General features: G+C 41.0%; 4 protein-coding genes and 1 long non-coding RNA gene across 21 annotated transcripts in view; 2 read left to right on the forward strand and 3 right to left on the reverse strand.

The window, feature by feature from the left end:
• Positions 1-2,912: 2,912 nt before the first annotated feature.
• Positions 2,913-14,819, reverse strand: LOC129369152 (uncharacterized). The gene is made up of 3 exons (XR_008606923.1): positions 14,799-14,819; positions 4,420-4,492; positions 2,913-3,347 (listed from the first exon to the last, which is right to left on the reverse strand). It is a non-coding gene; the product is annotated as an uncharacterized LOC129369152 (long non-coding RNA).
• A 26,669-nt stretch (positions 14,820-41,488) lies between these two features.
• fam49a (family with sequence similarity 49 member A) lies at positions 41,489-78,973 on the forward strand. Of its 2 annotated transcripts, XM_055044344.1 has the most exons (12): positions 41,489-41,657; positions 66,710-66,762; positions 70,985-71,064; positions 73,065-73,186; positions 73,886-73,991; positions 74,096-74,232; positions 74,326-74,403; positions 74,489-74,605; positions 75,503-75,582; positions 76,270-76,396; positions 76,476-76,546; positions 76,849-78,973. In XM_055044344.1, exons 3-12 carry the CDS (start codon positions 70,995-70,997, stop codon positions 76,910-76,912), a joined length of 972 nt encoding a protein of 323 aa, XP_054900319.1. In that variant the 5' UTR covers positions 41,489-41,657; positions 66,710-66,762; positions 70,985-70,994; the 3' UTR covers positions 76,913-78,973. The 2 variants fall into 2 exon arrangements, with proteins under 2 accessions (XP_054900319.1, XP_054900318.1); XM_055044343.1 differs by lacking the exons at positions 41,489-41,657; positions 66,710-66,762; positions 70,985-71,064 and adding an exon at positions 71,073-71,412.
• Positions 78,974-79,820: 847 nt separating this feature from the next.
• Positions 79,821-83,739, reverse strand: fbxo16 (F-box protein 16). Of its 3 annotated transcripts, none has more exons than XM_055044346.1 (9): positions 83,503-83,739; positions 82,993-83,088; positions 82,254-82,289; positions 81,971-82,177; positions 81,732-81,896; positions 81,399-81,658; positions 81,217-81,328; positions 80,555-80,807; positions 79,821-80,156 (listed from the first exon to the last, which is right to left on the reverse strand). In XM_055044346.1, the coding sequence occupies exons 2-9, from the start codon at positions 83,086-83,088 to the stop codon at positions 80,134-80,136; spliced, it is 1,152 nt and encodes a 383-aa protein (XP_054900321.1). In that variant the 5' UTR covers positions 83,503-83,739; the 3' UTR covers positions 79,821-80,133. The 3 variants fall into 3 exon arrangements, with proteins under 3 accessions (XP_054900321.1, XP_054900320.1, XP_054900322.1); XM_055044345.1 differs by having other exon boundaries at positions 83,447-83,739; XM_055044347.1 differs by lacking the exon at positions 82,254-82,289 and having other exon boundaries at positions 83,447-83,739.
• A 2,313-nt stretch (positions 83,740-86,052) lies between these two features.
• fzd3a (frizzled class receptor 3a) lies at positions 86,053-105,027 on the forward strand. Of its 5 annotated transcripts, none has more exons than XM_055044646.1 (9): positions 86,053-86,422; positions 87,098-87,607; positions 98,021-98,217; positions 98,413-98,875; positions 98,957-99,256; positions 99,848-100,099; positions 102,792-102,940; positions 103,529-103,966; positions 104,039-105,027. In XM_055044646.1, exons 2-9 carry the CDS (start codon positions 87,407-87,409, stop codon positions 104,253-104,255), a joined length of 2,217 nt encoding a protein of 738 aa, XP_054900621.1. In that variant the 5' UTR covers positions 86,053-86,422; positions 87,098-87,406; the 3' UTR covers positions 104,256-105,027. The 5 variants fall into 5 exon arrangements, with proteins under 5 accessions (XP_054900621.1, XP_054900623.1, XP_054900624.1 ...); XM_055044649.1 differs by having other exon boundaries at positions 86,057-86,422; positions 103,709-103,966; XM_055044647.1 differs by having other exon boundaries at positions 86,093-86,145.
• A 39-nt stretch (positions 105,028-105,066) lies between these two features.
• Positions 105,067-142,867, reverse strand: part of cdc42bpab (CDC42 binding protein kinase alpha (DMPK-like) b) — a 78,869-nt gene continuing 41,068 nt past the window's right edge. For 2 of the 10 annotated variants that reach the window (XM_055044635.1, XM_055044636.1), the window contains exons 7-45: positions 134,136-134,229; positions 133,110-133,310; positions 132,878-133,016; positions 132,586-132,695; positions 132,415-132,494; positions 131,534-131,712; positions 131,317-131,439; positions 131,096-131,229; positions 130,261-130,382; positions 130,037-130,157; positions 129,084-129,194; positions 128,753-129,000; positions 126,570-126,675; positions 124,828-124,952; positions 123,746-123,851; positions 123,130-123,278; positions 122,965-123,056; positions 122,089-122,165; positions 121,898-121,945; positions 121,302-121,337; positions 119,773-119,892; positions 118,854-118,937; positions 118,650-118,755; positions 117,645-117,781; positions 117,432-117,571; positions 117,049-117,130; positions 116,739-116,958; positions 116,561-116,623; positions 115,977-116,230; positions 115,050-115,174; positions 114,757-114,971; positions 114,567-114,664; positions 114,385-114,469; positions 113,579-113,702; positions 113,373-113,490; positions 111,926-112,046; positions 111,698-111,855; positions 110,214-110,288; positions 105,067-107,719 (exon numbers count right to left, since the gene is read on the reverse strand). In XM_055044635.1, coding sequence (XP_054900610.1) covers positions 107,588-107,719; positions 110,214-110,288; positions 111,698-111,855; positions 111,926-112,046; positions 113,373-113,490; positions 113,579-113,702; positions 114,385-114,469; positions 114,567-114,664; positions 114,757-114,971; positions 115,050-115,174; positions 115,977-116,230; positions 116,561-116,623; positions 116,739-116,958; positions 117,049-117,130; positions 117,432-117,571; positions 117,645-117,781; positions 118,650-118,755; positions 118,854-118,937; positions 119,773-119,892; positions 121,302-121,337; positions 121,898-121,945; positions 122,089-122,165; positions 122,965-123,056; positions 123,130-123,278; positions 123,746-123,851; positions 124,828-124,952; positions 126,570-126,675; positions 128,753-129,000; positions 129,084-129,194; positions 130,037-130,157; positions 130,261-130,382; positions 131,096-131,229; positions 131,317-131,439; positions 131,534-131,712; positions 132,415-132,494; positions 132,586-132,695; positions 132,878-133,016; positions 133,110-133,310; positions 134,136-134,229 — 4,858 coding nt within the window. In that variant the 3' untranslated portion in view covers positions 105,067-107,587. The remainder of the gene's footprint in view (positions 107,720-110,213; positions 110,289-111,697; positions 111,856-111,925; positions 112,047-113,372; positions 113,491-113,578; positions 113,703-114,384; positions 114,470-114,566; positions 114,665-114,756; positions 114,972-115,049; positions 115,175-115,976; positions 116,231-116,560; positions 116,624-116,738; positions 116,959-117,048; positions 117,131-117,431; positions 117,572-117,644; positions 117,782-118,649; positions 118,756-118,853; positions 118,938-119,772; positions 119,893-121,301; positions 121,338-121,897; positions 121,946-122,088; positions 122,166-122,964; positions 123,057-123,129; positions 123,279-123,745; positions 123,852-124,827; positions 124,953-126,569; positions 126,676-128,752; positions 129,001-129,083; positions 129,195-130,036; positions 130,158-130,260; positions 130,383-131,095; positions 131,230-131,316; positions 131,440-131,533; positions 131,713-132,414; positions 132,495-132,585; positions 132,696-132,877; positions 133,017-133,109; positions 133,311-134,135; positions 134,230-142,867) is intronic. The other 8 variants (XM_055044639.1, XM_055044637.1, XM_055044641.1 and 5 more) reach the window with 8 other exon arrangements.

A 142,867-nucleotide genomic window follows, 5' to 3' on the forward strand; every position in this document is an offset into this window, starting at 1 on the left:
GAGAGAAAAGTGTGCAGCTGGTACATGCTGTGTGTAGGCAGCTTAAAGCTTCTGAGGAGCTCGCTCCAAGATCCGATGAAAGTTTAATGAAGTTCTGCTGCTGCGGCATGGAAATGCTCAGTCTCAGGGGTGTTGGAGATAAGGACTGGCTGGAGCCTGCCTCCAGGTTTGTGTTTCAGCTGCCGCTTTGCTACACAGAGCAGTCTGGTCACTCCGTTTAAAGTGTCTCTCCTCCAGGGCTTCACTCCGCCGAGGGCCCATAGATAAAGACGGATGCCATGTTGGTTCTGCCAAGTTGGAGAGAACTGCTGAGCTCGTCACTTGTCAGACAAGATGATAAATGACGAAGAGATTGAGAGACGTTGTTCTGCTTCCCTGATTCCCGGACAGGTGAGCTGAAAGTTTAGGTGGTGGAGAAAGAGAAAAGAAGCGACACAATTTTTAGAAAGAGTTTAGTAGCCATTACTGAGGACTTGCTCTATAAATCCCCGTGATTTATAATAGAGTTAATCTGTTATTTAATTTCATTGTCAACTGCAGCCAAGTGCCAAAGTCCCCTGGCTGAATACCAACCCCAAATCATTATTCCCCTGACAGTTGCTATGAAGTATTTTTACTGATGTTTTATTATTTTTAGTCAAATGTGCTTGCCCTTCCCGTTTCTGGGAAGCCTAATAACTCTCTTTTACAACTGTGTTGTAATTGATTAAGTTTGCTCTCCATCTGGGTTTGGAATCTTTAGAAAAGAAAACTTGGCACTCAAGGCCTTCAGATACAAAAGAATCACCTCAGACTGGGAATCAAACCGCATCGAAGGCCAGAACATCTCTGCATGTTTTAGCAATGGATCCACCCAGAGCCCTGGGTTTTTTGCATCATTTGTGCAGGACAAGAAAACGTCAGTTAATCTTTTCAGTTGCTGTCTTGTAGCATCAAAACAACTCAATAGGTCAGTATGAATGATCGTTTTTAATGTAGTTCATGGGAAAAAGCTAACATTTATCTTCAAAGTCTTATTACGTTGCAATTATAAGACATTATGTAACTCCAGGTGAAGAAGAAAAAAAGTCACTCATTTTAATCAAATCCCGGTTCTTTACTTGCCTTCATCTTCCTAAATGCTTGATTAAGCTGACGGTCAGCATGTATTGCACCAGCAAGGCAGCTTTTTTGTTTGCATCTCTCTCCAGTAGCAGACAAACTGATACGACAAAAGTATAATCCAGTAGAGCCAAATGCTATGGATTCTGTTTCTTATATCTGCTCACACGCACACGCTGCATCTTGCATAACCATGTTTATGTGTGACTGCCGCCGGTCACATAAACAGACTGAAACTGATTAGACCTCCCTTTTGGGAGGGTGCAGATTGCAGAGAAGAATAAAAAGCTAAACTTGCACTACAATCTTTGCCTCACTTGGTCTCAGCCCTAAGGTGAGCTGAGTGTGGATATCACTCTGTATCTGTTCCACTTGTATGACACGTTTGGCTTGTAACATTTGGTCATTTTTCGGCATTAAAGCCTGTTTTCATATATAATCAAATCTCACTATTTCCCAAGGTAATTTACACTGAGGGCTTCTGGTTGGGTCCTGGAACTGGTGAACGGCACACAGAGGCAAAAATTAATGAACTCTAACACCAAGTTGGAGAAGATTTCCTTAGTCTGTATCAGAAATGACACATTTAGAATATTATGTTTTTCCTAACGACTTTTTTCTTTTCTCTAAAGAGTGAAAACGGATTCAAAGCGAGACGCCCCAAGCCTTAAATTACATTTATTCAACAAACTTAAAGCGCCACTCGACACTCGTGTGTTACTTTCACATGAGTAATGAAACGAGACTTTACTTTTATGGAACACATCTATGAAATAATATTAACTCTAAGCTAGATTGTGGAATAAAAATGCATTTAGGCTTTTACATATATTCTACTTATGATTTATTAAAATAGATACAGTATGAGATATATATCCTAAAGGTTATTTTTAATTTTGGGTTTGTAGCTTTTGAGTGACACCAAGTCTGACTAGTATTCAGAAGCGTTATGTATAATTTAGGTATAATTGAAGAAACAGTCAATTCTGTGCATGTATTTTGATTATGCAATCACAGGATTACTTCAGATAAAAAAAAAACCCAATATGCCACCAATAATCCATGAACAAACATTTAGATAACTTCATGCCCTAAAGCAATATCTTTCATTGTTAAACAGGAGATAAAATATTCTGGAAAAGTAGAGTGAATGGATCTGTTAGTATGTCGCTGTACATGAAACACTACAGAACGAACACGAAAGATTGCTCTAAAAATACATGCTGAAATTCAATTTGTAGCTGATTTCGTATTGCAAAAATGTGGCTAAACTTTTTGTGCAGTGAAGGGCTTTTGGAGTATTTTAAACGTTCAAAAACATGCATTTTAACTCGATTTCGGTTTTCTTTGAGCAACAGCACCGTCAATAAAATACTTTGAATGAAAAGCTGCTTCATTCCTTATGGTGCGCATGGAATCATGCCAAAGTGTACAGTAATGGTGCAATGTTCAAGTTAAAAACCTCCAAATTCAGCATCTCATTGAGAATATTGCAAAACACAAGCAATTTATATATTTTTTTTATTTTGCACGGTTGGATTTATATTTTTATTACCGATAAGGTTTATATGGTTCTTTTTCTGGCCAGTGAATAAAACCTGTGAAAAGTGTGTTTCGTATCTTCTCAGTGTATCTTAATCTGATATCAAAGTTATGTGGAGCATTTAAAGAGTGGAGACAAGGAAAACAGAAGAAACTGAGCTGCTACTTTGCTTGAAAAAAGGGTTTATTTATGGAGGAAATCTCACAGGAACAACATCCAAATTTGAATAAACTGTCAAATATTTTCAAACGTTTGAGCTGCGGTTAAAGATTGAGCGATGAACTTTGCCGTTTCGAGAACGACGCTGTATTTTATTGTTCTTATGTAAAGTGTTCAGTGGAGCAGACTGGGTGCCCGGCTCCATACAAATAGGAGAAAATGTATTTTTCCATCTCCGAATGATGAAACTGAACACAAATGTGCACACGCAACCTTCCATACCGCATGCGTTATGAATACAGAGATGCCGTTTTAGGGTTAGGATGGCCTGAATGCCAGCTTTAAGTCAGCAGGTGTTCACATGGGATGTGAGGATTTCTGGGTTAACCTTATGCCTGCCGTCTGTTTTACACACAAAGCATGAAATCCCCGCGGTCCGTGTTCACACAGCTCCTGGCAGAAGGTGTTCTTTCTCCAGCCAACACTTCATCTGATCCCGTAGTGCTGTGGGTGGCACTTTGCTCGTCTCCTTTCTACTGTTACACTGCAAATAAAAAAAAGAAAAAAAGGGAAATGCAACAAGCCGGTACGACGACTCATCGCTTTGCAAAAATGCATTTTATGCGCGTGCAAGTCAGGCTCGACTGACGGAGACGCTCATGCGAAGAGACGGGGTAAATACGTGCTGCTGCATGTGATTTCTCCCAGTAAATGCGTAGCGAACAAATTAAACCTTGATGTGTTTGGGAATGTCGCCAAGCTAAATAAGATGTGACTAGAAGTCTGATTAGACGGCACCCCCTGTATGTCAGAATATTGGGTCTTGTGTCAAAGGAATGTTTAAGCATTCTAATATTTTCAAGGCTCAACTTCATACATATATATATGTATTCTGACATAATTTGCTTTTAAATGGCAATTTAGTTTATGCGGAATAGGCAGGAGGAGCGACTATCTTACCACTGGTGAAAAGGAGGAAAGCCAAGCAAATGAAAGTCAGGAGGAGGGACAAAAGTGGAGTGAACGGCTTGATCCAAAACAGAAAAAAGAAAAAAAAATAAGGTTTTGTGATTTAGAAATATTAGTTAAAAATTTTGCAATATTTGCACTTATCTGAGACGTTAAATATGACTTGTCTTGTTCTCTTCCAGATCAATCACAGACTACAACTTGACACCAACTCAGGATGAAGCATCAGTGGAGTAAATGGCAGTATTTTTCTTTTAAAAATGACTGCCACCTACAGGTGGGAGTTGGCATTCCTTAGAACTGATGTTTTTCACCATTTTTGCTAAATAAAATTGCAATAAAATGACAACTAAGCACTAGCATGACATAATGCTGGAATCCGTTGATTTCGAATCATTTTTTGGGGGGATTTTATTTTTCATTTTTCTGTTATCTTTCTTCACTAAAACGTCAAGAAGGACAGGACAGCTTGCCATGATTTGCACACGTTGGTGGGAGGCATTAACATTTAGTTTGTTTATGCTACTGGCAGGCTCTCTGTTGCCATTTCTCCGACAGGATGAAGTGGAGTGCAAACATATTATCCTCAAGTACACTTCTTTAATGCATCATGATCATCAAGCCTGAAGCTTGTGTCGTCTCCTTACCCCAGCAGCAGGCTGGATAAACGCGATGCGCTCACTGTAGCAGCGTTTTCACGTATCTTTTCTCCAAAGGCTGCTGAAAAGGGAAGAAAAAAAATATTTTCACAAGAGTTTGTGACATTCTGGTCTGCTCCACTTGAACATTACCCCATAAAAGCCATCTGTGGGTGTTTTGATTGTGAAGGAAATTATATTAGATTCCAATAAATATTCAACATGGAAGAGATTCACGGCCCATTCTGACATTAAAAGTAACATTTTACATGCCCCCTAAAATTCTTTATACATAAAGAAAATTTTAAAAAAAGACACAGTTAATCCAAATGATCAATAAAATGATATCTAAAATCTGTTTATGTTTGTGCCTGTATTTGCACCCTATGAAATACAGGCATAAGAAACGGAATCAGCACAGCGTGACGTCAACACTGCTGGACGCAGAGATAAAAGTGCAAGCATGTGTGAGGACTGTGTAGGACGAGGCAACCAGTTCACAGATATTATTTAAGGGGGACATTTGCTCTCGCAGCGGCTCTCTCCTCACTGATAAAGGCACCAACGCCGTACACCAGATGTAAGATTGCTGAACTAAGCAGACAAGACTGGAAAATGAAGAATCTCTCAGGGCACCAGCGCAGCTGCTCCCTGCTCGGGTTACTGCAGCTGGAACCGAAGGCAGCAGAGAGGAAAAAGCTGATACTCTGCAGTGCTTCTAAAGCACAGGCTCTCAGACAGAGGAGCATTGTTGTGAATGCTTGGAATTGAGTAAATTTTATAATGATTTAATTACAGGTCTGTGTATTTTTTTTAAAGCATTTATTTTGTGCTGTGCTGTACTCCAGCGGGTCTTTTAGTCAAGTCTCTCTCGATAAAACTATTTCAACTCAAGAAATTTTTTGGAAAAATTGTGGATAAATCAGGGTGTTTTCAGTCCAGTAGACTTGGTTTGAACGGTGGACTGAAATTCACTTATTTGGTTCTCTTTTTTTAAAAAGATATATATATATATATATATATATATATATATATTATATATATATATATATATATATATATATATATATATATATATATATATATATATATATATGTACGTGCTTTTAGCATTACTTACATTTTAGCTTTACCACCGTTTGGCTTTTTTGTTGTTGTTGTATTTTGGCTTTTGCATCTTGTTGGCTGTTTTGGGCCACCCTAGTTGCTGCCTTTAATAAATAAAGGCCTCCACTCAGCAGGGAGTAAACATGCTAACGTCAGCTTAGCTGTTGAGCAGTGGACTCCAGATGCAGACACTTTCAAAGTTGGGCTTTCCTGCATGATTTAGTTGCTCTTTTCGCTGCCACTTGCCAGTGTTTTACATAAACTAAAAGTTAAAGCAAATCTTGGCAACTGCTTCAATTTTTCCCTTGTCGATTTCTGTGAAATCTCTATTTTGGGAACATTTAGTCTTGCATTTGCTTTTTTTTTACATAATCGATTAGCATTTCATATACCACAGCATTGATTCTGCATATCTTACCAGTATTATGTAAGCATGATTCACACTCGTGTACTTCATGCACAACAGTCTGTCTTAAAATTGCATTGTTGTGTGTGCACCGGAATACAGCGACATTCGAAGACACAAACGGCTAATTCCTGTAAAACGAAGGCGGTGTGGGCCCGACAGCTTTAGTGTTAGATTTATACTTTTTGCAGAGAGTTTCTAGCAGCAGCTGATGAGACTTCCAAGTGTTCAAAGAATTTACCAATTGCATTGTTTGCACTGGATTTATGTTATTTTGGCCCCATTTTGTTCACTCATCATTCACAACCCGTTTGCACAGCCATGGGATGACGACCTTGACGCCACATGTCTGACAGCAGTGGCGTTTTGTAATGACATGGCGCAAGAATAATGGGGCCAAACAAATGAATTTATCCCTGATCGACTGAATAGATACCTTATTTGTTACCTTCATGAATACTGACTGAGATAAAACTTAGAGTCGGCCCTAGTTTCTAATTTCTCTTGTCCCCTTGGGCTTAAACATGTTGCATTAAACTGGATCTCGACTGTAAAAGGTAAATTATATCTGAACTGGCAAGAGTCCCAAGCTGAGGAACAGCAGATGTTACTGTAGCTAAGTCGGGGTCTGTAACAATTGGTTGCGTTATGGGAGTGTGTTGTGTGCTTCTGGGGAAAAGCGCTAGTTATGCTGAAAGATTAAAGGGGATAGCTTATATATTTGAAAGTTACTCAGTTTTCTTACATTCCTATTGTACAAAAGAGAATGAATCAGAGATAGCACACATTTCTAAGGGAAACACATAATATCAATTCTTTACTCAGACTGATGTTTCTGCGCCTTTATTTCTGTTAATCACGATGATTTTCTGCTTACAGCTAGCGAAAACCCAACATTAAAGATTAGAATAAAACCCATCGATTACATCGAATGTGAGCTCAATAAAATGTTCTGCTCAAGGGTTATTTTCAAAAAGTCATTTCAGTCTGATCCACAGGCCTCATCAGAACCGACGTTCCAATTTATTGAATATGACTGTATTAGCAGACATAAACACGCTCAGAGGTTTGTGTTTTAGAGCCAAACAATATTAACAAGTTAATCGTTGCCAGTCGTCCACCGGGCTATTCTCAAAGAAAAGATGTTGATGGGATTTCATTGACATTGGATGGAGCGCAAAGATCTAAACTTCCTTCTCTCCAGTGGCTCTGTCAGATTTCTTCCTTTGTCCCATTTTGAGGAACGGCTAAACAAAAGAGGCACGTATGTCCCGTCATATTTATCCTCCACAGAAGTAGAAATCGTTTGGTGCATTTTATCTTCGAGGCTTAGCCATCCATCTTCTAAAACGGAGCAAAACTGGAAGATGGAAACGTTTCTGCCGATTGTTTCTAATCCGACCGACCAATTCCTCTACATGGCCCATTGTGCCGTGGCGTCATTTGCTTCATCCAACTCCCAGGGAAATGATGCTGACATATTGAAAAAGGGGTCTGGGAAATGAAGCGCTAAAGCCGCTCAGTGAGGGAAACTGGCAGGACGGTCGGAGGGGGGTGGAAGAGCTCAGCTCCTGCTGGCCATGTCGGCATGGTTATGAAACAAAGACGAAGACTCGGTGTCGTGATGCCTTTCAGACCAAGCTGCTGACATCCTCATGCTTTAGCCTGTAATCATAGTAATGACTTCCCTCTAAGACATCCAATACTTCAAATGGCTTGTTCTGGAGTTGTGTTTTCCATGACAAGTGTGCGCAAACCTTTGTCAATGTTCCTCAAAAATTGTGTCGTTTCCATTGAATAACAACCGATAAATCACACGTGAATAGGTTTGGTCACAGAAGTCATTAAAAACATGGCGCGCCGCCATCCTCCTACCACTTCCCTTCTTCGTCTTCTTCGTGGTTTGCACCAGTGGCATCGTCCAGATGTTGATTGCGTGATGCAAAGAAAGTGTTTTCTATTGGAATTTTGCGAAATGAAGCAATTTTTATATGTACAAGTAACCCACCTCATCCTAGCAGAAAAACCTTTTGCTGAAAAAAAAAGGTTTTTTTTTAAAATTAGTATGCTTCTGTCAGGCAAATGTATTTTTTACATGTCAAATTGCACAATTATATGGCCAGTGGAAATCCGGCTGCTGTAACTTACAAGATGACTCGGAAGCAATGTTTGTCATTAAAAACCGGTCAGCCAAATTAAGAATGAGGTCAAACAATTTGGGGCTGACGCTTCATTTTGGTTAAAACTGCCTCCATACAAGAGACAAACAGACAAATTTACATATCCAGCCCAACAAAAGCGAGTCATCGGTCTATGGATTTTTCTGTTAAGACACCTCCAGTGCTTATCGTTGAGTAATGCAGCCGTAGGTCAAGAAAACAAACCCCAAACCGCCAATATGACAGTGACTCATCCGTTTAAATCAGCCACTGCTGAGCTGTGTTGAGAGTGGGGCCAGCTTCCTGCTGCCGACTATTAATGGTGCGCAGTGAGCACAGTCAACGAGAGCAAATCAATGGATTGGGATTTAAATGGGTTTCTAAAACATAGCCCTACTGTGTGGCTTTAGATGGAAGCAATGATATGTCCCTCTGTGTGTGAAGAAACAAAAGCTGAGGGCAGACTCTTAGCATTGAAACGAAACATTTTGATACATTCAGAGACATGTTTTTAGTTTCATACATTTCGGTTGTTTGGTCAGTCGGTTTTCGTTGGGTGGGTGTTTGGGCCAAATTCAACTGGAGAGCAGCTGCTTGTCTTTCTGCTTTAGATTTTAAACCGCGAGCTTCTGTCTGAGACCCCGGATGGTTCCAACGTGAGCTGTGCACAAATCCCGGCGTTCACTATTCAGTTCTGTTTCCCCCCCACCTCCGCCGAACCCTCATTAAAACCAGGCGAAACGCGTTTCTTGTGTTGCAACAACACAGCTGGGCACGTCGAGAAGGCCAGACTTCATACCGAGTGATTTTGACAGCCAGTGCGCCGAGCGCCACTCCGCCAGATCTAATCACACACCAGTCTAATTTGACGAGGAAATGTGAGCGAGGACTCTGATGAGACGCGGAGCACCAGGGGAACCCGCGGCTGCTGAAATCTGTAATTACAGCCAGACAAAGAGAAGCAGGAGTGGGAAAAGTGAGCCAGCCAGTGATCTGACCACTTTCTGGCGGGAAGACATCACGGTGCAAGAGGCTGATTCTTCATTCAGGGAGACAATTTATCACAAATTAAGCTTTGTGATTGGACTTCGCCTGCACTCAGTCAACAAATTTATCAATTTAGTTAAAAAAAAAAAGACTGTGTAAAAAATATATGACTGTATAATCTTACAAATAACATATGCTAACTTCTGTTTGCATATGTTCACAGTGATTAATTTTGCAAGTTATATAATCTATAAACACCCTGATATACAACCAGTAATTTGATGTGTCCAGAAGTCGTATTCATGAGTCATAAAAAACGCCTTTTAGTCCCAATTACGCAACAAGATGCTTTGCAGTCTGATCATTTATGACTTTTTATTGTCGCGACGAACGTCGATGTGAAAAGGAAGTGTTTCCTTGGAAACAGCTTCGAGACATCCCGTCCGTATTTCACCCGCATTTTGCATTGGTTTAAACTCGCAGCCGAATACCTGTTGTGAGCTGCGTTAGCATATGGAGTCGATTTGTTTCTGAAGCTGTTGTCACACGCCCGCTATGTTCCCACTTAGCATGAGCAGGAATGAGAGACAGTTTCCTTCACAGCAGTGAGTGTCGGTGCAGGAGAAGCTTTTACATCAAATGGTGCAACGTTGAATTTCGAAATCTTTGTCCCTTGAAGATTGCAGAGCTTTAATGTTCAACCCAGGCTTGCCTTACACTGTGAAAATGATGAATTTGTTGTACTTTTTGGGACTTAAGTTGTAAAACAAAACCATCAGCTAAAGTATTGATTAATAAACCATCATGTGGTCTCTATCTCTATATTAATATTGCTGTCATTGCTGCCCATAAACACCACCTCAGTTGCAGGCAGCAGCAGGTAGAATATCGTTGAGTTAAATGAAACGTCCCCCAGGGGCGGCAATAAAAGCCGCTGATTTATCAGAGTCCTCTAACATGAAGTCAGATGTTCTTTTTTAATAGAACTAATAGATCAACATAATACTCTAACAAACTGTGCCTCCAATCTCCAGTAGCGATTTAAAGTCCTCAGCAAGTGGAGCATTTATTTTGTTCGTGTGCGAAAGCCTGCATTCATTATCGCATGCATGCCTTGGCTGCAGGGAAAACAAGAGAGACGCTAAAAGTCGTGGGTGCAGTGCCCAGCCCCCGCTGCGGTTCGCCTGACCTCCATTGCTTCGCCGGCGACCCGCCGCCGACCTCGCTCCGTTACGTCACGCAACCCAGGAACGCAGAGAAAAGTGCAAATGCATCCACTTACTCTCCTTTTTTCCCCCCACCTATTAGGACGGTGTTGTATATGTACTTTTTTTTTTTTTTCCTCCAACTGAAACAGCTGAATAGCGTGTCTGGCAGGTTTTCTTCTTCCTCAAGTCTTCCTTTCACGCCACTGCTCTGATGAAAGTCCTGAGCGCGCCTCACTGTCTGCCGCTTTATTTCCAGCTCAGGAGCAGAAGGGCACCTCACTCGACGGAAAGGGGGAAAGAAAAAAGAAGGGAAAAAAAGAGAGAAAAAGAAAAAATGCAAACAAAAAAAACCGAGTTTGTCCTTCCACTTAACAGCTTGTTTGGCGCCGAACGTCAAGGCGAAATGCCAGCGAGGAAAACTTTCTCGCTTTTCAGCCTGAGCAAAGTGGAGGGACATGACGCCTGCCCACGCAGGAAAAGCTCGAGTGGAGAATGTGTCGTGGCTCCGTGGTATAAAATCTTGACAGCTGTGCTCTGGCTAATGAAATAACTTGCTAATGCGGATGTAATGGGTCGTGACAATACATTTTCACACTTGCAATCAGACGAGAAGGTGCTTCAGAGCAAGTACGCCGTGGAATCTAATGCAGGAATCAACCTTTTTGCCACGATCCTGACTTCGGCGCTTCATCAGCCTGACGCCGGGTTTATTTCAGGACGTACTTTGCTGCTGGCTGCTGGTGTAGGTGTTGGTGTGGGGAGCAGTCACATTATAGCTCTGGTTTAGAAATAAGTTATGTCCCTTGATGACAAGGGGAATCGTTGTATCACTATCTATTATTCGTTAAAGGAGAAACTCCCAGCCGCTGGCGGTTCTTGCATTGAAGGCGAGATTCTCCATGAGGGCGACGGCGGCAGGAGTTCATCACACAATCAGTGGGTTGCCGGTTCCATCCATTTCCATTGTTGAGTCCTCTGTCAAGACACTTTACGCGCCTCGCCTGCTGGTGATGGTCAGCACCAGGCAGTACAGGCCATTTACCAAACAATCGAACAACGAGAAAGCTAAAAGTCATCTGAAAGAATCGTAAAACCCTATGTGGTCTCATTCAAGCCCTTTCTTCACAGACTTTAACGGGCTCTTTCCAAGTCTCTCTTGTCAGATCCATCTCCATTTACGAGTTTGTTTTTGAAAATGCCTCAAGAGCGGTAAAACCCAAACCCAGCCGGGTATCACGCACAGACCACGCTCGTTGACTGGCCCTTGGCTTTGCATCAAGAATCACGTCTCAACCACCATTTTCAATCTGCGGCGAAGTGAGATGGCGAGCAGCAAACTGATAATCACGTGGTCAAACTTTGAGGTTCAAGCCAATCGTAAGAGCCTCTTGGAGAGAAATAAAGGTAATTTTAAATATTCAAGACCTGTGCATGTTCATGAGAAAGCCTGTTTTCCGTTTGGTGTGCGTCAAACTCAATGTTAAGAGAGTCAGAATGCAACTTTCTACCTTTTCCTGTAAAATGTATGTTAATATAAAATTGTACTGAGCGCAGCTCCTGCTTAGATAATACAAGGATATGTTTCTAAGCATGTCATGTGGGCCATGTGTTTGAATATTTCATTAAAAGGTTGGGCTGCTCCATTAGGCTTGTAAGCCTAATGAACAAGAGGAAAAGGAAGTCCTGAAAGGTCAGCTGTCCAAAAGCTGACAGTTTGAGGCTCCAGCTCAAGCTACGAACATTTGTTCTTAAAATATCAACATCTTTTCATTGTCCAGTTTAACCTGTCAATGTAAAAAAAAAAGAAAAAAAAAGCACACAACAACCCACAACTAACTACAAAATTCTTCAGACTTTAAGCTTAACATCAACACCATCTACACCATTAACACGTAAAGATAGAACATTGACACCATCTACACATGTAGATGGAAAATGTAGCCAGAAATCAAAACAAGAAAAGTCTTTCAGAAAGTCATTCCTCTGACTATTAAGGTCTGAAAGCACTGTATATTTTTTTTTGTTTGTCTGTTTTGACCATTTCTCATTTTTTTGCAAATCAATAAAACATTTTTGCTTGAAATTTTGTAGGCATGTTGTCAGCAGTTCATAGAATAAAACAATTGACTTCATTTTACTCAAACACATTCAGAGTAAAATCAGAGAAACTGATCATTTTAAGTGTTCTCTTTTTTTTTTTTTCCCCCAGAACTGTAATCAAGAAAACAGAACAATCCAAATGAAAGTCTTGAGTGTGAGCCTTGAATGTGTTTCCAACCTTCCATGGACCAAACAGGGACGCGTCCAATCAGGAAATTCATATATGGGTCCAACAGATTCAGATGGCAAACATGCTAGGAGGTCACCGACTGCAGACGTGAAAAGTAACAAGCCTCGCTCTTACTGTTAGCCAAATATCTGTTTTCATCACGAAGACCCAAGAAGTTGCATCACTTAACTTCTCCAGCGCTAATGAGCACATCAGCCAGTCTATAATTACAGTTGGGATCATGTTCAAAAGGCTGAAAAGTTTCAGCTTCTTAAATGATGTCTTGATTTCTTTCTCTCTGTTTTTATGCACAGCAGCTCTGTCATACACACAGATCTGCTGATGCAGTGGCAGTCAGATACAAGCATGCAAACAAACATATGAGCTGGGATAAACAGGGCATGTGTAATAAGACCTGGCAGTGAAATCAATAGCATATATTCCTCTGTTCTGACACGAGCAGCAAACAGAAAGAAGGGAGCGTTTGTCTCTTCTGGCCTGGAGGGGAATCCCCAAGACAATAAATCAATTCCAATAGTATTTTCCTTTTACTCGATTAAAAACGGCTGTTGCTTGTGGATTTCGTTCGTCCGGATTTGTTCAAACTTTCACACACCACATATCATCTGAACACTTGAGAACTGTGACGCAGCTGCAAGACTAAGTATGAACAAAAAAAAAATATCAAGTGCAAATTCTAAATGCAACAGGATGGAGATGAACAGTAATGAAAACGTTGCAAAATAGAAAGTATTCATGATTCTTCTTTTTTTTTTGTATTTTAAAGAAATTGTAAAAAAACACATTTTATTGATGAGTTTTTAAGTCTTGTGCACACGTAGCCTAGCCTTTATTAAAACAAATATGTCCGGCACATCATTTTAGAAAATAACTATCGTACGCACAAGATTGGTTTCAGAAAAGTTTTCATCCACATGAACTTGCAGAAAGTGTTTTAAATATGCCAAACCCACAGGGGGCAGCGTGGCTAAAACCTGAAACCCATGCCAACCAATTCGATTGGCCTCAAAGCAACCACAACTTCCTGTTAGAAATTAAACATGGAACCAAGAGGTTAGTTTGTGAGAACAGGTTCATAGGTTGAACTACAATTTAGTAGCACATTCGAAAATAAAGTTAATAAGAAATAAGACAGTATTGATTGGAAATTGTGTCAAAGCAAGTGTGGCGCTTTTTGTAATTCACGGCTAAAAAAAACCTGCTACATAAGGTTCACAAGGCCAAAAATATGAAAACCAGCCTTCAGATGTTTACTTCTGAAAACATCAAAAATATTTTTCCTTCCATATGATGTTTGGTCAGTGGTTTGGGTTATCCTACAAAATAAAATCCCAATTAAATATTTTTGAAACCTGTGCTTTTCTACCATTCACAGCACCAGAACGGCGCCGCTTTAGTGACGTGTGCTGGAAATACTTTTGCAAGGAATGAAGTCGACCCATGAATCCATTTTGTCCTGAAGGATCCAGCTCTGTGTGTGTTGGAGCTTATTGTTGGGGACTGAGCAGCAAATTGTTCCAACACTGTGACATCAGCAGTTAAATGACTTGAATTGTTATCTGACATCGCATTAGAGGCGAGTTATAACCTTCCTGGAAGACGCTGGAAGATGCTGGCTGCCTGATGCTGCGTCTGTTCAGCACATATATAATAATTTGCAGCCCTACTTCAAATTATGTGAGAAAAACTGCTACAAGATGGAAAAATTATCCATTTATATTCCATTCTGGCTGCTATGAAAGATGTGGTCAGTCAAACCGGGGAATGAATTAGTTGTGCATAATTTTTATAATGAAATTCTGATTTATCGAAGGAGGGAATATAAAGCCTGGCAGATAATTGCAAATTAGTCTCAAAGTCTGCTGTAGTTGTCCAACAGGGAAAAATCCCCAAGTAGTTAATTAGCTCAGCACCAAGAAAACAATACAGAAAATAAACAGCCCAAGGTTTTTACTACAGTTTATGGCTTGCACGCATGCATGACACGACTGCGTGTGAGCCATGCTTTGCGTGCGTAGCTCACATGCGGCGTCTGAACCTTGCGGGGGGTCTGGGAAGCGTTTGCCATGTGCCACTTTTTACATTTTTTGTGCATGTGGCAGCCCTATGTCAAAACGGGTTACATTTATCCTGAACAACCTTACACACAGCCAGGTGAAAAACGTTTGCTAAGTTCATTAAAAAAACGACAACAAAACCCAAGAAAGAGCAGCAGAGTTCACATCTTTTACCTGAATCTCCGAGCTTGCTTGTCTCCAGGCAACCAGGCACAGCGAACAACATTTCAATAAATTATTGAAACATATGTTTTACAATAATGACTAAAAATATAATTACATGAATTAAACATTTATTGTTTGAAAATTTAGATGTGTTCCTTGTTATTCTTTTTTCACTTTTTTTTTTTGCCCCATCTCTCCAGCGCCCCCTGCTGACCTCATTTCAAAGTCTACTGTTGTCCATCTGCGTTTGGGTCAGCTCGCTGGCCGAGACCTTTCTGTCTTTGCAGCTGAGGTTTAGAACAAATCGTATTTGACTTGCAATCAGGAAGTTGGGGGAACCGAAACCCAAGTTGCCTCCTGATCTGTGAATCAGTGTATGAGTGTGTGGGAGTTGTGAGAGCAGCAGGGTGAAGCATTTATTTATTTATTTATTTTACTCTGGAGTTAAAAAAAAAATGCTCCGAGTGGTTGCCATAACTACAGTCCATTTACTATTCCCGGAATAATCTGATCGGGATCGGGAAGCCGTTACAGAGAAACTGGAAATCATTCCAGTTTGTTCTCAATCCACTGATTTTCTCACAAGCTTGTTGTTTTAAATATGGACGTCTTTTTCATGTTGCCATGACAAGGCATTGTTTGTAGAATCATAACAGACTTCATAACTCAAAGTTGGAAAACAAAATGAAGCATTATGCACGTCTGTATGATTGTATCTGGAAGTTAAAGCTCGTTGCTCTGAGGTACACTTTTTTGTCATTTTGTATATTATTACCTTCTGTCTGTAAAAACGTTGACACCAAACACACTGAGATGAATTATTAAAGCTGACCACATGAGCGAGTAGATATGGTGACATTAAGCATAAAGGATACTCCTCCCATAAATCAGAGGATGTCCAGGTGAGTACAGCATTAACAGAACTGTAAAGGTGTCCATCAGTTGGTGAATTGGTTCCTCTTGTTTGTTTTCGGGTCTCGCAGAGCTCCATTAAAAGAGCATGGAATGCTAACCTGAATAACCTACAGATGTATCAGATAGCTAGAAAACTATTTGATATGTAGGAGATGTACATATCTCCTACAAACGCGGCAGCTGGTTTTAAGCCTCGACCAGGTTGGAAGATTTATTTTTCTGCAGCTATTTGGTTCCTATCCCTCCAGGTCATCAGGGGTGTAAGACACACCTCTACCAAAAACAATGAAGTGGAGCTTTAAACGCTCAAGTGCAGAACATTTGTAGACAAAGTGAAGAAATTCAGATTTTTATTTAATTTTTCTCCACAACATGGGAAACTGAACATTCGGGTTAAGATCACGGTCACTTAAAGGCAGGTGATAAAATAAACGGGTGTTCATTTTGCGTCGTGTTGCCCATGAGAAAGTGTTGGCAACTTTGTCAAAGAAAAACCTGGAAGTTGTGAGAGCTCCCAGGAAATACCAGGACAGGCTACCCGCCTGCAGCGGTGTGATGATGGAGGGGGAAACAAAACTGAAAAAAAAAAAAAAAAAAAAAAGAGGTCATGTCACATTTTCTGACACCAAAGCAGAATCTGTACACGTAACATTCGGAAAATCTGTGCCTTTCATTCGATTCTGCATCAGGGAGGGAAGCAGTGACCAAGTCTCTCCATTTCATTACTTTCAGTTCAAATTGAGCCTCTTGCAGCTAAGCTACCAGTGATTATGTGCAGTGCTGCTACTCCAAATCTAAATTGTGCTCTCAGGGAATAAAAGTGTCACTTCTAAATAAAAATCCTAATCCAGTCGGAGACATGGAGATAAAAACGACTGGCTGAGAGCAAAGCAGCCGAGTTTCCATTAAACATTAAGTCCAAAAGAGCAGCGCTGCCGTTTAATGTCCGCTCATAAACCGAAGTCATAATGTGGATCCTCTTCGCTCCATTTGGCTCGCAGTGTTCAGACTCCACAGTAACTCTTACGTAAAGGCTGCTGTGAAGAGCGAGGGAGGGAAACGCCGGGTGATGAATGGGTTCGGTCTGCAGAGAAAAGAGGATGGAGATGGAGGAAGAAAATGCTCAGCGAAGCGTATCTGCCTCATCTTATTCTTTTTTTTGTTTTGTTTTCATTTGCACTCTCCACACAGAGATGCCTCAGAGTAACAAGCAGCATCTATCTGAGCCGTTTGGGTTTCTTAATAGAGACAAATCCTCCTAACAGTTCTATGCTCACGCTCTTGTGCGAACAAGGCCCACTGGGCTATTCCAACAGGATTATTTCATCGTCAGATGTTGCACATGTTATCCATTTTTACGGCGCTGCAGCTACTTCCCCATTCGCATTTAGACACGTCTGATTACCGCAGTGCCTTTCACCCTGCAGATACTTTCAAGTTATCGAAATGTTGAATTTCCCAGGCTCTATATTTGGAGGGCTTTGGCCCGCCTGGAGACAGTCTGTGCCCAGCTTGGTGAAATCCACTCTGAGGAGGAAGCTTTCACACATCGAGCTCCACTGTTACCATGGAAATCATTTCCAGCGACTTCCGTTTTGTTGTTGTTGTTTTTCTTACTTTGGCAGATATGTTCAGATTAAGAACAGGTACGGCAGAGTTTGGTTTATTATTGCAGCAGAACACCTTCAAACGACAACATGAAGGTAGATTGTAAAAGTTATATTAGAATGGAAGAAGTACATTCATATGTGGGTATTTTTATTCCCATACAGAAGAATGCTTTAAAGGGGCAGTATTATGCCCCTTTAAACATAACACTTTAAAGGGGCATTGACATGAAGCTCATGTCACATTATGTCATGAGCTTCACGTCAGGTCATAATGTAATTCCCTCATCAAAAACACACCTGCAGTGTTGCTTCGATTCTTTCGTGCATGTTTGAGAAATCCTTCAGTCTCCATGGCAGCCACTCAGCCATTCAAAACGCCTGAGTGGACCTAGCCCCGCCTTTGATGACGAAGCTCCTCCGAGTTGCGGTTTCCAAGCTTCAGAGCTTCCTCCTCACAGAGCAGTCCCCCTCCCCACTCAGCTCCTGCAGACTAGCCAGCAGCAATTAGCAAACATTTAGTGGAATATCTGCTGGGATCTTTATAGGAACTACTTCTCAGTGGAACGTTGAAGGGTTAATACAGGAGCCATGTTAGGATGACTTCCTAAAGGTGGAGTTTCAGAAAGTTCAGAAGTTTGTAAAGAAAACAATTTCAAAGTGTTGCATTGCAAAGGTTTCTTTTAAGGCATATTTGATACATGTAGCATTTTTACAACAACTGGAGGAAACATAGTTGATTGATTTTGCTATGAAATACCACCACATCCCTGGAAGACACATAATAACGCTCCTTTAAAAGTTTAAAGGGACAGTGTCTTGGAATGGCATTCCATCAGATAGATTATAGCATAAATGCTAACCCACGTCGACATGTCTTGGGTTCTTTGGGAAAGGAGAACATCGTTCACTGAAGCCAAGAGACTCATAGTAACCCTGGATGAGCTGCAGGAATGTAGAGCTCAGGTGGGGAAAATCTGTTAAGATGACAACAGTCAAATCATTTTATCCAAAAATGACTGACTAATTGTTTTTAGTCAATGACTATTTTAATCAATAATCTTTTCTCAGTGATGTGACTAAATTGAGATGAGTACAAGACCTCAATGAGCTCTGAATTACTTGAACTAAGCCATCAGAACTCCAATGTTGTCACTCGCACTTCTTTATCTACTCATAATCCATTATACACTAAGCAACCTAAAATATTCCCTTATTTGCTCTGTGAACCATGCTACAACACCAGCGAGCAGAAAACAAACATTTCCGCACCGACTCAAAGGTGGAACTGGGTTCTGAATATCAAATGACTTCTCTTCCACGCGTCAGATCCCAGCCTTACAGTTAAAACATTGAGAAGCACAACCGTTTAGTTCAGATGTCAGAGGCAGTGTTTATAGCTGTGTATAGTTGTTTTTCTTCATACCTAATGAATTCAACAGAAGGACATAATTGCATTTCATGTCCTTCTCTGGACATGAAATCCATTTCCAGTCAATGTTCGTATGCCTATAAGAAGAAAAGATGCCACAGTACTGTCCACACTGGGCCCCAGCTGTTCTGTTTCTGTAAGCTAATAATAGAAAATTGAAGCTGCAATTCACACAGGCGTACCAACATTGAGCAAAAACATATTGGAAAATGGCTGCCTAGTCCAATCACTGCTTATTTCAGCTGCAGCGTTTGCTTTATAGAGCCAGAGTATGTATGTGTGTGTGTGTCTACAAAAGCACTGATCTAAACAGCATCTTCTTTTTGAAAAACTGAAGTAATTATTAATTAAGCAGAGGTGCGTCAGACAGAAGGTTGCCACACAACAATCACCTGTTTCTCTTTCAGCAAGCTTTGCCTTCGCCACTCTGCTGTTGACAGCGCGATCCAGCATTAGATAATTTACAAAGAAATACCCGTTTGTTTTCATGTTGCTTCCTCTAACTGTCCTATCCTGCATCAGAGGATCCGCAGATAAGAAACCAGCAGAATAAAACGACAAAACAGGAAGGAACAGGCAATGAATCGGGTAGTTTGAATTTATTGAAGTGGGTTCCTGTGACGGTGATGTCAGCAGTGAGACGGAGAGCTGCAGTACCAGAGCAAAGCTAATCAGACTGGAGCAGATCTAAGCTGGTTAATATGACATAAGCCTCAAACTTTGCATAAGTCACCATTTCTGCACTTTGGCACTGTACTTCCACAGCAAAAATACATTTCAATTCATCCATTTTTTAACAAAAATGCATACGATTCATATACTTTTTTTTATATTTCAAATGAATATTTTGCATTTTGTGAATGGGTTCTGGAAACGTTTAACAGATATTTTGAGAGTTGATTAACTTAGCAGAAATATCAAATTCACCTTAATGTGCATTAATACACACAGTGGAAACCATCTTGGCAATACAGCAGAAGGTAATATCTAGAGTTCTCCTCTCCATTCTGAGGACTACAGCCAATGAGCGGCAAAGAAAATAAATACCGTAGTGTGTCTCATTATGCCTTGGTATTCCTGTTTGCTAAGTTGCATTGTTCCCTTGGATATTAACATGGAGTTAGATTCTGAGGAATATAAGATCTCATCAGATTGGGATGACGAGACCAGAGACACACTGTTTAGAGCACAATGATGGGAAAAGCTACATTTGACACAAAGTGTTTGTTTTTTTGCAACCAAGCTTTTATTAATAAGTGGAGTCACGTCTGTCCAGCCAATTAATTTTTTTATTTTTTTTTTAATGCAGCCAGCTTGAGATATTTTAATCAGGGTATTGATTTATTGACGCTCATCTGCAATGTAAATTCCACTTTCTCCTGGGGGGCCTCCGTCATTCAGCTGGAGCAAGCCATGCCACATAAGAACAGCTCTTTCTCCATCCACCACGAGTTGCTTAAGGTGCAGCACTGAATATTTGATGGGGGGCTCTCTCTCTTTTGAACGCCTATTTTTATCGGCTCGGTCAATTATTCAAAGCTACGTCTCCTGTTCTCGTGTGGAACAGAGTGTGGGCTTCATCTCGTTGGGCTTGTATTGTTGTGTTTGTCTGCATGAATATTCAGATACTTTTTTTTTAATTCTTTTGGGAACTGTGTTGCGGAAAAGCAAGTTCTTAGTTTTGTTTTATGAAGCAGTTCTGCTACTCCATGCGTGTACGCCGCCATTGCTCTTCCGACAAAGAGACATCGCCGGGGAGATGAGCTGAAAGGAAACACAACTTGTGTGCTTCAGTCCCTGAGACCTCTGGACTCCCCACTGTCCAATCAAAGACACCCCGCCGAGGGAAAATGATCTAAAGATTTGCCTGGTTCTGATCCGTGCAGCTCTTTGGAGCGTTCTTCGTTTCTCCTTTCTGAAAATCTGTCATCTTTGGGATGTTTCAACGGGGACGAGAGAACATCACAATGGAAGACTGAAACACTTATTTAATTGTAGCTTTGAAGTGCAGCCCCCCACACAAAGTTGGTGCCCCCCCTGAGTCCAGCGTGTTGCGCTGATAACGGTCTGTTTTAGAATAATAAAAGTCTAATCAAGTGGGGACAGCCACAAGCCCAGCACTTGACCTATAATCAGCCGGACAAAGGAGTAATCAAAAAGCTTGTGCTCTCTTTCTTTCACCTCCAGTCTAATCAAGATTTTTCAAACAGCGTTCGAAAGCTGGAACAGATCACGTTTAAGACACAATATCAAACCTGCCGTGCACCCGTCAAAACTGTAGCTTAGCATTTCAGGTCGTATTCAATCAAATGAACTCCAACTATGTAAAAAATTTGTGGCCGACGGTTGAATAAACTCTGCCAAAGGGGGAGGGTTGTGTGTTTTCCAGGCACATCGCGTCATTTTATAGCACGATCAGGTAACTGTGTTATTTTCAGTTGTTATAAAAATGCAAATATGGCTTAAAAGAAATTTGACTTAGAAATAGGTGCCCTGTTTCTTTAAGAAGCTCTGGTTCGTTTTAAATCAACATTCCAGTTGTGTGCTAGATGAGGGAATAACATTATAACCTGACATAAAGTCGATTTTCCATAATACTGTCCCTTTACTTTTATGTGTTAATAGGTGACTTTTTATTGAACGCAAGAAAAATTACATACGGGGCACCCCAGAGATCCGTCTTAGGGCCCCTCCTCTTTAATATCTGCATGTTCCTGCCAGTTCAAACAGATTATAAAAAGTAAGATCGATTACAATATTTTTGTGGATGAGTACGGATCATTTCCTTTAATATGCCACTGTGATGATTTTTGTTGGTTAGTTGTTCTGTCTTCATCTTGTAAGGCACTTTTTAACTTCTCTGTTGCTGAAACGTGTTGTACATATAAACCTGTGAAGCTCAGAATGGGGAGGTGTATGTGTTGTTATTTCGAGAAAATCTACAATCAATCCAAAGTTGTGCAGCCATGAAAATGAATCAGCTCAAGCAAATCGAAGCCCAAAAGTCTTAATATTTATCCCTATGATAAGTGTATGTAAAGCTCTCCCAGGAATTTGGAATTAACCTGTGCAGGAAAAGAAATCGTGCATACGAATGAACTTCTGCAGTAGCGCAGAGATGGAAATGTGTGCACTTGGCTGTGAAAACTGTCGTATTTTCACCCGGTTCCAATGGAGACAGATGGCTCAGGTTCCCTCCACGCCCATGTTTGAGCACGGCTCCTGCCGGGGTACCGCGTCGCTCGCCGCGTGCGGGTTCTGCTTGGCTCGTGTTCTTCTTAGCGTGTGTGCGCGGTGGCGTTGCGTGACTCTCCGCAGAGACCGGGATGGGTGCTGCGGTCCCTGATGGCATGAGGGAGGGGAGCGCCGGCAGACGGGGGAGCCTGGATTCACATGGGAACACAGGGAGGGAGATGGTGCATTGTGTTTATTGGTAATGTTGTGTGCAAAACGACATTAAAGTGAACCGATCCATTGCCTCGCTCTCATTTTTGTTACATAAGAGAGATTTTTTTTCATATATATATATATAATCTCATACTTTTATCATCTCATGTCGTTGGTGCTGACTTTTAAAAAATGAGCTGCGTTTCCATTATGTATATTCTGCTAATGCCATTTCAATAACAAATGAATCTAAAGTCACATGTGAGTACACTTGTTCACAAGATAAGTCATTAAAAATATTGGTAGAGATGGATGTAGACGGTTTACATTAGATATAGCTAACCAGAATCAACTCATGTTGCTATAGGGCTTTCAGAGGAGCCAATCAGAGGAGATGTCGACGTCTTATTCCGGTGTTGGACAAACCCGTCAACTTGGGAGCGGCTACATATGCAGCATTTTGCGGAAATTATAGTCATGAATTTACAGCAGAGTTATGAATTCAGCACCTTGGAATGACCACATCTTTGTAAGAGCTGTGTGATGCTGTGAGAGCTCTGTTGGAGCCGGCTGAACATCCTCCCAACACTTCCTGTCGTTCTCTTCGGCGTTTTCACCAGAAGTAACATCTGGCCGTGAATCAAAAAAAATGTTTCCATTGTGGTTTTGTGAAATACCGGGACAATATTTCACAATACACTTGGTTTCAGTAGATACCATTGCTGATATCTATTGAAATACAGCCAAAAAATCAGCAAGAACCCTTTATCGAAAAACTGGATTTTTTTTCTTTTAATTAGTATGTTTCAGTTAAGCAGATTTATTTTCGGAATTTCCATTTGTACAATTTTTGTGGTTAATAGAAACGCAACTAAGCCATAGCTATACATTAGTTTAGTTCATTAATGGGATTCAGACAAATGACAAAATGTGGCTTTGCTGCACGTTTATTGATTCACCTTGTATTGAAGTGAAACTCTTCAAAATGTCCACATTGTTGGTCTGTCTTGGTGATGTGACGAATGGCATCCAGTCAACATCACAGTTAGTTTAAATTTTTGAGAGGTGGATCTTTTTTTTTTTACCTCTAATTGTTTAGTTTGTGGCTGGGTTATGCATCACATAATGTCCATGTTTTGATGTCCGTGTGAAGCAGGGGACACATCAAGTCGATATTGATGCAGATTTAAAGGAGCATTTGATTTGATTTTCTTTGACATTTCATTCTGTTGGTGACTTTTCTACAATTTTTCCACAGTCATAATGGTTTTTTTTTAAAGCCAGCATTGAGCTCTTATTGAAATTCAGTTCATTGGACAGCACTCAAAGACGCCACACAGCAAACTGTAAAGTTATGAACATGTGGTCATTTCTTTATCAAGAAAACTGAGCCGACTTGAGCCGATCAACTCTAAGAAGTTTTGAGAGAACACTTGGGAAATCAAATTTCCTAAATCTCCTCTTTTCTCTTCAATGTGCAGTAAAGCACTCAGTACAGAATGTGTTTGGTTAGCTAACTATACCTCTGTAAAACAGGTTGAAGTCTGCTCTTCCACATCTGTTGCTCATTCAGTTAAGTAGAGAAGCTGCTCATTGTGCCAAATATTGCTTGGGAAAGCATTAGTCATGGGAACAGAGTGGACACTGGGAGGCTTGCCATCACAGATTTGGATGGCAAGTGAGATGGCAGTGAGAAATTGTGCAGTCGGTGTCTTGGTAAAGATGCTAATAAACACAATCAAAAACCACCTACATGTTCCATGAAACAACAGGATGAGGTTACAGGCGCTAACTGGGGTGGAAACTTTACTCTTGGTCACCATGTTTTGAGAGACCCAAAAGGTCTGTGTGCATTACGTTTATGTAATTTCCCTGTTGAAAGTTTGAAATTTGTTGGTCATGTCATTGATGTGGAATATGTCCATAAATATATGAATGTGGAAATGACAAACTATTTTTCTTCGCTTAGTTACAAGTTAGTATGGAAGAGTTCAAAAAGTGGAAACCTGTCAAGAACGGCAATCTGTAAATCTTTTTTTATGTTTGCACTTCTCTGGAACAGCACTTTGGTTCTGAGTCAACACCCGTCTCCCATGCTGTTTTATCACTATTACTACACATGGATCAATCATTAATCATTACTGCTAGTTTTAAGTAATTCTCATGACTTTCTCTGGCATCAGTATTTTCCAAATTTGATTCAAGTAAAGTTTTAATATCGACACTTTTATTGACATTTTATATTTCACTCTTTTGGCACAAGTGAGTTTTGTGTTTGGCTGGAGAAGCACAACATCAACCTTTGCATGCTGTCTGGTAACAAGTTGGTGTTGTTGGCGTTCCTCAAGGAGCCGTGTTTAGTCCTTTTTTCTGGCTATGTCAGAATTCATTTGAACTTTATGTCAATTAATTTTTTACTGATCAGTGTTAAGATGTTGATATGTGAATATGTGGTCAGTCAGCTTAAACAACTGACTGAGCCCTCAGGAATTGCACTGCAAAAAGAAAAGTCTCCTATTTTTTCTTTAAAAAAATACAATTGTCTGGTGTGAATATTCTTAGTACATGGGGAATAATGTAGAGCTTTATATTATTTTTCTGTCAAAATCCTAGTTTTGAAGTATTTGACAACAGATAGGCTCCTTGTTAGGATCAGGTAACATAAAAAAGGCGTATGAAAGCTAAACTACTGGAAAATCAATGCAGCGTAGTGAAAAGGGCAATGCTGCGTACAAAATCAGAAAGCTAACTATATTTGAGAAGAAATTCAAATGTAGAGAAAATTATTATTGACAAAATTATTTCGCTTGTGACTGAATAAAAAAACACTTTCTTTCATGTCCTTGTCTGAGCTTGCTTGCCCTTCACATACTTCATTATCACCGCAGGTAAAATCGTCCGAGATGCTTTCTGTATCATTATCCCTGCAGGGAAAAGACTGAAGTGAGAGCGACCATTAATGAAGAGAGGGGCGAGGCAAAAAGACAAACACCAACAGGACAGTCTTGGAAGATTGTGGAGATTTTTTTGTTTTTTTCTAAGGTGACACGACAGGGGGAAAGTTCCAAAGAAGAAGCAGATGAAGGTCACACAGAGGTTGGTGTAATAAGAGCATTAGAGAGAGCGAGGGATGGATAAAGGATGAGAGAGCAGGAGGAGGAGGAGAAAAGACAGCATATAAGATGGCAGATGAAAGCGTGAGAGATTGGGCTGTAATAAGGTGAAAACGTTGAGGGACCAAAGGGCAGAAGGAAAAACTCAGAGAGGCTTTAATGGGAGAAAGAGCAAGAAATAAGTGGCGTGATGGAGGCAGAGACAGGCGGAGAGCGAGGCTGCTGGTGTGTGTGGCGGGAGGAAAGAGGCGCTGCAGAGAGAGCGAGAGAAGGGGGAAGCCCAGCAGATCTTGTCTAGAGGGGAAATTGCATTGCTAAGGATTTATTGCTTTGTGTGTAATTGGGTTCAACTAGCGCTAGGAGAGAAAATCCATTGAAGTCTCCTCTCTGCAATGGAGAGCGAGTTGTTGATCTGCTGCTGCTGCTTTCCAGAGACACTGCTGCACAGATGAAGCAGCTATGACCCGCCTGACATAGACACACCTGACCAGCAGCGAAGCAGCAGTGCTAATAAGAAAGACCAAGACTTTTCCATCGATGTCTCTAGAAATAGGAGATAGGCTGCTATTGTTAATATTGTCTATGATGTTCTGAATTCCTGCCCAGTTACCTGCAGTATCTAATCAATGCTGCCTTTGGGTCAAAGTTGTGATCTTGATGGTTTTATGTTTACTCGATTGAGATTTAGGGGTTTCGCATTCTGACTTGTTTGGTTTGTTTGTTCTTTAGTTCTTCTTTGGTTTCTTGATTCATAAGAATCTTCATCACATGAATGGGTGATTAACAGGTTTCTTTTGGTGTGATGACGAGTTAATGGAAACATTTGAATTAGGCGGGCTGGAGCAGAAAGTTGTCAAAAACATGAAGGATCTGGATGTAGAAGCATTGCCTAGTAAATAGTTTCGGTGTCTGTTGCACAATAGCGTAGAGAACTCGAGTCATTTCAACTACAACAGAGCATTATGTCTTTAATATTGTGATTTTCTTTACATACTCTCCGTCTTCATTGTTGCTACTTTAAATGTGACATTTTTCCTGACCTTCTGAGAGATTCAAGTCTTGTTAAGTAGCAAATCAGTCCGAATCAATGTCCCGTAACTGGAGTTAAGAGAATTGAAATAGAATAATCGATGCTTTGCCGAGCATCGTGTTTCTGAATGGGCAATAAAACAAGATCAGATCTTCAGTTTGAATGACAGCAGGGACATGACTCAGTCAGCCAGAAAGGCTTCCCTGGGGATGCACACCGGGGTATTTATGGAGCTGTGGCGTGCGTGTGTGAGTGTGTGTTCGCTGCACCCACTTCTGCAGTGCAATTCCCTCTTTTTCTGACATGCAACAGCGCTCACAAATCCACACTGCAGAACAGCGAAGGCCTGGTCCTGCATACCAATCACAGGATAGGACTGAGAGAGAGAGAGAGAGATGGAGAGAGAGAGTAGGAGAAAGCCCGTGATGCTGGGGGACAAAGAGCACAATATGAAAGAGAAACATCCCCTCGCCTCCCTCCTCTCCCCGACTCTCCTCGTGTTCACCTCTGCAGGCAGTTCTTCATCCCGCCCGGCAGAGCGAGTGGCAGCTCTGCAGTTAATTCAAAGGGATTCTCCTTCCCAGGTTTTCCCTGCTGAGGGGTGAGGAGAGAAGGCAGAGGAGGAGAGGCGTATGTCACTGCGGATGCCTGGCAATCAGACGCCGCAGTAGAGTCTCTCTGCTTCGTCTTGATATCAACTGGCTCTGAAAATGGAATCGCCATTGATTGGATCCCAGAGTTCATCTGTCACAGTCGACCAGGGACTGGGATTCAGAGCTCAATTTAGTACTTTAATAGTTCGTTGGAACATTCAGTTACATTTGCTTCTTTGGGGAAGTTATTGAACAAACTCTGCTAAAGTTGGTCTTCAGCAAGCACTTGCAGTGAAAACAGAGAAATGTCTTCAGTGTCATACAGCAGTAATGAAATTAAAGGGACTGGACTCCTCCACTGTTCAGTAAAGCATCTAAAAATGAAAGGAGCAAGACAACTGCTGACCAGTTGACCGAATCTGTCATTGAGATCTTTAATCAGAGAAGCAACAAGTTTGCCAATAGTACCTGGAGGAGCTGAAGGCATAACTAGGTGGGGATAGTCCACAAATCCAGCCTGTATTGAAGAGTAGCAAGAGGAAAGCCAGTATTGAAAGGCGTCTGAAGAACTCCTACTTAAATTTTGCTACAAACCTTGTAGGGTTCACACCACATATGTGGAAGAAGGTTTCTTGGAACCAATATTTAAGTGGTTCTCTGGACGAGCCTCTTCTTCTGCATCTCACAAGTAAACGCTTGAAACTATCAGAAGTTTTAGGGTTGCAGGAAATGCAGTGAGGACCTGCAGAAAGCATCTTACCTATTCTCCCGATTCCTTGCAGGAAGCAGGGATGGTGGTACGGCGCGAGTTGGTGTTGTTCAATATGTTGAACTGCTTCCATTGTGAACATGGACCATGCAATATGGACCATGCAGCAGACCACACCATTCCTGGACTCCCTTTGGTTGTACGTCAATAGATCAATAGCGTACAAAAAGGGTAGATTTACTGTTAATGAGATGTGAGATGTTTCTCAGAGCAAACTGAATCTATGCGCCCTCCAGACATGGTTGAGATTTTATAGTTAAGCGTACCAATTGTTTTACATTTCCTGTGACAAATTCCTTTGTTTCCCATAATCTGAATGTCTACTGACAAGTTTGATGAGCTTGTTGGGTGCCCAACTTTGTTTCATCTCCATCGATTGCCAATGGACACCCATCAGTATAGCACAGAGTGGAGGTGAAGCTCCTGTGTGTCCTTGCGACTCTCAACCTTATCAGATTGGTGTTGCATACAGAACAGCTCGTTGTGCAACACCAAGTACGCTTACGTGTTTGTAAAATTTGACCTCTGCACAAATGTCTCCAGTGGACATTTGCTTTGGGTCTGTGTTGAGTCAGACTAGAGTATGTTAGAGTAGAAAGGCTCTCCTGAATACACCCTATCTCTTGGGCTAAAAGTATTATTACATCTCTAATATTTTTTGCCAACTTTAGCAACCCAATGAAAGTGTCTTTTTTAAAACAGAATATTGTCTTAATTCTGGGCTCATTTTATTTTATCTTGTCTGAGTTTTATTTTTTTCAACATTTCATCAATTAGTGCTTTCCCCCCCTTTGTCTTCTTAACTCCTCTGGTTTATCGTTTGCATTTGGGTCTTAAACCCTTCTCTTTCCTTGTTTTTGTGACAGAATGTCTTTGAAAATACCACTGAGAACCTGAAGAATCAGACTGGGAAAAGGTAAGATGAATACCTAAAGTAAGAGCAGTTTGTTAGAAGAAAAAATTCTGAAAAAGCAGTTTGGATGCTTTGTCCATGTAGTAGAAAATTTATACATGTGAAAATGTGAAAAGCTACCAGCTCAGATCAAATGAGAAACATCCCAAAGCAAATCAAAACCTTTTAGTGCAATAACAGTTTTTTCTCATCCGTACAATCCTCCTCCATCTGCTTTATCATAAACAGTGTTTATACAGCTAGATATTAATACAGTGAATGACAGAAAAGCTATTGTTTTAAGCCCTTTTTTGTATATACATATTATAGCATAATAAAAGTTTGTTTTTAAATAAAAATGTCCTTTTTGTCACTTTCTGTACACTAAAAGAACTGTCAGTTTCTTTATGAGTTGATTTAGAGGAGAATGTGTGGCGTTCCCAATGAATTGGCATTGTTTGCTACCAAAAGCTTGTAACAGGAATTTACATCATTGATTTGAACTCTCTCTAAACAACCACCAAGTCAGACCCCTTCCTGTCCGCGATTTGGTTTTAACATGCAGAGCTAAACAAAGCTCAAAAGTGGGATCAACAATGTGCTTTTGTTCAAATCATAACACTTCCTGTGCAGATCCCATTCACACTGAAATTTTTTTACATTTTTTCAGGTTACAGCAACATACCGCAATGTATTTATGTGAAATATTAAAGTAATTACATTATTGAACAGCACTTTTTTGCCATATGGAGTCGGGGCAGAACTGCTTTTTGATCCAAACCATTTCATCACAGGTGTTTAAAATGGCTTTATGTCATTTTATACATCAAATCTATTTGCACAGTACATTTCAGCAAAAAGGGTGTTTAAAATCATCAATACACATCAAATATGGTGGTGAATATTCCTTTATTATGGTTCAAAAGCAACTCTTAATAGCTGGGGTTTCAGTCTAGTTTTATAGGAAGCCAGTGTTTCTGCTGTTTTGCAGTTTTATTCCAGATTAGTGGTGCATAAAAGCTGAATGTTGCTTCTCCGTGTTTGGTTCTGGTTCTGATGGAGCGCAGACCAGAACCAGAAGACCTGAGTGGTCTGGAAGGCTGATACAACAACAGCAGATCTTTAGTGTGTTGTGGCGCTAAACCGTTCAGTGATTTATAAACTATTTGCAGCAATCAATGATTTTAAAGATAAATGCATGGATGAGTTTGTCTAGATCTTGCTGAGACGTTAGTCCTCTAATCCTGGAGATGTTCTGTGCATGATTGGTGCATGGATGGGTTCAGAGTCAGCTGGCGGTATCGTAATGTAGAGCGGTGTGCCATCTACGTAGTTATGGTACCTGCTTCCTGATTATAACCTGATTCTTGCTTTTTTTTCTCACACTTTGCAATCCTCCAGTCATGTTCCGCCTTCAAATCGTAATTGAATCTGGCTCCTGCGTTGCACTGGACTGGAATTGGAAGCTTTGTAAACCTCTCTGATTTGTTGGCAAGTTCAAATGTTCTGGGAAACTTTCTGTTGCCCTTGCGGCAATGGCTGTGATCAAGGACAGTAGAGCGTTCACAGCAGCTGTCCAAGGCGCTGTGGTCTGTGGCTTTCACACCTCAGTCCGCCCCAGCCAGAAATGTTTAATCGAGACAAAGAAGTAAAAACATAACAAACCTGCGCGAGGTAAATGCTGGCTCACTGTAGTCGGGATTTCTTCACATTCCTTCAGCTTCCCTCGGAGAAGCAAAAGTTCAGAACTCATGGATCATTACAGCCATCCAGTGCAGCTTGCTGAGCAGTCGTCGCTCGAGTTCAAGGAGTGTAGAAGAACAACAGATCCGGCGAGTAGCAATTATCACTTTTTATGTAATACTCTAAGCAGCTGCTCATGTTTGGCGCCGGACAAAGCAGTTTGTCTTAAGCCAAAATAATGACGAGGCCCCGGGGCCTTCCAGGTCCATCTCCAGCGTTACGCAACGCTGCTCAGGATTGGCTCTGCGAGCGCCGCATTATGTAATCCGACTGCGAAGCATGGACACTTTCATGCATATTTCAAACTGTTTTTTCTCTGACTTTTTTTTTTTTTTTTTTACCTCCCTCTCCGACTACCACGGAGACGTACGTTCCTCCGCTTCTGTCTCTCGCGTCGCTTTTGTGGAGTTAATGAGGAGAGCAGCGTTTATTCTCGGAGATGCTGCGCGGGAATTTCCCCTCGGCTCCAGCCCTTGCTGTGCGTCTGAAGACAAAAGGGTCCGTTTTCAGAAAACCACACGGGTTCTGTTCTTGACGTGAAAACAAAAAAAACCCCTCAGAAACAGTAAGATGTTACAAAGAAAATCATCCGTTTTCTCTAGAATAATAATAATAATAATAATAATAATAATAATAAAACGTTCCTTTGTTTAGAAAGCTACTGTGATCTGCTTAAAGGGAGAGCAAGATGACTGTTATTGTTCCTTGACCTGATAGACTGATAATCATCTCTTGTTGCTTCTTGATATTAATTCGGAGATATACTGTCTTTTTCTAATTGTAAAACTTAATCTTGGTCAGTGATTGAAGTCGTCCTGGACATCTTAACAACAGGAAGTCTTTTAGTGTTTCTGTGTCCTGGAGAAAAGCATCGAAGGATCTAATAGTGCCATAAACCATGTTAACCTGTCCTATTGATTATAAGCTATAAATAGCACCACAGCCTCAGCGTTGGTTTAGCTGTTTCTCCACAAGACGCACCCACCAATTGTTACTGCAGCCATTATTTCAGTTTTCTTACATTTCCCCCCTCTCCACCACTGTTTCGGTGGTTTTGTTTCTGCTTTCTTCATCTTTCTTGATCTTGTTCAAAAACTCCTTCTCACCTCTGTCACCCGGAGGTTATTCGTTTGCTCCGCCAATGTTCCCGGACCGTGAAGGATGTCGGTGTGCTTTTTGTCGCTCTTTCTGTGAAACTCAAATATCACATAGACTCATTAGTGAAACATTTCAATGCTTTTCTGAGCTGATGCACATGGCTCCGAGTTGTTTGAGGACAAACAATGACGGCAAGGCCTTACAGATGACTAAAAACTCAAAACAGTTTAGTGATTTTGACTTTTGAAAATTGTGAAAACGTTATAGCATATTCAAAGAAAGCTAAGTGGAAGGAGACGGATGGGATTGGAGCCTTGAGGTAATAAATGTTTCGTGTGGTTATTAAGGTCTGAGTTTATCTCGGCAGGCATTATCTGATTATCTTGAAATTGTATGAGAAAGAGTTGGTGTGAGACCTTAAAGCGGCATTATTATCCTTTAATCATGCCTGTCCTGAAATCCCTCGCTGTGCAGCTGTGCCGTATGTGTGTGTTAAAAGAGACGGATGGCCTGTGTTTTCGGTATCATTACAGTGCACTAATTAAGACATAAATCAAAGCTAAGGGTGACTGCGGCGGTGCTTGGTGTGACCTTGCAGCCCAACAGGACTTTTGCACTATGCAAAATCTTTAACTGCACTCTTCTCTCTCTCTGGTGATTTACCGTCTTGTCTTCGGTTTTTTTGGGAGGGAGGGGTGGTTTCCCATTTTCCTCCATATTTGCTGGAACCTTTCTTCCTAGTTCAAGATTTTCTGTCCATCACCTCATTAAGGTCAATCCTCCTTATCCACCTTCACTTCGTCTTCCTCCTGCCTCTGCCGCTCATTCATTGCCTTCTTCTCTGTGTTGTTTTATGTAATAAATTCATGTTTTTTCCTGTTTATATCCTGAATTCACGCGCAAATGAATTCTTAAATATTAGACTTTGGAAACGTATACATTTTCCAAACTGGTGTAAACTTTTATGTCGTCTGTCGCGAGAGGCTGTTGTCCAAAATCCTTTTAGGAGTTTTCAGAGACTTTTTTTAGCATCTAATGTTCTTGCGTTCAGGGAGAACGTTCATAGATACCCAGAGCAAATTATATAGAGACTCATAAACTTCTAATATTTGTTGTGAAGACCTCAGACAGCTCTTTGGATCTCACTGTGAAGTTCACTCTCACCTCATTCATTTATTTATTGAATAAAGAATAAATAAGGTACAATACTTTAGTTGAACTGGTGTTTTTGCTCACTTTTGATCCAAATATTCATGTTAATCAACTTCCTCTTTTGCATAGACTTGAGCCGTATGTCAAAATAGATATCATCGTGTTTTGGTGACTTCTTTGAACATCTTTTAAATGTTCATCACAGTCGTGTACAGCTCAGCTCACCGCACACGATTCTTCAAACACTTGAAGCCTTTTCGCACGGCGATCCCACAACGTCAAAACTACCGACAATGTCCTTGCTTCACGCTGAGCAGATCAATCTGATTTCACCAGAGCGTGCCTTGAAAATGAGCCGCGGCGTTGCAGAAACGGAGCGCTGTGTTCTGCCAGCTCTCTCCCTCGCATCGATTTCTCCCCCTCTACTAAGTGCCTCCGCTGCCGTCTCAGAGGGGAATTCACTTCGACTTCTCCCTTTTGCCTCTGAACCTGCGAACAGAAGGGTCAGTCGGGGAAGTGGTCCTGAGAAAAGGACTCAAGGTCATGAAGAGTTCATCAGCGGACGAGACTGAAATGTCCTGACCGAGACAAAGAAGAAGCTAAGAGTAGGAAAGTTATGTTTTCTGGTGGAAAATACAAAGAAGAATCGACCGTTCTATTATGTATGAACAAGCAACAAACTTTTCAGTTAGATTGAATAAAGAGTAGTATTGCAACAGCTTATTTTTATCTCCAAGTCAAGAATGAACATAGCTCATTATTTAGCTGATGTGTTTGTGTGGATATCATTACATTTTGTGAACTTGAATGTCCTTTAGGGGTTCCGCAAGGCTACGTTTTTGGACCAGTCTTGTCGTGATCGACATGCATATTTTACACACATGAAACATTTTTCAGAAACAGCAATAATTTTAACATCAGCTCAAGATTGTAGTTTTAAAGCATGAGTACCATAATAAAAAGATTTTTGTGTTTTTTTTGTTTGTTTTTTTTTTCTTCAAAAAACAGCTTTATAAGCAAAGTGAATTTTATAACATTTCTATCCTGCAAAAAGTTGGTCCAAACAAAACCACTTTAATCTTCATTAATATATTCATTCTTAAAATATTTCATATTCATAAAAGTACAAGAAAAACAAGACTTATGTGAGAGTTGGTATGGTAAGTATATATCTACATTCCGCTTGTGTTTTGAAAAAAATCTGTTATCATTGTTTCGATCCTTTCTTATTGGCTTCCCTATTTATTCCTCATTTGAATGATTCTCTCAAATAACATTTGCTTTTCAAAGCTCTATGGTTAAACTAGATTTTATGCTTAAATCTGCCACACATGCTTTTGGTCGCACTTTTCTTTTCAAAGAAATAAAACGTCACACAAATTATTTCTGCTTAAATATGCAAAATTTCCCTGACTCCCCTGTTCCTTTTTGTTATTATTATTATTATTATTATTATTATAAAAAAGGTTTAGGCCATTGCTTTCCAGAGAGGAAGTGTCCTTTGCGATTGCGCAACTACTATTGTTCAGTGAAGATTAGACTTTTCGTTTCTATTGTTTTTCCAAGTGCAGTGAAGCTGACTTGATGTTCCCAACCTAAAATAAAAGAAAAACGAGAGAGGCAACAGGAAAGAAATAGGCCACAACATCCCTCAGGATAGAACCACAGTCAGCGTTTTGTAGAAATTTGAAATGGACCTTCACAGCAATATATATATATGAAACAACATTTCATCCCAGGTATACAAAAGTCGGCTATTGCTTGAGAACACACTTTCATTTTCAAGGCAAATAACAAATCCTTATCTCCTGGTGCCCAACGTCTGACGCTAATCTGATGATAGAGCCTGAAATATGGGTACACAATAACTCAGTGGTGCATTGGGTTGATTTTTTTATTTCTTTTTTTACCCCGCTACTGTTTTCTTCTAGATTCTATTATTTGCCTTCATTCCTCACAAGTTTGCCTACACAAACCTTTCACCACATATATTCTCACTGTTTCTGTCTTCTTACATTTCTATGTGTGAGTTATGGAGGGGTGTTACATATATGAGTCACTGAAATTACTCAAATTTAAATCGAGCATGTCTATTTAGTGATCCAACAGTAGGTCGAATCTAAAAATCACCGGCTGCTTTCTTTTGCTAAAATAAAACGATCCAACCAAAAGCTTTCATGTCTGATTTAACTGAAGGTGCTGCTGCAGCCAAGCGTTTCTCTTGTTAGTTGTGCTCGGTGTTCAGCAGGGAACATTATTAGGATGTTTTATGATTGAAAATAGTGGCTCTGCTAAGCGAAGCAGGAGGCGGTTTACGGTTCCTTCAAACAACAATTTAACTCTTGTGGGTGGAGCTGTGGCTCAACCTTCAGCCACAATTTCTTGAAAGTTTGTTTTGTTTAATCATCTAATTTTTGCATGTAGTAAAAATCGTGGGTTATTTTCAGAACTCAGCCATTTGGTCGTACTTTGGGTGAACTGTGGTTCAAAAAACAAAATAACAAAAAGCGATTTCAAAGTCACGTTGTAAATATAAACTATTTGTATGGCGCATTAGTTGTGGTTGCAATAGATTCGACATGATTTCAGTACCAAAGTTTAATTACGAGATCAGTTTTATTTGTGTGTCTTTTTTATACAAGAGGTTAAAGTTGTGGATCTAAATCAGTTAGAATTGAACCTCTTTATTTGAGTTAGCGCATCTTTAAAAGTGATGCTGATGCTATTATCAGCGTATTCTTTTTTTTTTTAAAGATTAAATTAGTCTTCAAGGGCTCACCATGGATTTAGGAAGTAAAAAATAATAATAAGGAGGTGACAGAGAAAGAAGAAAGGTTGTGGCCTAGACAATTACATTAAATACAAAAGAAAGACGCAAGGACAGCTCCAAATGTCTGCGCGGTCTGGCAGATCAGAGAACGGCTGCTTGCTGTTTAACTTCAACATGGACGTGAATGTGCAGCTGGTCGGCATGCTCGGAAAAACAGAAGCCTATTAGCAAAGGCACAACACAACTTGGGAACACTTGGTCTGGTTTAGTGACGGGGATAAAATCCAAACAAAAGTGTTTGCAATATGATTTTTTTCAATATGTATTGAATACTCATCAATCCAGCTCGGGCACTCTTGAGTTTAGATTGGAATCAGATAGTGACGTTTGTGTTGTTTCCAGGGTTTACACTGAGTGCAACACGAGGCTTTTTTTCCCAACAAATGGAAACCCTGGGTGGAGAGTCATATAACCTGTCAAAGGGCCAGTATTACGTGTTTTCCAGGCACACAGTGCTTTCTTATAGCTAAATTATGCAACTATGTTAACCTCAGTTGTTAAAATAAGTCTATCAAATGTGACTTAAAATTCATTTCACCTTGTTGTTCAACGCTTTCAAATTGTGCCTTTATAAAACCCCGTCCTCAGGAAGTTGATTTTACATAATACTGGCCCTTTAAGACCATCACAGACTGAAAGCTTGACCAGTGGATGACGTCACTCTACACATTTAGACAATACCAGTTCAGCTTTGATCAGGCTCATGGCAGCGCTGTGAGAACAAACACAAAACGAAAGTACGAAAAGACCAGAAACCTCAGAGCTGAACGGGTTCAGTGAATTCTGTCCTCTCTGCAGGCGAGCTGGGAGGAAACAATTCCTGTTCCTCAGGGAGACAAAAAGCCTTTTCATCCAACTGCACTGATGACATTTAGCGACTGCACGTCCTCACATCTGCCTGGGCACCTTTCAGATTCTGACTCGCCTGAATGTAAATGCTGACATATTACTCACCGTTTTCCACGCTCGCTGCAGGAGCTTTTTTAAAATCTCCATGAAACAGTGGAAGTAGGAACTACAAGGAATTTACTGTGGCCTGTACTTCTTGGTGACCCAGAGTGGCCGCTGTACCGCACACAGGGCTTTGCGGAAGTATTTGTTTTCTTATCAGATTTTTTTTTTCACATTAAAACTGAGGTGGTTTTTTTCCTGACATCTTCTACAAATTAAAATCTTAACTTGCATTCAGTAGGTACTGCAATTATTTCAGGAGTAGGGCTGCACAATATATATTGTAACTTTTACTGATATTATCGCCATCACGCAATTTTCTAGTGTTGTGCAGCCCTAACAATAAGAATAACTAATTTACACACCCAAAAAAACACTTATTACAAAAAGGAATTCAGATCAGTGCATGTTGATTGTCAGCATAATGCTATTCAGATTCATTTTTTATATCTTTTATATCACTTAGATTTTCCTTTGTAAAAACATTTTGAAAACAACATATTAGTCTCTGTCCCCTCCACAATGCTGTGCTGTGTCGATTCTGTCACATAAAATGAGCTGAAGCTCTGATGCAATTGATAAAGTTCAGAGAGGTGTGAATACTTTTGCAAAGTCATCCACATCTCATTTTTGCAACAGAGATCAAAACAAGTTTATGTTGCGATTAGCACAGCACCCTGGCCTTTAGCCAAGCGTGGACCACAGCAGATGAAAGAGTGGTTTTCTGATCCGCCCGGTGACAAAGACGAACTCACAAGGGAGCGCCAACATCAGATTTTGTCTTTGTGTTTGCTCTCACATCCAGCTTCAGTGTTAATATTATAATAGGTGGAAGGTGGGGGGAGACCTGAAGTCACCTTTGGCTAACAACAACAAAGTCGTCTACATTAAGCTTATTTCAATCCCCATCTGGAGAGTAGATTAGCACAGACGGTAACCAAGGTTTGGGTGTCCTTGCTTGGGGCCACCACTGGCCTTGCTCAGATCTAACTTTTGATTTCCTTTTCATAATATGCCGCTGCGATGGAAAAACCACAGCTACTGAAACGGCTCCTGTGCCTCACTTCAGGTGAGGCACAGGAGTTGAAAAGCTGTGTAAAGCAGCTGTAAAAAAACAAAACAAAAAGCAGGTAATCAAAGGAACACATCACAGGAGACCACAATAAAATATCTACCAATGATAAGGTCAGTCAGAATCCAATGTAATGTTTGTGGGTCATAAAAATGTAATCACCACCTTTTGCTAATTCTCACGTCTCTAAACCTGAACAAACAGGAAGGCAAGATTATCATCTCCACATCTTCCCCGTCTCAGCCCCCTCCCGCACCCTGCCACTTACTCGAGATCGTCTCTAATTACTAATAATTACTCATTCATCACCACATAAGGATGTTTTCTGTGTTTGCCGTCACGTCATTAATAATTCCTACATCTGTGGAGGCATCCCTGATGCCAAATGAATGATGCATTATGTTTTTCGAGGAAAGGTCTCGCCACTTTTACTTAAACAATCCCAAACGTTTAACCTTCATCCGTGAAAACATTGAAACTCTGTGGTGAGAGAGTTCAGGTAACCTGCATGCAGGACACAAATGAAGAAACATAAATGACTGTTGTTAACTGGTGCTAAATTAACAAACTGAATTGCAGTGATTGTCAGAGGTTTTCATTTTGCGATATGGCAACCACAAACTTTAATGCGTTTCATTAAGATTTTATTGGCTTAACCATGACAGTGTTAAGTGGTTATTGCCAAGGTAAACAAATGGTTTGCCTTCAGTCAGAGGCTTCGGTACATTTATTGCAAGATTGACTGCTGCTGGAGATTCTTTTCTGCCCACAGCATCACCATCAATTCTTCGAAGATGCTTGAATGACATGACATTTAATTTGGGGTTAGAGTTGTGCTGCCCAAAACAGTTGCTCTCCTTCACAGATGGACCATTAGGCTCCAATGGTCTTTATGTGACAGGAAGGTGAGTGAGAAACCATTCGGGAGAGGACTTGGAACACAACAGCCACGTAGAGTAGGGTCCGAGAACCGGTTTGCTATCCAATTTTTCATTTTTTGTTTCAAGCTGAAAAAAATTAACAAAAGTGCCTGAATGTACGCGGATCAGTTGGTTGGTAGGCAGGTCAACATTTCCCGTGTCTACTAAAATTACTAAAAGATGACTCTGCCTCATGTCTGACATTAATAACCTGCAAATAACAATAGGGACAGTCCTTTGGTATTTGCTGTCAACTCCGACACCAACATCTCATCAAATAGGATTCCATGCTGGCGATGCAGCGAGAAGCATTTCAAAACAAAATGCAGCAGGAATGCAGGAATGTCTTCAACACCCCCAGAGGGAAATCAAGGTGAGATTGTTTACATCACGAAGGATTCTCTTGGCAAAGTTTGAGTCAGGTTCCCTGAGTCAAGTGGTGAGCTGCTGCCACCTAGAGGTTGAGCTTCCTAATTTATGTTAAGTCACCACAGATTAAAAACACATTTTGGAAAATTGAACATAAACAATGGGATCTTGTCGTTAACTTTAAAACAGTATTATATATATATATATATATATATATATATATATATATATATATATATATATATATATATATATATATATATATATATATATATATATATATATATATATATATATATATCAGAAACAAAATGTATTTTGTTTCTGAAAATATATTTTGAAAATATATTTTGTTTTTGCAGTGCAAAGTTTGTAATTGAAGCAATAAGATGTCAGATGTTAAATTCCTTTAATCAAAAATTAAACCTGTTGGTTAAAAATAGACATATATATATATATATATATATATATACAAAAAAAAAAAAAATATATATATATATAAAAAATATATATATATATATATATATAAAATATATATATATATATATAAAATATATATATATATATATATATATATATATATATATATATATATATATATATATATATATATATATATATATATATATATATATATTTATATATATATATTAAACCTGTTGGTTAAAAATAGACATATATATATATATAATAAAAATATATATATATATATATATATATATATATATATATATATATATATATATATATATATATATATATATATATATAATATATATATATATTTATATATATACATATATATGTCTATTTTTAACCAACAGGTTTAATTTTTGATTAAAGGAATTTAACATCTGACATCTTATTGCTTCAATTACAAACTTTGCACTGCAAAAACAAAATCTCACCAAATATATATATTTTCAGAAACAAAATACATTTTGTTTCTATATATATATATATATATATATATATATATATATTTTTTTTTTTTTTTTTTATATATATATATATGTCTATTTTTAACCAACAGGTTTAATTTTTGATTAAAGGGTCTTGTCTAGTGTGGTAGATCTGGGCCTCTATTGCTCTGGTGTTTAGGGCCCAGATCTACCACACCAGACAAGACCCAAGGTGTAGGTTGTGCAAGGAGGCCCCTGAGACAGTCCAGCACATCACAGCAGGGTGCAAGATACTGGCAGGGAAAGCGTACATGGAGCGACATAACCAAGTGGCAGACATAGTGTACAGAAACATCTGTGCAGAATATGGACTGGAAACCCCGAGATCAAAGTGGGAAACACCCCCAAAGGTGGTGGAGAACGCCAGAGCTAAGATCCTGTGGGACTTCCAGATCCAGACAGACAGAATGGTAATGGCGAACCAACCAGACATTGTCGTAGTGGATAAACATCAGAGGAAAGCCGTTGTGGTTGATGTAGCAATACCAAGTGATTGCAACATCAGGAAAAAGGAGCACGAGAAACTGGAGAAATACCAGGGCCTCAGGGAAGAACTGGAGAGGGCCTGGAAGGTGAAGACCACAGTGGTGCCTGTGGTCATCGGGGCCCTCGGGGCAGTAACCCCCAAACTGGAGCAGTGGCTACAACAGATCCCAGGAACAACATCAGACATCTCAGTCCAGAAATGTGCAGCAGTCCTTGGCACAGCCAAGATACTGCGCAGAACCCTCAAGCTCCCAGGCCTCTGGTAGAGGACCCGAGCTCAGAGGATAAGAACCACCCGCGGTGGGTGAGAAGGGAATTTTTTTTTATATGTATATATATTCTGATTTAAGCAATATTTAATCACTATTTTCCACCCATCTGTCTAGTGGGATTAGGAGATTATAATCTTCCACTTGCTGTGATAAAGTATTTATTCTCGCAGTGTGTTTGCTCGAACCGCCTGCAGCCGTCTGTTTGCAAAGTGAATGACTGAAACATTTCCCCCCCCTCCTAATCTCGCTGCAGTTTGAGCTTGTGTGGAAAATCTTTGATCTGACTTGATGGAGTGTCGCAGTGAAGCCACTACTGCAGTGGCAGTAGCAGTGACTCGCCGTCAGGTGTCAGGATTGGACAGTCTCAGATAAAGCTGTCCAAATATTGCTTTCATAAACGAAATCCTTCCTTTTCCATCCCAAAGATTGACGGTCTCTTTTCTTTAGTCCTTCAACAAAAAGGTATTTGATTTAATTTTGAACATTTTTCATCATCTAAGTTGAATGCATACAGCAATTAAAGTGGATTTAAATGGGAAATGTGGAAACCCTGTACTGTTTTTATACAAACCGTAAATCAAATATTTACTTGTTCGAGTCTTGCTTTGATAGATAACACGCGATTATTTATATCATGAGAAGAGGACATTAATCATATGTATTTTCGGAAATTTGGAAATGTACCCGTGTGTTTTGAAAAACAGGAAAAAGTACGAGGAGTAAACGAAATAAACAACTAAAACTTTTCTGTTTTGACAAAGTTTTAGTGTAAAAACATGAACTTCACCAAAACATAAAATATAAAGTAAGGTTAATTATATATATTTTTTTTTTATTTAGGTGAATTTGTCACCAATGATAGAGAACATATAATTATTATCATTAATAAGGATTAGATTTTATTCTAAATCCTTTTGACTTATTTAAGAAGCCTATAAAGCACAGCACCTCAGGAAGGGCATGATTTAATGCGTAGCCATTGGGCAAAGAAAGTGAAAAACTCATTGCAATTGGCCCATTTTGCCCTGTCCCCAAATCTGACCAATCAGAGATGAGGAGGTTGGCTCGAGTTGTGTCGCGGTGGCCCAGCAGAGGGAGGGGAGGATTCTCAGTCAGTTGTTGTCCGTTGCTGTTGGGGACACACTGAGTTGGAAAGGTCGGCGTGTGTCTGCGCGCGCTTGTGAAAAGTGTGAACTTCCTAAACTAAACCAGACCACTCCACGCTTCTCCGCCTACTTCAGCGAAAACACTACCCAGTGGGACCAGCACCAACAGGTGAGTTCACCCTGTCATGTTCCCAGGACTTTAGCTCGACTTGAGTTAGAACCGAGTTGTCTTTCCCTGTGAAATCAGTGAGTGTCAAACGGGCTCGCAAAAGATGGGTTACCGCAGGGAGGAAGCGCTAACAATGCTAGGCAACTTTCAGTGCTAACTATATGGAGGAGGTTTTTGTAATGCTGTATAATTATGTCGCGGTTACATTATGAAATGACCCGGTATTCGTCCCGTTACGTGTCCATTTTGAACCTTTTCCTCTCTCTATTAAACAGCAGCCACTGCTAGCAGCTAGCCCTCAAACTTAGCTTGTTACTCTTCGGCTAAATCCCACTTTTTCCCTTTTTATGGAAACATTTACACAGCTTTATACAGCTTTGTTCCGACCGGCTGATTTAGTCGTCGTGGGAAAAACTTTGAGACTCGAATGTGCAATAACTCAAAAGGGTTTACTAACTGTTTTACAACCTCAACTTGACAGGCAGGCACAGGCAGGTGGTTCATAGTGAAGTACTTTGCACTGCTGGACTATGTCAATGCCATATATCAGAACAAAACCTATGTATAGCTTCACTTTAATGTATAAAGAGCTACCTACCTTAGCTGATATTTATCAACTCTGGGACTAGTTCACTCAGTCTTGCACCACTTAGTTTTGTCTCTGAGCTGATGAAAATAAACTCCTTCAAGTTAGCCCTTTTGCTTGTACGAGAACTAGGTCACATGGAAACTTCCAACTGCAGCCTGGATGGGTGCTTAACCAAAAAAACTGGTGCCTTCTGATTGGTTTCAGTGGACTGAACTGGCGGTCTTTTGTTCAAGAGGACATACAGCAACAGCTGCACTCCCCAGTAACAACAAACGTATGAGTGTGTTTTCCCACATGGGTGTGTGTGTGTGTGTGCGTGTATGTCTGTCGTGTTTCAGTCAGAATAAGAGGGTGCATTCGCAGCATGCCCGGCACGCCAACTGAACTCAAGGTGCTGTTACACATGCAGAACAATAGCTGGTGTGGATGCATTCTGATCTCCGCTGGAACGCGTTGTCTTGTTTTGCATGTTCGTTGGACAGATTAGCCTAGTTGTGTCTCTTGGCATTTACATGGACACTGGGGGCCCATAGGCAGCGCTTTCAACGTTCTACTGATGCAGCGTGGGGACCAGTCAAACAAGCAAGAACATGTCATTTACAAGTTCGCCTTGACAGGACCTGAACACAACGTGCGTGTGTGTGCATGTGTTTGTGTGTGTCCCCCCCGAAGATTTCATTTTGTATGTGACTGTGCAAACTTTTCTTCTTGTTGCAGAAAAACAGGATATGGTCTCGAGTGCACCGTTTATCGGTGGCATTTTTCGCCTTGTGGCTTTAACCTGCCTGAGTCTGGTGCACAGGAAAGGCTTTGTGTTGCAGTGCAATGTATCTTGTAGTGTTTCACCACTGACTGACGCTAAAAAAAAAAAAGACAAGAAGCAAATTATAGATCTGACAAACAAGGGAATGATTTTACTCTAATTCCTGCAAAAACAAATAGCCATCACTCCCATTAGAAGAAAATCAGCATGCACCTGATACAAGGTCAGCAAGCGAGTGTTGATACTTCCCTTTGATGAGGGGAAATACTTTGGCTGCAGCTATTTGGTTCAGATTACAAAGAAGGCATCTAACTACTGAAGTCTGCTACTTTGGACTGCCAATGGAGCTGGAAAGAGAAATGTGATATTTGCAATATAGCTGTTCCTAAACTTTTAAGTGAAACTGCTGGAAGTAGCAGTTTTCATTTGCAGAAGTCTAGCTGTATATAAACAATATGATGCTGCATTTGAGGTCTCAGTGCAAGGACCAGATGATGCAAGTGAAACCATAAGATTTATGTAGAATAAGCAGCTCAAAGCCTCTATAAACCACTGTCCTCTTTCATTGCCTGTACCAACGTAATTTATTTATTTTGTTTTGTTTTTATGTTCTTACGTTGTTGGCCTGTTTAACAAACAATGAACCAATTAATTGAGTGATAGACTGAAATGAGCGCAATAATTTACATTTGCAATGCTTCGTATTTTTCTTTAGTCTTCAGTTCATTGTGATTTGGATTCAACTGGCTCTGTTTTGAATATATATAGATATATATATCAATATATGTTTTTTTTTGTTTGTTTTTTTTTTTTGCAATTTTGGATATTTAAAATGTCTTACAGTTCCAGTGTTAAATCTTCATTGGAATTTAAAGTTTATTGGCTTTTGAGAATGTGTTCTTGCTTTATTATGCCATTACCATTACATTACTTGAAAAAAGTTTCAAAACAAAAATATTATAATTGATTGCAATGATTTCTGGGATAATATATCGGCCAACAAAATGTGATTTCTTTTGACAGGTCTGCTGACTTGTCGGCCTGTCTAGTGAGTAGACCTTTGAGAATCTATAAGTGAAACACACCACCTCCATGGTGAGACACGTTGGTGGCTGTGTCTTCCTCTAGGTTGGCTTTTCTCCTGCAGGGATAAATTCAGATTAATGTGCTAGAATGGCCCAGTCAAAGTCAAGACCTTAATCCACCTGAGAATCTGTGAAAAGACATAAAAAGTTAATATTTGCTGATGCTTGTCATCTTTGTTTTTTTCTCTTAAAACCAGATATGATTGTCCAGAGGTTTGGTTCAGAGAGGCTGAAGACAAATTTAAACCATCACTTTTTAAAAAAAACCCAAAATGTATTCTTATGTTTTCCACTTTACAAATATTCACTACTGTTTTTTCGTCACATCAAACCCCAATAAAATACACTTTGCGGCTGAAACGTCACACAATGTGGGAAAAATCTACTGGATTTTCTATGTTTTTACGAACTTCAGCATGTCCCTGAATTCCTCTGATGTGCTCTCTTTCGTGCCCTTATCAGCTTCTAATCGGCCAGTTGTATATTGGCCAGCCAACGCTGCCATCTGGGCTGGACAAGGGGAAAAAAATTTTGACACCCTTACTGGAGAGCCGCTAACAGATTTTGTGGGTGTGTATCAGACACAATCCGGAAATGTGTGAAAAACAATTTTACACTCCCTAGGAGTGGCCTAAAAGGCTTCAACACAAGTGATCACCATGAATTATTTCATTAAATCTTTCAAAAATCAAAGCTATTTTAGAAATGGCTTATGTTGTAGATATTGCATCAGCTTCAAAAGCTCCAGCTTTGCTAATAAAAAGAGTAGAGCCAGCTTTGTATCTGTTTCTCACTTCTTCTCTGCTTTGACTGGAAATCAGCATAACCATTCATTCAAGGTCATCACCCTCTAATAGAAAAGCTTGCCGCCTTCAGGAGCCCTTTCATTTTATTTATTTATTTATTTATTTTGAACAAAAATCCTAGGTAGAAGAACAAGCTTATTGTCTGAAAAGCTTAAAAATGTTTTTACCACTTAAGCCCCCGAAGGTTCAATGTTCACCAGCATTAATGTTTCACAGTCTCCTTTTTTTTATTACCCTCAAAATAATGAGTTATTTGTCTGTCGTGGACCAAGGCTGCGTTGCTGTGAAATACCAGCCCCAAGCTTCCTGTTTTACCCCGAACTAGCCGTCTGCCTGCCGCTTTATTTGTCACGGAGAACAAGTGTGTGTACAACTGTGCTGCCTTGTGACCCTGCACACTTCCCACTCACGTTTCACTTTTTATGCTCACATCCTGTCAGGTCGGCGGCCGCTCTCTGTGAGTCTGCTGTACGGCTTCGATAAACTCTGCCTCGCTTTTCTAGGTTTTGTTTGTCAGGTGTAGATCGCCTCTCTGCTGTCAATGCATTTCTCCTTTTTATAATAATTTTTAAAGAATGTTGGGAGTTTTTTTTGTTTTTATTTTTGAACTGGAAAACATTCTACAACCCTCTCATCTAGTCTACATATACCACTGCATTGCTGTAGTTTACACATCAACATATAACTTATTTTAAAAATTGGAGCGAGGCTATAGTGGCTCGATTGGAAATCTTAATACTCAATTAGATCAAGAAGAAAAATAGCAACATGTAAAATCTCTGCCAATATATATTTTTTAATTGACTCAAATGTCAAGGGCTTTTATTGTGGAGAACTCAAAACTAACAGGAGTGCACCGATTGCAGTTTTCTGGCTGATCACCGATCTATAAAAAGCCTGATCTACTGATACCGCTTTTGTTTTTCATTTTGTCTAAGAAGTTGATAAATATAACACTTCACACCCAATGCCCGATCCTTCAAATTTAAGTAGATGGGGGCCAGTTTAAATGATTAAGCATTAATCTAATTAACCAAACTGCACAGTAGTATTTTTTTTTACTACAATGTATTGAATGAATGAAGGCACACCAATGATTTCAAAACAATCAGTACAGAAAGTGCTTTTATTTAGAAAAATGAGGCGCATGTTTGTTTAGTTGTGAAATGATAAAAAAAAAAAGTTTTTTCTTACATGGTCTCTGAGACACCCCTGTGGTTGGTGGTTATGAAGCTACAGCTAACATGAATGTTATTCTAAACTAGTGCTGTGACATTAACACATTCATTTTGATTTATTATTAGAGGAAAAGCAGCACGGTAAAAAATGAACACATTTAGTTGCACTGCAAGAGGTAAACCCAAAAGCTATCTAAATAGCTGATATCGTGAATGCAACACAAGGAGTGAACATAAACTGCTTTGAGCGTAAGCGTCACTGATGGCTGTTTCTATAGACAGCCGACATTTAAAATCTAAAGCCAAAAAACAGCTGTGGGGAAACGAGGCGTCCCGACCAGGCGAAAGGGGAAATAAAACAACTGAAAAAGTGTTGTCGTTGCCACGAAAACATGCTTTCAATCCAGAAAGTTTGCATGTTTTTGTTTTTTTCTTTCTTTCTTCAACTTTGTTGCATTTTGGTTCAGACTGGGGGATGAGGTATAGAGGAAAAATCCACTTAATGTAGAAGATTTAAAAATCACATTTCCACTAAAATGCCAGTTTACGTCAATGTTTATAAACTCGACTCACCATCTCTCGGTTGATTTGTGCAAACCTCTTTATTTGGCAGTTTGCATAGAAATGCCCAGAGAATCATGCTTTCTGGGACAGTGGAAACTTGGAAAGCCACAGGAGGAAAAGCTTGATTAGACCGTAATCTAGTTTTGGGCTATGCTTATCTGTTCATTCTTTGCATTTCTCTCTTGCCCAAAAAGTCAGTGTTGCACACCACACTTTTTGCTCTCAAGTCTTGCTTTGCTGACCTGCTGTGTGCTTCTTGAACAGCGGCAGGTGTGTCACTTCTACTTCTGTGTTTATCAGCGCTACTCAATAGTGAGAGACCCAAATATGCAATAATTTGCGTCAAATTTTAGCTCGAGAAGTTGACAGAAATAATCAGCTTGTTCTGTGTTACTATTTTTGGTTAGTTTTCAAAAAAAGAAAAAAGGTCTGAGTTTTTATGTTTTTTTGTTGTTTTTTTGCATTTATTCTGCATGTCTACAACTACATCAAATGTAGTTCTATGCAAATCATAGAAATGTGTTCTTTATTGTTTATTGCAGCCTAATTACTCAGTAATATTATGACATTCGTGACACCCGTTACACTTTAGCAAGACTTGAGGCAGAACAATATGACAACAGATTGGGTTGGGCACACAGTTTTGAAACTAATTCTTTGTGAGGCAATGCTGCAAAGTTATTGCTTCAATGCAGAACCTAATTAAAATTAATCTGTTTGATGATTAGGATTTATAAGGAGTGGTTCCTGGACTGACTCTTAATTTAATTTGATACTAGTTTGACACTGAACATCCCTTAAAACACTATTAGTTCACTGCTGTCCAAGTACCTTTACTGTCACATTGTGTGCTGTTTGTACCTTGTGCAAGCACCTCATTTTGTAACTAAGTGTTTGCAACCACCCAGGCTAAATTTACAGTGGCCACCCCAAAAACGCGTGCGTGTGTGAACAAAAAAAAAAGTGGTGATTATAGTGACCCAATAGGAGAGCCAGTGTTTGTGGAAAGTTGTGACTTGGTTTGTTTTGAAAACAACCACTTCTATTTGCCCGCCACTAAATGTACAGTTTGATTCATTTTCTATAACAACTCGACGTCAATTTTCTTGAGTTTTAAAATGTTGAGCTTATTTAACAGAAAATCTGGACTCAAATTTGAATACATTGCAGCACGCTAAGCTGATAGTTTTAACCACCTTAACTTCTGTACCAGGTAAGGTGGTTACCTTTTACAGAAAGTAAAAATTTCAAAAGAAATTCACATTGTATAAGTCAGGCACTTGAAGGCTATTGGAAGCACTATTCAGCAGTTTCAAACAGAGAATTGCCCTTTCACACTGAGTGGTGAAGGGGATGTCAGTGCAAAACAAATACCTGAGGCAAGGGCTAAAAGAAAGGTAATAAGTCTTTCATTAATTAAAACTAACATGCTTTTGGAAATTCACTGCACATCAAACTATATTCAGCAATGTACTACTCCCCACCCTGAAATTATTAGAATATGACATACTTATTCAATGTATTAAAATTCCATGTGAAAATTAAAACATATTCACTAATCTACCGTAGTGAGATTCCATTAGAAGATAAACAGGTCCACTCCTGAAATGGTTTCACTTTACAGACTTGCACGATCATGATTGTAGGCCAGAAAAGACATTTCCCTGGAATCTTTCTTCATCTGTTGGCCTGTAAATGGCATCTAATAGTTGGTAAACATTTGTTAGATTTTCAGGTTTTGCGTTTCGCTTTCACATTGAAACAAACCAAACCTTTTGAAAAACCTGTTCCCCGTCTTGCCTGTAGTGGCACTGCACCAAGAACCACTGAAGAATATGACACAAAAACCACGGAAGAAGATAACTTCTTTCTTCACAATATGTAAATAAAAATGTCAGATTTTAATGGTTGGTTGTCATATATTTTACCCAGAATGCCCTGTGCTGTAATCCACTTTCTGCTTTTGGAGATGTCTCTGGCCTGCCTACTGTTCACATTTGCATTTGAACCGTGGCGTAATTCACTTCAACCAAACCGAGACCTAAGTTTTTTTTGGTCACACCTCCCTAGTTAAACCAGACTTTCTGGGTAAATGAACTAGAGTTTGATTAAAGTGGATTACACAGATCTGCTGTGAACACACCCTTAAAACAAATATTAAAACAATACTTCAGTTTTATTTATTTTGTAGAAGTAAGTTGTTCAGAATTATTACATTTACTTTTTAAAGATCAGATTTTTTTGCTCCTGCATCTTTACTAGGTAGCCAGCAAATGTTTTGGAGCACAAAACTGCTGTGATTCTTACGTAGCCACCTATCTCTTTTAGAGATAGTCATCTTTGGTGGCGATTGCTTAATGCCGTTCCGTACACACATGCTGACAGAAGTTTCACACAAGAACCCGTCTCACGCAGACATGGCTCCCTTTGTATCTGTGCTGCTGTTGACATGCTGGACTTGGCAGAACAGAAGTGGCATTGAACAGAGACGTAGGAGGAATTTCTACGCCCGGAGTCCTTCTCTCTACTGCCAGTGGTATCCAGCCTCCTCCTCTTCTCCAAATACCATCGGCACATTTTTTGTTTTTTGCTTTCCTACTTACTTTTTTGCCTTGATTTGAGCTATTGTTCGCTCATCACACTTTTAAATGCCTTCAAAGTATCTCTATCCCTACTTTCTCTGTCTCTGTGTTGACTGAGGCCCAATGAGTTCATCACTAGGGTCATTGACATCTCATCAGACTGAACACTGGGAGGTTTTTGTCCAGTCAGGCCAGAGGCCAGATGTGATGAAGGGAGTTTGTATTGAGCAAGTGTAAAATCGAAGCACCAGGCCCAGTTGGATGAAGCGAAGGGCATGCCGAGCCAGCAGTTTAACAGAGTGGAGTACTTCTGTAAGGACGAGAAGGAGGAGGCTCTGTCCTTCGTTTCGGTGTCACAAGCAACTGTGTAGCTGCGTGTGTGTGTGAGAGAGAGAGAGGGAGAGAGAGCTGTGTGCTGCATTGTTTCTGAGCTGGGGCTTGTCGGAGAGAAATGAAGTGACACACGACTCAGCACTGACTCCCGAAGAGTTCTCCAGGGTGGATTGAGTGTTTGTACTGCGGTCGGTGGTGGGATTAAAAGTATCAGAGAAACAACAGCGGGAAGCAAGTCTGCTATTGTGGTGGCACTGGGCAGGTTTCCCCTTCTCCACCCAGTCTGCCCTAAATCCACCTACTCTCCCACCCCCCTGGCCTGTGTCCATATTAGGGCAAAACTCAGCCAACCTCCCTACAAGCTGAGCTCAGACGGTGGCCCCCTCCTCTCCCAGCACGTCCTGCTGTCACATTTGCTCCGGCAAGAGAGCCTGAAGGATACGCAGCTCGCCTAACCCAATTCAAAGGGCCACTTGGCCAGCCTGTCAAAACAGCAAAGGGATTTTAAAAAATGGATTCAGGAGTGCTAACGTCAGTTTGCCTGTTTCTGTGTAATGTCTGGGCTGTTGCGTGTGCATGGTTGCCAAGTACTTTCCAGGTACATACTGCACATGCTCAGATTTAGTGTGCAATCACACCAGCTCTATTTAGTCCATTTTAATAAAACTTCAGTTAGTTTGTCTTGAAAGTCCAGTTTATTTGGGGAAGTGTGAATATGTAATTGAACTTGGAGACAGCCCAAAAAAGCAAACACTGGTTTGCCTAAAAACCTAGCTCTCCAGGGCTTTTCCCGGTGTATTATAAACCTGGTCCCCCACCATGCTAAGTGTTTTTATTTTTTATTTTTTTGTTCGCTAGTTTCAGTGAAAATAAAGATGGATTAAACTAGGTTTATATGTGACGCATTGAATTGTGCCATTCCTGCACCTGACAATCGGCCTTGCATACTGTTATTTCCAAAATTTGATGCGTGCTCATGCAAATCCAAATTTCTGTAACTTTTAACATTTTTCACAGTGGGCCACTGATGGACTGTTCTCACACTGCTTAGCAGGTTTTCTGGGAGAAACCCTGTAGGTCTCTGTCTGGTGAAGTGAACTCAGAGTTCACCAATGTCAAATGCATATGTGAATGCTAAGTGGACCAGAGACCCCAACAAAAGCAGCAAGCGGTCTGCAGCGCAGGACACTCTGGGTAAATAGAACCAAAAAAATGTTTAGCCCTAGTGAGAAATGGCTCATAGTCTTTTATCAATGAAGGAAGAGAAATCCTTCAACCACTAAAATCTGACACCACTCCATTTTGTTTACATTTAGTGAAGAAAGAAGAAGAACCTTCTTCAGAGGTTTTTGTGTAATTTCCTTTGGTCATTCTTGGTGCAGCGCCACTATGGCTGTGAACAGGTGTTTTAAAAGGTTTGGTTGATTTGACACGATACAAAGTGAAAGCGAACAACAGGAGCTGAAGATGAAGCAAATATTGCAGTTTTAGTTCCCAATGGAACTGAGTCTACTGTACTATCTGGTGCGAAAACACCCTAAACATTACAGCAACCTCTTCAGGGGACAGAAGTTCTCATTTATGTCTGAAATTGCTCTAAGTCTAGGGATGGTTATGCTACTGTTTTTGGGTGTGTTTGCCATAAATGACCAAGGTAGTATATGGAGTTCTAGATTCTAATATCTTTGGCTGATCTTATTTCAGTCACACAGACTCTTTTTAAACAGCTGGTTTGTGCTTCCCAGACATTTTCCAAACTACTTCCAAACAGAAGTTATTTTAGTCATTGGTGTTGATTTTGGTTTCCCGCAGGTATACAGTGGTTTGAATTGATAGTCAAAAATCACTAGGTGAGCATCCAAAAACATTACAACACTCTCAAATCACACACACAATTATGTATATATATATATTTTGTCTCCATGTGCTTTACCCATTAAATTGCAATAGCATTGCATAGTTCTAATCTAAAGATGGCACAAATCTTTTGGTCAATACCAATACTGATCTTTGCTAGTTTGAATCAAGTGAACAATATTAATTAGCTGTTGAGTTGACTTGTGTGTGCAGTCAGCTGCTCTGTAAACGCACAACTCGATGATAGTGTAATTTTAAAGCACCGCTACCTTAATAGCAGTATATAACAGAGTAACCTTGTCTCACTTGTAAGGAGGGTAAAAGTCAGTCAGGCCGTCTGAGTGCAGCAGTAAATTGGTAAGGGGGGAGTGTGGTCTTACTCTATGCTTCAAAGAGTGGGAGAAAACATTCTTTTCTAATTATAGGGCCTTTAAGGTGTAGAAACATTTTGTTTAAAGTTAAACTTTTAAACAAACTTGGCATAACCAACAAAATTGAATTGCATTCAACTGAACTGAACTAGACAGATCTTGTAATTTCATGGTGACGCTAATGCTAGCCCTTTTACCAGACTGCTCTTTAAAAATACATAAATCTTCAAATTGCTGTCAGTGCTTTGAGGCAAAAGGAACCAGCTGATGCCTTGACCTTGAATTCACAAATGGGCCATATAAACTTGTTTTTTAAGCTGTTTGAAAATGTCCTCACCTGCTTCCCTTATGGGTGTTATTTTTCTTTTTTAGCATTAGCAATCCTGAATTGTCCTTCAGAACTATAACATTCAGATTTAGAGTCTTGATAACCCAGTGGTTATGTCTTAAAAATGAGATGTATATCACAAATGACATACCAGGCGACAAGGAAAATAATAAAGATCAGTAAATACAACATTTTTCCTCCTTTCACTGTTTAGTTAAATTCTTTTTCATCTATGGTGTGTTCTCCTTTTTTATAATTAGCTTTTGGTAAGAATTTATATTTATTTATTGTTGTAAAATAGTCAGTGGTTATTTAGTTCTTGTGGATGTGGATGTGCCGTACAAGGTGATAGAAGTTTTAATTGGACATTGTTGTTGGTAGAGTTTAATGTGACATTAAGTTGGAAACCACAGAGTTAGAATAACTAGCGTGAAAATACTTGTTTGTCCTGAGCTAGAAAAAGTAGCGGAGGTCACTCATGTCACGTCCGCCTGCACCTTGTTGCAGGCGGATTGGTATGAGATTGGTTCTTTCTGTTAGGTTGAGTTACACAATAACAGCATGGACGTCAGACCTGCCCTCTCTTTTGCTTTCCAGGTCAAAGGTTGGCCCACCTTGTGGAAACTTTGTACCGTTTTCTGTGTTTTGAACGCTCACTGTTCTGACTTAAAATTGGTGATTAATAGCTCTAATTTTGTGCCAAGGATTTTAATGAGCAATATCTACGCTCAGGCATTGAAGTTTAATCATCATGTTTAGTTCTTGGACAAATTCTGAAATGTGATTCTATGGCACTTTGTTCACTTTTAAGCCACTTTAGGAGCAAAAGTGGTACTCATGGAAGACTGAATGAGGCAATCTTCAACAAACAAATTCACTGAGAGATTTCAGAGAAACTGACTGTCAAATGGTATACACTCAAAATGACACCTTTGGAGCATCAACCACAGCTCCCACTTGCTTACATTCCCACATTCTTATTAGCATTCCTGCCCATATTTACGCCCAATTAAAGGAACAAACTGCCATTGGAGACACGCCCAAATTGGCTAGACTCGAACCAGACATTATCCGGTTAGAGTGAGACTTAACAATGGGCAAGGGGCTTTAGTGACCTTTAGGACCACATACTGATAACATAGTGGTTACCTGTGTGTGATAGTGTCAACATCAAGGACAGTGAAAGTGTGTTGTTGGGTCATGCTATGTTGTATTTAAACAAATTGTCTTAATATGGATCTTGGTTGGCAAAAAAATGGGTAAGTCAGAAAATACATGACCAAATTAAAGTGAAATCCAAAGCAAACAGCTGTCTCTGGTCAGTTAAAGACTTGAGTTATATACGCCATTGTTTACAAGACAGCATCGTTTTACCTCATTACATGTCAAAGAGTCATTGTACAAACACTTTTAATTGGTCTTTGGCTGAACCAGATTCCTCAAACTGCAGATCAAGTTCAGCTGGTTCTGAGCTATGCATCCATAACTTCCAGGTAAGCACCTGAGTTACTTTTATATTGAGAGTTTTAATCATTTAGTTCGTAATATTAGAATTATAATTAACTAAACCCCAGCAAACAGAGAATGGTGTTTTCGTAAAGAGTATTTTTGTTAAAAATATCCTGGTAATAGTGCAGTAAATGTCCATTTTACACACAGGAAGCTGTGCTGAGCTGGTATGAGAACAAAGGAACTGAAATGTGGCTCTCGCACATTACAGTTCATGAGGTTTTTTTTTTTATTCAAGGGAGTAGGCTTACAGGTTTCCTGTTTCACTCTATTATCATTAAAAAAAACAAAAACATAATGGTAGGTTTTTATAGACCTAAAGAATGTAGTCAAATATGATCAAATTTGTCCTTGTTTACCCCTCCACTCACAGCTCACTGAGCTGTTATGAATCCATCATCTATCCATTCATTCACCGTTGTCAGGCAGAAAGGAATAGCGACGAGTCAGACACATTTATTTACTACAGTGGGGGAGCTGCCTCCTGACCCGTTCAGTGTTCTTTAAAGGTTAACTCATGTTTGAAATCTTCAAGGGTGTCGGCAGCAAAATGTGTCTCCTCCACCCACCCTCAACCACCTATTCTCTCCATCTTTCCTAAACACATTTTTGTTTTTGTACGTACTTCAGCTAACCTGGGATGGCTAGCTTGCTCTTTGCTGCTTCCCACAGTAGCACACCAGCTGTTGTTGCGTGACCGGGAGTCCTAATGGAAATGTGCGTTTCCAAGTGGTTGACATGATGCTCATCCATGGAAAATAATCGATTTGGGGCTCAATCTTGCGAACATCAGCAGCTGTGTCACCATCCAGGGTTCCTGTTGCAAGTTACAAAGAGGAGAAAACAACATATTTGGATCTAAGCAACATAAGACTGCAAGCAACTTTTTCTTAGTCCTCCTTTATTCTTATGATTATAATTGAGCGACTGCCTCTATTCAAGGAAATATGTTTACCACAAGATTAGCACTTCTTTGAAACTCCCTGAACTTTATTCAATCAATTGATCAGTTTATTCACTTGATTTAACAGATTTCGTTATTAATTCACAAGTCTTACAACACCTGTTAATAAACGAGTGAAAAGGGAGCCGGAAGAAGAAAAACGTGCCCAATTCTCAATAATTATAATTTATATTTTTGTAATTTATACATTAAATTAACAATGTAAATTGAAAACAATATTTAATTCTCCACATTATTAAATCTGAGACTTGATTATTTTACTCTTGTAAAGTGTTGTAAGGTAACTAGTGGAATTTGGGCGCTTTCCTATTGTAGGAATTTAACTGAAGCATTAACGAAAGGAAACAATAGGTTTGTTTGAGTGAAAGTGGGTCACAGTCTGGTCCTCCCTTAGGAAAGCTGAATGAGTTGATTAAATGCAAAGGATCCTTATTGTTGAAGCCCAGAAGAGTTTTTCTTCTTTTCAAGACAGGGTGTTAATTTTCCTTTTTTAAAAAAAAAAAAAAAGTCGATCCATCTTTCCTAAAGGCGTAGGAGATAACAGATAAAACATTAGCTATTTCCATAGGATATTTATGGCTGGGAAGTATGACAATAGTAGACTGTGAAGGATTGGAAAATGTTAAGAATCTGCCAAAACAAAGAGATATGTTCATAGGGTCCCATAATTTTTCTGTTATGAATTTGTTATTTTGTCATTTTTTGGAAGCGATCTTTCCCACCTGGGTTTTCTCTGACAATCTAAATAATGTTTTTCACCATTTATGCTGATATCACCAGTGAAGGAGCAGCAAAACAAAGACTTTACTGGTTGCTGGAGCTTCAGAAAAATGTGTTAAGAAGCTCCGCTCAGGTAAAAGACTCATGAATGTTTGTTTTAAAGCATCCTGAGCTCGGAGTCTTCTGTGTTTTGACTGTAAACTGTAGTTGTCTATTGTTAAAGCACAACATTAACTAATGTGAGCATCTAGTTTCTTGGATAACTTTCTTGGCTGTTCGTAAATTTACATTTTTTAAAATTTCGTTTTGTTCAATAACCTTCTGCTCTAATTTTCCTAATTATCCTGATCACATCCATAAAGTCTCCACCCAGTTTCTTTATTGGCCTTTTTGTCTTACCAGCAACCAGATGGCAGCTTTCATTATGACACACCTTCACATTTCACTGTAGGTGTGTCTTCTGTTCCCTGTTTTCAAATTTGTGTGCCTCCTCTTACTGTAGCTGATGTCGATGTTTGTAGACACAACCGCAGAGGAAAATGTGACACATGTGTGGTTCAGACAGAGATTCAAGTCCAATTAGTTTGGATTTAAATGCCTGCATCCATCACACGGTTTTGTCTGTAAACTGGTAAATGAGTCAGCATTTCTTTGTTGGATCAGGATGATCGTGACAAGGTGAATTAACAGAAATCTGTATTTTTAAGCTTTTAAGTGCAAAGCTGCAGTGTCTTCTCTGCATGACGAGTTCAAGCAATGTTGTTACTCCTCTCGAGTTCAATTAAACTTAACGCAGTTCTTGATTTTCTACAGCCATTTATTTCAGACACGTTCTTCTAGGTCCTCAAAAAATGCCGTCAGAACTACAAAAAAGGTAACAACCTAAATCAGTTCACAACGAATGACACAATATAACAAAAGATACATACAAGAAAACTGTACCTCATTAGCTGCATCAACTCCAGAGGAATAAAGTCTAATCTTCTCACAGTCTCTCCAGCTCGCATAACCCACATGGCTCCAAATGCGCCAGCCAAAGTTCCCCGGGCAACACATGCCGCGCGGAACAAAAGTTCCCCCTCTATATTCCAATGTACACCCAACATAAAACCAATAAAATTACTACTGCCACCTTAAACATAAAAAACAAAAATAAAAAACAAGAGGCAGTTGTCCTGACAGCAGCCACACTCCCACCAAATCACTTGTGATTTCTATTTGAACTTATGAGTGGATCTATTCTGCTTCTAACAATGTGACTGTCTTATGAATAGGTCTGTCTAAGTGAATTTGTTTGGTGAGTCGTCTTCCATGGCAATCTAAGGTGGAGTCACTGATCAATAACTGCACCTTCCGCACACATCCATCTTCACTTGGATAAACTGCTGTGACCTTAGCGAGTTTCCAGTAATTTCGTGGTGCCGTCTCATCTTTGATGATGACTATATCATTGACTTTCGCATTTCTCCTTGTTTTCTGCCATTTTTGTCTTTGCTGTAGGCCCAACAAATATTCTTTTCTCCATCTGTGCCAGAACTCATTGGCTAGGTATTGAACTCTACGCCATCTCTTGCGAAGGTACAAGCCCTGCTGCACAAAGTCTCCTGGAGGTGGTAGTATTACAGATGTCTTCATTGTTAAAAGAAGATTGGGAGTGAGTGGTTGAGGTCCGGTAGGATCATTGAGTAGGTGAGGAGTGATGGGTCGACTGTTTACTATGGCCATCACTTCGTAAAGATAAGTCCGTAATGATGAAATGTCAAGTGTCCGGGAAGACTGATCTAGGATGGAGGACAACACACTTCTGATTGTACGGATTTGCCTCTCCCAGACTCCACCCATATGACTGGCAGAGGGAGGGTTCATAACAAACTCACATCCGAGTTTCTTCAGGCTTTCCTGGTTCATTTCTCTTACTGCTTCCAGAAATTCTCGCCCTGCCCCAACAAAGTTAGTACCCTGGTCTGATCGCAGCTGCCGCACATTTCCTCGTATGGCAATGAAAGCTCGGAGCGAATTAAGGAAGGCGTCAGTTGACAGATCATCGAGTAATTCAATGTGTACCGCGCGGGAACATAAGCACGTGAACAGAAGTCCATAGCGTTTGAGCTCTTTACGCCCTTCCTTGACATAAAATGGGCCAAAACAATCCATCCCACAATATGTAAACGGAGGAGTTGTTTCCATTCTCTCATTAGGCAGGTTTGCCATTTTCTGCTCTTCTGTTCCTCGTCTGAGTTTCCTGCATTTCACACAGTTGTAGATATAGGATGATACTGCTTGACTACACCCAAGTATCCAAATGCCGTTAGCTCTTAGCTCATTTATTGTCATGCCCCGGCCCTGATGTTCCACATGCTGATGATAGTGATCAATCAATAACCTTGTGACGTGGCTGGTCTTCGGTAAAATAGCTGGGTGCTTAACATATGGATGTAGAGTAGCTTGCTCTAACCTACCTCCCACTCTGAGGACACCCTTGTGGTCGAGAAAGGGGTTGAGCTGGTAGAGCTTACTTGTCTTGTCTTCAGTTAACTCTTTTCGGGACTGAAGCTCCTTAATCTCTTTGGAGAAAACTGAGCCTTGTACAATGGCTATGATTGCAAGTTCAGCTTCTTGTCTTTCTTCGAGACTTGTAGCTTCATTGGTTCTCTTTTGCATTCTCTTAAACTCCTTCCCAAATCTAATGAGTCTTGCAATAGCTTTGACTAGTTTTGACCAACTGGAAAACTTCACAAAACGCTCCACCAAAGAATCTATCTTTGTCAACATGTGATGTGCAACTACTTTCCGTACTTCTGGGTCTTCTGATCCAAGTTCTCCTACCTTAATCTCTCCACTGGGCAGCTCTTCTTGCCAGAGAAAACTTGGTCCTCTAAACCAGTTTGGAAGAAACAAGGTCTTTGGCTTTTAATCCACGAGACGCATGGTCAGCGGGATTTTCATGTGAAGAAATGTACTTCCACTGTGTTGGTACAGTACTCTCTTTGATGCGTTGGATTCGGTTCGCTACAAAAACGTGAAAACGTCTTGCCTCATTGCTGATGTATCCCAACACAACCTGCGAATCTGTCCAAAAGAATTCTTCAGCATTTTCCAGCTCCAATTCTGCCTTGAGCATGTCGCTTATGCGTACCGCGACGACTGCTGCAGACAGCTCCAATCTTGGTACCGTAGTCACCTTGGTGGGTGCCACTCTGGATTTGGCGAATACAAGAGAGCAATGGATTTGTCCTGATTCACTGATAGCTCTTAGGTAGGTACAGACTCCATATCCTGCAACACTTGCATCTGAAAAATAGTGAAGTTCATACTTCTGAACTTCTTTGAAATCCTTAGGAAGGTAACAACGGTCAATCTTAACATCTGCAAGGTTCTTGACATCTGACAGCCAGGACTCCCACCGTGGCTTCAGTTCACTTGAGAGCGGTGCATCCCAGTCCACCTTGTCACGACATATCTGCTGTAATATTTGCTTGCCAAGTAAAACAAAAGGCGCCACAAGTCCAAGTGGGTCGAAAATGGAGGCCACAGTCGACAACACTCCTCTTCTGGAAAGTGGGTGCTCTTTCACAACCACTCGAAACTGGAAATGATCAGAGGCTACGCACCACTTAATGCCTAGAGCTCTGTCTGTTTTTTGCTCACCAAGTGCAAGGTCTTGCGATTTTACTGTCTCTGCACAGTCTTCTTTAGGAAGTGAGTCAAGTACTTGTTGACTGTTGGAAACAAACTTATGAAGTTGTAGTTTCCCAGTGTGACAGAGTTCCTTTGCTTCATTCACCAGATGAATTGCTTCCTTTTCCGAATGAAAACTGATCAAACCATCGTCCACATAAAAATTTCTTTCAATAAATTTTATTGTCGCTTCACTAAACTGTCCTTGACCTTGTGCTGCAATGTACTTGAGACCAAAGTTTGCACAAGCTGGTGATGAGGCAGCTCCAAACAAGTGGACACGCATGCGGTAGACCGATGGAGTGGAGTGGAAATCTCCATCATCCCACCACAGGAAGCAAAAATAGTCTTGATCTTCTACTCTGACTCTGAATTGATGAAACATGCGTTTGATGTCGCACATCACTGCTACTTGTCCCTTTCGGAATCTGCACAGGACTCCTACAAGTGTGTTGGTTAACTCTGGTCCTGTCAACAGGTGATCGTTCAATGAGACTCCTTCATACTTTGCTGAACAATCGAACACCACTCTTATTTTTCCCGGTTTTTGGGGATGGTATACCCCATGGTGAGGTATGTACCATGCCGGGTTTGTGCAGTTCTTCAGGAGGCACCTTTACCGCATCTCCACACTCTATTGTTTCATTCATAAACTTCACATAGTCACTGTGATATTGTTTGTCCCTTCCAAATCTCTTCTTGAGGCACTTGAGTCTGTGTTCTGCACAGCTCTTGTTGTTTGGTAAAATTGGTCTAGCCTCCTTAAATGGTAAGGGTAACTCACAATGTCCATCCTTTTGAATTTTTACTCCATCCTCCATTATGGAATGAAGCGCAAGTCCTCTTGAGAAAGATGAGAATCTTCCACTTTCCTTTCATTAAAATCAGATTCGAGAACTTTAATCACATCTGTTGTTGTGAAAACCTCTTTGACCTGAGTGCGACACATAAAGTGCACCTCTTTAGTCAGCTGATCAGATGGTGGATTAGGTGTCACTTCCTTGACAATTATCCTGTGACTACATCCAATAATGTCTCCATAGTCAACACAATGACCAACACCTCCAACTATTGTCCAGCCGAGGTCTGTGCGTTGAGCAAAGGGCTCATTGTCCTTTCCTGACACAACTTCTCTTGGTACTAATGCTTGTGAACAGTTATAACCTATTAACAGAGCAACATCGCATTCAATCAGAGGGGCAATCTCTTCAGCAAGGTGCTCCAGGTGAGGCCATGCTCTTGCTGTCTTTGGTGTGGGAATATGATTTAAATTGGCAGGGATAAACTCTCTGGTATATGTCATAGGAAGAGGATTCTCTTTGAAGAGTAGAAACCTCTGATTTGTAGCTCTGAAAGCCTTTGACTTGAAACAACAGTATCTTTAGATGACAACGTAGAGAGCTTTAACTGTACATCTCTTTTTTCTGTGTCCAGAGCATCTGCCTTTTCTTTGAGAACAAATGTAGTGTCGCTTTGACTATCCAGAAGGGCGTATACTAGCATTTCCTGTTCTGGATTACTTGCTGTGGACAACCAAACTGGAATTATTGTAGATGTGAGATTGCTCTTATCACCTTGGATCACACGGTTTGAGATTGCTTCACTTGATGTATCTTTACTTTGTTCTTTGGTTTCTTTAACTTGCCCTTGTTCTTTATCGCTGTCTTTATTTCTTCTGAACTCTTTGTCTCGTTCTTCATGTAAACATGTTGGGTGTTTTCCCTTACAGGTGTTACAAACACTTCTCTTTTCACATTTCTTGGATTGGTGTCCAAAACTGAGACATCCAAAACATAGTCCTTTCAATTTCACAAACTTCACTCTTTCAGTTATGGCTTTCTCCATGAACTTCCGACATGTCTGGATGTTGTGATTTAATCTTTCACAGAAAACACATTTGTTTATTTCTGTTCTCTCTTCTGTGCTGCTTACAAATGTCTTTGCTCCGACACTTCGAGCTTTTAAAGGTTTCACTTTCTCTGAGTCATTTGTTTTGAGAGCATGCAGTGATGTCACTGGGTTACATGCTATTTTAGCTTCTCTTGTGACAAAGTCAACAAAGTTGCTGAAGGTTGGAAATGAACCAGTCTCTTCTTCAATCTGAATGACTTGCCTGTTCCATCTTGCTGTAAGCCAATCAGGCAGCTTGTTGAGCATTCGCTGGTTCTCACTGCAGTCATTCAGAACCTCGAGACTCTTTATCTGAGACATTGCTGCTTCACAGCCTCTGAGAAAATCTGAGAACTCTCTTAGTTCAGCGCTGTCTTTTGTTCCAATTTTCGGCCATGACGAGAGCTTATCTCTGAAAGCTTTAGCGATTATGAATGAACTTCCATATCTTTCCTCCAGAATGTTCCAGGCTGAATGGTATGCTATGTCTGTTCCCAGTAGAAAGTAACCCTCAATAGCCTTTCTTGCAGGACCACCAACATACTTTCGTAGGTAGTAGATCTTTTCACCCACTGGAATGTTCTTTCTTTCAATCAGCATTTGAAATGAAATTTTCCAATCCTTGTACTTGATTGGATCACCATTGAAAACAGCAGGTTCTGGAACTGGTAATCGGTTAATGTTAATGGACTCTCTAAAAACCCTTGCCAGTACTGTTGCGCCATCTTCCTGCGTGGCATTGTTGGTAGGTTGCGCACTTGAGGTGTTGTCTTGTGGTGATGTAAATGATTGTGCACTTGGATTGAGTCTTGAAGGTTTCAACTTAGGCTGAGGCTGGCTTACTGGAATTGATGTGGTCTTTGATTTTTCCACATCATGCAGAAGATCCGATATTTCTTCATCTGAGTTGAGTTCTTGCTTGTAGACTCTCAGTCGTGCTTTGGCAGCTTCCATCTGTTTTACAGCTTCTAAACGTTCAAGCTCTCTTTTTCTTCTTTCTAACATTCTTTGGGTTTCAGCATTCTCTGCCTTTTGTTTTGCAAGTCTTTCTTGTTTTCCAATTCAAGCTCTTCCAGTTTTCTCTCTTTCCCACTCCATTTCTTCCATCATCTTTAGAGTGGCTTCCATGGCTGCAAGTTCTGCTGCTGCTTCTTGTCTTTTGACAGACAACTTACTCGAATGGCTTGAACGTACACTACCCGATTGTGTGGAAACTTGCGAGGTTGTTAAAGTGAACACAGAGCCAGCTTCACTCCAACCAGCCGATCTCCTTTCTATATCTTTCTCATCTTCCTTTTCACCAGTGTTTCCTTGAACTTGGTTTATAAGTTTTTGTGAAACTGCATCACATGTGTCCACTCTGCGACGAGTGTCTCTGTCAGGTGTTTCATAACTTCGCAGCTCTTCGTAGGCTTGCTTCACTTCTCCTGAAGCATGTTGGATTTGAACAATGTGATTGTGCAAACTTGGTTCATCAGGTGCTTCAAGTGATCTTTTAGCTTGTTTAGCAGCAGTTTTCCATTTGTTATAACTGATCTTGAAACGAGCTTGAAGCCTGCTCACCTTTTCTTCATGTAGTGTTTGGCCTTTCTCTGTGAGTTTTCTCTGCCTTACACTTTTCCTCAAGCCTTCTTCTGGAACAGCTTGACTTGTTCTTGCCTCCAAGGGGATTGTATCTGAGGCCTTCTCTTCGTGATTCCCATCTTGCTGCAGCTCCATAGCTCCAGCATCACAGTCTTTCTGTGTGGCCATGTCACTGTTCAATTGTGTGTGCACTAAGGGTTTTCTTAACTGTAACTTAAAATGTTCCTATATTAAAAAAATATATTTAAAATATATATATATATATATATAAAATATAAAATATATATATATATATAGCTTCAAGCGCTAACCTTTCAGTTTGTTCATAAACTTAAATTATTTTCCTTGAATGAACTTAAATGTAGTGAATCTTTAACACTCTTTACACCTTTATGTGTTTAAGCTTAAATTATTTCTATCTTCAAAGACGAACTTAAATGTGGTGTAACAAACACCTTAATCAGAACAATAAATCTTCTTTCACTTGTTACAAAACAGAAAAAAAGAAAAATAGCTTCCATGTGAAACCAAATTATAACTTGCTTTTAAGGTACCTTAGTTTACTATTAACTTGTCAAAACACTTATAATTCACTTGAATAACTTGGTAACAATTACCTTGCAAACATTTACTTATCTATATATTTTTTCAAACTTAAGCTTTAACTTTATACCACAGCAGATTACCCTCTTAAACACTTATAGAGTCCCTTTCAAAGTTAGCAAAGCTAATTCACCTATTCACATTTAACTTATTTTAAACGTGTTACTTGGTGGCAGATTAACCACGCTGCACTCCTGGACTCTTGGCTGCCTCTGGTTCAGGTAACCCTGCATGCAGTCGGTTTTTTCCTTCGATGCTAGAGAGCGACGTCACCCCTTAACGAGCTGCTCGTTGACGGCTCCGCAGCTGCAACAGACTCCGCTCTTCTCTCCACACTTGTCCAGCACGAAGCAGTTGAGTTCTGACTGTTACTCCTCTCGAGTTCAATTAAACTTAACGCAGTTCTTGATTTTCTACAGCCATTTATTTCAGACACGTTCTTCTAGGTCCTCAAAAAATGCCGTCAGAACTACAAAAAAGGTAACAACCTAAATCAGTTCACAACGAATGACACAATATAACAAAAGATACATACAAGAAAACTGTACCTCATTAGCTGCATCAACTCCAGAGGAATAAAGTCTAATCTTCTCACAGTCTCTCCAGCTCGCATAACCCACATGGCTCCAAATGCGCCAGCCAAAGTTCCCCGGGCAACACATGCCGCGCGGAACAAAAGTTCCCCCTCTATATTCCAATGTACACCCAACATAAAACCAATAAAATTACTACTGCCACCTTAAACATAAAAAACAAAAATAAAAAACAAGAGGCAGTTGTCCTGACAGCAGCCACAAATGTGATTGAGATTTGATAAAAAAATCAACATTCAGGAATCCTTCAAGATAGATTCAGATTTATTTGGATCCCAACTGGGCAAGTATAAAAACTAAAAGATGAAGTATCAAAGATTAAATAATAATAATAAAACCCCAAAAGGACATGAAATACAAATCAATACATAATGGGAAAAATACATCAGTGTATTTAATTATTGACTGACAGTTTCTACAAACATTAAGTCAAGTGCAAGTCCCCCTACCTTGTCCTACATTAAAAAGAGATATTGTTATAGGAACAAGAGTTTTTTTTTATATATTAAGAACAGACTTCATTTGGTTCTGCACACATCAGCTAGCATCAGAAGGATGTTACACACTAAATATTAATTAAAACGTAGAAATTATTGGATTGTTTTGTGACCGTCAACACTACATGTTTGTTTTTTTGTTTTTTTGGGGGGGGTCAGAGGAAAATCCCACCTTTACGTGTCCAATGATATTTCCTGAAAAACATGTTTATTTTTTTGACGTCTGCACGCATTTCCCTCTGTGCTGACTGGCTCCACCACACGCTGGGATGATTGTCAGATTTACTGCCTTAATATGCCCAACCGACTGGCTCTCATGGCGGCTGCACGCCTCAGTGTGCCATTGTTTCACTGAACGGCTCACCTGCTGCGATAACTACCTGATTGCAGTGAAAAGTTGGATAGATGAGCAACTGGCTCATCAGCTCATGGCAGGACGGAATTTCTATATTTTCATCAGACATGATGTGCGCTGCTTGGTTATGATGAATGACCATTCTGGGTGCTCTGAACTCTGCCATGGAGACACCTGTCTGACTGGAAAAGCAGGAAAGATTTTTACTTTGAGTGGAGGCCAGAAAAAAAAGATAGGAAAGCAGAGAACTGGAAGGAAGCTGGATGTATGCTTGGAGCTGTTGGTGCTGCTCTCGCCAGTCTGTGCCGGCCACATGGTGTTTTGGAAAAATGTTGGAAAGCTCCAGAGGGAACACAAAAAGTGTGACATCATGTGCATGTGCCTGGATATGGAGTAATATTGTGGTGAAAGTTACTCCTGTGACAGACCACCGGAAGCTAACACGTTAGCCATTAAAAGTCTTCGCCATCCTTGATTCATCCTACAGAAGATTAAATTCACTCTCGACTACAGTAGTCTTTGGGCAAACCATTTATGATTTTATGGTTGTTTCTCATCATTGTGATGCAACATGTATACTTTTATTTGAACTGAACAAATGAATACATTTATTATGGGTATTTTAACTTGAAATGGCCTGTTCTAGTTTAGTTTCCTCTCATTTTCATGAAGTCATTGTACTTTCCAGCTTTCAGGAATTTGGACTAGTGGTAAGCACACTTGCCTAAAACACGAATAGCACAGCTGATTTTTCCTTTAGCGCTTTTGCTAACTTTGAAAACACTTAGCATAGTTAGCTTCCTCTAAATTAATTTCCCCCATAAATTATAAAGTGTAAATTTACTTGACTGTTTTATGAACATTTAGTTAACTAAAGTTTTGTGTCAACGTTTTGATCATCAGCTGTTGAAGAGTTCTTCATGTAGTTGAATGCTCATACCAATGCTCTTATTTTGAAGTGTCTGGAGATAATTTACACAGCAGTTTAGTTTCCTCTTCTCGTGTGCCCCCGACGCCCAACTATCCTGATTGTATTTCGAACAAAAAACATACACAACATGTAAATTATGGCAAAACTAATGGTTTTAGTCTTTAATGGGCAGATGTCATTTGGATTGAAGCTAGCGCTCCTAGCTTATTCAGCTCCTGCTGAATAACCGTGAAGGTGTACTGCGTTACTGTTAGCGGAACTAATGTTTGTGATTAGCATACTAGAGTTGTCACAGTTAACTTTATAGCTCGCAGTGCCCACCAGCCGTTATTAGCTTTTCCTGATACCATCAGTGTAAATAGCCTGAAGCTTGCACATGGCGATAAATTAATGGCTGCTTTTGTCATGTATTCACCAGCAGTGCTCTTTGCTTTGGTGTTTGTCAGAGCTATGTGTTGGTAAAAACCTTGAGTTCATTAATCTCAAGCAGGCATGGTTATCATGTTTATTGAGGAGAACTAATGAGAAAATGCAAATGGTATTTTTTCATTCTCACTGGCATTTTTTCATTTTTAATCTATTGGCTTGTGACAGTTTGACCATGTTACTTCTCCTTCACCATTCGGAAGTATATCTAAAACAGCTAGATAACATTTAACACTAGCAAGCTGTAATTCTTCGTCAGAGAGTTGTACCCAACAATAAATTACAGCACATGGGTCAATAAAACAGCATTCCAAGCCACAACCCTGTAATATAATGTTGTCAACTATCCTTACCAGCTTTATTGTTAACATTTTTGTTTGTTCTGCTACCTAAATTTAGATCTGCTCGCATTTCGGAGAGTCTGTACATTTAGCCTCGCCTGCAGTCATGTTTCGACTGACGTGTTGAATGATGAGCCTGTCATCTGTTTGTTTTATCCCCTTCTCTGAGTCTGGATGGAGTTACGGCCAATCATGGTGACCAGCAGCCGCCACAGTTTGTCTCAAGTTATTTAATACTCAGATAAACACGCAGCAGTCTTAACTCTTCTTCCGTATGACAAACGGGAGTGTAGGTTTCACTGCTGAATAATTCAGTTCTGGGTTTTTAGCTCTGTATTGCTTGTTAGGGGAGAAGAGAAAGGTAATTGGATAGTTCATAATGATGAGCAGCTCATGTTACCGTTTTCTTTTTTTCTTTCTTTCTTCCTTTCTTTTTTATTTCCAGCCTGAACATGTTCATGCAGCAAATATTGTTTAAACTTATTTCTTCTTCTTTTTTTTTTAGGGAACAGAAAACGAATGATCTAGACAACAACCTGACGTCCTCCACTGGAGAAGGTACGGATAACGCACGTGCACCTCCACATCCACATCCAAGAAGAAGAGAAATGTTTAACCAGCTTGTTTGACTTGGATCACAATCTAATCCCCCCGCTAAGGCCCATCAGCTTGCTAACAACACGGAGGTTTACGTGATTAGAGCCGGGATTAGGCTGCTCTTCTGTCATTAAGCTCCGAATCCTTTTTATTTATATGTCCAAGAAGACACAGAACAGAGTTCATTTTTAAAGAGAAATTCCAGTTTTCTTAAATTTACTGCTGAAAATTAGACTTTTTATGTCAGGTATCCAAATGTGTCTCGGTTCAAAATGAATTTAAAAAATGACAAGCGCACTGTAATGAGCATGTGGGATATGAAGGCATTGCTGTAAAAATATAACTTGTAAAACTTTTTTTTTTCCTCAAATAAGCCTAATGATCTTCTAAGAACATGTTGATTTGGAGGATTATTACTCCCAGGCTACAGGGCATAAAACTGCTTCTAAAATGAATGGAAAAAGCCTTGATATGGTTTCACACGTTGCAGCAGGAATGCTGATGATGTTTTCACCAGAACAGTTTATCCAGGTTAGCCAAAATTATACATACCCCCTGCAAATTTAGGTTTAAATGTTTTTTTATTTTAAACGATCATGCCTTTTCTGAATGGAAGAGACTTTGTCCCATTTATGAAGGAAGCTAAAGATTAGGGTGATGGCAAAGAGGCCTCCATGTTCTCTATTCGTTCCCATTAATTATTGAACATGCCTTTTATTGGGAAATGTTTTTGTTTTTCATTTTATCCATAACTGATACTCCTTTGTCTTATATGATCCCCGAAAAGGAACAAACGTCTCAGTTGAACAAAAATAAATGTAAACTAAATTCGCAGTGACGAGAATAGTTTTGACTTGATTGTATCCGTCTAATACTGGAATGTTTTTTTAAGATATGTTCTTAAGCCATGACTTCTTTTACATGGAAACACTTTTTTAGTTTTCAGTTGTTTCACAAACTCTTTCTCCGTATTTCCATGAAATGCCCCTTTAATTAAGCCAACTTAATGGTAGACACTCTGGGAAAGAGGAAAGTCAAAGTTTCCACTTTCAATCCTGGCGATGCAGATGAATGGTTGTGAAAGAGGAACTGGCTTCACTAGAAAAATTCCCTGAGTGTTTTTCCTGCTCTGTGGTATTAGGGCCGCTGCCTGGAGAGGAGAACGTTTCACGTAACAAAGTGTTTTGTGTTTCTGTGAAGCTCAGCGGATATTCAGCCTGCATTTGTTTTGCCACAGTTTGTTCCTGAGTGCTACTTTTTCTCGGAGACTGAAGACAGCCCGGTTTAATGTGCATATTTGTGTAAACCTTGGATTTACACAAATACTTCAAGTTCATTTTCAGGTTTCTGCGCACTTCTGCTGTTGAGCGTTTTTTTTCATGAAAAGTTTTTCCGTCAAACAATTAAACGGGCAACATGGCATTTTGCTGTTCAGATACGTTAAAACTCCAGCAGCTTTTATTCATTCTGCCTGTCTTTGTCTCTTTCTGTCTCTGTCTTTCTTGGTTTAACTTTGAGCATACAGGTTTAAAAAAAATAAATAAACAAACATCTGCTTGAAACAGATTTGTCTTTCAACTTTAATAAAAACATGTTTAGATGAAGTTGATCTTAGAACTACTCCTGATGTCCACCTGCTGTACCCAAATCAAAACCTCGGTTGGTGTGTTTTTGATATTGTCCTGTTTAAAACACCCAGTAATGTCCATATTTTAGTTGGAAAATTTTTCATCTTCGTTATTTCAAGATTGTTCACTGCCCCATGATGGTGTGGGGCAGTGAAACAGCCCCACAGAATCATGCTGGATTGCTGTAGATGTTGTTTCTTACTCAGATTATGGGCTTTCATAATCTGAATGAAAATGTGTAGATTGTTCTGTGACTGAAAACTGAACAATTTAAAGGAATTCTGCTCGTTCTGTCCAGCTTTTGGGGTCAGTGTACGACTTGAACAGCAGATTCATCATTTGACCCAGGAAGAGCAGTTTAAAGGCAGAGTTAATGACTTTCCTGACAGTGATGATTGTAGGTACAGTAAACCTCTGAGTGGAACTCCAGATATCACATGTGCATTTATGAGCAAATTTCACTGAAATACACAAATATGTAGTTCTACAGTTCAACCAGCTAACTCCTTTTGTGCTACTTCTTTAAATTATGCAGGGAGATATTTCTGTTGCGAGATTGTTGTTATGGCAACAGACTCTTGATGCGTGAATGAAACAGAAAAGAAGTCAACGCCTTCCGTTCATGACTACACAGAAAAATATCCACAGTAATTGTAATTTTTTTTCTCTTTCCAATAGACTCTTTCCAATTTTACCATTAATGTAAAAGCTCTTAGAGTATGTTCTATAAGCATCTAAAAATTGCTGAAAACAAACGCTTGTTTGATCACATGATCCACCAGAACTCGTAGTTATCTGTGGGGAGGCCATGCGATCTTTATCTCTGATGTTACTTTCACTTTTATGAGTACAGTGAGTGAGTGTGTGGAAGAACTTGTAGTTGCAGGTTAAACTCTGCCGGGAGAAAAATCAGGTTCCCTAAGCAACATGTACAGACACACACCCTGGTAGCCCAGCTTTTATCTTCGCTGCTTGAATATGTGAACGAACCAACGCTGCCCCCTTGTGGTGCCTCGTCGTGTCTGGCTGAGACTGGAATGCATCCGCGGAAAAGTTATTTATCGGTTCAAATCTGAACATATTTATATTCAAAAGCATCAAAGCAGGTCGTATGGGGAAAAACTGCAGCCTGTTACGATGAAGGCTGAAGAGTTTCTGATCAGGACGGGCTTGGAGAGAGGAAATTAGGAAGGATGAATCCTGGGCGGAAAAACAGTCCACAGTTTGCTGGAGGCTGTGCTGTGTGATTATCATGTGCACACCGCAGCACAGTGTGTCTTTTGTTGCCACTCCACCATAAACCATGAAAGTTCGAACTTTGTGTGTGAGAACGATGTTGGCGTCCTTCGGCTCCTTTACAGAGTGCCAGCTTTAGAGGTCCGACCTTAAAATTCCTTCTTAAAAATCATTTTTTGTTTGTTTTTAGTTACAATTCCAGCACCAGTGTGACGTCAGAGTCCTAACCGTAATGCTCACCCTCTTGTTGGGCTACTGTACGTTTAAAAACCTGCTCTGATTACAGAGTTTATGACCACCCTCCACCGTTGGGGACTTTTGCCTGGAAATTACTACCTACCTGCTGCTTTTTGCCTCCAGTAAAAGCTTCAGAGTGCACAGCTGTAATTTAGGGCTCCACCCCGGTGTTAAGCCACAGACACAAATTCAAAACAGTGGAGAAGCTGGTTCAGATGCTCGGAGGGTTTTTGGGGTCCATTTAGATCCCCAAACCTCTTGATCGATCTGGACACCGATTCAAATTCGCATGTAACACAAAACAGGAGGCTAGTTGTGTTTGTGTGAAATTGAGTTTAAAATCAAGATCAAGCAGTTAGTGAAAAAAATTAGATCATTTGGCAATAAATGGGTCATACAAAATGCAGAACATGAAATGGTCTCTCAGAAAAAGTGGGAAAAAATGAAGTTCAAACTACTGCATGGAGCTTATTCTTTAATCAAATTAACTTTATTTATGAAGCACATTTGGGGCATCCGAGGGTTAACCAATAAACTGTAAAATAATAACAAATGGCCACCAAACATTCAATTTAACTAGAAAAAACATGTAAATAATTTCTACAACAAGAAATGTATGACGTGTAACAAAAAAATGACACTAAAAAACTGAAAGATGATAAAATATAGAGATGGCCACAAATTCAACCAAACACTTTGTCATTTGATAGAAAATAAGACGGCCATCTTTCAAAATATATTTCTTGGCAGTACAGATGACTGGTCAACAGGACATAAAACTGCATATCATCTGCACAACAATAAAATGAGAAGCATTGATCAATGATGTGACTCAACGGATTGCCTGAATAAAAGCGGTCCTAACATGACTCCCTGAGGAACTCCTTAACTAATAGACACTGGCAGCCAGAATAGTAACTCGGTTAAATAAATCTCATCTCTGAAGCAACATGGGAAAGAACAAACCTATTTGTTTACTCTGTTTTGCCACAGTGAATGTATATTATGTGAACATAGTCTGTCTTATTGTTGACTTGTGTGTGTACATATATTTTTTTTAACCCATTTATTTTGACCATCAGGTTTGCTGGAATGGGTAACCTGCTAAAAGTCCTTACAAGAGAAATAGAGAACTATCCACACTTTTTCCTGGACTTTGAAAGTAAGTCTGCGATCTGAGTGGAGCGTCATGTGTGGAGGGGGTTGAAGCCTAACCTGCTCCTGTCTCCTTTCTGTCAGCCGATTTCTGTGCAAGACGAAACAAAACGACCAAAAAAAAAACAAAAACTTGTTTCGCTCTCTGCTTCTGCGCTTCTTCCTCCTTTCTCGGCACAGCTATGACCTGCTGCTCTGTTTATGACTCTTTTTTTTTTTAACATAAACTCCTTTTCTTCCTTTCCCTGTGTTTTTCCTTTCTTCATGTCTTGCAGAAACCAAATGGGGAATCTGTTAAAAGTGCTCACTTGCACAGAGCTTGAACAGGGACCAAACTTTTTCCTTGACTTTGAAAGTGAGCACGACTTTATTCCTGTCCCTTTTCTAAACTCCCAACATGCCTACCACCTTTCTTTTAATTATTTCCCCCTGAATTTCTTTTCTTTAGTGTGGCTGGTCAGGGCTCAGCCCATTCAATCTCTCAATTGTCTCTCTGTGAATTTCTAATGTCTCCTCTGTTATTTTTCATTCATCTTTTTGTGAAAGAAAGAGCCTGACCTTATGACCTGTGCCGTCTGCTTTTACTAAGTTATCTGTATGCATCAGTGTTTGTTTCTGCAATCAGTGTACACATTTGCAAAAAGCGTCAGTTCCTCTCTGAGCCGAGGCAGAAGCTAGGATAAATCTAATACAGACTGGTGGATTTTGGCTTCGGCCTTCTGCTGAGACCTCCCACAGAAGAAGAAGAAACTCACACTACACCTCCACAGTGGGATTTCAGCTGTTCTCCCACTGCAGTCAACCTCAGGCTTTGTTTATTCAGCAGAGAGGAAATGAAGGGAGTAGAATGTTTTTGAAATGCAAAACAGACCCGAGACACAGTGCTAATGTCAGGGATTTTCTATATATAGAGCTGCTCCAGGAGGTTCCTGCACACATTATACTGTTATATATGTAAGGAGCTAATATCAGCATACACGCTAGTTTTGTAGACCTAATTTTCTAGCATATCTCACTAATCCCAAACCATCTAAAGCTGTTTTCCAGTTACTGCTGCCACGCATTTAGACTCCAGTGAAAGTTTCACATTCATCATTATTATTATATATTGTATTCATGGTAATGAGTTTTAGGAATGAGAAACGGGTGCAGAAGTTTTAATTTATTTCCACATGGAGTTCAAAGCTTTATATACAGTATAAACTCAAATATATAGATACACCTGGTGATGTAATCGTGATATTTAGGGTTGTCCCAATCTGATATTGATATTTATATCAACCAAAAAAACGAGTATCGGATTATTTCAGCGTACATCTATAAGCACTTCACTCCAACATTTAGTCTGCCCCATTGACAAAATGAGTAGTAAAAGCTTATACGATGCATGCTCATATCGCAAGGGTCAATGTCAGAATCTGCCAGTACTCAAAGCTCCAGTATTGGAAAAGAAAAGGGTTTTATCAGGACACATCTATTAGTATTTAGATTGATATCCTGTCGGAATTTGCTGAGAGACATCTCGCCTTTTGATGCAATCAGTTAGATTATTGCATAATTCTGGATGGATGGGGGAGCTCTAATTTTTGTAAGGAACACTTCACACTGGAACTGAAAGATATTTTAAATATCCAAAATAAAACATGACAGTTAAAACACAAAAGAAAAATGTTGTAAAAAAGAAACATTTACAACCAAAACCATAATAAAATTGATTATGATGTCTTTGTAAACAAAGTTGCCCTTCAAAAGATATTAATCATCGGAATGGAAATTGTCAAACTCATTTTAATTTGTGATGCTATTAATTGATTATTGTGTGACTTGTGCACCAAGTTCTTGTTTTTAATTCTCCTTTTTTTTCACTCCCATCTAAAATAAATGGTTAAAATTAATGATAAAGCTAATATGAAAAACTGAGATTTTTACTTCAGTCAGGAATAAAATCCCTGTACAGTAATTAATTGTTGAGGAGTATGAATGACTGGAGTTTTGATTTGTTCATAGATGCACAGCCGACAGAAGGTGAGCGTAAGGTGTGGAACCAGGTGAACTCGGTCCTGCAGGACTCTGAGAGCATCCTGACCGGGCTGCAGGCGTACAAAGGGGCGGGGCTGGAGATCAGAGATGTAAGAAAACACACATCACACACACTCTTCAGGATTTGCTTCCATGGGATTAAAGCTGCGATATTTAACTTTTAAAGAAAATATGTGTTTTACATAGTTGTTAAAACTGTCACCATGTCGTGACAGTTTATCAATCAAGTTCATTTGTATAGCAAGGTGGTTCAGTTTGCTTTACAAAATAAAAGCACAAAATTACAAAGTTATAAGGAAAATACCTTATGAGACGGATAATCTGTGAAAACATTTATTTCCTCTATTTCCTCCCTGAGCTACTCAAAACCAAAAACAACTTGTCAGAACCAGGAGGAGTGTCTCAGCGCTGTTAATTACAATCATGTTCACACTTCTCAATGCGCTAAAGGAGGAGAATTAACTTACCTTTACAGGAAAACCATTTATCCACCGTCATCAGTGGTAATGCGAACTAACCTTAGGATTCATGACAGCAGCATAGCAAAGAGAAAGGATGGAGAGGGGAGGGGGGAAGGAGGATTGGGGTTGTGCCACAAGGATGGTGATTAACAGCGCTGGTTGTTTCTAGATAGCAATGGGAGAAGGCAGAGGAGCTTTTTTATTACACAGATTATCTGTTTCATATGCAACAGAGTTTTAACAAAACTCTGTTTTCTATAATAGTTACATACTGCAGTTTCAAATCATTTGACTAATAATTTAACTTTTTGCTTTATGCCGCTCCAGGCGATCCAGAATCCCAATGACATGTCGCTGCAGGAGCGAGCCTGGAACTCCGTCTGCCCGCTGGTCATCAAACTCAAGACGTTCTACAGTTTCTCTCTCCGACTAGGTGACCCCACACTGACATACACTTAGTCAAGCAATGCTGTGGATGTGTCTTTTCACAGCCAAACAGAAATACTCTAGTCTTATGAAATGCCTTCTGCTCTGCAGAGGAAGCTTTGAAGAGTTTGCTGAAGTCGCTTACTTGCCCGCCCCTCACTCCCACTCAGCATCTGGAGAGGGAGCAGGCGCTGGCCAAACAGTTCGCCGAGATCCTCCACTTCACTCTGCGCTTTGACGAGCTCAAGGTCGACTACACACACAGACCAATACACTCCCTCCCTCACATAACAAAAGTGCCACGTGTGTTGACCGAGGTTTGTTTGGATGTCTTGACACAGATGAGGATTCCTGCCATCCAGAACGACTTCAGCTACTACAGGAGGACCATCAGTCGGAACCGGATAAACAACATGAATGTAAGAGCACTTTTTTCTTGACCATTAAACACACAGGCACAAAAAACATTTCACCCCATTAATTGTTGTGTGTTTTCATTTATAGTTGGACATTGAAAATGAAGTTAACAATGAGATGGCCAACCGGATGTCTCTGTTCTACGCTGAGGCCACGCCCATGCTGAAAACACTGAGCACCGCGACGACAAACTTTGTGTCGGAGGTGAGAGCGCTGCTACAACATAACCGTCTAACTATCCTTCATTCAAACATATAGGGGGCCTGGAGGGGAAATAACAAAACTAGTGGTGAAGTGGTAATAGAGTTCATTTCAGGGCCTGTAATTAATGGCAAGCCACGTATTGACAAAATAAGCAACGTTTTCAGCTCAAATAAACCTTTTTTCTTCTAAATTATTGAATTAATAGATGAATTAGCCCAAAAACAGAACTATTTATTGTTTTCAATCTTTTACGTAACAATTAGATTGGTGCAAAGTGCTTTTATACCCAACCAGGAACCAGTGATCATTCATGGACCTTCTTTAGAAATATGGGCTGTGGATGCTAACATTAGCATTAGGGACAACTGTCCTGCTACAACTTGGTTAGCATTGAGATGCTACTTTAGGCTTGATAACTGATAGGCTAACAATAGTTGTTTCCAGAATCCAATCAGATATTTATAAAAGCAGAAATGGCCCAGGAAAAGCGGCACTGTGCTCCATGGCTGCTGTTAGCGGATGTTGCTTGGGTGTCAAATTTATCAGTGTATCAGAAATACAAAGTTCCTGTTTGGAACTTTTGTCTGTTAAAGAATTTTCTTAAAAATGTGATTAATTCCTGTGAAAAAAATTTAATGTGTTAAAATATATGTAATGAATTCATTGAAAATAACACGTTAAAGTCCCAGCCCTAAATAAAAACATATCTAAAGTCTACTCATGATTCTTCTCTGACGTTTGACCATTTATCTGTCGACTTTTATCTTGAAGCTACAAAATTTTCTACACAGTGCTGAACTTTAATTTTTATTCAATTTACCAACTCAAGATTAAACTAGGAGGTGGAAAACTGTGATTATTATCATTAACAGAGCGTGTTTTCTTTGACTTTTCTAGAACAAAACTCTTCCACTGGAGAACACGACAGATTGCCTCAGCACCATGGCCAGTGTGTGTAAGGTCATGCTGGAGACGCCGTGAGTTTCTGCACTCACCAGTTCAAATCTCATCACACACACTTAATTGGTCTATTAAAGCAGCAGGATTAAAAGTTAAGTTGGCCATAATCCTTTTATAACATTCGCTATAAAATGCATTAGATGGCCAGTTGGCCTATGAGTAAAGATGTAAAACTGTGATTAGACAGTTTTAAGTTGAAATATGTTTAGACTTCACTCTTATTGCGGTTTTACAATTTCCTTACAAGTGAAACTAAACCGCGTGTTACATCACTGGAAATCACAATACTGTTAAGTTCATTTATTTCATCTCCAGAAATTAAGCTCATAAGTTTCAGTAATTGATTACAAACAGACTGGTGTTTTTTAGGAGTCTATGTCTAATAATTGTGCAGATTCTGGCTTATTTCTAATGAAAACCAAAATTCAGCTTCTCAGAAATTTACAATATGACATATGATGGTAAAAAAAAAAAATTAAAGACAAAAATTGTCAACTTGTTGAACGGTATGTCCATGTTCTGCTCAGTATGTGGACTCAGTGGTTGGTCATGCTCCTTTTGCATGAATTTGCATGAGCCAACTTCTTCAGCTTTTGTGGTTTGAGTGTCTTATGTCAAGTCATAGTTTGGTGTTTTACTAAGTAATTTTCTAAGAAAATAAATTTTAAATAAACTTTTAAATGATTTTTTTGGGGGGTTTTTAGGGAATATTCGAGTCGCTTCAGCAGCAAGGACACACTCTTGTTTTGCATGAGGGTGATGGTGGGAGTGATCATCCTTTACGACCACGTCCACCCAAACGGCGCTTTCACCAAGTCCTCCAAGATAGATGTAAGAAGACATTTGTTGTTTTTCGGTCCGGTAAAGACGGAAGTCGCCATGTGATTTCACTCGGCCTTATTTCCTCCAGATGAAAGGCTGCATAAAGGTGCTGAAGGACCAGCCAGTCGACAACGTCGAAGGACTCTTGAACGCTCTCAAGTACGTGCTTTTTATTAAGCAGGTTTTAATTAGAGATGCAGCGATCCCATATTAATATCCATAACCCTGATATTGGAAAGAAAATCTAGATTGGGTATCCATTTGGGCAGATCTATCCAGTCTAGTTCTATGCTTTGTTCTTAGAGCAACATCATGCTCTATTATTTACTTTCTGAACTAGTTGAAAGAAAGTTTGATAACTAAACTGCGGATATCGATATCTGTTTTGGAAGTGGAAAAAAAGTGAATCGGTGCGTTCCTAATTTTAATAATATTATTATTGTTCACTTTTTTCTCCTCAGATTCACCACCAAACACCTGCACGACGAGTCCACTCCAAAAAACATCCAGTCGATGCTCCAGTAACATTTTCTTTTTCTTTTTATAAATGTTGATATGAAGAGGATCATTCTGCTGACCTCAGACAAGATGTAAATGTTTACATTATTTTAAAAAAATTGGTTTGTTGTTCATACTTGTGTGTATTGTGCAAAAATCCTGCACTCCGGTTTATTTTAGTCCTGCAGATTTGATTACTTTCTACTTTCCCACCATAAAAAAAAAAAGAAAAACAAAAAATTTAATGTCGAGCTTCAGATGAGATTCTCCTGATGCAGAATAAATATTCGTTTTTGGGATACCGACTTGAGAAAATCCGTCTTCGGTTCACCTTTGCACCACGGTGTGAGATTTCCGAGAAATGCATTAAAGTCTCAGAAGTCAAACGGACTTCATCTCTGTTGGGATGAAGAATTGATGAAAGGTGCGCTGTTGAAAGTGATTATAAATGATCCAATCAAATGTTTCCTTGAGCTGATTTTAAAAGCTACATGCTGTGCCATGTTTTTGGGTAAATTTCATCGTAACTGTGCTCCCCGTTTTAAGTGGCAGCACTGGTTCAAATCTTTAAAGGCTTAAAATAAATTCATCTTTTATCGCAGCAGCATGATCTCGCATTGGAAATACTTGAAAGCTCAATCATTTTTAATTTATCCTCTGGCAAAACCACCCATTTAGCATAAATAACCGTAATTTATTTAAATTCAAATTTCAGTTTTATTGTAGTTTATTTTGGAAATAATAAACTACACCAAATTCAACAAAATGGACACTAATTTTGTTGTGAATTTGATACACTTGTGTAACTGATCAAGACCTGCAAAGAAAAAAATCTTGCAGCCACTTATTGTGTAACAATTTTTTGATTTAAGACGATGCAACTGGAATAAAAGATGCATTTCTACACGTTTTTACCGCGTGGGCCAGTATTTTTATGGTAATCGTTCTTTTAACAGAAAGACCAAAAATATTTAATTCTAAATAAATTATAATTAGTAACAAAAGTCGGAAATTTTAAATTACATAGAAAAATAAAAGAAACTCGTTCTCCGAAGTGCCCAGTTTTTTGTTGTTTTGTTTTTTTACATTTAATTTTAAATGTGACTGTTGACATTGTGCTACTCCTTGATAAATCAAACTATGGAGGTGAAGTGAAACAGGCCACCGGCACTGAACAGATCCTCCAGCTGCCTCACCTGGTTGTGTCCGTGTGTGTGTGTCCGTGTGTGTGTGTGTGTGTGTGTGTGTGTGTGTGTGTGTGTGTGTGTGTGTGTGTTTGGGTGCTTACCTTACACTGCTCTCAAACTAGGTTGGACAATCTGTGACTGTTAAACTGTGGTTCTTTTTTACTATACTACTCTGAAGACCAATGACAGATGGGGAGAGAAAGAGAGAATGTGTATTAATGGACATCAATGTATAGAGAAGTCGTGTAAAACTTTTTTTTTTTTTTTTTTTACCATAATCTGGATCTCACGATGGAAATGCCAGAAGGCTGTCTTGATGCCCTGCATTGCCTTAAATAAGCTGACGAAGCATGGAAAAACCTGTTTCAGTTGTGCTGAATCCATAAAGCCATACATTTAACCCTCCTGGGGTGTTAGAACGGGTTATCCCGTCAGACCGTCAGTTTCCAAAGCCACACCAGAAACCCCCCACCGTAAAAACACACGCGGGTTCAATGTGGACCAGACCGTGGGAGGGTTAAAACGGGCCGCAGCCACTCCTGTCCCTCCATTAACACTTCAGACTAACATCACTTTAACATCCTGTTGTATTTTGACATGCATCCAATCATGGGTGCGAGCCATATTTTTGACACAATGAGATTTCGGTGTCATATAAGTCTCATTTCTGACTGAAGAGACCCGCCACGTCTTCTGTCAAGGACCTTCTGCAGTCCCAACTGCTTGCCGAATGAAAGACTTTATTTTAATTATTAATCTTTCTGTTTTTGTCTTCAACTGACAGTTATTGTTCAATATTGTTCAGATTTCTGCTCACTGTTTATGGAAGTTGCCTCAGCTGTGTTCTTGCATACTGGATGGGAGGTTTGAATTGGATAATAAAGGTGGTACATTTCTTAAAGACTTTTTGTTCTTATTCTTGTCTTGGTTTTGCAGACAATTTAATTTTTTCTTTTTGGGGCGTACTATGGTGGCAGAGGGGTTAGCACGCCCTACGTTTGGAGGCCTCAGTCCGCGGACGTCGCGGGTTCGACTCCTGGTCCCGGCGACATTTGCCGCATGTTTTCTCACCCTCTTTCCTGTCTGCCTACTGTTGAAAATACGAGCCACTAGAGCCACAAAAACTCTTCGGGAAAAAAAAAGATTAAAAAAAAAAACACATTGCAATTTTTTTTATCAGAGATTTTATTGTGTAGTTTATAGTGTTCTGTATAAGATATATAGAGAAAGTATTAAATATTTTATATAGCCTGATTATTATACGTTACTATACACTGATTGTATTTAACAGTAAGCTAACTGAATGATTGGACTGGTCTGAATTAGATTTTTCTGACATTTTTTACACAACCTGATATTAACTGGATGTTTATCCAATTTGCGATGACTTTGGTGAACGGTGTGAGTGAACTTAATTGAGTTGAATGTATTTTGTTCTTTTGTTTGTTTTTTGTGTTCTAAATTATTGGGTCAGTTTCCCCTTCATGTAACTAGCTTGTACCCATAAACTAGCTGCAGCTATCAGTTAGCCCCCATAAACAAATCATATAAGTGAGTTGTTATGAAATGATTAAAACTGCTGAAATAAGAAATGTTGAAAGGAGCAAATTATTAGCAGCAATAAATACATTATTTAAAGTTTATACTTATGTGTGTTTACTATACCCTCTTGTGGCCAGAACAAGTTAATCCCAATTTGGGGAACAATTTAGATGGACAGAAGAATGGAGAAAGAGACATGTCTTGGTTTTGCAGACAATTTAATTATAATTCCATTTGGCCCATAAAAACAAACTTTTCTAAGTTGAAATGTCTCAAATCTGCCGAGCGACAGGTTTTGGTAAGACAACAGCCTGTTATGTTTTCTAACTTGACTCACAGATTCTCATCAAATACATCTTTGCAGAAACTCTCAATTTGATCCCGAAAATAATGCAAAAAAGAATGTGAAAGGTTTGAAGGACATAATCCAGAATATTAGATTAATTCAAAATAAGTTATTCTGAAGCTCTGCTCAGTGCTGACGTCATTGTCCTGCTGGGGGCAGTGTTGAGCTGCACTTCAAACATTGAACAACCGTAAACCTGCAAGCAAAGACAATCAAGTTTTGTCATGAAGACTTGTTTTCATTGTTTTTTAGCAATACTTGGCACATCAATTAAACTCATTCTCCTGCTGTCTTGACATCCTACCGAAGGCAAAACTTTCTTTAAAACAAAGTTTTTTTTTTTCCTTTAAGAACGTTTTGCCTGTCGTGTCTGATCTGGGTCAAATAGTAAACTCGTCTATTCTGTCGGGTGTTTTTGTCCAGGATCTAAAACTCAACAAAGTTTAAACATTTCTAATTGGGTCACATGCAGCTTCCAGGTGTTTTCTTGCAGAATTACTCATATTCAGTCTCTTAATTTCCTGTGGACGTTTCTCTTAGTGTACAGTTACATCAGATTCTGCCTAAAGGATCCGAACAAGTGAGACTACTTACTGGGAGTGCTCCGCTGAGAGCGCCGCGCTGCCTTGAGGGCCTCCAAACTTAACTGGGGCACCGGCGTCCTCGCTGGCCCGGGTCGGACCCCGGTGTTCCACCGGGTCATGCTGAGCAGGTTCATGGCAGTCTCAATGGTGATTGGGTGGTCCTGAGCAGGAGATGCCCATAAAGGGCGGGTTTGGGTCCGAGGGTCTGTGGGGAGACGATTAGCGGCAACAGGTGGAGAGGAGTCCTGGGTCCTGAGGAACATCTGACAGAACATACGTACAAAAACAGAAGGCTGTTGTTGATACACGGTCACAAGAAGTTCCATTTACAGCCAACTCCATGGTGACACATGGCAATGGCTGCATCATGCTGTGGGGATGCTTTTCTTGGATGATGAAACACAACAAATCCCCTAAAAAAAATCCATTATGTTTTGGGTGGTAACATGATGAAATGCCTGAATACATTTGCTAGGTACTTCAATAAAAGCGACCCGTTTCATCCACCATAATTACCAAAACGCCTTCTCTCTCAACGTTAACATGATTACGTTTTAAAGAGCTACTTCATAATGTATGATGCCTCCTGGTAACACAGTTCCATTGCTCATCGCTCTGTAAAATTCAGACAAGAAGATAAACCATCACTGAGAGCTAATGGCGGAGATTCACCAGAGACTTAGCTTTGCGTAGTTTGTACGTGGCCTCAGTTGACGTTTTTCTCTTCCCGTCACCGTTCTGGGACGCACCGCTCCGGCATGTGGAGGTCTTACTTCTCATTTGCCTGGGCATAGATTTAAGTATTTTAATCCAAGAGTTCAAAAGGCAAAAAGTTCTGTTTCCAACATGCTCACTCTCTAAAGGTCTGCTCCACTGGATCCAGGTTGTCCAGGTAGTTGAAGCGTATTGTGTCCTTTGGGTGTCTGTCTGAGTCTCTCCATGGCGGCAGGGCTTTGGCCTTCTTTTCTGTTTTTAACCGTGATCTGGAGCTGGATTCAGGAGGCTGGATGGTGGGAACTGAATGCTCCTCGTCGTTCTTGGCCAGTTCTGGTGGTTCCTTACGTCCACCGCTGAGGGTAGAAGGAATTTCAAGCTCCGGTGGCATTGATGGTATCTGGAAACACACTGCAGACTTTTAGTCCTGTCGCTCCATTGGACCTTTTTTACATGTAAGAAAGTCCCCTGACCTGCAGCAGTCTGCGTCGCAGATCCTGAACAGTCTCTATGTAGTGTCTCTTCCAGACGCCTTGCTCAAAAGCCGAGGGGGAGAAGGTGATGCACCAGCCGAGCCGCAGACACTTGGCCATCCACAGTTGGTCCAGCTCCACGATGCTCCTCCAGTGCCAGCTCACCTGTCACATACAAAGGGCAAACGTCTTACGCACCCTAATCCTGGGCCTCCCGGATCTGCCCCAGCGACGGGTACCTGAGCACATCGGCAGAGGCTGCGAGGGTCCAGGAAGGAGAACAAGTAGAGGCAGAGGGCTCTGGGCAGCAGGCAGGTGAAGTCTGCAGCCTGCAGGGGGAGCCGTCTGCTCACGGTGAGGCTCAGGAACCTGAGCTGCTCCGCCGAACAGCGGAGCACGAAGTCCTCCAGCACAGCCTTCCTCTGGCTGTCGGACCAACTGCCAAACTAGCAGAGGACATAACTGAGATCACCAGGAGCATCAGTTTTACAGCACCAGAATAAGTTATCCTCTTAAACTGACCCATTTTGCCAGAAGCTGTCTCCTCTCATCAAACAGCTGGGAATTAAAGGTCAGATTTAGTTAGATAACGTGAAACATTTCAAGTTTTTGGCAGTTTGATAAGCTTTCTAAAACTAAATACTTTTTACTTGAAAGGGGTAGTATAATATAAATCAAATTTTTTAATTTATTTTTTTAATTTGAGATTTACATCATGTCATATCGTTATCCTCTCCTCAAAAACATTGTTTTCTTTTATTTCCCGTGGAAATCACGGGAATGGTTTCCACTGCCGTTGCCTCCAGGCTCTGCTCCTCCTCAGAGCTTCAGTTTCCCAGCCTCCGCCTCCCAGAGCAGCCCTCCCCTGGAACTCCTGCAGACTAGCCAGAAGCCATTAGCATACACCTGGTGGAACTGAAGATCGGCTGAGGTCGTTATAGAAGCTACTTCTCAGAGCGACGCTGGTAAAAATGTTGTGAAAGGGTTAATATAGGAGCCATGTTGTGATGACTTCCTGAAGGCGGAGTTTCAGAGAGAGCAGGAGCGTCTTAAAGAGACAGAGGCCCAATTTCAAGATGTTGAATTATGAATTCATATTTGTTTTGAGTCATATTTGTGATATATAACATCTTTTATAACACCTGAAGGTAACATATTTTTATTATTATACAAAATGGCCCATGTGCCTTGAAAACACATAATTCTGGCCCTGTAGTAAAATAACAAAAAGCAGTGATTCTGAAAATGAGCTGATGTTGACCTTGCTGTTGATCAGCGGATGGTTCAGTGGGGTCCATGCACTCCGCTCAGTTTGCATCGTGGCACGGCGAGACGAAGGCCGTAGCTCGAGTGGCATCTGGAGGCACAAAGACAAAACAATGAGCCTCAACACTGCTGCAAAACCGATTTTTCTTCCTTATTTATCTTTTTTATTTATTTATTTTTTTATTTGTTGTTAAAAGACCCAATCCACAAGGGTCTTTAAAAAGTCCCCGTATTTTAAAGACTTCACAACATTCATGCACTCTAAACAAGGTTCCAGAAGCCTTTGAAAGAGAAATGGGCCCACAGCATCACAGATCCTTTCCCGTGACTGACAGTCGGGAAGAGGTTCATGCTTATTCATAGAGTAACCCACAATAAACTCCAACTTGTTTCAAGTTAAAACACCAGAGTTAATCAAATTTTGCACTTAAAAACTTTTTAAACCTTACCATCAGTAAATTACAAATAATAACAACAATAATAATAATCCAGCTCCGGAACGCACTTTATGCGCACCAACTCCTCTCCGTCTTCTCTTCCGCCCATGTCCCTCTGCACGGTTGACTTGTTCCCATAGTAACGGCGTATGAACCCTGCCTACTTGACACTGTGGTGCGCGTGAGCAATTTGAAACTGCAGCGCAACACGTAACTTCTAGGACTTTAGAATATGAAACTTTACTTCAGTGTGAGATCAAGTGCTGCAACAAAGAGACCCGAAAAATGAATAGTTGAACGTTCAGACGGGCGGAAACACGCAGCTGCTGAGGAGAGAGGGAGGGTGGGGGGGTATGTCAAGCTGCGCATGTTCACGCAGCACCAGACCGGAAGTAGCGCAGAGAAGCGTTAGGAAAAATAAGAACGTTTGACCTCGGAGTGTTTGATTATAAAGTGCGGTAGAAAAAAAAAAGAGTTTGACATGAATAAAGGACTAAACAGCTTCTTTAAAGAACTGAGGCTTCAAAGAGCCTCATCGTCTGCCAGGACTAATAAAGTGTCATTTCGCTGTTTTGGTATTAAACGTGAATTCTGTCTAAAGAATTCACGTTCTTTAGACGTTCTAACGTTTCTGGAAGCTCTGGCCGAAACGGGTGGAAGAGCTGACTTCTTCAGAGCCAAACATCTAAAGGACAAATACCAATAGTGACTCCTGCTGGCCACCGCGAGTTACAGCAACTAGTTACTCATCTGGGTTTGGATTTGTGTGTGTGCGTGTGTGTGTGGAGGGGGCTATTTTTTGTAAGAAAAAAAAAGCAAATAAACAATAAAACATCATGGTCGCCAGGATCTTTGAGGAAATTAATATACGAGACAAAAGTGGAACTTTATTGAAAGTTAAACAATGTGATGGTAATAATTAGCGGTGGCACAAAATCCTAAAGGGAAATTATAATATAATATATTTTTATATAATACAATTTAATATAATATAAAATTTTGTAGACAGCATGGCTTTGCCCCCAGGAATATCTGTACCTCATGTTGCTCCTTTACTTAATTTTTTTTGGGTGGGTGGGGGTTCAGGGGGTGCTGATTTAAAGTATTACCAGACACATTTTGTCCAAATAAGAGGTATTAATGTTCATGTGACCTTTGACTTGGACGAGGAGCAGACCTTTTTACGAAGGAGAGTTGCATGCTCCACCTTGCCTCCTATATACAAATCACTTTCCTTCATTTCAAGACAATATGATATAAAACTGTGTTTATTTTTTTTGTTTGTTTGTTGCCCCAACTGTGCCAACATTGCACAGTTGGGGCCAGTTTATTCAGACAATATTATTCTAGTGCATTAATATGCAGTTGATTACAAAATAACTATAAAGCCAATTTTTATTTTACTTTATTAATGACTAACAGTAACAGGGGATGGATGCAAGATAATTTCATGGACAAGGTGCTTGGTTCATAAGTTGGGATTATTCCCAGTGAAAACACGAGGATCCACTGTACAACCATTATTTGATTATTTGTTTATCCTCAAAACTAACTTCAGTCCCAAAGGGTGATAAGTTGATCATCAGTGAATAAATGGTCCTATTCCAAGGCAGGCAAAGACTGAAGCAATATCTGCCAAAACCAAAACTATGGGGCTGCAGGTACTTCATGTGGCTGGTGCAGAGAGCGACCCGTACAAATTGAAAACCTACACAGGGTGAGTTGGGCAATCACCAGGTCTACCTGATATGGGAGCTGCTGGAAATGTTGTCCTTTGCTTGGCTCAAATGATACAAAAAAATAAAAATAAAATAAAATAAAATATTAAAAAAATCAGAACCACAAACTCTTTTAAAAAAAGAACCTGCAGCCCAACTCCAGTCACTGACTGATATGGATCTGGTGGCTCCCACCCAGAGATAATCAGATGGTGAGTCACCAATGTGTCAATAATCAAGTACCAGAAATGTGATACACACTCTTTTTCACATCAACAAGCAATTCCTTCCTGATGTTTTACATATAATAGGGAAAAAGACTGATGGCGACATCCTTAGTGATTCAAACATACACACCACAAACACACAAATGCTCATTTTAGTAATTTGCTTAAATGCAGCATTCATTAATGAAGGTTGGTTGTTTATTTTATATTTGGTGAGTTTGATCCATGTCTGATTTATTTTTGCGAAAAAAAATTTATTTATTGATTTAAATGAATTACATTTTTGTTTGATTTGTATTTCACTTCTCATAATCACTGTAAAAAACCTTGGTGTTCAAGCACAAAGTTGTCCTGAGGAAACAAACCCAAATCTGGCTCCGGGGGCGTCAGAGTCCGAGTTGATGATTGAGATCTAATTATGGACCACTACGCTCCCAAAGAATGCAGGAAAATATTTTATATTTTATAAATGTATTGTATAACCCCCGCCCCCGCCCCAAAACAACAACAACAACAACAACAAAAAAAAGTCTTGCCATAGAAGTTTAAGAGTCTTTTATGAAATCGACAGGGTTCGGACCGGAAGCCATCTTGAAGATGTCGCGGACTTAACGGTGGGAGGAACGTGGGGGTGAAAGAGGAGAGGGGAGGAGAGGAGAGGGAGGCTGGAGGAGGAGGAGGAGGCGGAGGGCAGCTCATTGTTACGGAGAGGGCGAGCTGCTCAGACCGCCGCCACAGCACGTGAATATCCCCGGAGAACATTTCGGTAAAGTTGTGTCCGTTTAATTCCTCCGTTTTTCTTCCTTCCTGAATATCCGAGCGGAGTGCCGCTGCTCCGCCTCCCCGTTGCCGCCCCGGCGGCTCTCTGCTGTAAATGATAACACCGGTGAGCGGAGCTGGCTGCCTCCGCTCCGGTTCCTATCAGCGCCTGAGGTCGGAACCGCCTATTGTCTGCTCGGCGTCTCTTCTCTCTGCTTGAATCCGGGTTTTGGGTGACACTCCGGCGGTCAGAGGGAAGCCGCCGCGTAGACTCTCCTGGTCAGGTTAGTTTAGCTAATTTAATATGCGGAGCGGATCAATGAACCTGGAGATAAACCGCGGAATGAACCTAATTATTTCCACTCTTTTCTATTCTGGTTTAAATGTGAGACATTTAACGGAATGAATTCTCTATTGTATGTTTATTATTATTATTTATGTTTTCATACGTGTCAGTAGAAAGAGTGTGTTGAGGCTGTATGGGTGTGTACTGACATGTTAATGAGGCTGGTTATAATTTGAAAAAAAAAAAAAACACACAATATGGCGAAATAAAAGACAAATGACAGAATGGCTTCTGAAAGGACTTAAACACCACATCAAATTTAAAGTTGTCAAGCAAAAAGTTGCACATAAATCTACTGAATATTATTCTGATTAAAATACCACGTAGTGTTTTTATGCAGTAGGTTTGAATGACCATCTTTTGTTTATGTTAATGTTTTAATTGTATGTTGTTTTTTAATGACTCTGTATTTGTTATTTTTAATGCTAATAAGTTTTATCATATTGGACCTTCTTTTTAAACATCAATGGAGCCACTTGAATGTCATTAACAAAAGCAACTATATTTCATGCTAAAAATGTCATCTGAATCGCTGTTTAAAAAAAAAAAGCACTGCTTTGTTTTGTGAGCTTTGCTACAATTACTATTTTTGTTGTGATTTTTCTGCATGCAGATCACCGGACTGGTTGTTGCTGGTGCTCCCTTTAAAAGGAGCGTAGTTGGACTGGAAGCTCAGCCTCTCTCAGGTGACGGCCCTGTTACATGATGACGATGGAGGGCACCGGCTTCGACCAGGAACACGTCGGATGGTCCCTGCCAGCTTGGACCGTTTCTCTGTGATCTCGGAAGAGACTCAATTTTCAAACAGTTTTAATTTTTTTTTCCCCTTACCTGGTGGATGACCCTTACGGTTACAGAGGGTAACCTCTCGTCCTAAGCAGCCGTCTCCTCTGCTCTCTCGTGTGGGGGGGGGACCCCGGCGATGGATCTCCTGTGGGTGCTCTCCGTGTCGATGCTCGCCGCCTGCGTGGCCATCCCCATGGACGCTGCGGCGGGCAGCCACAGTCTGTTCACCTGCGAGCCCATCACCCTGCGCATGTGTCAGGGTCTGCCATACAACTCCACCTTCATGCCCAACATCATGAACCACTACGACCAGCAGACAGCTGCTCTCGCCATGGAGGTACGGCACATGATGCGACATGTGGAAAAGCTTTTCCCTCAAAGCTGTCTCAAATGTAGTGGAAAATACGTCTCTGTTTTCAGTTTAGCTTTGACGTTTGAGCTTTAAACACGTACGCAATATGTGTCTGTGTTCAAAAAGCCGAGATGGGACAAAAAGATTAGAATAATTATGTAAAAAAAAAAACTCAATTGCAAAAAAAAACATTAATTTTAAAAGAAATTATTTTTAAAATTACCCTAAAAATATTAAATAGATGTTCCAGGTCATCATTTTTATAATTTTTCTAGCAATATCTGCTTTAAGTGCAGGACTTTCGGACTGTTTCAGCAAGGTCAGTGATGTACGTTGTAGGCGACACAGAACAGAGAAACACCTAAAAAATAGTGTTATTATTGTAGAATATTATTCAGTTATTTTAAAGCTGTTTGAGAAAAATATAAGATTTAATATTTGTCTTAATGGTGCCTTTTAGTTGAGCTTCTTTGTGCTTTTAAGACACATTAATAGAAGTTCTGTGACCAATGTTCACACGCCTTTAGCTATATTTCTTTTTTTATCTTATCGAAATAAACCTAAGCTAAGCCAGTTAATTTAATAGGTAAGGGCTGTCTCTGTCTCTCTCTTTATCAGACCTTCTGTAAAGCTTGTTTTTGTTTTTATTTTTGTGAAACCGATCTCAGACCTTCGTAGAAATGTTCTGAACCTCTTTCCATTCATATCCATATTTATGCCGCATCACTCAGGTTTAATTAGGAGTGTATAATCACACTACAGCTGGTTATGTTAGGCCTTCATTGTGTCCGCTCTGTCTGCCGGGTAGATCTGAGGACGACACTAATTTGGTACTGAGGATGTTCAGACAAACACGCCTTTTTTTTTTTTTTTTTTTTTTTTTTTTTTTGCTTTTTAAATTTTCTTCTCCTTCTTCTCCTGTGCTTTGGGACCTGAACGCCACAGATATAAAGGTGTGTCGCTGTGCTGCACATTTGGGATGTTTACAGATGTGTGGAGGGATTTCTCAGACCAGCTCCTGATCACCAAATCTATTTTATATAACAGGCTTTAGAAAAATGACTTAACCACACACACATACAAGCACACAAAGGGGGGGGGGGGAGAGAACCAAACCTATTTTGGTTCCAGTTCAGTGATGGATTAAAATTAGAAGTCTTTGTTATTTTAAAAACATTCATTTAAAACAAATGAATCGATCAACGGTGCATAGATGCCTTCTTGACCAAACACGCTCCTCTTGTGTGTGGCTATACTGGCTGTCCATATTTCACAAACATTGCTCCGGTTTGCCGACCCCCTCCATCATCTCTGGCCACCGACCCCACCCTGCTGCCACGGCGATGATGTGGCGCCACTCTGCCGTCCATCTGTTGGCGTCGCCGTGCTCAGCAGCGACTGTTGGAGAGATGGAGATATGGCTGCCGGCAGAAGCAGCTTGCCGCTAAGAAGCCAGGGTTACGTAACCTCTGAGCTCGGCCTGCCCAGCTGTATGAATGTGCAGCTGCATGTGATGGGTCACAGCTGCTCTCCGGAGCCGGCTCACACACCATCCCGCGTCTTACTGCTCACGATGCACCACCCCAGTCATCTTATGAGCTATGTTTCATTTATTTAAAACACATTAACCATAAAAAGAAACTGTACCTGGTTGCAGTTCTGGTGCCAATTTCCAACCCTGATCTTACCTAGTAACTTCAAAAAATAAAAGAAGAAATGCATTAAAACAGCCGAATGCTATTCAATAAATATAGTAATTGAAACATCATCAGATATACAATCAAACGGCATGTAAACAAAACCATTTGCAGTCACTAGCTGCACTGCTATTGATCATAAAATTGTGCAAATTGCAAAAATCAAGAAAAAACTAGCACAAAAACTGATGAAAAGGTTTTGTGCTCAATATGGATAGATTTTATAAAACTGCAATGGAAACACTTTTTTCATGCTCCATTTTTAATTTTTTCCTGATCACACGTCTCAGGAGTCATAATGTGATCAACGTCCAGATATTACTACTGTCGGAAACGTCAAAGAAGATGACAGGAAGTGGTAGGAGGATGATGGTTAGCTTTTGTTTTTGGACAACGTGCAGCTGCTCCACCAGAGCGCTCACAGCATCGCACAGTTCATAAAGGTTGTTATTCCAACGTGTTGAATACGTAGTTCTTCTGTAAAATCTCCGACCATAATTTTTCCAAAGCCCAGCATATGCAGCCGCTCAGATATAGATATGTGTAGACTCTCAGATATTAGGTGTTTGTTGCTCTAACACCTGAATAAGACGCTTGTGCAGACATGACCTGCTGGTCGAGTAATCCCTCTTTGATGGAAGAGAGAAAGCGGACAGCGGCTGATTTTCAGACCTTTGCGATTTTCAAACCTCGCAAAGGTGGAAATGATTGGCGCTTAAGATTGGTTCCTCAATTTTGATCATTTAAACCAGATCAAAATTAAGACAATCTGGGCCAATTCATTGGTGCATCCCTACTGACTAACCTAAAAAGTACTGTGTAGATTTATTGCGATGAAAGTCTCACTGGAGCTGCTGGGGTTGAGATGTCGTTCTTCAACAGAAAGAGGTCGTTTTGGTTCCAACAGTGTTCACTTTGATTGTTCATGGATTCACAATTAAGTCTCTCTTAGTGCCCAGAAGTGCTTGTCAGTTTAGGTTTTCACACAGGAAGCCGGTAGTTTTCAGATGGCGGAGACTGCTCTTCTGTTCGGCTCTTGTCTTCCCGATAACTCGGCCCGGGATCCAGTCCTTGGGAGAATTCAAAGCCTCTAAGACGTTGAGAGCAGCCAAACAGAGCGTTGATGGTTGATTCTTAAAGGGGAATTAGGCCTGCTTAACAGCCATGATAATAATGATGAATGGCTCGCACCGTGGAGAAGCTGGGAGTTGGACTGGAACCAACGCCTGCCGTTCCTGTGCTCTTTCTTCTAAGCCTCTGAAGTTTTGTCTCTTCATGCTTTCTTTTCAAAGATTTTGCCTGGTGTTAGTTTTATGGGGAAGTAGGACAGTTTATCATCACAGCATTAGTTATAAATTCCCATATCTACTTTAGTCTTTTTGCTAAAAGCTGGGTCAGTGGAAATGTAAACTCCTGAATGACTCAAACCACGAAAATGCTAAGTTACTGTACTTTATGTTCTGCTTTTTATCCTCTTCCAGTCTTTCATCAGTGACCGTTGAATGACCTCGCAGCTCAAATGGGACATGGGCCTCGAGGGTTTGGGAATCTTTTTTTTTTTTTTACCACTGATATTGTGCCGCACTTGCTTAAGTAAGAGCGTGTCAGATTTTAGTGGCATTACTAAATGGGTTAAAATCCCCTCATTTAGACATGGATGCTCTCTCTGGCTCCCAAATGGACTCATGGCAGGAACTCAGTTAAGCTGATAGAGACTCTGATGCCTTCTGTAGTGATCTACAGTTTTTTGTACGGGTTAACTTATTAATCCATCATTCCTGGCTTTATGACTGACAATTTGTGCTTCGGCGGAGGCAGATGCTGTTGTGGCTGAGTGTTATTCCTGATCTGTGGTTTTGAAAAACCACACATGCAAACTGGTGGAACTGAGCACCTGCTGAGCTCGTGATAGGAGCTACTCCTCAGTGAAACGCCGGTGACAATGTGACAATAGAGGAGCCATGTTGTGATGATTTCCTGAAGATGGAGTTCCAGAAAGAGCAGGAGCTTCAGACATAGGCACAGAATTAAATCATAGTCAGAGTTCTCTTGCATCATATTTTATGTATTTCTATAACAACTGATGGTTATATAGTTACTTGGTTGTGCTATAAAATGGCATTATATGCCTGGAAAATACCTACAAGTGCCCCTTTAAAGGGAACATTTTCTCATCTCATCTTTGAAGTTCATTCTTCGGTTTGACATGTAGAAGAGAAGCCGAGCTTTCCCCTTGCAGGTCAGGGGTCACGGCAAGAGTACTAACAGGAGTGGCTCAGAGGTCTGGGTAAGGCCAGATGGACAAAGCGAGGGTCAGGACCAACTGAAAATGCTAATCATGTTAGATTGCTAACCGGGTGTAAGCCAACAAATCACCGCAATGATGGATATGTAAAGATAGTTACCATGGTGAGATGACGCCCTGGATCCAGAGCGTCCCTTAATGCTCACTTCAAGTCAAACCCATTTTGACATTTATTCCGTGTCGGTTGTAAACAGAAGCCACCGACACAAAGCCCAATGGCCCGTCTGGGTTTAATCTCCCCGGTCCCAGTCCTTCCCTTCGCCTTTCAGCCTGTTCTCTCAGGTCCAGATAAACCGCCTCAGGTTTCAGCTGCTGTGTGGACCAACCCAGATACTCCACCCTGTCGGTGTGAATGAGTCTGTAAAGGAGTGCCGAGGATTGTGTGTGTGTGTTTTTGTTCGATAGCTCCAGTTCAATGCAGAACAACTCTCCACGTGTTTCACCAGAGAGCACTTGACGTATCGCGCTCATTGTGCCGTAGTGAAGATGTATCCGATACACACAACGCGGCCTGATAAATCCTAGCCAGCGTGACCCGCGCTTTAAAAGAGACTCTTGTTTTATTTAATGTCCGACACCGTGTTTATTGGCAGTGCCGTGAATGCGGAGCACATCGAGAAAGCAAGGCGCTGCTCCACAACAACCCTTCTCTCTCTCTCTCTCTCTCTGTGTGTGTGTGTGTGTGTGTGTGTGTGTGTGTGTGTGTGTGTGTGTGTGTGTGTGTGTGTGTGTGTGTGTGTGTGTGTGTGTGTGTGTAAATGGATATTACCCACTGTCAAACACAAACACTTTCTTAGCGACGAATGACACGGCTGCTTGGTCGACCCATCACTCCTCTCTCCCGTCCTCTGCACCTCTTTTGTCCTCCCCCTCGTCCCCCATTGGCAGGATTTTACCGTTGCCCAGGAAACCGTCCCGATTGTGCTGTTAACAAAGGAAGCAGGGCCTTTTTGGGGGGGAGGGATTGCGGGGCCTCCCGGGAGGTGGTCCCCTCCGCCCTGCACCCTGACCTCCTCAAACCCTCCTCTTCTCCATCGATGCATCACTCGTCGCCATGGCACCGGGCTCTGAAATTTGGAGCTGTGGAATGGCGGTAGAGGAGAAGTGGAATGCCAGGGGGGGCTGTATGAAGGGAGGGAGTGAAAGAGGTGATCAGGAGGTATTTATAAAAAGAACAAATCATCACAGACCGGTCGGCCATGTTGGGATCTTTTGTCAGAGGTTCACAGAACCTCAGCAGCCGACTTGAGTCTCCATTAAAAAAAAAAAACTCACTGTTTTGTTGTGAAGGCATATCCAATGGCTGCCCTTCATTTCATTAGACTATTAATAATGAAAATAACAGTAATAGGATTCAGGACAGACTGGATTCATCAGCACAGCGTGGGGTGAACCGGAGGTCAGGGATGTTTTTCTTCACGTCTTGAAGATCAGAGGGTTTCACCACCCGGCGTTATGAAGAGCTCTGCAGTGGAGGAGGGAGAAATTATGCTAATTCTCTCTGCACCGTGCAGCAATTTAACCGCAGCACTAATTTTCACAGCTACGATGATGACACAGCTTTAGTTCGCCGTGTCTCTCCAGCGACTGATTCATTGTGTTTTAGATGTTAAATCAATCTGAGAAAGTTTTTTTGTTTCCAACTCAATTAGGACTGAATTAAATATTTGTTAATTGGCAGTGATCTCCAGAGAGAAACGAATAGTGAAACCTTAAGCTAAGGTTTTGACTTTGAGTCTTTGTGCTGCTATTGGACTTTTGATTTTACTTTGAATTGTTGTAAAATAACTTCTTTTAGTAATTTATTTCAATTTAATTGCTGAAATTGTTATTGTTTTTTAGCACTTGTTTAAATTTAGCAGATTTTATGCTCTTTTTGTTTTATTATTTCAGTACTTTATTATCTCTAAGTTTAGCTTTTCTTTAGTCTGCTTGTGGTTTCCTCTGTAACGTTAACATAATCGTTAACATCTTTGTATCAAGCTTTATGTTTAGGTCTGATTAGTTTATACCAATGTTTTTTTGTATTTTTTTGGGAGTGAGCATTGCTATATATTTTTTAAATATCACTAAATTTGGCAAACATATATATATATATTGTGATGTCAATATGTAAATGTCTATTATGTTTTTTTCTGGGTTGAACATATCTTTCATGTTCATTGTAATGGTTTTATTTTTAATTAATTTGGCTATATTTACAAAAAGATTACATTACCCATTAGTCTAAATAAGATGAAAGTTATTTCTAAAATAATAATGATGATGTGTATAACCTCCACTTATTGTTATTTTGAATAGTATTAAATAAATTCTTTGCAGCTTTTTGAGCAGAATGGTTTTCCCTCTTGAATGTACAAGTACATAAATTAGCATGTAGCCTGTTGGCAGCAATGTGTATTACATCCTCAGTTCCCTGTTTTGAGGCTGATGCTGAAGTAAAAATCTCCATAATAAACTATTAGCCATTTACCGAAGCACGGGTCTCCAGTTTGACCAGTGAATCAATAAGAGGGAGTGTCAATTATCTATAATTGGAAATATTGGTTGTGTGACCAACCATACGCCTAAGGTATCACCACGATTGGCTCTGCTCTCACTGCTTCATACCGGATTAAAGCTTGTTGTAGATACTGAAGAAGAGCTGGAAGATAAAAGGGTGGAGGTATAAAAATAGTCTGAATAGGACGAGAGTTGAATGCGAGTCCTGATCTGTGGTGAATCATCCCAGTAGCCTACATATTTACTCAACCGTCTCTCCTAGCGCTTCTCAGTGTGGCTCAGTGGAGTACAGTACATTGTTCTGTAGCCTGCAGGAAGCCAAACGAAGGAGAGGGATGAAGATGTGAGCTCTAGTCACTGCAGTAAATCAAACTGAGCGGTTTGTGTTGGCATTACTGACGAGTACGAGATGTCCAGAGACTAATCTACACGCTTTTAGTAGTTTGAAATGACACTCAGGATTTCTCAGCAGTTATGTCTATAAAGAGCAGCAGACTGTCATTCTCTTCATGTTTTCTGAGATATAAACTTAATTTAGAAAGGGACAAACATAAATGTCAACGTTTCATGCTAGTTTTCTTCTGTATGGGTCCCACAGTCCAGAAAAGTCTGGACAATTTTGATTTTCTGCCACACTTCCCCGTCCAATTGAAATATCCATCCAGCCAGCTATAAAGTTGTTGTAAATTCTTGTATCTGCAGTATACTTTGGATTAAAAGCACTTAAAGTCTTCAGAATTGAACCATTGAGCCATTGACTGGTGCATCTTTAAAACAGCCAGTAGAAATGGTGTGTAATCTTTTTCCTTGACTTTTTATCTGATTTTAAGATAATAATTGCTGCAATAAGTGCTGTTTTATTTTCTTTCTGATCTTTACTTTATAAAAGTGTTTTTCCTCATTTAATTGGTTGGAAAAAGCGTTTCTGTTTTACAGTAGGCTAAAATGCTACTCGTCATGTTATGTTTTTGTTTCCACTCAAATTTCCCAATAAGAATCATCACAAAGTGAAGTCAAAGTAAAGTCGTTGGGGCCTGACTGATGGTGCTGGACTGTTTGCAGTATAAATAGAGCGATTTGTGATGATGTGGTGTGGTGGGTGCATCTGAACGTTACACAGTTGTTTTTGCTTCGTGGAGGATTCTGGGTCATGACCTGCTCTGGCTGTGTGTGTTTCTGTCCTGTGTTACTCAGTGAAGCGTGGCGACTTCAGTCGCTCAGAGATTACTCAATTGACTGCTCGATTAATCCTGGCAATGACATGTAAGACAATGATTGTACTAATGTTTAGCTTGGGGTTAACGTAAGCTTGGGAGAGCAGATTGTTCTGACTGTGGAGTGTGAAACGTCTTTCAGTCTCTGGCCTCTTTCAGCGCCTCAAGTGTGTGAATCTTTTTTCGCAATAAGCCATTAGATGCGAGTGGCTGAAAAATGTTACACCAATGATGCAGACAAATGCCAAGAATGAATGTGGCAACAGTCTGTTCAGATCTGATGTTGGGGGATAAAAGAACAGATTAAGAACAAATCCAAGAACAAATGGAGCTATGAGAAGCAACAATGCTTCTCATCATCAGGAATCCAAGAACGACTTCATTTGTTCTTGGATTCTGTACTGCAGATGTTGTTTTAGAGTTTTAATGATGGATTCAAGAGAATAAAGCTTCATTTGGATTGTATTTATTTAGGTTTTTTCACCAAAAAACAAGTAGTCATAAGAGATAGTTGAGAAAAAACATAACATTCATGTTATTCATATTGCCATGAACATGAATGACTTGAATTTTAAAACAAACATTTGATTCCACAGTTTATTGTAAATTGCTTTTTGACTCGCATCGTGTCAAAAGTATTCGCACAGGACAGGATCATTACTCTTACCCTGCTAAGCAAGAACATTTAAATATGTCAGTTTGCTGGGATAGATCGTTTTCTTTTCAACATTGTCCATAAATGTTCAGTGGGATTGAGTTTGTCAACTTCTCAACCCTTGTGGATGCTAAACCTGAATTGATCAGTTCCCACCTTTCCATTACAAATGTATGCAAATGTTTGTTGATATTCCACTAATGTTGAAAAAACACATTTTGATGCTTCTATTAAATAAAAAAATGTCATTAAAGTCACACATGAATAAGTTTGTTCACGCAATAAGTTATCAAAAACATGTCGCGCCGTCAGCCGCCAATCATTTCCTGTCATTGTCTTCGTCTTTCCCATGAGTAGCAACATCTGGTTGTTGATCAACAACCAGATGTTTACTCAAATCAGGACAATGATGTCTCACACGCATCATGACGGGAATGAGCTAGTCTCATGCATTCCTCCTCTGCATATGGATCCTATAATTGACCAGTTTCCTCCAATACTATCACAAAGACATGTTTTCTTAATATTTGGAGAATATCCAATTAGAATTATGCTGCCACAAGCTTCTTGATGGCTGCAGAGAGTCTAGGATTTCTCCACAACTTGCTAAGGGACATTTGCCAACAGTATTGGTATATAGCGGAACCATTAAGAACCATTTTGACCCGGCGTGGAATAGAGGACATCCACTGTCAATCTAAAAGTGCAGCCAATTCTTGTTTTTAAAAGTCCTGTTGTGTGCTAGTTCCACCGCCGGCCAGAGAACAGTTCAAATGTCTCGTTAGACGTGAAACATGCTGAGGATGAGCGGAGGGAAGTCAGGTCTGGATACTTAGAGAAATCAGACCGATTATTTAACTAGATTAATACCCATCCATCCTAACAAGCCATTTGCTACCCCTCCCATCCCCCTCTTCTCTGGGCTTGTCTGTCATTCTGGCCTTTTGTCTTTACATTATGGGGGAGGGGACATGCTGTGCGACTGTGATTTGACTGGGGTGTGGTTAGAAGTCTTGATGCAACACAGACACATGTAGGTGGATGCAAATGAATCCATTAAAAACCAGTGAGGCATTCTGCACTCACACTGCTTCTTGGCACATTTTCTCAGTGTGTGAGCATCACTGCACTGCTTGGTGGGTGTGTCAGCCTGTAAATAATATACTTCCGTTGGTAGTTCTCCTTGTGAGCAAGTGTGCGCATGTTGTCAGTGTGTGTCAGTCAGCCACAGCATGGTCCTCCCTGGAACACAAAGGGGCCTGTCTGCAGCAGCGCAGGGAGCTCTGTGGAGGTTCGAGTGGGGGAAGAACAGGGGAGAGGGGAGTGGTGACATTATTGGGGTGCAAAGGGGGGATCATCATGAAAGAGCCCAGACTTGTTTTCATAAACTCATCTCCAGAAAATGTCACTTGTCCTGCTCCACTGATCCCTTCGTTTGGTCCGAATCCTGAAGATGGAGGCGCAGTGTGACCTGAGACCAGACTGGTATTTTTTTTTTACCTTGTAAAATCAGCACATATGTTTTAGGGTGCATTCACGTTAGCCCTGTTTAGTCCGCTTTAATCTAACTCTGGTTCGTTTTCCTGGACGGTCCGGTTCTTTTGGGGAGGTGTGAAAGTGGATCGAAAAAGTGAACTCTGGTCTGCCCACAAACCTCGGTCCCGGTTCAGTTGAAGTGAACTCTGAGGCGGTTCAAATGCATATGTGAATGCCAATTCACATATGCACATATGCTCAAAAAACAGGAAGTGTACTATAGCGCAGGGCACTCTGGGTAAATATAATCAAAGAGTCCTGTGCTAGCGGGAGAAATTACTCTTGGTATTTAAACAAAGACAAGAGACTAGAATTTGACACCACTCCATTTTTGTTGACATTTTGGGGAAACAGTTCAGTGTAATTTTCTTCAGTGGTTCTTGGTGATGGGTAAACGGGTTCCTCTGTCCAAAGTTGGACAGACGACACACTGTCAGGTGTGAAAACAGCCCAAGACACTCTTCTCTTTTTCTCTGCCTGGTTCTGCAGCCGTTCCATCCCATGGTGAACCTGCAGTGCTCCTCAGACCTCAGGATGTTCCTGTGTGCCATCTACGCTCCGGTGTGCACCGAGTACGGCCGGATGACTCTGCCCTGCCGCCGCCTCTGCCTGCAGGCCCGGAGCGACTGCTACAAACTGATGGACATGTTTGGTGTCAGCTGGCCAGAGGAGATGGACTGCATCAGGTTGGAACAACAGCAGTTCTTCTTCTCTGGATTTATGTTAGCAGGGTCAGCTAATTGGCTTCCCTGGGTTTTGATTTGAAGTCCGGTGGAATGGAAGAAACTTATTGGACTCTTGGCCCAATCAGACCTCAATGAGCAATAATTGTGTTTAAAAAAAGCTCACCAGCTGGAATAACTGCTTTCTTCCTCCCTCAGGTTCCCAGACTGCGATGAGCCCTACCCTCGACCTGCAGACCTCCTGTCCACTTCAGACTCAACCGAGTCCCCCGTCTCCGTCCAGCGGGACTACGGCTTCTGGTGTCCCCGGGAACTCAAAATCGAGCCAGAACTCGGCTACTCCTTCCTGGGCGTTCGAGACTGCTCCCCCCCGTGTCCCAACATGTATTTTACCCGCGAGGAACTGACGTTTGCCCGCTACTTTATCGGGGTGGTGTCTATCGTCTGCCTGTCAGCGACACTCTTCACCTTCTTGACTTTCCTCATCGACGTGTCAAGGTTCCGCTACCCGGAGCGGCCCATTATCTTCTACGCCGTCTGCTACATGATGGTGTCCTTGGTGTTCTTCCTCGGCTTCCTGCTGGAGGACAGAGTTTCCTGTAATGCGGCGAGTCCTGGTAGATTTAGGGCGTCCACAGTGACTCAAGGATCCCATAATAAGGTCAGATCTTTACCTTGTGTTCTCCGTTGTCTTTATGTCCCTCCTGCATGCTGATTAAAAATCTGTCTCTCTCTCTCCTAGGCCTGCACGCTTCTCTTCATGGTGCTGTACTTCTTCACCATGGCTGGCAGTGTGTGGTGGGTCATACTGACCATCACCTGGTTCCTAGCAGCTGTTCCTAAGTGGGGCAGTGAGGCCATAGAGAAGAAGGCGCTCCTCTTCCACGCCTGCGCCTGGGGCGTCCCAGGTGTCCTCACCGTCACTCTGCTCGCTATGAACAAGATAGAGGGAGACAGCGTGAGCGGCGTGTGCTTTGTGGGGCTTTACAACCTGACGGCGCTGCGTTGGTTCCTGCTGGCCCCACTGGGCCTGGACGTGGTGGTGAGGAAGACCCTTTTACCAAACCATGATGGATTTTATTGCTCTTTTTCTGAGGAAGTAAATCAGGAATCCCACACATCCTTACAAAGAATTCAATTCATGCATTTGAATTTCTGAAAATTACTTAAATTCATAAAACTAAAATTAAGTTGTCTTAAATAAATGAATCACAGCTCATACATCTTCATCGAGGCAGTTAAGGCTACTGCTAACTAGCTGCTAATACACACTTGCTAGCTTGGTGAATCTAAACTTAACTCCTTAAAATGTCTTAAATCTGTTCAAGAAAATGTAGGTGGTATTAAATATGGCAATCACAGGTCTGAAATGTTGTGGGTATGAAAATATTTTTTCTTACAGAACGTTTGGATTGCTACGGTTTGATTGTAATACTGCAGCATCCCTTCTTATCCTCTGTAGTTATAGTTTGTTCACTCTTCAGTTTCATTCATGGTGGCATTAAAAAGGTCTTAAAATCTTAAAATGAACTTTCTGAAACCTGCAGAAACCCTGTAAATGCAACACTTCCTTCTGCTGCAGCTGCAGCGACAGTGTTAGCTCATGTAAACCTTCCTGCTTCTCTCCTCCTAGGTGGGAGTTGTGCTCCTGCTGGCGGGCATCGCCGCCCTTAACCGGGTCCGCATGGAGATCCCGTTGGAGAAGGAGAACCAGGAGAAGCTGGTGAAATTCATGATCCGCATCGGCGTGTTCTCCGTTCTCTACCTGGTTCCCCTGTTGACCGTCGTGGCCTGCTACCTGTATGAGAGCAGCTACCGGACCGTCTGGGAGACCACCTGGGTGCAGGAGAAGTGCAGAGACTACCACATCCCCTGCCCATATAAGGTAACCCCATGACTGTGTGTTAAAAACACTTCACTGTCAGAGAAAGTCTGTCACTATTCTGGTGCTCATAAAAACTAGGCTGTTCTAATCCCCAAAGCTCATTATTTATTCAGAGCAGCATCACAATGAGAGGATTTACTAATATTTAGACATGTTTTCAAACAGGTAAAATGATCTGGAGGGACTTTATACTCCAGCCAGAACTCGGCTACTCCTTCCTGGGCGTTCGAGACTGCTCCCCCCCGTGTCCCAACATGTATTTTACCCGCGAGGAACTGACGTTTGCCCGCTACTTTATTGGGGTGGTGTCTATCGTATAAACGTTTTGCCCCAAAGGCCAAAACAAGTTAAAAAGAGTTGAAAAAATCATTTGTTTTTTTGTTCTTGTTCTTTATTAATTCTTGTCTGAATAATAAATGAAACATGTAACATTTTCTTGATGCAAACAAAAATAATCGGAAGGTTTTCGAAAAGGGATCTTTAGAACATTGGAGATCCTAAACATACAGCAGGTTTTGCACAATTCAGTTTTTTATAGGACAGCATTAATAAAGTTAGTAATAAGCCATTTAACAGCATCAAGCATCTGACTCCTTCCTTGTTGTATGGACACCGACCCGCCCAGGGCTGTTTGTGTGGGTTTGCTCTGCTGTGCAGCTGGGATGTTTGACGTGAAGCTCGTGTTGGAGGCAGGCGGCGGAGCAGCCGGGTGGAGATGTGTGTGAGCAGCGCCGTCCTCCGCGTGGGATCTGCCGTTCGCCTCAGCGCCGCGGCAGCAGATAGCAAAGCTGTTAATAATTGAACGGCATCAGACGGTATCGCCTGGCCGGTCCTCCCTGAGCGCCTGTCGTTGTTTTCTTGATATTATGAACACTGGATTAATGCTCAGATGAGTCCCGGGTTTAATCTGTGCCTTAAACGCCGTCGTAATCCACCGTGTGTTTCTGCTGGGGTCGATGGGGTCAAACCTCTCCACATGTGAACGTAAACAACACAGTAGAAATGCTGCTGGGTTGTGGCAGAATATATTAATAAAACCCCTTAAAATGATAAATAACCTGCTCTGCGTTCTATGAGTATGTTATAATGTAAAATAAAATTGAACATCTTTTCATATTTACGTAATCCGGCTGATGAAAACCGCTTTGATTTGATGGCTAAAATAATATTTAAAAACATAATGCCATTACCTAATACTGATATAGTAAATACATGCTGACATGAGCGGGTTTAAATTTTCTGTCATGTTATAATTACATTGAATTTTCACAAAGAAAAGACTGTTATTACATTAAAGTTTTGGTTTATAGGTTCTAAAATGTCAACATTCCACAGAAGGACATCCGATTTCTACAAAGTCTCACATTTTTCTGTATTTTGAAACCTAAGAATAAAAGTCAGTTTTTCTTTAAAAATGACAACAAAATTCCAATAGTAAATATATGTTATATTTATCTAAATGACGGTCTTATCCCTGCTGTAATGAGCGTGTCTGTGAGTCTGAGCTGCAGAAACCGGAGCAGAAACGACCAGAGGCAGGACGCGCGTCTCCTTCTGTCAGACTCAATGACCTGATGTGTCAGTCAAGGCTCCAACGCGCTACGCAGAGAAACCGCCCTTCTCAGGCAGGAGCGCAAGAGTCGACCGTCAAATCAGAGCAGATGGCTGCTGATTGTTTCTGCCTCCAGCATGAGACGTTCAGCTGATAGTGGAGAAGTAGAGCACATAGATGTTGACACACAGCAGCCTGTATCTGCTGCGCGAGCAGCTTCACCGCCTCATCATCGAGCTCTTCATACAAATCTGCAGCGCAGCCGCTTTCCTACTGAATATTGTCCCATTAAAAAGCTGATCTATGATTCAGAGCCAAGTGTGTCGATTCAGTTTGAGCACCTTCTTTTGGGTTTTGGCATTTTTGAAAAAGATTGAAAACAAAACAGTAGAGACATAACCAACATGGAAGTTTGAATGAAAATCCTTCCATTTGATTTTCTTGGTGTGAAATGTTACATACAGAGAGCCTTGATAGGTGTTGACACAAAATGGAAGTGGAAGGAAGGTGAAACATGGCATTTGAAAACCAAATAAGAGTTGTATTCAGACCAGAGCTGGGTCTTTAAAGCTTTCATTTTGATTGATTACATAGATTTGACCGCATAAAAAAGTTATCAAAAAATGTTTTATTTTTATTCACGTTTTTCTGATGTGCCCTTAAATCTGGCTCACAAATGACGTAGACGAACAATAATAACGAAGCCGCTGCTTTTGGCATAATTTACATTCATTATTATGTGATTCATAATTTACCTTCCAGTGATGAATCATGTTCTACATTGTTTTGCTCTACCACACAACTCCTCATAAAGTAGATCTGTTTCCCTTTTTTATGTAATTGTCAATAAATTTTTTCATTTTACTTACAGTTTCACAATGGTGTAGATGGGAAAAAAACTGAGTACATTTCTGTCAAAAAATGTTGAGATTATTGAAAAAAAAATTTTAAATAAAACTCAGAAGTTTTAAGTTCTTTCTAGAAATTTTTTCCACTTTTGAAGCTCAGAAATATCTTTGTTCTTCCTAGAAATTTTATGACATTTTTCTTGTTTTTAGGCAGAAATTGAGGCTTTTTTCTCTCTATAAAGGTCCTCATGCGTCTGGTTCTCCTCCATCACCAGCTCCTCCTGTCTTTCAGGTGGACAGCACCAGCCGGCCCAACCTGGCGCTCTTCCTCATCAAGTACCTGATGATGCTGATTGTGGGAATCCCCTCCGTGTTCTGGGTGGGCAGTAAGAAGACCTGCTTCGAGTGGGCCAGCTTCTTCCACGGCAAGAGACGCAAAGAGTACGTACCCAGTGCACCACGACACCATGATGGGTACATTTCAGAAATTTTGTCCTGCCAGGACTATTTAATCTAGAATATATTGATTTTATTGTTGGGCTTTTCTGTTAGGGAAAGGTTCGAGTCGTTGTGTTATAAGTTGAGGACGATGATGCTACCACTAACTGGATGGTAATATGCTAGTTAGTCAACTAGCTATTTAGCTTTTTGCATTCATCATGGGTGATGGACGAGACACACGAACGCTACGGCAACAAAAGCTGAACATTGTTCCAGCTTGTGCGCGTCTCAGAAATTTCAGCATCCGAAACATGAAAAATTAGTGAGAAGAATCTCAGAAGTTTTTTCGAGGAAATTTAGCAGCTCAGATATTTAAGTTTTCTCAGAAAATTACACTATTATTTGGATCAATCTTCAATGGCCTTAATACTCCCTCGTCAGGCAGGTCGTCCCTCGTCCCAGACTTGTGTCCATGTTGGTTCTGGTCCATGTTGGTTCTGGTCCATGTTGGTTCTGGTGTTTGCTCCAGAGTTGTAGGTTGTTGGTGAACACAAGCCCCTCTCTGCACCCCCCCTCCTCCAAACTCAGAGCATTAACCCCCTGTCCCACTGCCTGCTCCACCCACTCCTCCATCCTCTCCTACCACACCCACCACCCCACCACCTTCCCCCTGTCCCTCCCCACCCTTCTGCGTCTCTCCCTGCCTACCTTCCCCTTCACCTCGTCCTCTTCCTCCTCCTCCTCTGCCTCCTCCCTGCCCCGCCGCAGTGGGATGGTCAATGACAGCCGCCAGGTTCTCCAGGAGCCCGACTTCGCCCAGCTGCTGTACCGGGACCCCAACACGCCCATCGTGAGGAAGTCAAGGGGCACGTCCACCCAGGGAACCTCCACCCACGCTTCCTCCACCCACCTGGCCATGCTGGATGAGCCGCCCAGCGCCAGCACCAGCCGGGCCGGATCGGTGCGCAGCGCTCGCTCCAAGATGAGCAGTTACCACGGCAGCCTGCACCGCTCCAGAGACGGAAGGTGGGTTTCCGCCTTCACCTCTCCAGATGTTTGGGTGTTGGTTCCTGAACGCGTCCCGGCTCTCCCCGGCAGGTACACGGGGTCCAGCATGCCCCGCCTCAGCGACCAGTCCAGACACTGCAGCACCAACCGACTGGATGGCCTGTCCAGACACGACTCCGCCTTGCGCCTGGACAGCCAATCGCGACACAGCAGCACCAGAGACCTGAGTGGCGCCGCACAGGCCGTCCTTGGTGTCCCCGGAAATGGGATTCACCGAATCCTGGACGAGGACGGAGCTGCAGCCTGAAGGGACAAATGAAGGAGGGTCAGAGTGGGACCCAGAACCAGAGTTTTGATCCAGTCAGAGGAAGGGAAGTACGTTTGGATCTTTGCCTTAATGTCTTCCAGCTTTATCTGCCAGCCCAGCTGATCCAAAAAAAAAAACTCTCCAAGCTGACTGTCGCTGGGTTTGCAAACAAAGACGAAACCTTACCGTTGGACCTAAACTGCTGAGCCTGACAAAAACAAAATGTGAATTTAATTTTATTTTTTACTTTAATTTGTGACTTTGAAATGGTTTTAATGGATGAGACAGGAGCTTTGTCCTCAAGCCTGGGCATCTTGGCACTCAAAATATTTAAAGCCTGATTTTCCCCTTTAGCTCAGGCATCTGCTGCAGTTTTGGGTGTCAACATGCAAGAACAAGTGTGTACATTGTAGGACCACCTGACAACAGTGCTTAAATGTCAACGTTGGTCACTTAGCAACATGGAGGACTGAGCTTAGGTGCAATTTGGAGGCGTGTGTGTGTCCCCTTCCCTTGCTCCAAGCACAAATCCAACTGCTTTACAACCTAAGAAAGTAGCTTAGGAATAACATTTCTTTTGGTATCTTACCAACCAACTCAATTGAGCCCAGGTGCAATTTGGAGGTGGGTGTCCTCCAGGCATTGCTCCTGTACAGTGAAATCCTAAGTAGTCTGTTTAAATGTGTCCTTACTTGTAGCTACTGTAAATGTTACTGACATTTTGTTTATAGATGTAAAAACTTTTCATTTGTAATAAAAGCTTTTTAAAGAATCCATTTGCAGAAATGACCACACATCAACACTATGGGTGTGTATTTGTAACAGCCCTCCGCTTTATTGAAATACATCGGAGTCAGGTTAATATGAGTTCTCCACATCAGTGTGGCAGCCAGTTCCATACATTATTTTTGACCTTACACCTTAAATATTTTTGTGCAAAAAGGAATCTACATCACCTGTAGTGGGTTATCCTCAGTAAAACGCCCAAACAGTCCAAAAAGGAGCAAGTAAAACAAACCAAAAACAAAATGATTACATCTAGAACATGCAAAACTGTACAAATTATTACAAACCAATCCTAGAAAAAAAAACGTGTAATATGATATGAAAGAGCAAAAATAATATAGAAGGTACTGTAGATAAGACCTCACTGAAATGTAAAGGCGTTTGATTTCGTTCAGGCCTTCCTCCACAGAAAACCGCGGCACTTTGGCCATCGGATCACCTACCACCCATCGACTCACGCCATCCGTCCCATAGGCCGACCTCGACACATTTCCTGAGATTTCCTTCCTCGCTCCAGAACATCTGGGATCAGTCAGTTTTTTTTTTTTTTAAACATATCGACCGATGTTAAAACACCTCCCGCCCAACAAAGTCTGCTTCCTTTCCCTCCTACCGGACACCACTTGCAGGCAAAAAATGGAGAGCTGCACGCTTAAAAAGGTTCCGATTGTTGGAAAATAAGCTTTGAGCTTCAAATCACAATAGAAAATAAAATCCATAAACAAAACACTTGGAATGAGATATGGAGAGCTAATTTGTTGGATTTCAACAGGGGGAAGCAGCAGGAATGACCACTGAAGAATGTAATGTTTGATTCCCTTATATGGTGCTGATCCTGACAGGCTTCAACTTGGACTCCTCAATGGAGGGAAAAGAGAAAATACTGTGTACGATAGGAATGTTTATTCTACGTTTATCCAAAAGAAAACTATTTTAGTATTGAGAATGTTTCTGTGTTTTAAATAACAGAAAATTGTGTTTGATTTGTGTCTAATCCACATAGGTTACTGTCAGATTCTGCTCTTGTCAGATTATGCTCCATGAGTTGTTCCTTTAGTAAATGGGGTTCAAAACTGGCAAAGTAAATGGCAGAAACTGCTCAACAGCTACAGTAAAATACAACAACAAAAAATCTCCCCAAAACCAAGTGAGTTTATAGCTCCAGCCCAGTTAGTATTAGCAAAACAATCAGAAGTACATAGGAGTCACGCGCTGGTTTAAGTGTTTACATTCCTTGTTTTAGTGCTCTGTTTCCATCAAGAGCTTTTAATTGACATTTCAGCACATTTTTAACAAGCAACGGCTGTGACAAAAGAAAGCAGGTTACCAAAATGTCCCTCTTTTGTCCGTATTTGGTTAAATAGAGCTTATCCATTGGTAGAGGGATCAACCTTTTTTCTATCCCAGTTCCACAGCCCATCGGACGACCAGAGGAGCCGTAGGGATGAGGCGTTTGCTGCGTAAAACCAACGTATCAGTGTACAAGAGTGCAGATAAATGTGTGATAGCGGGTTGGTGAGAAATGCACATTTTCCACTAGATAGTTTGAGCAGTAGTGTCAGTTCGTAAATTGGGGGTGGAGGAGAGAAACACAAAAACCAAAAACACAACAGAACGTGTCAGACTTAGGATATAAAACTAACTCATAAAACTGATTTAAAAAAAACAACAAAGTGGTTTAAAAATGGCTTTTTGTGTGAATAAAAACTCAAAATCACTCAAAACAAAAACCAAATTAGGATTTCTTTGCTCATTCCCCGTGTAGTTCTCTATAGTATTTTCCTTATCATATATTACTCTACTTTGAACCTATGTACATCATTGCGATGGGAGTCAGTGAGTTGGTCAGTTTGGTTGCACAGCAAAGTGGAACATCTAACGCTACGATGACGGAGGACGCCTCCCTGGATGAACCAATGAGGAAGAGAGTAGCACAGTAGGAAGGTTTTTTGCTAACGCTCAAAATAACAATAATTAGAAAATATAAAGTCACTGCACTGAGTATCAGGAGAAAACTAAAACTCATTCCTTTTCTTCTCGCTTCCTTTTTTTTAATAATATGCGACAGAGACGGAAAAAGAAAAAGCGACTGGGAAAACATTTGCTTCATGTTGCGTGGAAGCAAACGTAACTTTCCCCATCTAAGATCGATAAATAAATTAAAATTGTCCCCCTGAAACCCGGCTGGTCCTATGTACAAATACAAATAATTTTCTCTCGTCGACAATCCGCTTCTTATTTTTTTCTGTTGTGTCGTAAAGTTTGGCGTCTCTATGCGAATCTCTATGCTGGGTAGGGAGGAGTGTCAGTGTCTATTCTGGATAATCATAGCGCAGCTCTCATTCTCATTTTGGGGGGTTTCCCCTCGAAAAGGCCCAGAGTTTGTAGTGTTTCCGTCCAATCAGGAAGCAACGTCCAGAGGCAGTTCGTCAGGAGGAGGGAGCGGCGGGTGGGAGGTGCAGTTCTCTGGGCAGTGGAGGCGGGAGGAGGGGGTGGTGTAGGGGCGAGGTCAGGGAGGAATGGGGTGAGGGGACAGTGGGGAGGGCTCATGTGTCCCAGCCCATCCGGTCTGTGCTCTCCAGGGACAGGGACTTGGTCTTGTGTGGGGACGCCGGGCTGGGGGGGCTGCTGAAGGTGGAGCTGTTGGAGGCCGTGGAGTGACGGGGGGAGTCAGAGTCCTGAAGTGGAGGAAAGAGAGAGAGGAGGACTTAAAAATGTATTTAAAAAACAAAACAACAACAAGAAGTAGGGCTAAGATTTAGAATCTGTCATCAAAATACACTGCAAAACACAAAACCTTACAAATATTTGCTGTAGTTTCTACTGCAAATATCTAGTAAATTTGAAATATGGCAAGATTAACTTGCTAATTACTTTACAGCAAAATATTAAGTTACTTAATATTCCCCAATATTCCTTAATATTGATGAAAAAAAATAAGTAAAATAATCTGCAAGGGGAACTAATATTTTTTCATCAATATTAAGAAAAAAACTTAGTTTTGTCTTATTTCAACCGTGATAAGATATTTGTTCTAGGAACTAGACAACTTGGTGATATTTTGTGTTTTTGTGGTGTGAAAACTTTACATTTTATGACTTTAGGTTATGACTTATGAAAGTTGCTATGGTGTAAAGTATTCACACCCCCTTTAACATTTCCTCATTTTGACACCCACAAACTTTAACTTTGAGATTTTGTGTGGCAGACCAACATAAAGCAGTGCAGAACAGTGAACAACGTGCGTTTCGAAGGATTCATCACACCTGATGTGGTGAGTTCAGCTTCTCAACCCCATTTAGCCTGACGCCCCAAAATAGAATCCAGCGAAACTGATCGCAGTCTACAGTGAACGTGGAAGAAGATGCTCTAATCTGACGCGACATATCGGCCTGGAAACACCATAAAACACGGCGATGGCACCATCATGCTGTGGGGATAACTATTTTTTTCCAGGGGTGCCATGGAATGGAGGATGGAGGACAAGCCAGGTGCAGAGCTTCACCTTCGAGCAGGAAACATGCAGCTTCTGTAGGACTACTTTAGTAATTGATTATTCTATCAACTTATCGATTAATCGGTTAAAATAAAATGGACATGTTCTACAGATTTTTCATTTGGCCACATAAGCCTTTTTTATACAACATTAAAAATATATTAAAAGATGCAAATAAATTAAAACATCTTATGCAAATAAAACATCTTATGTTTTGCACAGGAATGCTGCAGTGACAGTATTCCTGTGTGTCTACACAGTTAATGATTAATCACTTACTAAATGAGTTGACAATTACTTCAACACTTGATTTATCATGACTAATTAATTCGGACCATTGTGTTACAATGGCCTCGTAAAAGTCCAGACTTTATTTAGAGATCATATTACTTCCCAGTTGTCTATTTGCACAAACTGCACATCATTTCCTGTTCACAATAATGCCTCACAGTGTTGGCCTATCACCAAAGTCCCAAGTTACCGTGGCGATTACAACTCAGCATGATTCATTGATCTGCTGTGAGGGATGCAGTCCAACCCTTCACCAGCAAATCAACACCTCAACTGACCAGGAGGCATCAGCAGAAACCAAACATGCAGGCTGGAGCCGATGATGGAGGAGTGGAAAGTTTCCGATTCACCCTGAACTCATCACACAGTCCGACTCGCAGGAGACCAAGAAATTACCAATAAATTCAGACCGACTCTGAAAACGGGACAATTTGGGCCAAACAGGAAGTGACTGACTTCTGGGTTGAAGTGTGTGTGTGATTCTACTTCCTGTCGTCAGGTCAGTGATGTCATCCTCCTGATTTGATCTGGTTTAAACTCTCACTAAAACCCCCACAGATCCGACTGTGACTGCAACACAACACACCGTGGAGCAGCTTGAAAACACTGCAGGAACTCCATCTTACCAAGTTTGCTCCAGTTTCTACTACAAATATCTTAATACGCTTCAGCTAACACAAAACTAATTTAAAAGTAACTTTTCCATGAGAAATATAAGCTTGTTTTAATTAAATAATTAATATTAGTTAAAAACTCACAGATTTTACTTCTAACAAGACATTTTTCACATGTTATAAGTGGAGTAATCTGCCAATGGAACGAACATTTTTTCAATAATATTAATAACTATTTACCTGAAACAAGCTTCTAGTTTTTGCAGGAAAGTTACTTTTTGTTTGGTTTTGTTTTAATTGAAGTGTGTTAAGATATTTGCAGTAAAAACTAGACAAAATACTTGGTATGATTCTGTGTTTTTGCAGTGAAAGTGTTTGTGCCGTAATGTACCAACAGAACGTGCAGCAGGATTAACCCAAAGCATGCAACCTCACTACCAACCAGTCTACTTCACACTTCCTTCATCTGGATTTGTTCATTTCGCCAGTAAACTCTGAGAAGACCCAACTTAAGCTTTGCTTTATCCTGGTTGGGAACATGAGCAGGCCACCAGGGGGCGGTATGGAGGCACACATGCTGTGATTCAGCAATGAGAAGCGGCGTTGTCACAACAGAAGCCTGATGGTGCAGAGAGAGAGAGGGAGGGGAGGCGGCGTAGTTCCAGTGATAACACACATACATATGTGTGTGTGTGTGTCAGTGTGTGTGTGATCAGCAACACGGTGCTCTCTCGCTTCTGTGTGTTTGTCGTTGCAGCTTGAACACATTACCTTCATCTTACTAAGCAGGGTCCTTAAAGCCCTTTTCAGATCGGGGGTCTTCTCCGACGGCGAGACCGCCTGCCACTGCAGAGGAGAGTTCACACTCAGCACCCAGACAACATGCTGGGGAGGGGGGGCAGGCGTCAGGGGAGGGGCTCAGCTGGGTCGGGTTGAAGGGGGGGCAACAAATGTGGCGAAATGGGAGGCAGAAACATCCAGGCTCATGAGGATGGGACAGGCAGGAGGGGAGACGCTGGCCGGCTACCATAGCAACAACCTGGTTATGATCGCAGAGAGACTAAAACAGCGAAGAGCTGGGATGAGGTGGGGCGTCTGAAACAGCTGCTGGGGGGACTGGGACTGATGGGAACCAGTCTGAGGGAGGCCCTGGTTCTGCGAGGGGAACGTTCATGGTCTCAGTCTAGAACTACTGCGCCTCACACAAGGATTCAGAAAACCCAGAGCTCCTTCACAGACGTCACCTCACAGACACAAACTTCACCCAAATGTTTACAAAAAGTAATAGGATGTTGATATTTGTGAAAAATAATCAATCTTATTTTGTCATTCTTCAGTGGAATGCAGAATGTATTCCATGCAAAAGAATAAAAAAGGGCTGAAGTGATCAGTCTTTCACCCGAGAGGACTGAGATGTCCCTGGGCTCAGTTGTAGCCATCGCTCCAGTTTGGGGGTTACTGCCCCGATTGCCCCGATGACCACAGGCTCCACTGTTATATATATATATATATATATATGTATATAGTTAGATTCTGCAAATTATTTATTTGCCAAACTATTAAAGGCCACTGTGGGATGTCCACAGAGCCACAGTTTGCAGATCTCTAGTCTAGACACACCTCACTTCACTCCCTCCTCTATTAGCAAGTCTGTGATTGTGAAAATTCACACAAAACCAATAGATTCAGGTTCTTTTTGTATGTTCATGCTGAATTGTAAGTTTATTGCACATTTTCTATAAAAATGCTCAAAAACACTGGACGCGACCGCTAACTCCCACCTGCAGGTGGCAGCGTTTCTTACTCCCGCTAGATGCCAATCTAGTTAGTGATCTATATGGTGAGTAAAAACATACTCAAATGTATCTATTAATGTAGGTTTTTGCACCACAAAATCATTTTGATAAAAAAAAAAAAAGAATCACAAAAACTATCATGACATACTGGAGGTATGTCTTTTCATAAAAGGATTTTAAAATCAAATGTTTCACAAATTCCGCCAGCATTGTTCAGTCCTCTGCTGAGCCATCATGTAAATCTAACAGGCTGGAGTTTGTGGTGGTGACAACATGTGAAAGAGCTCAACACAGTCGGCTGGTTTGGTTTCCATAAAGACTCTGATGCGTCTGAAGAATGATTATTTTGGATGGTTAGTTAAAGCAGCTTCAGTCTCAATGGGTCCAGACTGGAATGAGTCAGATGTTGTAGTACCGGCCCCATGCGGCTGCATGTCGGGGTTCAGCCCGCCTACTGACCTCTCTGTCGAACTGGGAGAGCGGAGCGTCGCCGCAGTCCATCCCCCCGCCGGATGACAGGGAGCTCTCGGAGGGCGAGGTCATGGTCTGGCGTTTGGACCCGTAGCTTCCCCCGGACAGCTCCCTGCGCAGAGCGCTGCCGTTCTGAGACGACGAGCCTGGACCCGGAGGAAAACACGTCAGCATAAGGCACCACGCTGAAACCACATCTGGAAACACGATACTCACGTATGCCCAGTCCGCTGCTGGCGCTCATCGAGCGCCCCGGCTCCGCCCGATTCTTGGTGATGGAGGGAATGCTGACAGAGCCGCTGAACCCCGCCCGGGTCTCCTGAACACGGACATTCTGCTTTAAACGCAGCAGGAGGGGGGAGGGGGTGCAATGTGGGGGAGAAGGGGCGGCAGTGAGTGCACAGCATGCTCAGACTAACACACACACACACACACCCACACACACACACACACACCCACACACACACACACACACACACTGGATCTGAACATAACAAGTTGACCTTCATTCTGTCTGTAGCTACATGGTGAAAGACGGAGCAGCTCCAGCGGTGAACAAGTTGCTTTGTTTTTTTTGGTGCAAGTGAGAACAAGACTATGAAGAAGAAGCTTCTGCAGCAGGAGTGTCCAAAACCTTTTCTCGCCATAAATAAATATTTTTAAAAACTAAACATTAACATAAGCATTAACTATTTGGAATAAACAATAATCAGATTTTTTAAGGACAGGACTGTAGGTCCAAACTTCAAATGTTTTTTTGCGTGTTTTCTTTGATAAATGAAAGGCATTCAGGTTACTTATTATTTTGTATTCAACTGAAGAAAACTGGAAACATATTTAGTCTTTTCTCAGCAACAACAACAGGATGTAGTCTTCATTTGAAGACTCCTTACATGTTTTGCCAAGCTGTAAAGTCACTTTATTTATATATATATATATATATATATATATATATATATATATATATATATATATATATATATATATATATATATATATAGTCCTGATCACAATCTTATTTGCATTTTCCATGGTTTGATGTGCTTTTCCTGTGTGTTTTGTGAAGCACTTTGTAATTTTATCTGTGAAAAGTGCTTCTCTAATAAACTTTTACATGCAAACATGCACAGAAGAATCAAAGCAACACTACATGTATGTTTTTGATGAGGGTATAATGATACAACATGATGTAATGCTCTAAAAGGTCAAATTTACATGACACTGTTCTTTTAATACGGCTATTAAAAACAGATTTGGGTGCACTGGATGTGGTCCCAGTTACCATGACAATAAAAACTTTTTGATCACTTTGTGTTCCATCTAACACTTTTGTACAATTTTGATTTACTTTTGTCCTAATTTATTCTTAAATTGTGAGAAGAAGAAGGCTGCAGAAAAATAATAAATAAAAAAAAATCTGTCTGGATGTCACAAACAGCCCTGAGCTTCACTTTGAAAACTCTTGCTCTGCAGTGTGTTTGCCTGTGGTTGGTGTGTGTGTGTGTGTGTGTGTGTGTGTGTGTGCGTGTGCGTGTGCGCGTGTGCGTGTGCGTGCGTGCGTGCGTGCGTGTGTGTGTGTGTGTGTGTGTGTGTGTGTGTGTGTGTGCGTGTGTGTGCGTGCGTGCGTGCGTGCGTGTGTGTGTGTGTGCACGCAGGCTCGTACCATGGGGAGATCTTTCAGGATCTGGATCCCGTCTCCTGGTCCCATGTGGGCCACATGGTTGAAGTTGGTGGGGTTGGAGATTAGCTTGTTCCTCATTTCTGGATCTCGCAGCATCTCTCTGTAACCATGACGACACAGGAGCAAAGGTGAGCGGACAGGACCCGAAAACAGCAGACGCACCGATCAGAACCAGAGCCGGGCGCTACCTCCTCTGCTGCAGCCGCTCCTCCTCTGGTATCCTGAAGGAGAAGCGCCGCTTGTTGTTCATGCTGCGCACCATCTGCTTCCTGCTGTTGTCTGACGTCTCCGGGACGACCAGCTCGTCCCCCTCTGAAACACCAAAGCAGGAGTCTTCCTCACTGCTGGCCAACCACTCAGACACCAACTCCTTCACTTCACTGCTCCCTCCCCTAAAACTTGAAACCCCTATTGGGTTTTATGTGACATTCACTAGAAACACTTCCTGGTTTTTAACTTTATCTTCACGAAAACTGAAAAGAGTCAACACTTTACATAATCAGACATGAATAGAGTGAAAACTTTCCTGTGTTAGTTTTACCCTCTCTGTTTTTTGTGAAATCTCTTTGTCTAAGGATGTTAAAGATCCAAAACATAAAAAGACTGTTGTCTTGTAAAAAAAAAAAAGAAAAGGTCTATTTCCAGATTTTTTCCGCCATCGATTGATTTTTACTTTGTTGGCCAAAGAAAAACCTCTGAAAAGCTGAATTTATTAAGATTAAATTACACAAAGCTAGACTAAATATTTTACTATCTATTGTAGTAATTGTGGTGGTCTTTGTTTAGGGGTATCAGAGTAAAGGGAGCTTATTTTTATTTGCCAAAAAATAGGAACTGAAACATAATTCTATTTCAGTGATAAATCTTAGTAAAATACTGTTGTTTGTTATTGAAAGGTGAATAAATATGGAATATTGTGAGATATCAATCTTTTCCAAGGAATTTTGCTGCAAGATGTTTTCTTGTCAATAGGAAGTGTTTAAAGCGCTCTTACCAGCCATCTTGTTTCTAAAATAGATCAGGCGCACCGTTTCCAGGCCCAGCAGGTTCAGAGATCCGTCAACATTCAGAGGTCGCACCTAAAGCAGCAGCAGCAGAAGAAGAGAAACTGGTCTTCATTTACACTGAGACGGTGACACTATTCTCTCTCCACCAGATGGCGCCCAAGACACAGACCTTCTTCAGAGGAATGGTCTGGATCCACTCCATGGTATTCACATCAAACACATCCACAGCATTCTCACTGTACACCGACAGGTAGGGGGCGTTGTAGCCTGGACACAAGAAGACAGTGAGCTACAGGAAGCAGCTTTTTCTCTTTTTAAAAAAAATCTTTTTGTTTGAGTTTGAGGCCAGTTCAACTCACAGGCGGCGCTGGGATGAGCCGGCCACATGAGCTCCTGCTGCCGTGACCTCCGACCCTGAGAGTCTACGTAGACGCCGATGGAGCTGAAGCACAGCAGCAGCTCTTTGCTGGAGATCTCCACGGCGCACAGCGCGCTCAGGCTCTGCTGCGGGATGAAGGCCAGGGTGTGGTCCTCATGGTGCAGCAGGCTGACCGGGGACACGTCGCCATGGACACTGCGGACAGCATCAGGTTACTTTGATGGATTCAAGACGCGCGTGTGTGTGAGGCACTGTAATCCAAAATGAGAAAACCTGTAGCGCGTGAAGCCGGACTGGTAGCCCACGTAAAGACGCTCACTGAGCAGACCCATCCACTGGACGGGCCCCGGGGCCTGCAGCTCCCGCAGCACCCGGTGGCGCGATTTCCCCTTATTCACCTGCAGGACGGAAAAAAAGTCTTCAGCTTCACATGAGCTCAGGGTCAAAATAAACCTGATGATGTCACTGCATGATCCATAGCATGCAGTGACATCTGCATAGCATATGTCATCTGCTATATTAGCATATGTGCTAGCAGAAATACTTCCAGTGAATACTAGCATAGTATTCACTGGAATAGCATAGGTGCTAGCAGAAATACTTCCAGTGAATACACTTTTATTTATTTTTTGGTATTTCATTGTAATTGTAAAAATACTATGATTTAGAGAGAATAACAGGAATTAAAGATAAGAAATGTTCAGCCTCATTTTGCTGGATTCCCTCTTCCAAGAAAAAAACAAAACAAATCAAGTAAATACATGTGTAAAATAATCAAAAGTGAGAAAAGAGAGTAATAAATTAGTGCTTCCCATGATCACATGGGTTCACTGTTGTATAGTTTGATAACATCTTTAGTTAATTGCATAAAAAATGTGATCAGGGGATCTGCAGCCTTCAGCAAGTCAATGTAACAGTTTTAAAACCTTAATGCTACCTTTAATAAAATCTTAGACTGGAAACACTAAACTACAGGGAACAGTTGCTTCATTACAATCAAGAACAGCAAAAACTGTGAACCTGGCATTATGCCCATGACAAAGGCAGAGAAAAGCTAAGCTAGGTAGGACAGGTACATTAGCAGCTAGTTAGCAGTAGCCTCAACCACACTTTGTTGATATAGGTTTTAAGAATAATGTGGAAGTGTTTCTTCAGCTCCTGCAGTGCGGATCGTCCAGAGCCAGTCCGACTCCTCCTCACCTCGTAGCAGATGACTTTACTCTTCATGGCCACACAGAGGCAGGTGAGGCTGCCGTTCCGGACCGGCCCCGAAACCAGACTCTGGCAGTTTTTCGTTTCGGCCAGCTTGTTGGACTCGGTCTCGCGGCCGTCCAGCGCCTGAGTGGGGATGAGGCGGACGTGGCGGTTCCGGCCCGAGATGACGGCTAGCAGCTGCTCCTGGGGGATCAGGTCGATCTGGTAGACCTTCTTGTTGTCTCCCACACGGATTATTTCTACAAAAAAAGGAAGGCTTCATCAGGGCTTCTGCAGGTTTCACCAACTCGGATGAGTTTGAAGTTCAAATTTAAGACCAATGAGACGGGTAAATCAAACACATAAGTTGTCTGCATGCGACTCAAACTATTGGCTGACGGAAAATCCCGTGAGGTTAAAAAAAACACAAAAAAACCTACATAAAATGTATGAGATTAAATAGTGTTTCCATTACAAAGCTGAAATTTTAAATGTATTTAAGACAATTTAAGGATGGACAAACATCCTCTTCATCCTACCAGTTCAGAGGTGAATGAACCAGAATGATGATAATCTTAGCGTGATCTTACCATCTTTGGTGACATGGATGACAAAGAGGCCTTCTTCGTTGCCAAGGGCGACGCGCTCATGATCTGAAGGCAGATTAAACGGAGAAAAACTGCCATTTTAGGGCCCACAGCGTAAAAATAAAAAACAGAGGACTCCAGTTCTGTAACTGTCTGACAGTAGGAATCTTTATTGGCCCACCTATGATAGCAGCAGACTGGGTGGTCTTGATGAGGGGTAGGGTGCAGTCGTACGCCTCCTTGGGGACGTAGACGAAGCGCTCCTTCAGCTTGTTCTTCTTCAGGATGCGGTGCAGCTCGTTCAGCAGACACACCCACTTGTTCCTCTCCTGGTCGCTGTCGGCCAGGATCAGGATGGACGCCTTGTGGCTGCTGGAGGGGGAGAGCTGGGACGCTGTCACCTGGAGAGACAGAGAGAGCCGAGGTCAAAGGTCAGAAGACGTACCATTCAAACAGCGATTTAAGACGGAAGCAGCAGAACAGCCCCTCACTCTGAATATGCACGGTATGTCCTTGCGGCTGGCATGGATGACATCCGACTCCAAAACTGAGCTGACTGAAAACTCCTCATCCCTGTGTGACAGACAGAGGTCAAAGGTTACACACTCAGGTCAAAGCTTCTTCTATTTAAACTTGCAGCTAGAGCTCTTGAAAACTGGTCAGCAACAATCCCATCCCTGCACGAAGGAGGTCCAGTTCTGGGTGCATCGTGATTCAGTGACAATTAGTCTGAACTAAGTGTGTTTTGGAAAAGCCACCTACTGACATGTACTTATATTATATTTAGTAATTAGGTTTGATTCTGTTCTGAACGGTGACTTTGGTCATGGTACTGGAACTCATATTGTTGTTGTCCTCGTCTCAGTCGGTTTACCTCATATCCAACACCTGGCTGACGACGACGCTCGGTTGGGTGGCCTTCCCTTCGCCCAGCTCATAGAGGAACAGTTTGAAGTCGCACACCACAGCCATGGCTCTCTGCCAGCCCTTCTTCACTCCAGTGGGTTTGGGAACCTGCAGAAGGGGCAGAGCTCAGCTTCAGGAAAAAGGTCGGCTCTGTGGGATTCCGGTTTCTCACATCACTGACCTTCACATAGCCCTCGTACGCAGTACCGATGCCCCTCTGGGGGTCAATGCCCAGCGGACCCTTGGTCTGATCCTGGGGCACGGGGCACACAGCTGGAGCTTTGTCCGCACAAGTTACGTGGCAGGAAAAATTACACACTGAACACAAACGAAAAGCACAAAGCAAAAACATGAAGATGCATCAAATTCTCAACTTGCAAAACGTATAAAATCAGTCAAATTCAAGCACTTTTCAAGGTGAATTTTCAAACTTTTCCAGCATCACATTTTGGAGACAAAAATAGAGATGAACTAAAAAAAAAACATAAATCACTGTTATATGATATAATTTGTTACTGTTATTAGTAATGTCTTGTGTTAGTGTTATGCAACCTACAGACAATGGGACAATGTAAACTAAAATATAATAACATTTTATGCTTTTAAATGTCTAACACAACCGATACATCTGAGTGCTCTGAAAACAAAACAGTAACAAAATAAAATAAATCACATTTTCTATAACCATATTATTTAAGAAAAATATGGAAAACAAACTTAATTTCTTTCACACAGAATAATAGGTCATTGAGACATTATGCATACAGAGTATTCATTACATTGAAACAATCCAAATGTCAATGTTCATGCCAAGGTAAATGAGCTTCCTGTTCAAATTAAAAGCTTAAACACTAAATCCTAAAACGTTCTTGCTATGTTTTCTGGTATCTACCAAACAAATTATCGTGATAACTCCAACTAAAAGTTTACTCTGATTTAACTTCGGACTGTGAGAAAAACAATGTCTATATTTTTATTGTGTATAAAAACATCTGGTTTCAACCGTAAATAACATTTTTCAAATTTAGGATTTCAATCAAGCATTAGATTGCATTTTATTACAAAACAGAAATCAAACTCTTTCCAAACTGTGAAAAAATCTAACTGAATTTCAAGAGTTTTTAAGGATTTGAGGATCCATCTGAACCCTGTTTATGGTCAGGTTGTGTTTTCCGGTTTTCCTTACCCTCACAGGTGCAGCCCTGACGGATGAGCCCCACCATGAGGGAGGTGCACTGGTTGCACTTTGTGGGCGCGTTGAAGGACTTGACAACAAACTGATGTGCTTTGGGCTGTTGGAGGCAGACATGAGAAACGGTGTTTATCAAAGTTTCAGCCGAGATAGATCCTAGATTGTTTCCTTAAAAAACAAAACAAAAAACAGCCTAACCTTTGGTGAGGAGCGTCCGATGCTGCCGTAACCTCCTGAACGCATGGTGGGGGTCTGAACAGTTCGGCCTGGGTGGTCTATCAGCTGCAGAACAAAGCAGAAATATCTTTAAACACAAATGAATGATCTCTTCAATACAGAGTTTGGATTTATGCCTGAATTATGTTGAGGAAATACAAAAAGTAAGGTGCAAAAGTCAATCAGATGAAACAAGCGGCTCCGCTCCCGTCAATCACACATCCCAGATGATGTGCGCTCGACTCACAACAAGCAACAAGATGGAGCTGGAGACGTTCATCTAAAGCTATAAATGGAAGCATTTAAACAGCTTACTGACTTAAATGTTGGCCCAAAAACAAAAGCAGTAAAATTTTTATTAAAATAACTCAATTGGAGTTATTTACATGTTAAGTGAACGCCACTCATCCTTTTTCTTATTCTACTTTATTGTATTATATATATATTTTTTTTTTGTTGCAAATTTGCATGCAAGTTTGTTAATGTATTTGTAGTTATGTTAAGGAATGCTTGGAGAAATAAAAATTAAAACGTCAGGTTTACTTTGCATGTATAATTTAAGTTAATTAGTCGAGTTGGACTGGGCTCTGAACTCCAGTTCAATAACGTCTAAACTATTATAAACCAAAAGAAAAAAAAAGTTTAAGCAGAAAAATGATGATTTGCTCCATTAGATATTGTTTCTTTTGCTGTTATTGTGCTGCAGGATTCTTCTCCATAACTAAATTACCTGTAATTCATAGTGGATGACTGAGGCAACAGTGGCAGCACTGTGAGCTGCAGACACTATTTATGCCTCTGACAATTGTTCGTCAGGATATTTGGAAGTGTTTTGTGCGTGCCAAGCATTCCTGTCTAATTCCCGGGGGCGACTTGGCTAAAAGAAGTCGGATTATCTGACCTCTATCGGCTCCATGTCGCTAGCCATGGAAGGGGAACGGGAATGCGACTTGAGGTGGGACTTGGGGTCGTCTTCCCGAGACGGAGTGTTGGACGGGGTGAAGTTATCCATGGAGTCCACCTGAGGAGAGCAGAATACAGAGGGGCAGGAAGAGGAAGAGTTGGGCGGTTAGGAAAAGGACGGAGAGAGGAAAATTAACGAGCAGGAAGTAAAACGGGTCAGTAAAAACATGCAGCAGTCATGCTGACAGAGAAAGACGATGGACGGGACCTGAGGCGGTCCAATTAAACCGAAAACCGACCCCAACTTTAATCACCTCATGTTCGCCAACATCACAGCACCACGACCCTTTTAACTGCACCAAACACAACACAAACCATGCAAGGCCATCACACACAAACAAATAGACACCGTCACTGAGGTATTCACATCCCTTTAACTTTTCCACACCTTCTTGGGTTACAAACTTTAGTGAAATTTTACCAGAGAGCAACACAATGTAGAGCATAGATGGAAGGAAACTGAAGAATGGTTTCATAAAACTCAACTTTCCTTTATGTTGAGTGTCTGAGCATCCTTTACATAAGACATTAAGGCCTGTAAAGGTTTTACATTTGTTTAAAAAAATGTTAGCCGGCCTCAAATCACAGGTATTACATTTTGTCGTGACAGGACTATATTCTGTGTAGTTTATTTTTTTCAGACAAAAGCTTGAGTTGCGGGCAGACACCATTATTGAGTTCTGTGACTCTAAGAGCTACTGCTAACTAGCTGCTAACATGCCCAAGCCATCCAGCTAGATTTTTAACTTCTATCAAAAAGAAATGTAAATTACCTCAAGTAGCCTGGGCGACATTTGTTTATGCAACTGGCTCACTTCGGTTGCCAACCCGTAAGAAGCTACATGCGTTCTGGATAAAAACTCTGCTGTATGAAATACATGATTTTCTGTTTTACATTTCTGATGTGACACAGGATTATTTTGTTATCAGAGACTGTGTAATTTATTTCATTTTTTTGTTATGTGTTGTTTTTTTGTTATGTGTTTTGGATATTTGAAATCTCTTCCGGTTCATGTGTTAAATGTTCATTAAAATTTAAAGTTCATTAATCTTTGAGATTGTGTTCTCGCATTATTATACAATTACTGCTATGAGACTTGAAAATGGTCTCAAGACAACAACATTGTCATTTATTGCAGTAACCTCTGGGACAATTTAGTTACTGTGAAAGGCCTAGATTCAAGTCTTCATACTTTCTTTAAAAAGTCTTATATTTGAGTTGGTGAAACCTGCAGGAACACTGTTATGGGTATCAGAGTCAAAAGGGGCTGAATGTCATTCTTCCACTTTACAGTAACAAGCTACTCTAAGCACCAAAATGTCAAGTTCAACAGATGTGAATACTTCACAACAGGACACAGACAAAGTTTTTCTCCCCTGCCATGCAGACGGCCGGACACACACGCAGATCAACCGACAGGAAGCGAGACGGCACATTGAGAGAGGAGCTGCAGAGGCGGTGCTTACACGTCTGCCTTTAGTCGGGCCGACGGACGGCGAGCGCTTCAGTGGCAGGAAGAGAGGCAGAGTGACAGAGACACACAGCGGTGAATATTGTGCAGCTGAAAACACATTTCAACAAACTGAGGGAGGAAACGTGATGATGGGAGAGTGGGGAGGATTCGGTGACATTAAGCAATGCTTAGCAAAACTTGTTTGTCTGAAACACTCAAATGTTTTCAGCAACACAGTGAGGTTTTTACAATAGATGTATTCAATATTTCAGTTATATGGGTCTCAGTTGGTAAGCACTGCATTAGATTATTGTTTGTACAATAGAGGGGTGCTGTTGATGGGAACTAAAATGGGTACTGATGTAAAAAACACAATTACAGGGAAAAGGAAGTAAGGGAAAGTAAACATAAGGTGGTGCTATATCTACGGTTTTAACAAACTAATGAACAGCAAAAGGAGAATATAATCAAGTAGCTGGTAGATTCTGAGCTCTGTTATGAACAGATAATGAACATACCTCTTCCTAAACCAACATGGATGCCCTTTCATTGTCCAAAAGGTAAAGCTACATCTATATAGGTTTATAACACACCCACGATTAAACTTACATCTTCCCAAAACTCAATTAAAGAAGATGAGGATGAGGAATAAGAGTCCTGATGTACCAGAGTGACGCAAAGAAAGCAACCAAAAACAAATAAAAAAATAAAATCAGAAGAATTCACCTCAATAAAAAGCATGTGGGCAACATAAGATGATTGTTAGCATTTCAGATAACAGCGGCTTTATTCAAACTCACATCGAACTGGTCGAGGGCCGAGGTGGGGGCGTTGAGGAAAGCCAGGAAGGAATTCTGGGAATCCTGGTGCTTGACACCTATAGACCCGGAGCGAATAACACCACTGTGGTCAGGAATTAGAGCATCAAAGGCCGACTGAGACAGAACGGGTCACAGGACTGTTTCTAAGAACGCAGAGCAGGTTTCATATGACTGGAGCAACAATGCATGTTTGTGTCGCGAGCTCAACACTATGTCTCACATATGTGTGCTGGAGCAAAGCCAAATCCTCTTTCACTGAGGTAATCTCTGAAGAAATGTGGTATCCATGAACACACAGCTCAAAAGAAGGCCATTGTCATTATCAAAAGGCGCATTTTTAAAGAACCAGTATTATAGTGCTATAGTTGAGCCCAATAAAGTAACTGTTTCCTTCAGTTGTCATAAAAAATGTTTTATATATCAAATATGATTTAAAAGAAATCAGGCCTCTGTCTCTTTAAAAACTCCACCTTCAGGAATTCATCACATGACTCCCGTATTAACCTTTTCACAACTTCTTTTATCAGCATTTCACTGAGAAGTAGCTCCTCCAATGAGTTCAGCAGATATTCAGTTCCACCAGGTGTTTGCTAATTGCTGCTGGCTAGTCTGAAGGAACTGAGTGGGTCTGAAGCTTGGAAACTGCAGCTCCAAGGAAGAGCTGCGCCTTGGAGGTGGGGTTAGGTCCCACTTTAAAGGATGAAGGAATCAAAGCGACACTCCAGGTATGTTTTTGATAAAGGAATAACATTATAACATGAGGTAAAACTCAAAAAAGTCAATTTACATGATACTGCCCCGGTAAATACCAGAAACATCTACAGTAAAAGCTAGAGTTCAGGGATGAGGCCGTACCTCTTCGCAGCCGGAGCTCCTCCGTCTCCTTCTTCAGCCTCTCAATCTCAGCCAGCAGCTCCTGGTTTTTACTCTCCACCTCCTTCAGTTTACTGGAATGAATCACATTTGGTTCAGGGAGTCGCTTACAGTAAGCTAGGCTGTTAACGCTAATGAAAGGTGTACCATTCGGTGGAGATGCCGTCCGCCTTGACTTTATTCAGCTCGTCCTGGATGCTCTGCTTGGCTTTGATCTCCGTGTCCAGCGCCGACTGCAGCTCCAGGCGAGCCGACATGTCCAGCTTAGCGAAGCGTCGCATCTTCCACGGCATGTCCTGAATCACAGAGGAAATGATACGCTTTTAAGCCAAACTTCAAAAATCACAGCATCTATTTTGGTGTGAAATATGTAAAGATCAAGATGATCAACAAGTCATATCACAACAGAGAGTAAAACATGCTTTATTAGCAAAGTGTTTCACCAAAAATGCTGCATATGGGGAACAAAACCAGAGATTTTGAGAGATTTTTGAAGCTGTATGAAGTTATGTAGCTTTTTCTGCTGAACTGATTAATTTCGGAGCAGCAGTTTATGAATGTCTAACGGAAACTCTGGTTCGGACAAACGTTTTATATAAATGTTGCTGCCAAGAAAATGGCTTGGATGGGTTTTATTAATATCCGCTCTTGTGAAATGAGCCATGTCAGAAATAATACTTTCATAAACCATCATCAAGTACCGTAAGGCTACAACAATAACATAGCAGTTCTTTTGACAAAAACAGTATGTGTGTTTGTTTACCGTTGCTCTCGCGCCAAGGCTGGTGTTTCTCAGACCCTCCAGCTCCTCGGTCATCTTAGTGGCCAAAGCTTGAAGGTAACCCCGGGCGTCCTTCTCATCACTCACCCTGCAACACACACACACACAAACATCCTCAATTAAAAACTGCTCCATTTTTTAAAAGAAAACGACTACAGAATATTGACTCTTGCTCAGAATTTTGAAAGGTGATCAATTAAATTCAGTTTGGTTCAGTAAATGGTGTTTAGAGACACCCAGAAAAAAAGCAATGGAAATTTATTTGTGTAATATGATGGAGTGTTGGGGTCAGACGAAGAGAATTTTTTTTTTTGTTAAATTATGAGAATAATGTCAGAATATTGGCAGAATAAAAACACCAGAAGAAAGTTGTAAAATTACAATTGAATTCCTGTTCGTATTATTATGACTGTTCTTAAAAAATAACTTTATTCTTGTCTAATTCTGGCTTTTTTCTTGTATTATTTTGGCTTACTGTTGTGCAACTTTGTCTTGCAATATTAGGACATTTTTCTCACCAGTAAAGGTTAAGAAAAAATAAAAATTCCAGAAAAATATTTGCTCTAAATGTCTACTGAGAAATAACTGAACTCCTACAGACATGCAGCTCCTCCTGTGCCGTGGCGAAGCTCCACCAGCAGAGGGCGACACTGGCTACCAGATTCCTCCAGAGGAAAGGACCCCAGCTCAACATTTGTATGTGCATGTCAGGAATGCGTTGCGGCTATGGAGCTGAAAGCGTGTTCTTGTGGTTCAGCCTGTCTGTGTGGGGTATGCGCGCTATGCCAAGACTTCAGGCCCGTCCAACAGAGAAGAGGGGAGATGAGTGGGAGGGTAGAGTAGTTGGTGAAGTGTCAGCTGTGATGGGAGACGATCTGAGAGGAAGGGAGGGTCAAGCGGCTCGACCATCTTCAGAGCTATGCGAGACACGCCGCAGCTTTACAGTGAAGAGGAACCCAATCTGTCTGAGTGTGTGTGTGCTGCTGCGCCGTAGCTCGAGCGGAAAAGTAAGAGGCCTGTCAGGGCTGCGCTTTGGGTCACTTGAGAAGGCGGCTGTGTCTTACCACTGGATGATCTCGGTGATCTGGGCCTCCCAGTGGGCCACGCTCTCCTTTTTGTCAGCCAGCTCCCTCATCTCGTCCTCCAGCTGCTGGTTGGAGATGTTCACCTTCTCAAACATCCCGCTCAACTTGGGGGAGAGCAGCAGAAAACAAGTCCAATCATAAAGCTGTCGCCGGACGACTGACATCCGACTGATGAAGTGCATTGAAATAAAAGTGGGCTGATGAGTTTAGCAGACTTCAACAAGACCGCATTAGAACTCCGAGTCCGTCCGTTTACACACCAACGTTAAGAAGACTCTGTTTTGATTCCTTTCAGCGATAGGGGTTTGTGTGTGTTTGTGTAGATGTTACCATGGCGACATCAATGCAGGTCTCAATCTGCCTGCCTGTTTTTCTCAATCCTCTGTAATTTGCGGACACATTTATTGTGACGCGACGAGCAAGTAAAGACCAACTTTCTCTTGTTTTGGGTTTCCTCTCCAGAGCACCGGTCCCGTCTCATGTCAGAACAGAAAAGCTTCACAGATGCTGTAGAAAAAAAACCCTGGGTCTTTGCGTGGGGTCGCGAAGAATCATGACCTCACATCCAGACGCACTGAGGTCATTGTAATTATGGCTTTTAGAGGCATTTTAAAGGTTCTGCCAGGTGATGAAATGACCAGCAGTCAGTAATTATAGAGATGTGAAGCTTCTTGGTAGCTTTACTGGATAGAAAAGATTTAGGGAGCTGGAAAACACTTGCTTGTGAATGTTTTACAATCCCAAAGGTGGGTGCTGGTCACGCCATCCCTTTGCCACTTCATATATTTCAGCTGCTTCATATTTAATTTTCATGGTTGAAATGATGCCATGAACTGCTGGATGTGTCTGAAATTAAAGCACTGCTGAGAAGTGATGATTTTAATCTGGAACATTCTGTTCACAATTTATTGTATTGAAACTGACTTTATGTGACTGAAAATAAATTATATCGATCAGCAGGAAGTTGTTTAAAGTTCTTCCAGTTTGAATTGTCGTATTTTATTGTCGGCTGGTTTGAACATGGACCACAACCAAAACGGAGGAAAAGGTTTTATCATAATTTACAAAATAATTTATCTTCTCCATCTTAAGACTTTTAAATGACACTCAGACATCCTGAAAGCAATTAGGTCGTTCATCATAGAGGAGAAAACAAGGTATTCATTGGTTTTCAGATCTAATCAATCCAATGCGATTCAAAAACCTACAACACGTTTTAGTGATACGACTGCAGTGGCAGCCATGTGATTCTCCTGATTTCCCTCTGTGTTTTATCACTTACAGACTTTAAAAACATACTCGGATTGTACTCCACAGGTCAGAATGCCTCCCAGTTATTAGAGACCGTTTAAAGTGGGAGGCCGAGGAGGGAGGGAGGGGGACGAGCTTTTTGAACTTCCAGGAGCCGGTTCCAAAGTCAACACAGCCAGATCCGTGGCTGTGCGGCCGGCTACAGGCTGTTTGTGAGCGGAATATTGTACAGTGATTTCTTTGGCATAGCTGGGAGAGAGGGGGTGGAGGGAGGAATGTGACAGGCTTTCCAAGAAGGGTTACCTGGGGTTACAGCACTGGGGGTGGGAGGAGGGTCTCAGAGTGACTGTGTGTAATGGGGGACAAACAAATCATGGAAAAGCTGACAATGCACGACAGAAAAGAAAAATAAAAGCTGTTTCATATGAATTCATAATGACTTCTGTTAGACACAGGAACACATACTGTACCTTGTCTAATTCACTGGACAGCTTCTTATTCTCCTCAGTGAGGAGGATTCTTTCACGCTCATATTTCTGCTTGTACTCCGTCTCAAACTCTTCACGCTCGTTTTGGCTGCAAAAAAACAAAAACAAAACACACAGACACACACACACTTCGTTACTGTAGGAACTTAACCCCCATCTGTTAGTGAGATCCTGAACTCTGGCTGTGGTTGCATTGGAAAATATTCCTCAAATAAACTCTGTAAATATACAGCCGAGTGTTTGGGCTCGACTTTTCTTTAAACTGTGACTCTCTTTGTTCCTGAGAGTCGCGGCTGAATCAAAGACTGAACCGAAAGCTGTCCGCTTGTATTTTAAGCCCGACACTTCGATGCAATTAGAAGCTGATCCAGCGGTGTGTTTAAAAAGGAATTAGGCAGCCGTGAAAATAATACATCAGCAGCAGCAGGCAGGAAGGTAAGTCTATGAGGCTAAAAAACAACCTCTAAAGCTTCCTGAATGTGAATCATGTGGTGTCAGGTTATTTTTTCTGACAGGCTGAATGCCGTTCTGGAAAACGCTTGCTGACGGGTAAAATTCACTAACGATTACGTCTTCTATTGCGAAGGGGTTTTTCTTTGCTTGTTCAACAGAAGTCGTTTTGGAGACCACCTGTAGTGTTGACCATGTTCTTAATGGACTTTACAGCTAAAATATGCTAGAGTATTAGTACGTGTAGAAATGTGGGGTGTAAAAACAACTACTTCTAAAAATACAACAGGAAAATATCTTCCATCCTGGGAAGATATTTTCACTAAATATCGTCCCCTGGTGCAATTGGTACACTAAGGGTGCACCGATTGCAGTTTTCTGGCCGATCACTCATTTTTAAAATGGCGATTCAGATTTACTTTGTCTGAAAAAACAGCCGTGGTAACTCCTGTCTTTAAATATTGGCTGATCACCCAAAATGAAGGAAATCGGAGTCGATATAATTATACTTTCATGGATCCATAAGCAAAGTCAGTTAGCTGGCTGCGTTCCACAGGAATTTACAGAAAACGTTTCCAGTATCAAAACGTACAGACACGCCATAGTGTGGAAACTAAAAGGACAGCCACCATCGTCATCCTTTTTGTTTTGCCTAAATGTCACAATAGTGCGGCGGTTTTACTGGAGGCTATCGTAGTGTGAGAACCCCCTGCTAGCCCACACAGAGCGCAGAGATTTGCAACACAAAAAGCAGTGTTGTGACTCACAGATGCCCCAGATCAGTTCTGGGGCCCGAAGCAGCTGAATAGTTTGGTGAAGCCTTGAGAAGATAAAAATTATATTATTTGTGCCAACAAATCAGATTAGGGCAGCCATCTCTGTGACGGTGTTAATGTTCATACAAGTATCTAACTACGGAATGTCAAAAGGGACTAAATTAAATAAACAACATTGTTAAATAATTTATTAAATATACCATAAAACAATTAAATGGTAAATTAAAGGTTTAAATTCTGTATTACACATTTTATAAAACATTTTATTAAAATCTATAAGATGCAAGATTATAATAGTGGATGAACATAATTAATTGTGTACTTAAATATTTTATGGTTCTTGTAGCATCACCATGAAATAATTTGAGCTTATCAAACTCGCCATCAAAGTTGAGGGGCGGGGTTATGGGCGGGGCTAAAACTGATTGAAGTTCAGCCTGATTCTGTGAAAATGATTCCACTTTCCATCTAGTCTGTTAATTGTAAAATATCTCCAAGGAAAAGATTGTGAATATCTACTATCTGAAGATGATTTTCCAAAAATGAGGCTGAACTAATTTTAGCTCCACCCATCAATTGTGATGGGCGAGTTTGACAGAGCTACCAATATAAATTTGCATTTTAATGATTTAATGACATATTAAATATTTAATTAAGAATTTATGTATTTCCTTTTCATATTTAATTAGTGATTCAATGATATATTTATTTAATTTTGTCTCTTTTGATGTTCCGTATACAACATGCTTAAAAAGTAGACAGGAACCTCTGGGGAAACTACAGCCAATACATCACAGCTATTTATCTGGATATGTTAGACGTCTTTCTGTAATTACCTCACAGTATCACCACTGTAAAAAAAAAAACAAAAATGAAAATTCTTGATCAGATCAGACTGCTGATTATCAAGCCAGATCAGAGACAGAGGGACAGTCTCACCTCTCCCGGCGGATCTTGTCCAGTTTGTCTTTCAGCATCAGGATCTCTTTCTGCAGGTTGAGCTGCTGGCTCTCAGCGTCCCTCAGCTCTTTGCGCAGCGCCTTGAGCTCGGTGCTGTGCTGCGCTTCTCTGCGCCCCAGCTCCTCCTCGTACAGCAGCGTCTTCTTCTCCATCTCCGCTCGCAGACGCCCCACCTCCTGCGTCTGGTCAGCTGAAGCCGGAGCGGCCGGGGAGCCGACCTGCTTCACCTGGAGAGCCGAAACAATTAGAGATTTAAAAACAGAGCGGCAACAGGATTCCTGGGATGGGGCATGCTGCGCTGCATCCTCACCTTAAGTCCTTCCAGTTCTTCCTCCAGCTGGCGGCTGTACTGCTCGTTGCGCTCTCTCAGCTTCTTCTCTTTCTGAGCCTCAGCGGCTTGCTCCTCAGCCTGAACCTCCATCTGGTGATGGACAAATACAGACTGATTGGAGACCAACGTTCAGCTGATATGACTTCCTGAACATGATTCCTATACATTTAGCATTAAAACTAATTTCTTAAAGGGGCAGTACAGTAACTGTGTTATGTTCAGTTATTATAAAAATTTAATATATATAAAATGACTATTTTGCAACTTAACGCCTTAATTTGGGTCTTTGTCTCTTTAAGAAGCTCCCTTTCTTTCTGAAACTCCACCTGCAGGAAGTCATCACAATATGGCTCCACTATTAACCGCTCAACATTTGAGGACTTCTCAAACATATATGAAAGAATGAAGGCAACACTCCAGGTACGTTTTTGATGAGGTAATAACATGATGTAAAGCTCAAAACAGTCGATTTTACATAATACTGCCCCTTTAAGCAAAGTTTGGATAAATGGATGGACAGATGGATGGATAGGTGGAAACAAACATCTGGAAATACATTTTTTCTGCTTCATTTTCTTTTTCCATACTTCCCCAATCTTAGAAAATACTTTAATTCCACATTCTTTCCAGACCATTTAGGAACGTTGAGAGAAAACAACACTAACCTAGAGACATGCACAACTAAACATCTTTAACTATGCTACACAAAAAAATGAAATATTTTTTTTCATTTGGTGACTATATTCTACTGCTTTTCTGACTATGGATGGTGTCGGGACTTGGGAGTGAAACTAAAGAGTTAAAGAAAGCCACGCCTCGTATCTGAGGAAAGGCAATAAAAGTGGAAGGCTAACCAGAGGTTGACGTGTTTACCGACCAGCAGGTGCAGACAGAGAAAGGTGTTGCTACCAATCACAGGGAATCTACTCTACCTCCTTCTTGGCCCTCTCAGCCTTTCGCACCTCAAGGCGGAGAGCCTCCACCCTCTGATTCTGGCTCTCCATCTCCTCCTCCTTGTCGCGCAGCTGGCGAACCAGGCGCTGCTTTGCAGACCTGCCAGGACAGTTCAAATCTGAAGGTTGCTGGTTTTGTGCACAGGAAAAGAAAGAAAAAAAAACGTTTCCGGGCAAAACAATCAGTCCAGGAAAAGTTCTACCTGAACTCTGTCAGCTTCTCATTGAGCTCAGAAAACTCCTGCATGGCCAGCTTCCTCTGGCTGTGGGCGTCCTTCAGCTCTTTAGACTGGGACTTCATTTTCTCAGCCGCCTCCACAAGGCCCTGCTCAGCGCGGAGAGAGAAACGGGAATTATATAACATCTTCAAAAAAACTTTGAAGTTCAACGTTTACCAAAAAAAGCCATCTTCATCAGGGTTTCTGCAAGTTTCACCAAATCAAATGTAAGACTCTTAAAGACTTTTTGAAGACCATTACACATGAGACCATTAAGACTTGAACCATGATAGAAATTTATAGAAGAAAATTTCATATTTTGCAATGTTCTCTACAGACTGAACCCCCTGCAGATTTTTTGGACAGAATGCAGCTAGCCTTGTATTTGTTAGCCAACTGCCGATAAATCTACACTTACTGATGATGGCCGCAAAAAGCCTAACTGGATAGCAAAGGTATGCTAGCAGTTAGTTAGCACTCAAGATGTCGGCTTGCGGCTCAAATTGACACCAAACAGAAAAGTCCAGCAAAAAACTAAACTACGTACAGAGTAAATTGTTCTACCACAACAAAATTTTAAGACTTGCGATTAGCATATTTAAGGCGTAATTACATTTTTTTAATGAAATTTTAAGGCCTTCTTTTTGGATACATTAGTGTAAAACATTTTAAGCCTTTTCCAGGATCCCTGTTCATACAGATTGGATTACGGATGCAGTGAAAGTGTAGAAATATTCTTAAAGGAAAAATCTTCCATCACCAAATAGGTCAGAAAACGTGAAACAAAAATCAGACGAGCAGCAGAACCGAGTGTTTTTACCTTCTGTAAGTCGTCCCTCTCCTGTGTGATGCTTTTCATCTGCTTCTCCAGACTCTTGATGTGTTTGGACGAGTCCTCCAGGTCCCTGCGCGCTGACGTCACGTCCTCCAGCTGCTTCTCCAGTTGGCCTGAGTCTGACACGGGGATGCGTTTGCGTGAGAACATAAAGTTTGACTTTCAGTGTGGGTTTCTGCAAAGGCAGTCTGTTTTTACACCCTGACCTGCGATCTGCTTCTTGAGAATGTCGATCTCGCTCTTGAGGCTCCTGATCTCCACTTCCTTGTTGGAGCTGACTGGTCCCTCGCCTGTTGGGTGCTGCAGGGCCTGCACAGCCTGAGTCGACTCTGTAAAGGGGAGAACGACCGGGTTTGTTGGACCAGTGGAGGTTGAATTCACCACCATACGCTAAGAACAGATGAGGCATCGGCAGAAGCTCACCTTGCAGTTTGCGACTCAGCTCTAGTTTCTCCTGCTCCAGACGACGTATCCTTCTCTCGTAGGCCTCGGTGGCCAGACTATCCTCCAGCCTGCGCTGGACATCCAGGTCCAACTGCTCCTGCCCTGCTTTGCCTGGATCCACGGCCAGCTGTCGGAGGCAGCCCCGGTCCGATAGGGAACTACAGGGTAAGTAAACGGTGAAAATTAGACTAATTCAGGGTTTCACCAAATTCTCCCACCTGAGCTGTGATTCTTTGAAGCTCCACCAGAGTTACCATGGAGGTAACCCTGATTCTCTGACTAACGCTCTCCTTTCCTGGACTATCAGTTTAGGAAGACTAAGTCATTAGGTGTATCAGAATTAACTGGTTCCAAAATAAATGTGTGCTTTACGTGTCAGAAAGATTGACGAAATGAGAGAAAAAAACAGAAGGGAAGGAAGAGAGAAAGAAAGAAAAACAAAGAAAGGAAAGAAGAAAAGAGGGATAGAGAAAAAACACTGAAAAAAGGCAGAAAGACAGACATAAAAAAAAAGAAAAAGACTGGCAACGAAAGAAATATGAACAGAAAATGTAGAATTTAAGAAAGATGTAAGGTAAAGGTAAAATTATTTTTATAGCACATTTTTAGCAACAAAGTGCTATGGACAAAGACAGAAGTAAAGAAAGAAAATAAAGATGGAGAGAAAAACAGACAGCAAAATAAACAGAAAAAAGAAAGCAAGAAACAAGCCTTTTATTGAAGAAAAAAATGACACCTTTTATTTTAACAGGAACACACTTTCCAGTTCAGGACCAACTGAACACACACATCACAGAAACTCAAAAACACACACATCACCACAGCCTGAATCTGGTAGTGACTCAGAGGATCACACTTACCATTTACTTGTATAGGTGAAACCCACAAACGGCAGGTGATGGCCAGAGAAGGCAGTGTGAGAGGGAGGAGGCATAGTCTCCTGAAAGTCAGGAAACAACAAGCGAAATGGGTGATTAAAATATAAAAAGTACTGCACATAAGGTCACATGTTTCACTAAATAAGACCTTACCGAATTCTTTAGACAGTCGTCGTCTACATCAAAGTTAGAGGTATCTGTAGGACTGCTGACTTCTGGGATGTAAGGGGCCTCACACGTACGGATGTTGTCCCAGTCAATGCCTGAAAGCAGCAACAACACGAGTTGGTACAATTAAGAACACCACACAATGACACAATGAATTCTGATTAAAATGATGTAATAATAACTTATTATATGTATTTTATGCTATTGAGGTATAAGTGATGTCAGGTATTCATTTATATTCACGTAAGGGCAGGATGAGGAAGGACTCTGTGTGTACCAGTGAAAAACGGATGCTGTTTGAAGTCCTCAATGCCGTTTTGACCCAGCCTGTGTTCCCGACTGCAAATGAGGCGGCGAATCAGATCTTTCGCTTCCTCCGACACGTCTGTTATCTGCTGTGGGAACTGGAATCGCTCCTGTGAAAAGGAAATGACATCAGACAGCTGAGAGTGTGAGAAAACAACAAACGAAACCTGCCGGACGGCTGCGCTGAACTCCAGTCGGCTCACCTTATGGTTCATGATTTTCCCGTAGGTTTCCACCAGGGATTCTGCATAGAAAGGAGTCTCCCCGTACAGCATCTCGTACATGCAGACGCCCAGGGACCACCAGTCGCACTCGGGTCCATACTTGCCCTTCCCGTCTTCCATCGCCTGGAGGATCTCGGGGGAAATGTAATCTGGAGTTCCTACTGCCACAGAGGACTGGACCTGGCAGGGGAAAGCAAAACATCCATTAGGACCCAATGAGTCCACTGAATGGAACGCAGCGGAGAGAGCGTGAACATAAACACACCCCACAATCACACAAATCAGATTTTTTTGCTCAGATGTGACATATCTGACTTTTTTCACCACACTCTGAATGGCACAATTCCAATCTTTCACAAAAACATTTGATTTCCTCTATACATAGCTTGTAGTTTTCAGAGCGTCTGCAGTCAGAACAGCTAATCAGGAAGCTAATCTTTCATTTGACGCTTTATCGCTTTTTGCTAATTTTGAAAGCGTTACACGGACTCTAAAGCGCTGCTTTGCTTTGATGTTCTGTAAACTCAGTTGAATTAAGTTCTGTGTTGAAGTTTTGTTCATCAACCGTCAAGAGCTCTTCAAATAGCATATCCATGCTTTTATTTTGAAGTGGGTGAACACCGATTTCCTTTCCTCATGTTCTCGAATTTTCTTAAACATAAACACCATTTAAATGGATTAATGGAACTGATTAAAACAAGGAATCTTATTTTTTTGGGGGGTAACTGGAGTCTGCATTACTTTCTCCTACTTTCAGACTTGGAGCAGTCGTCCTGGGTATTAGCATTTTCCGCCCTGTAATCTTTCATTTCATCTCTTCAGTTTTCCTTCCTGTAACATCAGGAGAATCGTCTGAATTGCAACCTGCAAGTCAGGCCAAGCAGCCAAACCGCACACTCCTCATGGGAGACCCCCGGGGTTAAGGCAGTGAGGTTAGTCAAACTCTGGTATTGTTTCCTTTGGACCGGGAGGAACAACAGCAGCAGCGGCGCAGTCAAAACCTACCGTCCCATCCTCCATGAGCTTGAGGCAGGAGCCGAAGTCGGCCAGGCGGATGTGGCCGTTCATATCCAGCAGAATGTTGTCGGGTTTGATGTCCCTGAAAAGAGAGCGAGAGGGGAGAAAGGGAGGAAAAGAGAGAGGAGGAAAAAAGTCAGACTGAGTGCACGGTTCCTAAAAATGACGAAGGAAAGCAGACGCCTTCCAATCAAAACACCTTTTAGGACATCCAAAAAACACACACTTCATCATCTCGTATTCCTGGGAGCTGCGATCGGTTCTCATCAGGAATTCGAGCGGTCCTGATTTGCCTGTAAATACGGCGGATAATAATTCAGCTCAGTTCTGTGATTGAATTAAGAGTCATTTTCCTTTGGCTCCATTTATCAGCCGTAGGAGAAGTTGAAATTGACCACAAGAAAGGAAAAAAAAAGAGTTGAGTGTATGATTTGGGAATTAGCTTTACATACAGATAAAAGAAAGATAAACTATCCTACTGCGTTATTCCTTTTCCTGCTGTATTTTTGTGGAAAAAAGGAGGTTGCCAAACAGTTTCTGTACGTTTTTGTGTTCCCTGCATCTGTTCTGCATTATTACTGCTGATGGTGAGTTTACATACAGCCTGTGGTTTGATTCCAGTCAGCAGAAAATAATTCTACCTTAGGATACAAGGATTTTTTCCCCCTGCTCCACCACCTAAACTGGCTGAACATTTTTTTATATCAATCAGCAGCTTTCACCCTGACCTCACCATTTCACATTTTCACACTTAAACCAAATCATGAGACTGACATTTATTTCCCTTTGATCGCGCAGTCATTTAGTTAAATCGTCCAAGTCGCTGATTTCTGAGTAGATATCCAGTTCCAGAAAAAGGCAAAAACTCTCCTGTCTTTAGTTCATTCAAAATTCATGAGGCTTTTTCATGTCACGTTATGCTCATACCCAAGAAAAACAATATGTGCTGAGTTACTGACTTAAAATTTTCCAGCACTCTGATCAACTTCAAAGGACAAAGTGCATATTGAAAAGCTTCAGCTGCTTTAACATTAAACTCTTAGGGGGTTCAGGAATGTTGCTACAGCAGATTTGATGGAAAAAAAAAAAATTCTTAACACTGGAGTTTGATCCCACCGAATTAAAAGTTTGTTTTTTGAAAATTGCCCCAACAAAGCAGAAGGGCATCAAATTGGTACGTAACTTTTATGGAAAAATTCAGCTAGTCTGGCTTCTCCCAGTGCTAACAGGAAACAACTAGTCAGAGTCCATTGGCAGAGCTTATCACTGTTAATCATGCTTGTGTCCTCGCTGCTGTTTTCGTCTCCTGGCTCTCTGCAATGCTACTGATCCTGCCATGAATGCTGAGGCTAGTTAGCATAACGGTAAATAAATAATTTTTCTGTAATAGCTAGTTACATTGCGTACACTGGGGTGATTGGCAGCACTAAGACCCTCCTCCTGGCTCTGATTGGTTGTTTTTGGATGAGCGCTGTGTATTTCTTAAAGGACTAGCGCTGGGAGGAGGAAGAGGAGATTGATCTTTACACAGATTACCTGTGTCGTGTTACACAGTCAGGACATGATGACAGTTTTAATAAATATGGAAAAAACATATTTTTCTAGAAGTTATATATAGTCACTTTAATGATGCCATTTCTAGGTACTAAGATGCTTAAGGAGTCAGGTGGGTAGAGAACATCAAATATGATCTCTGACAGGTGGGTAGGGGTGACTTTAATTGAGCCCTAGAATGCTAACAACAGAAACACCATTTTTCTGTTGTATAGCAGAAAAAAAAGACTATCAATCAATAGTCTTTCCTTGCCATGAAAGTTTTCTACAAAGGAGTGTGTGTTAGAACAATATTTTCTAATACACAGTACAAAGCAGAGCTCAAACATCCCCAGTTAGGCTACTCGCCCACTCATTTTGTTTCATCGTGGGCGTGAGTGTTTCTGTCCGGTGACTCAATCGTGTTCCCGCTTAAAATAGCAAACCTAAAGCTTGAAACAAGAACACAGTCAACCAGCGTGGCTCCCAACTCATGTCAGCTTTTGCTGTTGTGATTGGCTCCGACCACCAACCACACGCCAACTAACACCCACCCTGGAGACATTCACACCTGCTCCGACAACCCCTGATTTATAATACTGCTCTGTAATCTACTGCGAGAAAGGTGGCGATGAGGCTCCAGGAAGGGGCTTCTGTCGCATAATACAAAAAGTACAAATTAACACACAGTAAAACTAATTCAATTTGACATTTGAGAATATTTTTTTTTACAACTGCTTGATATTAGAATATCAAGCAATGAGGATTCTATTGAGAAATATTGGATTTTCTTCACACTTTGTTCCCCATTTACCAAATGAAACTGAATCTCATGAGGAAACTGAAGCAAAACAAACACTTTACACTGAATGAAAAAGCCAGAGCTTATTATTTATTCATACAAAAAGTTGAATGTTACAGTAATGTTCTGCATCTAAAGTGTCAACCTGGACTAAATCAGTCAATGTTTTCCAAAAAGCCTCCTGCCAAATTTTTTCTACACCTACTGGATGTAGAAAAAATTTGATGACGACGTATCAGCAACCATAAACGGTATGATTATTTTTCTTTGCAATTGTCAATGAAATTAATAATCCTCGACTAAGAAACTGAATGAAATTGATTGGCAGTGCTTAAGCAAAATGGGTTGTTTTTTTACCTCTAAGAAAATGAGGCAGTTATAAACACAAAAGCTATTTTTGAAAAAAACAAAAACACAAAAAACAAATTGAATGATTTAGTCTGATAGATTTTGCAACAAGTGACTAAATCAGGCTGAATATAGCTCTCTGTTACCAGACATCAGGAAGTAAACAGTTAAAGCCAACGAGGCGCCCTTTTATTAGTTTAAATTCCCCAGTGATGCAAGTCCTGCCCACACCCGGGAGATTTTCCATCTTACAGCAGCAACAGACTTTCAAAGACTGCTCTGATGTCAACCGAGGTCTCTTCAAAGCCACATGTGAAGCCCCCGTCATTTTCTGCCAGTGTTAATGCTCGCATTTTGTTGGTCAGGAGCAGCTGGATGGACTCGCCAATCCCGACACTAAAAGCTTGGTGCAGAAAACCACAGGTTAAAGTGACACAAGAGACGACAATTATGTAAATCCCATGCTTGTTTCCATTAAACCTGAATCTACATTACAGTAGAAAGCTTTCAGAGATGAGCATGACCGTCACAAATGTGTCATCGGCAATAGTAGACATCTAATTTTAAATGAAAACCACAAACTACACTGGAAGGCATTCAAGCCTGGAGCAACCAAACTTCATTTGATGGAAAAACATGACACACAACTTCTATTTTTTCCTCTCTTATCACTAAAAGTACACTGTTGAATCATAAAATATCTTCATGATGCAGACAATATAAATCTGGAGATCTCTAAGGGACATTTTAACATCTAAGCTTCACTGTTGCAAAGTTTCATGACATTCATTTAAATGTCATAAAACCAACATTTTCTTTACTCCAGAACCTCACAAATCATAACCGTAAAACTTGGACCAAACGACTAGCACGTGGCTCCGCGGGGGAGTGTGTGGGTGTGTGTGTTCTGGTAACTGGAGAGTGCTAATCTGCTCCTAAGACCTCTGCTCTGCCAAAGAGCAGACAGCATGAGTTGACCTTAGCTTGCCGTATCAATGGAGCAGAGGATGGAGTCTGCTACTGATAAACCACTTAGCGTTAGCCCACATCGTCCCACTGCTATTCAACTCATCCGTTTCCTTGCCTCAGATTTGCCTAACTTTTAATCAATCACTTGGCCACACAAGTATATTAACAGATGTAGGTTGACAGCATACTAGCTACCTTCCAGTAGTGAACAAAGCAAAATAGCTGTGATTCCATGTTTGGTGAGTTAGCACAGTAATTAGGCTAGTGTGTCACGGGGCTCCTGCAGTCTTAAGGAGCGTCACAGGGACTGGAACAGAGGAAGGTAATCTCTGCTAAGACCACAGCATCCATCTGGGAGGGCCATCTGGATGGCGCCTCACGCTTTGTGCACGCCAGCAACTGGAGGACCTGCAAAGACGGCAACGCGCTAACAGGATTCCTGCTAATTCATGACGCGAGGAGCTGATGTGACACCAGATAGAATCTCCAGGTGAAAACAGGGATGGCTGACAAGCCATTCATTCTCTAGGTATAAAATAAACTATTGGAAAACTAAAAGAAAATTATGAAAGAATAAGATTTCTTTTTTAAAATGAAATCATAAGAAAAGGAAACCTCTTCAAAGTCATGACGCAAACTAATTACACCAATTGTTTATGCTCAAATTCTCCGTCAAGCGATTCCTGAGGTGTAACATCTGATTTAAAATGATGCAAAGAGTTTTATTAGACAGTGATGTCTGTCCTTATCTGGAAACAAAAGTCCTGAGCTGGAACATTTGTATCTGCATGTTTCTGGAAAACCCACAAATCTGACGCACAAGTTACAACAGCAAACAGCAATGAATGAAGTCGCTTCTCCTGGCCCACTTTGGGTTCACTTGTGCTTAAAAAAAATCTGTTTGGATGCTAGAAAAGACTATTGTTGTGTTCACATTGTGCTAAATAGAGTGAGCCTATTAGCGACACTATTCAAACCTGAAATAGCATGTTTATGCTAAACATGTTGGAGCAGCACAATGCTAATGTCAACGACTACCGTTCACATTTCTAAAGAAGTTCTATGAATGATCAGGTCCTTGAAATACTGGAAAACAGAATGTCTAGAATAGCACTTTGCACTAATTTGATGATGGAACAACTTTAATAAAACAATAAACATCCTTGCTGATGGGCTTGTGTGTCTAGCTATTCAATAATTTAGCAATAAAAAAGGATTTCAGAATTGAAAGTGTTGCTTATTTTACCAATGTATGTGGCTTTCTACGACAGTCCCCGCAATTAACTTGATTAAACATTTTCAATCAAGCCCCACCACTGATTCATACATCAGTATCTGAATGATGCAAGAGGAGTTTATGAATTGATGCATGTTAATGTAGAGCAACATTTCCCCAGAGGAGGTGACCGCTATGTGGCTAGCACATTCAGAACTAGTGAACATTGGACTCAATTCAAATGCAAGCTAACATGACAGAGATCCTTTCACCAGCAGTGATTGAGTATGATCAGCAAGTTCTAAGGAAGCACATGGCGCTGATCAATAGGAAAGAAGACAAAGACTGTGATCAATAGGACGCACATGAGCAAACGCATTGGTGATCACACGGATTTGGACCAGACGTTAAAGTTAACATAGCTTTTCATTAAACACACAACAGAGTTTATAATGTGTGTTTGGTTTCTTGCTCATTACAACAAAGCTCCACAGCTTACTCTTTACACCCTGATGCTTGTCCCCCATCCCCATCCCAGCACCCTCCCCCACCCGCCTCTCCAATCAGAGTCTGAGCATCAGTGTTGGAGCAGACAGATGTGGTGCTCGGCAGCACAAAAGCCATGGTGACATGGTCCATTGAAACATTTGTCAGGGTCCTCTGGGAGGCCACGCAGACCACTGACCACTGAACAAATGAAGGCAGGCACTCTCTCACACACACGCATGCACGCGCACGCACACACACACACACACACACACACACACACACACACACACACACACCCTTCTGCATCCGACTCTCATGGGATTCAACCAAAAGAGACAGAAGATAGACCTTGAAGCTTTTTTTGCGCCTTGTTTCTTTCATCTGGTCTCCTCTCAACTTCCTCAGTGTCAATAGGAAGAGAAGAATTTATTTTTATTAGGCTGACATTTTGGGAATCTAAGAAAATTTTTTATTTAATTAACTTAATTTGTTAAGTCGGTGCAATTTGAAGTACAATAGACAATTAAAAGCAAATAAAAAAACACTGAAACTGATTTAAAAAAGCAACAAAACAAAAAAAACGGTTGACTTTCTTGGTCAGAAATATTACAAATAAATCTTTTGGGTAGAAAGAAACAGAAAGGAGAAAAATGATAAATCATGAAAATGGAAAGTACTGAGATTTATCATGTAATTAATTGACTGATTGCAACATGCCTACGACCTGATCTATTGCAATCTGATGAGGGCTTCATATGAGTCGATAATTATCGATTGGTTTTGGGTTTTAAGTATCTGAAATGCAGCCAAACTGGTGACCTTTACCGTTTCATCTGCAGTTTCTTCTCAAGCTGTTCTCATTTTCTCCTTTCCCTCAACTGTTTATTATATTTAATCAGCTATAAGGCACAGTGGCGAAACCTAAAACTGATGCTGAAAACGCTGATTGGCTATTGGCCATCCTTTACATCTGATATTGCACAAGTGACACTGGAATGACAACTGTGATGCTGTGACCTTAAACTGAAATTTATACAGTGGAATATCATCAATCGGGCCCCCTGTCTATTTGTTGTGGTGGTCATTTAAAAAAGAAAAAAACTGCCATATGAGGCCAACAATGTCATTAAGAGAGGGTATTGATGTCCTCAGATGCTGTTCAATTAATAGAAAGCAGCATGTGCCTCTAGGGGTATTTAAAGTGGGCATCTGTGGCTCAAGCATTGGCGTGGTAATGTGTCACCCTCAATGGTCTGACCTATAGCCTGCAAGGTTCATGACAATAAACAAGCTCAGGTCTTCTGGCCCAGGAACAAACATGGAGATGCAGCATGCAGCTTCTATGCTCCATACATCTGGAACAAACTTCCAGAAAACTGCAAAACTGCTGAAGCACCGAGTTACATTAAAACAACTTACAGTTGATTTTGATTGGTAGTTAGTGGAGCATCGATGAACATGTTTGATGAGTATTTGCTTGATGATGGAATTTGACTAAATGTCTGTTAGGGATTTATTGTATTGTTTATCATGATGAATTCCTTTTCATGCTAAGAATTCTTATTTATTGTTGTGATTAATTCCAATTAAAGATAATTTTAAAAACCCCAAACGGTCAGTATTGTCTGGATTCTTAAATTAACTTTTTTTTTATTTTTTCACAGTTTGTTCAATAAATATAAACTTTGAAAATATGATTAAGTATAGTTACTGTGTCAAGTTTAATGAAACAAATCCCTACTTTATGTGCCTGGAGTCCTAAAGAATCACATTGTAAATGGGAATGTTTCTCAACAGCAGTATTTGTATTTGTGGAGCAACGATACTGGTTAATTATCTAAAAAGAGAACAAATAAATGATTCTCATTGTGACCTTTATCATTATCGCAATCATACCACAAAATATTGTGATAAAATGTGACCACCTCTTGTGTTTGTTGCTTGTTTCACAATTGGTGACTGTATGATGTGTTTATGATGTAAAACAATTTGAACTTCCTTGTTGCTGAAATGCGCAATATAAATACGCTTGACTTATTGTATAAGACAATTGTATAAGACAAATGCATCATGTATGCTAGCAATCACAGCTAAATCAACTATTCCACATTTTCAATTAAAAACCATTAAAACACATAACCGTCCAGGGTTCAGAGCAGCACGACACACAGAAAATAGCAATGAGATAAACACACATCCGGATTCGCATGCTAACACACACATGCACAAACACACACAGAGTCATCAGACGGCGCTAGCCAGCAGGACACACCCTCCTCTCCTCCCTCCTCAGGGGACATGCCCGGCCGTCTCCACCCTCTCCAAAAGTCGGCACCGAAAACTCCCATGAGAGTTTGTGTGTGTGTGTGAAGAATTTGTGTGTAAGTGAGAGCAAAGGAAAGGTTGGGGTGGGGGGGGTGGCTGGTGACAGCAACCACACCTCCACCCACACACCTCTAAAGCCGGTCATTAGTGTCCCAAAGTGTCCACAGGCAGACCAAAAGAGAAAGGCCACGGCCCCCTGCTCCCCGTCCCTTCTTCTTTCCATCCACCAACCCCAACCCGCGGCCCCTAGCAACACCATGCAATTAGTGGCTCCCGCTCGCAGCTATTGGCTCCCTTTCTTTCCATACATTTATATTTACATGCGTCTTTGACTCTGTCATTGTCACCCAGTGTGTCTGAGTGAGCGGTGGTGTATTACAGACAAGGAAAAAAGAAAAATAAAACCTGGACACACCCAACATACCGAGCCGCCGAGCTTTATCTCTGCCTCTTTCTGACCCTCCCTTCTTTTCTAATTATCTCACATTATTCCCTCTGTCTAGCCATCATTCTTTCGCTCATTTGTGCTGCGACGGGCCCCCGGTGAAAGCAAAGCTGTAATTATGTTAACGTGCCCATGTGACTACTTCCTGTCTAGAAGATCCTCATATCCTGCTCCCGAGGGGAATCTTTAGTCGGCTAGAAAAAAAATTCTTTTGGCGCCCGCGTCAGGGAGGAAGTGTTTCCCATGCTGTGCTGTGTCAACAGTGAGATTTGAGGCATTTTGTTTGTCAAGTGAGAAGTCGCGATAAGACGAACAGCTAAGCAAGAGAGACGAGGCAGGAACTGGGTGACCTTTCTTCACAGAGAGAGGAAGGAGACAAGTTCTTAGTCTCATAGTGGCTTTGTTCCCATGACAAATGTAAGCAAAAATTTGTCGATTTTTTGTCAGTGGCGAAAAACACAAATTTACAATCCATGTGTTTCCATTAAATATGCCACTAATTTGCTGATGATGTTATTTTATTTCTAACAGATCTGAAATATTCAATACCGGCGGTGGAGGGGGTGATTCAGGAATTTGGGAGAATCTCAGGT

This window comes from Poeciliopsis prolifica, unplaced genomic scaffold (assembly GCF_027474105.1).
Source record: "Poeciliopsis prolifica strain line A6 unplaced genomic scaffold, Auburn_PproV2 SCAFFOLD020, whole genome shotgun sequence".
NCBI classification, from domain to species: Eukaryota; Metazoa; Chordata; class Actinopteri; order Cyprinodontiformes; family Poeciliidae; genus Poeciliopsis; species Poeciliopsis prolifica.

Bases quoted from the DNA above. Each gene is read 5' to 3' on its own strand.
- fam49a (XM_055044343.1), top strand. From the start codon at position 71,259: ATGACTCTTTTTTTTTTTAACATAAACTCCTTTTCTTCCTTTCCCTGT. The intron at 71,413-73,064 runs GTGAGCACGACT...ATTTGTTCATAG, and splicing joins CTTTTTCCTTGACTTTGAAA to ATGCACAGCCGACAGAAGGT. The intron at 76,397-76,475 runs GTAAGAAGACAT...TATTTCCTCCAG, and splicing joins CCAAGTCCTCCAAGATAGAT to ATGAAAGGCTGCATAAAGGT.
- fbxo16 (XM_055044345.1), bottom strand. The intron at 81,329-81,398 runs GTGAGCATGTTG...ATCTATGCCCAG, and splicing joins GTGGAGCAGACCTTTAGAGA to GCAAATGAGAAGTAAGACCT. The intron at 80,157-80,554 runs GTAAGTAGTCTC...CTTTGCTTGCAG, and splicing joins CTCTCAGCGGAGCACTCCCA to GTTTACGGTTGTTCAATGTT.
- fzd3a (XM_055044646.1), top strand. From the start codon at position 87,407: ATGGATCTCCTGTGGGTGCTCTCCGTGTCGATGCTCGCCGCCTGCGTG. The intron at 87,608-98,020 runs GTACGGCACATG...CTGGTTCTGCAG, and splicing joins CAGCTGCTCTCGCCATGGAG to CCGTTCCATCCCATGGTGAA. The intron at 98,876-98,956 runs GTCAGATCTTTA...TCTCTCTCCTAG, and splicing joins CTCAAGGATCCCATAATAAG to GCCTGCACGCTTCTCTTCAT.